Raw genomic sequence first — 134,491 nt, 5'->3', positions numbered from 1 at the left:
AGAACCTACATCATTGCCACCTCCCTGACCAGAAACAAGAACATGTTGGCTAACACAACCAGCTGGGCATGGCACACTCTGCTCCTGCCAGGCTGCTGTGGGGAGACCCTGACCCTTCTGGGAATCACGTTAGTGCCAGCCATGGTCGAGCAGCCGGGATGGCAGGAGTCTCTGGATGAGCTGGGATCATGGAGCCTTCTCCTCTGCCAACGTGGTGGCAGCTGGTGGCAGCAAAGGTGGCTTTTAGCTCTTGGCACCAGAAGAGGAATGAGGTGATGCCTCATGTGCTCCATGTCACCTCCATGTCCAGGGCTGCTTCTGCCCTGGACACCTCAGCTTCCACTGGGAAGGTGGGGCTGGGACTGCAGAGCCAGGGGACGGGTGTCCCATTGGGAGCAACAGTGTGTCCATTTCTGTGGGGTCTGGAGATTTCTCGCTGAGTTTCTTGGGACTTTTCTGAAGAAGGATCCTCCGTGCTGCTCTCTCTGAGGTGGGCAGAGCTCACCTGGGTTTGGCTGGTGCAGTGACACTGCGGCAAATCGCCACCTCTACCTGCAGCCCTCATCCTCCCACATTCCATGGGCTGTCCCACTCCAACAACAAACACTGGCAGCATGTGTGGCGGTGCAGATGGAAGGTGATGGTGGCAGAGTGGCTGCCTTGTCCTCCCTGCTGGAAGTTGGGGACAGGGAATGATGGGCAGGGAGGCCACAAGTGCTGCGGGGCACATGACAGGCCAGGCTGCTGCCTTCTGTCCTGCTGTGCAGCCCCTCTTCCCCCTGCTCCCCAGGGGACATGGTGCTCAGGAGGGACATGGGACAGAGTCCCACCTCCTGCGTGAGAAACTGGATCTGTTATGAGCTCAGAGGCTGACATTTTGAACCCAGCTGCTGGGGCCAAAACAAGGCTGCTCCTGCCTCGGGAAGGGAATTTCATGGATTGAGATTTTGGGTGGCTTCCTCTTGAACCATCCAAGGGAATTTGGGACTGGTCTCTTCCTCCTTATCCACTGCAGGCCTCCGCGCTGGCTGGAGAAGTGTGAATTGCCCATGCTGAGCAGCACAGACAGGAGTCAGCAGGCACACGCTGTCTCTGCTGCCCTCCTCCTCCACATCCAGGAGAAGCCCTGGGCTGGGAGAGCACCGCTGACGGGTGAGAATGTGGGATCACCAGGATAAGGCAGGGAGGAACCATGTTGTGCCTGGGAGCCAAGGGAATAGCTGGCAGCCAGGGCAAGGGCAAAGTGATGGAGGGGAGGAGAATACAGTGGGTGAGCAGAGGCTGGGGTGCCAGGGGAGCCCCATAAATCAGGTGAGGAGCCCTGCAGGGCTGGCAGGGGTGAGAGAGGTGACTGCACAGAGCCCTGGCTACACTCCAGCCCTTTTCAATGCAGCATGAGGCTCTGAAGAGTAGCTGGCTGTGGGCAGAACAGGGCTTGCCCCTGGCCCCTGGCTCCAGCTCCCAGGCTGCCATGCCAAATTTCAGCTCCTTTAGTGTCTGTCCCCCAGCCCTGAGCTTCCCAGGTCCGGCCACAGTAGCCACCGGGGGGCTCCTAATTATAACAGCAGACAAAGAGCTGGGCTCTGACCGCAGTGCTGCATCTGACAGCCTGTGCCTGGGGATGCTGGAAGTGCTGCTGGCAGTCCTGGCAGTGGCCAGGCTGTGTGGGGGCTTGAGGCCCTCCAAGAGCTGGAGGCTGGAATGGCTAGCAATGCCCGGCCTCAGGCATCATCCCCAGGAGCTGGCCGCTGCTGCTCTGCCAGCTGAGAAGCCCCATGGAGGCTCCAGATGGCCTTGGCTTGGGCAGGACAAGGGTGCCCAAGGAAGGTCCAGCTGGGAGCAGAGGTGGAGCAGGAGCGTGGAGGGGGCTAAGACAAGGAGGGACATGGGGGCTGAACCAGCCCCACATCTCCCATGGCACCGAGTGGGCAGGAGACCATCCCAGCGTGTCCCAGGGTGTGCCCCCAGGGGCGTTCCCGTGCTTCTCCCCCGTCTCTGCAGCGGGAGCTTGGGGTTTGCCAGAGCTCTGCCGCGTGCAGAATGGAAGGTGCCACCTCTGCGGCAGCTGTGCTCAAACGAAGCTGCTATTATAACACTGGCCAGGGCACACGTGCACACACACATCTGCCTGTCAGGAGGACATCTGCCTCTGCTCACCCTTCAGTCCTGCCCTTTGAGGCCCTTCATGTCCCCTCCGGGAAGTTCTTGGTGCACTGGCGGTGCTGGAACTCAACCAGGTGTCCCTCAGCCCTGGGATGCTGCTGGTTTGGGGCTGGGTACCTCATCCCCTGGTGCAGGAGTGCAGCACGGTGCCTGCTTCCCACCTGGTGCCACTGACATCCCACTCTGACGTGTCACTGTGGGAGCTGCAGGGTGGCAGCTGGGACAAAGTCATCAGGGGACACGGGGATTTCCCCCTTTCCTCTCCAGGCAGCTGAGTACAGGCAGGGACCCGCCACCTCTTGGAGACCCTGACAGAACGCGACAACACAGCCTGAGTGAGAGGGTTCCCGCTCTGGAGGGTGACAAGGCTGGTGACAGCTCCCCCAGGATGTTCAGAGCCGCAGGTATTGGTGTTCCAGCGCTGTCACCGAACTGGTGTGAGGAGCGGCGGTAACACCACAGGCACCCCCGAGCCACAGAGGGCCCAGCCACCCACGTCCCCAGGAAAGGCCCCGCAGCGGGGCGAGGGTCCCGACTACAGCATCTCGGCAGAATCTCCGGCTCAGGTTGTGCCGTGCTGGATACGGCATCTCCATGGAAACCCCCGGCTCGGGCGGTGCGGGCTTGGGAGATGCCATCTCCACGGAAACCGCTGCGGCGCCCGGATGCGGCCGGGATGCGCCGGGCACCGGGTACCGCGGCGGGAGGAGCGGGTGTGAGCGCGCCCCGGTGCGGGGCGATGGAGGCTGAGAGACTCGGGGAGCAGGGACCACCCCTGTCCCCGGCACGGGATATGTTGGGGAGAGCATTTCTGAGCCTGACGGTCCAACCTCAGACTTGCCTCCCCTGTCCTGTTTGTCCCGCACTGTGCCAGGCTGAGCCTCTCGCCTCCGTCCGGTCGGGAGGCGGTGCTCAGCCCCTCTCGCACCCCGGGGAGTGGAGCTCGGGCCCATTCTGGGGAGGACCGTTTCCAGCCCATGGGGGCTGGAGGTGTTCAGGGGCACGGAAATTCCCCGATCCCAATGGGCAAAGGTACAGGATCCCAGGGATCCACCCCAGAGACCCAGGGGTGCTCCGTGATGGCCGCAGTGCTCGTATTCACATCCTGCGCTTGGGAAGCCGGAGGGACAAGATTTCAGCTGCAGAAACAGCCCAGAAGAAATATTTTACAGGTTATTTATAGCCTGCATTTAAAAAAGATAAAAAAGAAACAAAAAATACCCCAACCCCCCAAAAAAACAGCGACCAAAAGCCTTTTGTTTGTTGATTTTAAATCCGCCTTTTACTCCATCCCACTCCCACTGGCCTCCCGGGACGCCGGGTGCAGGAGCCCGGCTGCAGCGGCAGCTCCCCGGCGCTGGAGCGGCCCTTGCTCCCGGGCGGGTCCCTGCCCCGGGGGGACCTCGCGGTGACCGTGCCCGTCCCCAGCCCCACGGCAGCGCCGCCGGCCCTGCCCCGCCGCCCGCCCGTGTGCCCGTGTGCCGGCCAGGCTGGGCGGCCCCGGGCCCGGATTAGCCCCCGCTCCCCGCTGGCACCGGGAGCAGCTCGGCCGCCCTTGCCGCGGCTCCCTGCTCCGTAAGCCCGGCTTTGACGTAGCCCGGAAAGTAGGCCAGTAAGAGCAGCCGCAGCCGCTCGCGGCTCTCGGGGGACGCGGCGCTCGGGCGGCCGAGGGAGGGCTGCGCGCTCGCTCCGCGGCACCGGGGCTCCCGTGGCCCACGCGGTGGCCGGCGACAACAGGGCTTTGTCCAGGTTCTCCTCGGCTCGCATCCTGTCTGGCAGCCGGCAGCCGGCCCTGCTGTCACGGGGAGAACGACGATCAGGCTGGGGAAGTCCCCGCAGGGAGCCACCCCAGCCCGCAGCCGTGCCGGGCTCCCCGGCCCGATTCTGTCCCCTTGCAAAGGGCTCTCACCCCCTTCCCCGCCAACCCGGGAGGCTGCAAGTGGGCATCCCTGGCATCCCCCTTTCCTGCGGCAGACCCGGAATGGGTTATTAACTGAAAAACCCCGAGCTCCTGTGCTCAGTAAATCCATTTCTGCAGAGAAGTCAGAGGGCCAAGCGCTGCCTTGATGTGAGGGCTCCAGAGGAGCCTGTGTTGTAGCAGGAGCCTGGAGGGGTGGGGATGTCAGCACCAGTGGTCACCCCTGCCAGCGTTCCTCCTACACAACCCACCAGCTCATGTTAACGTTGTCCCAGTGTATTTTTGAAGCATCTCTGGAAGCCCCAGTTCAAGCCAGTCCAGTGCGGCCGTTCCTCACAGGATGAGGCAGATCCAGATGTGTGGCTACAGCTGTTCTCTCCCACGCTGAGCATCACCCCCACTCAGGCTGCCAGACCCACCAGCTCTGTGTGAGGCAGGGATCCATACAGGGATCTGCACCTCAGCAGGTCCTGCCGCTGATCCAACTTGTGACAGCTGCAGACCTGCTTGCTCCCGGTCTGAGCTGGTGTTACACCTGCCAGCCTCGGTCCTCTGCAGGATCTGCACCTGAGCACTGCCCTGGTGCCACCATCTTCCTGGCCCTGGAGGGAGCATCGGAGCTGGGGAGGTTCCAGTTCAGGCTGGGGCTGGGCCAGACCTCGCGGGGCAGCGCTCCCCTCTTCAGGGACACGGGTGACACCACGCACGGCAGCAGCATCCTTTGCCGTGGGGCGGGCCAAATTGCCAAACTGGGGGGCTGAAGGCAAATGGGGGGTTCCCCCTCCCTGCTGAGAGGCAAACAGCAGGACAGCACCCCGCAAATCCTGCTGAGCCCGAACCAGCTCTGCTGTAACAGGCTCTCCAGACCATTCCCTGCCGGGTGCCCTGAGAGTCCCGGGGCTGGAGCTGAGGAGGTGGGCTGGGTGCTGGGACAGCCCATCGTGTCCAGCCAAACACTGCCTGGGCTGGGGAGGAGGAAGGCAGAGCCATTGGCCAGGGCAGGGGAGGGAGGGTCCCGGCAAGAGGGACAGGGACAGCAGTGTCCAGGGATCTCCTGGCCTCAGTAGCTGGGGGTGGGGGGCGGCTCTGGGGGACTGCAGGCAGGTGGAGGGGCTGGCAGGGGACGCTGCCTCCCCCTCCTCAGGGCGCTTCACCTTTTACTGAAACAAACACAATCCCTCTGGCTTCAGGACATCTCTGGGGTGAAGGTTTCCCACGGCAGAGGGCCACAGGCTCTGCTGGGGCCACCAGCCTCGTGAGGGGCTCTTGGCGTCACAGCACAGAAATGCTCACTGCTTTATTTTTCTCTTTTCTCTTCTCTTCTTTTCTTTTCTCTTTTTTCTTCTCTTTTCTTTTTTCCTTTTCTTTCCTTTTTTTTTTCCTCTTCTCTTTTTTCTTCTCTTTTCTTTTTTCCTTTTCTTTTCTTTCCTTTTCCCTTGCCTTTTTCCTTTTTCCCTTCCCCTTTTCCTTTTTTTTTTTCCAAGCAACACAACCATGGCCCCATCACGGGCCAGTGCCCTCTGACTCTGCGGCCCTGGGTGCTCCAGGGGCTACAGACACTCAGATGGGTCCCCAGCAAAGCTGTGACACCTGGCCCCTGTCAGCCCCCAGTCCCGTCCCAGTCTAGGGAGGGCCCTGGGCAGTGAGGGATAGTGGCAGTCAGTCAGCACGGAGGGTGTCTGTGCCCCGACCCCACAGAACAACCCCCATTCCCTGGTCTGACCCCGCTGCAAGGCAGAAGGGTGGCCCTGGGGACAGGCCGTGCCCGGGGCGGGCTGCAGTGCCAAGGTGGGAGGAGGCGTCCTTGACACGAGGGACACATTTCCTGGGATCAGCAGCAGCTCCAGCTCCTGTGCTGGGGCCGGGAAGTGCTCCTCCAACTGGTGCTGAGCACAGCCCACGTTGTAAGTGGGGGGAAAGGCCTGGAGGGATCCCTGCCCAGTCCGTAAGGCACTGGCACATCCTGCCACTTGTGCTGGATGCACCAACCAACCCCTGGGAGGCACCTCACTGTCACACTCCAAGGGGTGGCTGGGCACAGAGCATGGGCTTGGAGGTGGGCAGCAGGAGTGGGGGCTGCCAGTGGACAGAGGCAGCTCCCAGCACGTGCAGAGCTGCAGAAACCTGACAGAGCCATTTCCAGGTGATCAGGTTTATTAGGGCTGAGCAGGTACTCAGGGAGTGCAGGTAGACCCCAGAAACACCCCGAGGCCAGGCTCAGCATGACAAGGTGGGGAGAAAGCCCCTTTGGCCAAGATTTAAGAATCTATATAGGTACAAAAATGGGGATATAAAAGACAAAGGACAGGATGTTGACAACTATTCCAGTCCCTCACCATGCTCCTAAATGTGCCCCCACTATGAACTCCTGACCAAGCTTTCACCCTCAATTCAGCCAAAGCACCCAACCATGCATGGACCCCAAGGACAGGATGGAGGGCCCAACCTGGCCCTGGACACTGCCAAGGCAGCCATGCAGACAGCACAGGGAGGGCAGCCCTGGGTTTTATTCCAGAGAAAGAGGTAGAAGGAACTGGAGAGAACCAGGACCTGCTCCTGGCTCCTCTGCTCATTCCAGTTTGAGCCTCCAGGCTGCAGACACAGAGCTACTGTGCTCTGCGGTGCCGGGGCTGTGCCTTCTGCCCAGGCACAGCCCTCCCACTGGACACAGCCTTCCCCTTGGGCACAGCCTTCCCTCTGGGCACAGCCTTCCCTCTGGGCACAGCCTTCCCCTTGGGCACAGCCTTCCCCCTGGGCACAGCCTTCCTCTCGGGCATGGCCTCTCCCCCAAGCCTGGCCCTGCTGCCAGGGGCCGTGTCAGGGACATCCTCAGCTGAGATAGGCTGGATGATGTGGCCGGCACGGGTGATGACACGAGGGGCTGTCAGCTTCTGGAAGGCACGTTGAGTGTTCCACGTGGGGCCCAGGGGCGTCCGCATGCTCTGCTCGAACTGCTGGTGCCGCTCAAAGGGGAAGGGCAGCTTGCTGACCTGCGGGGACACCCCAGGGGTAATGGCCGAGCCACCCAGCCCAGCTTTTCCAGCCCATGCTGCCCCCAATGCTCACTGCTTCCCACTTGTCCAGGACCCACTCACACTCTGCTTCCCTTTCCACTGCCAGCAGAGCCCAGGAAGGCTGGGACAACCACCACCACCAAGGGAGCAGCCCTGCACATCCCTCCCTTCATTTCCGAGCTGTTTAAGCTGGAAGCTAAGCACTGGGCAGGGGTTACAGGCAGGGATTGTGGACGTTTTGGGAAGGGATCACAGGAATGCCCCGGGCTTGCCCGGGCACTGGAGCTCTCATGGAGACCAGGTGTGGCCCACCTGATGAGCAGCTGCGTGGATATTACGCTTCTCGCTCATGATGACGTGGGGCAGGTGCTGGTCCTTCCGCGGAGGCACCGGCGGCGCCTTGATCAGGAACCTGTGGGCAAGTGAGGGGTCAGGGCTGGAACGGGGCTGGGCAGAGCCCCGAGCTCTCCCCCACTCACCTCTTGACCTTCCTGGTGCTGGGTTTCAGGCCTGTGCCACCCCACTCGCCCCAGCCTGGCAGCACCAGGTTCACCGGCTGTGGCTTCATCGCCTCCTCTGCCTTGCGCTTCTCCCGGCGGAAGTCAGCGACCACATCGTCCCCAGCAAAGGCCTCCGTGATCATCCCGCGCTGCTCGATGCCACCCTCCTGCACCAGGACAAGCCACAGTGGGTTTAAGGGTTATTGGAGGAACTGGGAGAGACTGGAACAAATTGGGAGGCACTGGGAGAGGGTTTGTGGGTACTGGGAAGAGTGGGAAGGGAGTAAAAGTTACTGGGCATTACTGGTGGGGTTTGGGGTTACTGTAAGGGGGTTTAGGAGTACTGGGAGCTACTAGTTTGGGGCTTCTAATTACTGGGAGGAGGTTTGGAGTTACTGGTTTGGGGTTACTGGGAGATACTGAAAGGAGGTTTGGAGTTACTGGAAGGGAGTTTAGGATTACCAGGAGAGGGTTTGGGGTTACTGAGACTTAAGGGTTTGGGCATTACTGGATGGGTGTTTTGGGTACTGGGAAGGCCCATCCTGCTCACCTCCTCCTCCAGGACCACAGGCAGGCTGGAGCAGTCCATCTCCTGGGGCTTCCCATCCAGCACAGCCTCCAGGCTGATCATCTTCCTCTTGGTTGCTGCTTTCTTGGTATGTCTGTCCCCAGTTCTGGCTTTCTCCTGCTGCCGTGCTCGCTTCCCTGGTCTCAGGGCTACCAGCTTCTCCTGCTCTTCCACAAGCTCCTCCTTGGCCAGACTCTCCATATCCTCCATGGTCTGCACGCGGCGTAGCTGCTCTGAGAGCAGGAGCTCCTCCTGGGCCTGAGGGGGAGGCTCCAGCCCTGCACTCACCAGCTCCTCGGCACAGTCTGGGGGTACTGGGCTGTCCCCCAGCTCCTCGGCACAGTCTGGGGGGACTGGGCTGTCCCCCAGCTCCTCAGCACAGTCTGGGGGTACTGGGCTGTCCCCCAGCTCCTCAGCACAGTCTGGGGGGACTGGGCTGTCCCCCAGCTCCTCGGCACAGTCTGGGGGGACTGGGCTGTCCCTGGGCTGCTCAGCACCAGTCTCAGTCTCATCAGCACCTACATGTTGAGGGTAGAAATAGTCACTCCACAGGGCAGAGAGCAAGGACAGCTGTGTGAAACCAGCCAAAAATTGTCACCAGATCCCTCTTCCTTTTGTCCAGCCCCCATCAACCCCAGCCTACCCAGCTCTCAGCCTTGAGCTACTCACCATGGTCCTTGCTGTGCCCCTCGGGGTTCCCTGTCCTCTGCTGACGCTTCTGCTCAAAGTCTTGCAGCAGAGCTTCTTCCTCTGACAGCTCTTCCTCCTCCTCCATCTTGCCCTTGCTCTCCACAGCAACAGGCACTGTGTCATCTCTTGGACCCTCCTGTGCCTCAGGCTCCGGGGCCAGGCCACTGGGCTTGCCCAGCATCCAGGGATTAGCCCCACTAGGCATGGGCAAGGCCGTGGTGTCCTCCTCAGGCACCTCACACGGCTCCTCCTCGGGCGGCTCCACCCGCACCTTCTGCATCAGCTCCTTGTTCCTGGCCAGCTGCTCCTGCAAGGCCTTGCGGGCCTGGGAGGCACCGAGAGGCTCTAACACAGGGCAGAGACAACATTCCCAACCTTCCCTGCCCTTCCCATTCCCTCAGTCTCCTCTCCTTCCCCAAGCAATGCTGAGGATCCTGCCACGGCATTCCAATATATAAATGGGATTATAAGAGATAGAGAAACTTTATACTGTGGCTTGGAGGGACAGGACAAGGGGGAATGGCTGCACATTGACAGAAGGAAGGGCTAGATGGGATATTGGGAAGAAATTCTTTCCTGTGAGGGTGGGGAAGCCAAGGCAGAGATTGCCCAGAGAAGCTGTGGCTGCCCCATCCCCAGAAATGTTCAAGGACAGGTTGGTCAGGGCTTGGAGCAACTTGGTCTGGTGGAAAGTGTCCCTGCCCATGGCAGGGGGGTGGAACTGGGTGAGCTTAAAGGTCCCTTCTCACAAAACCCTTCTGTGGCTCCATCTCACCTCGAGGTCATACTTAGCCATAATGGCCCTGGATCGGGCCCATTTTCCCTTGTTCTGGTGCTTAAGGCTCATCCGCTCCTGGGGAAAGAGAAGCATCACACAGAGCTCCCCAAGGAGCAGGGCCCTCCCGAGGGGTGAGGCAGAGGTGCCGGGGCAGCACCTGCATCCTGAGCTGCTCCAGCTCCTCCAGCCGTTCCAAGGCGGCCGCAGGGTCCGACTTGTGCAGCTGCTCGAACTCCTTCAGGGCCTGGCGCCTCCGGCTCTTCTTGAGCACGCGGTGGTACCTGTGGCACAGGGGTGGCTCAGGGGCTGGGCAGCCACGGGTGAGGCAGGGCTGGCCTGCCCTGCCCTGTCAATGTGCCCAGCCCAGCACAGGCACAGCCTCACTTCTTGCTCTTGATCCGCTTCGCTCGCCGAGCCTTGGCCTCATAGTAGGACTGCAATGCCCGGGCCTTCTGCAGCTCCGCCCGCCGGCGCCGAGCCTGCCGGGGAGCGCGGGGTGAGGGAGGGGAACGGGGGGTGAGGGAGGGGAACGGGGGGTGAGGGAGGACAGCGCGGGGTGAGGCACGGGGAGCAGGGGGTGAGGCACGGGGAGCACAGGGTGAGGAACGGGGCCAAGGAAGAGGCCCCCAGAGCCAGGGCCCAGCAGGATAAAGCCTCACCTCCTCCAAGCTCATGGCCTGCACTGAGGCCATCTCCTCTGGTGTCAGCAGCGGGTCTGTGATGGGCTGCTGTGTCTTGTGGAGCAATCCAAAGATCTCCTGCTCCAGTGGAGTTCGGGCCTGTTGGGACAGTAGACATGGCAAGAGGATGAGGAGAAGTGCAAGCAGCAGTGCTCCCCTGGATGTCCCCATCCATTCTCACTGCCCCCACGTTGGTCTGTGGAAGGCCCAGAGAAGCATCCCCTGCCTTGGGGGACTGGGTGGCCATAGCCCCACTCATGGCTCCCACACCACAGCCCTTGGGCACTCTCCCAGCCACATGGCCCGGTGAGGGCAGGTAGAATTCCTCCCGCATTAGAAAAATGGCCTCCCAGTTGCCAGGCAGTGCTGACCAGGGGGAACCACACAGGAGTTCCAGGCCATGCAATGCCACGTCCCTCCAAAACAGAAAGGGACTTTTGGGCAGATCAGTGTGAGCAACAGGTTTGCTGGGAGTTCAGTAGGGGCCGTCCCTTCCTCACCTGGGCATCTGACAACTGCCAGGGACAGCAGTGCTCTCCTGCAAGCAGCACAACCCCACAACAACTTGCATTCAAAACCAAACACCTCCCTCTTTTGTAAGGAATGTTTCCAGGCACACAGGACTTGGCAAACCAATCCCCTCTGTCTCAGCACTTGTGGCCAAGGGACACTCCCATGTGCCTGGCCCTGAGAGGCTACAAGAAGGGACACAGCAGGCTCCAAACCCTCTGCTCACACCCTACCTGGCTTGTCCCAGATGGAATTTACACACCTGCTCTGTAAAACTGCCCTTCTAACCTTCCCAAGCTCAGCGGGCACCTGCCCAGTGTCACCCCCAGTCTGGGCCTGCCACCACTGCCCCTGGCACAGCCAGGAGACATCAACCTGCCCCAGCTGATCCTGGAGCCACCCAGCAGTGCCCCCAGAGCCACCCCAGCCGTGTGAGCCCCGGTGTCACCTTCCACGCTGAGGTGACCCTCTCCAGAGGGGTGACGGTGGCGATGTCCTGCCGCAGGGGGAACACCAGCTGCTCTGCACGCCGGTTCTGCAGCACCACCTGCTGCCACTTCCCCACCTCCTTCGAGCTGGTCACGTAGGCCGCTTCCCTCACCACCTGCAGGGGAATGGGACAGGCAGAGAAAGGTGATGGTGGCATCAGGGAGGCACACGGGGGTCCTGGGGGCTCAGCTCAGACTCCCCTGGCTCCCTGCACTCACCCTCTTGGCCTCCTCTTTGCTCAGTGGCAGCTCCACCGCCGCCTTCTGCTTCACTCTGGCCAGCTCCTTCCTCACACTGCCCAGCGTGGATTTGGGATGAATGGGCTGCAGCAGCTCCGACAGAAGCAGCTTTTCCCCAGCACCTACGCACAGGTGTGGCACTGCCGGGTGAGGGAGCTGGCCCAGCCCTCACGGGGGCTCTCGGCGGGCAGCGCCATCCCAGCTCCGCGAGCCCTGTCCTGCTCCCCGCTCACCTTTGCAGCTGACATTGAACTCGGACACCTGCCCGCTGGCCTCCGAGCGTTCCGCCAGCTTCCGCCTGCGAGAGAGACACAGAAAACACCCCCGAAGGTTCCTCGTATCCGCCGGCTGCTCTGGGGGGCCTGGGGCCGGTGCCGAGGGCAGGGGCCGAGGCCTGTCCCCTGCCCTCCTTGCTGGGCAGCCTCCCGCCACCCACGCGGCTGCCGCAGGAGCCCCGGGACGCCCGCAGCCGCCACTCACCGTTTGCGTCCGGACAAGGCGCTGATGGCCTCCAGGAGCTGCCGGTGCCGCCGCTCGCCATCCTCCTGCCACAGGGCACACGCGGTCACAGACCCAACCTGGCCCCAGCGCCCGCTCCCCCGTTCTCCCCGGTGCCCCCAACGGCACCGCCCGGCCGGCTCCCGGGCCCGACATCCCCGGCCAGGCCATGCCGTCCTCCGCTGCGCCCACCGCGGCCGGGAGAGCGCCCGGAGCGCCGCAAACAGCGGTGGAGGCTACCCGGAGAGCCCGTGGCGCTGTTCCCGGCCCCGCTCACCCCCTCCTCGCTGTCGCTGTCGCTCCCCGCCGCCGCCGCCGCCGGCTCCTGCTCCGCCATGGCCCCGCACGCCGGTACTGCCGCAAAGCGCCGCCGAGTGTCGCGCCGAGCCCCGGCGCCCTGCCGCAAAGCGCGCCGCCGTGACGTGCGGGTTGCCATGGCAGCGGGCCCGGCGGGCGGGGCGGGAGAGGCGGAGGGACCGAAGGGGTCCGGGAGGGGCGGGCAGCGCCCCGCCCGCCTCGGGAGCCGCCGGGACACCGCAGTTCTGCGGGTCTTCGCTCCGTCCCTGACTCTCGTGGCTGCCCCCGGCCGCAGGGATTCCAGGATTCGCTGTTTTCCCTCGGGTCGCGCCAGTGCCGCGGGCTCGGGACGGAGCTGCCGCACCTCCGGTTCCTCCCGGCGGCCGAACCCGGCTCCTGGGAGCGTTTTGGGGGTCAATAGGATCTGGAGGATGGTTGGAGCAAACACACGGAATTGTCAGCCACGAAGCGGTGTCAGTGTCCGCCACTGCGCCCGCAGCGCCCGTCCTGCCCGCGCCCCTTGTCGTTCTGCTCCGTCCCGAGCCGGGCGCACGGGGGCTCGGGGCAGGAGGGACGGGGATAACGAGCTGCTCCCCGTCCGCTCCCGTCTCCATAGCAACAGCCGCGGGAAAAGTTCTGTGTTTTCCCCTCGGTTTGGCGCTCCGGGCCCTGCCTTTGCTGGCAGCCACGTGCCCGGCGGGAGCGCTGTGTGCGGGATTCCAAAGGGGCTGGGATGACAGGGATCGATGGGATGCCCCTGGCAGGATGCCGGCAATGGAATCCTGGGGGGCTCTCCGGACCCAACCCCACGGTGTGGGCGTGCAAAACCGTATGAAAACTACTGTGCGAAATGTGGGAATGTGCGGATGGGGCGGGAGGGGCGGGGAACCCACGACGGGAGCATCCCGTGCGCTCCCCGCGGCGCTGGGACTCGGAAGCCCGGTCCTTGTAGACACCCGGGGAGAGAAAAGGTTAAAAGAGGAACGGGGGGCTGCACCGGGAGGTCTGGAGGGAGCAGTGGGGGATGAGCCCTCACGGCCCCGCCCCACCACGTGCCGCGCCCCGCCCTCACCCCGCCCTCCCTTGTCCGCACCGGGGCGGGTCAACCACGCGGAGTGGCAGCGCCCTCAGCCAATGAACCAGCGAGAAGAGGCGGGGTGGGAGGAGTCACCACGAAGTGACAGCGCCAGTGACCAATGGAGTGGCGAGAAGGGGTGCAGTGGGAGGAGCTGCCACGGATTGACAGCGCGCTCGCCCAATAGAAAGGCGGGAAGCGGCGGGGCGGGGCGAAGGGCGCGGCGGGACCAATGGCCGCGGCGGCTCCGCCCCGTTCGGGCGCGGGGCGTGGCGGCCCCTCCCGGCGCGGTGCGAGCGACCGGCGCGGCCCGAGCGGCACCGGCACCGGGTGAGCGGCGGCGCGGGGCCCTTCCCGGCCCCTTCCCTCCCTTCCCCTTCCCTCCCGTCTCCTCTCTAACCCTTCCCATCCGCGCTCTCCGCGGCTCCCGGCACGCCCGCACAGCCGGGGCTGCCGTGCCTTGTGTGGCCGGGCCCTGCCGCGTCCCCTCCCGGTGCGGAGCCGCCCACCCGAGGGTCTTCCTGGCCGCGCCCCGCGCCCCTCCCGGGTGGATTCCCACGGCAACGCCCCTCCCGGGCGCGGGGTTTCCATGGCGACGGCGGCCGCCGCCCCCCGTGCCGGTGCCGCCGCCGCCCTGGTGCTGACCGAGCGCTTTCCCCGTTCCCTCTCCCGCAGCCGCCGGCCCAGCCCAGCCCAGCTCGGCCCCGCGGGGCCCCGATGATGCTGGGCGCTCGGGCGGCGGAGCAGCAGCAGCAGCAGCGCCCGAACGTGCGGCGGCCGCCGCCGCCCCAGTGACGGCCCCGCCATGTCGGTGATGGTGGCGAGGAAGAAGGTGGTTCGGAAATGGGAGAAGCTGCCGGGCAGGAACACCTTCTGCTGCGACGGCCGTATCATGATGGCCCGGCAGAAGGGCATCTTCTACCTGACGCTCTTCCTCATCCTCGGCACCTGCGCCCTCTTCTTCGCCTTCGAGTGAGTTCCGCGGGGACCCACGGGACGGGGACGGGCCCGTGTGCCCGGGGCCTCCGGGAGAGGGAGGGAAGCGGAGTGCGGCTCTCCCTGTCCAGATCTGCTTCCTCACCCTCAGCAGACTGACCCTGGAGGTTCTGGGGGGAATGGGCCCTGCCGGAGCCCTGCCAAGGGGTGACACTGGCCCTGCTTCCCTGTGGGTCACCTTCTGTCTTGGGACTTGGCAGTCCCTTGTCCCGAGTGCTCCTGGCTCCAGGATAGCCGGGGTGCAAGGGGACAGTGCTGCAGCCCTGGGGCACAGCCTGTGTCCCTGCAGCCCCCACATCAGCCCCACTAGGGAGGTGACCCCAGCAGGAGGATTAATGAAAAATGAGCTGGAGGGTCCTGCCAGTCTGACCTAGCCCCAGCCCCAGGCTGCAGTGCAGGCAGAGCCACGCTGGTATTTAGGAAGGATCCGACCACCCCTTCCATCACCTCAGCAGCCTAAAGACCTTCGGCCAAAACCTTTGATCCTGCTGAAAAAGAGGGATCTGCCACCTCTGAAATAGAGGGATCTGCCCTCTCCCCTCAGCTCTCCCTGGGAGCTGGGCTGGGGAGTTTGGCTGGCCTTAGACTAATCCTGAAATCAAAAAACAAGCAAAAAGGGAAAAGCCTATGTTTGTCTGGGCTGATGCTGCAGCAGGGGGCAGGACACCCCTGTTGCCTGGCTAGAGGATGAACTTGGATCAGTTAAACAACTGAAAAACTTCCCTTCCTCGGTCTCCATGGGCATGTTTGTGTTGTGGGGCAGCAGAAGGGCTGAAATAGGGTTGGGTAATACAAAAGGTTGAAAAGCCAAGATGAGCGAGTAAAAGGACCTGCTCACTGGCTAAGCCCCTGGCTATTCCAAAAAGCCCTGGGCCCAGATGCTGTCCTCCTCAGCATAGTTCCTAAGCCAGGGAACTTGTTTCCACATTCCCTGGCCCAGCGTGTCTCTCCCTAGTTCCCTGCCCGAATTATCTCTGTCTCAGTCTGAATTCTGAGGTACTAAGTGACACCGCTCTTGGTTTGATGTTTGGGGTTTTTTCCATCTGAAAAATAGGGCTGAGCCTTCCTGCCTTACAGGAAGAACTATTAAGTGTTGCTGCTCCAGAAACGCTTATTGCTGCACCAGAAACACTGATTTGAGGGATAATTGCTCTGGCTCCCTGTGGATCCTGCCCGTAGCAGGAGCATGAACCACATCCCGCTCTGCCTTGGTTGCGCTAAGGCAGAGTGAGCCAAGGCTGTTTTCCAGACCTAGGCTGTGGTTAGTCAGGAACGTGACTGGAAATTCCTTGAGAAGCCCCTTTCCATGCTCTGGCAGGCAGAGGCCTGTGGAGGAGTCGCTTGCACCGAGACATTGAGGCTGTGTGTAGACCTGGAGGGTGGGCTCTGCGGGGGGAATGCTGCTGGGAACAGGATCACCTCTGAATTTTAGTTAAATCATTGAGGGAGATAAGGAAAAGTTTGGGAAAATCCAAATACCCAATGAACCGATTCTTTCAGTGCAGAACACCTCAGTATTTTTTTTTTGTTTGGAACAGAGGAGATTGTTTTGAACTTGTTTGGGGATTTTTGAATTTGGGATAGGGATGAAATGTTGCCTTCCCAGCTGGAAACACTTCCCAAGGTCTCTGTTTCACTGATCAGGCTGAGATAAGTAGCTTGGCTGCTCAGGAGCCCTGCCTGCCCTGCATGTGTAGGGAGCTCTGGGTGAGGATCTCAGCCTCGCTCTTTCACTGTGTTGTCTCAGTGTTTGGCAGATTCTTTAGTGTTTGCGTGGAAATTCCTGGTTTCCCCGTGAAAGTTGCTGTGTGGATTCGGAGCGCGGCAGCCGGCGGTGGGCGGAGGAGCCTTTCCCTGGCTGTCCCTCACTGCAGGCTGCCTGTGCCTCTCCATTCAGCTGAATCACTTGCGCAGTCACACCTTGTCTGAGCGCGGCTCCGACTGAGCCAGGATCTGTCTGGCTGCTCGCCCTGCGCCGGGCTGGGCTTGATCCTGGTGCTCCGGGCTGCCCTGGCTCCAGTTACAGCTGAGGCCGGTGGGGACCAGCACCCACGGCAGGAGGAAAGCCACAACCCTTCCTTCCCAGCCCTGGAGCGATGGGGCTGCTGCTGGTGCTGGTTTTCCTCCAGGTTTCTCCAGTGCTGCCAGCTGCTCCGCGGTGTCCACAGGCCAGCGGGCTGAGCCGCCTCAGCCCCGTGCGTGGGAATTTCTGTGTGTTGATCCCCCAAACCGCAGCGCTGTGTTTTGGGACTGGGGAAATCTCTCCCTCCAGGAGCAGACAGGAGCCAGAAGCTGGCAGAACTCAGTGCTGTACCTGAGATCCGACTCCTCCCTCTTAGATAAGGCAGAGGGACGGAGCTGTGCTGGTTCCCGGGAAGGGCTCTGCAGCGACCGACTGGAGTCCTCTGCCCAAGGGCACCTCTCTCACCACTACGGAGCAGCTCCCGCTGCTCCCTGCAGAGTCCGAGAGCTGTGTTTAACTGGGTCTGCTCCATAACACGTCCCGTAAAATACAGTTTCACATCCTCTTGGCGTTATTTCAGACTCCTAATGGTACGTCAGCCCTGTGGTTGGGCACTTAGCTGCTGTCTTCTTGAGGTGCTCCTGCATAAGGGGACCAGATAAAGCACTTGTAAAAAATCCCTTTATGAACTGGGATGATGGGATGCAGGGAACTCTCAGGCTGGGAGTTCCCTTTGCAGTTCCCATCTCTCCTGAAGTGAGTTCCATGCTCAGCTGAAGGGAATGGGATTTCTTTTGTCTCTGACTTTTCAGCACATCTGTAAATATTAGAGGCATGATAGCACTAGCAACACCACTCCTCATGGGAAGGGGCTGCTCTGGGATTTTCCAATGCCCAAGCATGTTTGTCACTTTGTTTTTCCTACTTTTTTAGCTTTGTGGAGATGAAAATGTCTTTGTTTTCTGATGAGTTGTAAACACGTAAACTGCTCTTTGTGTGACTTTATTTTTTTGTTTTGATTTCCAAAGCCCAGAGTCCCAAGACTCACAGAAGGGCCTCTGAGCTGGCATTACCTCTGGTTAGATCTGTGTCAAGCATGGTCAAAATTTACACATGAGTTAATTCATGCTTTTTAGTCATTGTAATTTGTCTCAATAGAAGTGAACTTTTTGATGTCCAGAGTTCAGCTTGTTTTGTGCCTGTTTCTGGGGGAAGTGGCCACTCCTGGGGTTTGGATTGAGCTTTTTTTCATATGTGGGCTCCTTCTCAGGAGATTACTCTGCCCTCCCTGCAGCCTCCACATCCTCTGTGGCACCCCCATTCCCAGGTGGATCTTGAGATGATTTGTCTGTGCAGAGATTTTTTTGAGATTTTGGCTGGGAAAAGAGCAATGACATCGGCATAACGCTCCTGTCTCCTGCCTCAGTTGTGTCAGAAACACATGGCATATGCTGACAGTTGATGTGGCACTGCTGGCAGGTGGGGAGAGGTTCCAGGGAGAGCTGCAGCCCTGCCTGGTGCTGCTGGGAAGGGTCTGGACACAGTGTTGTGGTGTGGCCGGGCTTTGGAGCAGCTGCTTCCATTCTTACTGCAAAGACAGCAGCTGGTAGACACCATTCCTTCCCTGGTGTGAGCACCCAGCACAGCCAGGCTGAAGTGCCCTGGTGGGGCCTGCCTGGGAGATGTGCTGTCCTGTGGCTGTGGCTGCAGTCCCTGTGGCTTTCCCCTTCCTTCAGAGCTTTGCTCAACGTGCTGATTACAACAGACCTTCCCAAGTGGGTGCAGAATAACCAGCCAAGCACCATAACTCATGGCACCTCCCAGCTGCTTCTCCCCCTGCTCCCCATTCCAATGATCCCTTTGTTCAGCCTTCCTGCCCCAGCCCACCCTGCTGTGATGATGAGTTGTGATAGTGCTGTTATTGTCTGCTTTTTGGTGACAGAATGCTCCAGAGCACAGATATGGTGCTGGGAATGGGGGGAGCAGCATCCTCACATGCCAACAGAGCATCTCTGTTGGCTCTGAGCTCTCCCAAACAAAAGATCTTTAAATGTCTTTTCCTGAGCAGTGAAATTGTCTTTGAGACAAGGCACAGACTGAAGATAGCCCAGTGCTAGTGAGTACCTGAGTACCAAGCAAGCCAGGACCTTGAGTGGCTGCTTTCCCTGCCCTGGACGTGCTCCCTGGAAGTCACCTGAAGAACGAGGCCCCATCAGCACAGGGAGGGTGGAAGACACATGGTGGGCTCCACGCTGGGCCTGGAGATGCAATTTCACCATGGTGGGAACTTTTCTGGCTCTAACCTCTGCCCTCACCTGGAAGGGGCCACAGATGCCAGCCTGGCTAAGGGGAGCTAAGCTAAGCCTGTGTGGAAGCAGGACGGTCATGGCTTGGCTTTAACACAGCTCATGGATCCATATTTAAATCCACAATATGTTCATGTTGTCACAGCAGTTCCAAAAGCTGTCATATCAGCTGGGCAAGGGTCAGGCTGCAGCCCTTTGGGGCAGGCAGACAGTGTCCAGCTTTTAAAGGAATAATCACAGAATAGTTTAGGGTGGAAAAGACCCCCCTGAGACCATCAAGTTCTGTGGCTGGTGACCATCTTGTCAGCCAGACCAGAGCACTGAGTGCCACATCCAGTTGTTCCTTGGACACCTCCAGGGATGGGGACTCTACCACCTCCCTGGGCAGCCCCTTACAATGCCTGACAGCCCTTTCCATGGAAAACCTTCTCCTGATGTCCAACCTGAACCTCCCCGGCACAGCTTGAGGCTGTATCCTCTTGTCCTGTCACTCTGATTGACTGGGAGAAGAGACTGACCTGCACCTAAATCCATGTTCCATCTTCCTAACCCCATATTTCTACCCCAAATGGGCTCCAAGATTTTTGTTTACTTGCTGACTGCTCACAGCTGTCCCTGGACTTTGCCCTTGCAAAGGGAATGCAAAGTTATCTTGGGCTGCCTGAAGATGATAAGCTTGGCCCTCCAGTTCTTTGTGGGCAGGGCTGGGCACAGGGACATTGTTTTGGGGAATGGCAGAGTGTGCAGTGTCTGAAATGAAGGATGTTGGTTTAAGGCCCAGGCTCTGTGTGTTGCTGTGGGCTTTGGTGTTGCAGCTGTGACTGAAGCGTGCTGTAGCTTCAGTGTGCAGCCCTTCTGTCCCTGTCACACGTGGGGGACAGCGCTGGGGTCAGGCAATGGCCCAGGAAATGTTCCTGCAGTGGGCCTGCGGAGCCTGGTGCTGCCAGCTGGAGCTGGAAACTGCATTGTGTTTGGGGAATCTGTGGTGGGAATTAAATAGTGCTGTGGAGGCCATGGAAATGACCTTGCTTGGGGTGGCAGCCCCCTCAGGAGGATAATCACAGCAGTAGCCTGATGCTCCCATGGAGAGTAACAGTGGAAAACAGCAGGAGTCTGGGTTGGATCCATCCCTCAACAGCAGGGATAAAGGTGGATTCTAGAAAGCCAGGTGCCTGAAAGCCTGGGTGCCCAGCTGCACCAGGAGGCTGGGAAAGGGATGTGTGTGAGGAATGGTGAGACATGGCACAAGTGGTGGGATATAAGTGGGGTTTCCCTTAAACCGTAGCAAAGCTCCACAGGAACTTCACGCCAACATCAGTAGGGTTTTCTGAAGGAATCAGGGTAAAATATGGTTTTTTTTCAGCCCAGTATGTCTCTAAAACGTGACTTCTGCCCAGGCCTCCCACACAGTTAGGGCTGCAGCACCTCTGGGGACATGATTGTGGGTGTCCAGGAGAGCATGGCCGTGGTGAGCTGCGTCCCATGCTCCCTTTGCATCTCCTCTATCACAGTGGGATCAGCACCATAAACTCCTTGTTGGGCCTTGCAGTATTTATAGAGCAAACAAACCTTGTTCCCATTTGAGCTGGGTGAGTCTTGAAGCAGGAACCTTTCTCCTTTATTTGGAGCGTTCTAGTCCGTTGTCCCAGGACAGCCAAAGGAAGCCAGATGTCTTGTTGCATGGGAACGTTGTACTTCCACAGGAATCCATTCCTAAGAAGCACAGGATGCACTTAATCCCAATAATTTCTGTGGTGCTGGAAGCTCTGCTCTTTAAGGGTTAGCCAGAGATTCCCACCATCCCCACAGGCTTCCATGCCTTCTGGCTCTCCAGCTGTAGGGTCCCTGACCAGGCCTTGGGTGCTTCTCCCAGTGGTCTGGCCCATCCCATGGCAGCAGGAATTTAATGGACAAGGACTCTCCAGCTGCCTGGTTGTGTTTCTGTCATTCCTTAAAATGGGAGCTGAAAACAGAACAAATGCTGGGAAGTATCTGTGCCTAGCTGGTGGAAAACGTGGAGATGCTGTGATGGTGCCTGGCTGTTGGAGCTGCCCCAGGAGTGTTCCCCTGTGGTGGTGGGATCAGAAGGATGTACTGGACTGCTTCTCTGCTCCAGATCTAAGCAGTGCTGTGGAGTGCCGGGCTCTGACGCTGTGCCAGGCCACGAGACTCTGGCTCACTGTCTCCTGCCCCGTGCCTGCAGGTGCCGGTACCTGGCTGTCCAGCTGTCCCCGGCCATCCCTGTGTTTGCAGCAGTTCTCTTCCTGTTCGCCATGGCCACGCTGCTGCGGACGAGCTTCAGCGACCCCGGCGTGATCCCGAGGGCCCTGCCCGATGAGGCAGCCTTCATTGAGATGGAGATCGGTGAGTGTGGAGTGGCCAAGCTGGTGAGGGTTGGAAAAGCCTTGTTGTTTATGGCGTATTTCTAGGTTACAGTCCCTGTAGAACTTATCTTCCTGGCTGGACCTGTGAAAGTGAGGATTGCCCCAATCTGCTGGCTCACTTTACTTGGCCAAGTTTCAGGAAGGCAGCACGATGTACCTGTATCCTTCTCTGGGAGCCGTTTCACCGGCTGCTTTCTCTCCCATAGCCGTGTACATACAAACTCAGTTTGCTTTTGAGACGGGGTGCAGAAAGCTTGGAGTGGTCCCTTTGATCCTTCAGGGAGAGAGGAGGTTTGGTGGATGCAGGTGATAATACCCAGCCCACTCTCAACATGCCAATGAAAGCTCTGGCATCCCTTTATCCCTTTTCCTGCCTCTAAGCTGCCAGGTTGGCTCTGGCCTGCGTGAGCAGAGCTGCAGCCTCCGGCTCCGGAGCCAGCGGGCTCCGATCCCGCTGGGTGCAAAGGCAGGGAAGTGAGTTGTTGTTTGAGGCCCGTCGTGTTGTAGCAGCAGGTCTGATCTGTGCCCGCTTCTCTCTGGCAGAGGCCACCAACGGCACCGTGCCGCAGGGTCAGCGCCCGCCCCCGCGCATCAAGAACTTCCAGATCAACAACCAGATTGTGAAGCTCAAGTACTGCTACACGTGTAAGATCTTCCGGCCGCCCCGCGCCTCGCACTGCAGCATCTGCGACAACTGCGTGGGTGAGTGGTGCTCGGGGCTGGCCTGGCCCTGCTCCTCACAGAGCCTCGGGACAGGGCAGAGCTGCACCCAGGCTCGTGCTGGGCAGCTCTGGACTGGTGGAGTGTCCAGGCTGCCTCGTTTTGTGCTGGAGGAGCTTGTGGTTTGCTTAGAACCTGGAGCCAGGTGCTTCCTCTTTGCCAGGACTTTGGCAATAATCGAGTCCAGCTGCTCTGTGTACATGAGCAGCCCATTTTGGAGTCCCACTGGACTCTGGCCTTGCAGGACTGGAGGGTTATAGTGGAGAGCTCCTTCATCAGCACAGAGATTGTGCCGTTCCCTGGGGTGCCCTGCTTGTTGTCTTTCTTCTGTGTATGTAACTAGCTCTTGCTCAGCGTCACTGCTCCAGGCAGAAATTCTGTCCTTTTCGACCCCTTTCCTCCTCTTCAGATTCCCAGCCTTTGTGTGTTTATGCAGTTTCTTGAACTTTCTCCTGATTATTCCAGGGTAAGAACTTGGGGACTCCCAGGCCTTCATCTAACCCATGTACTGTGGCTGTTGTACCCCAGGGAGAGAAGACACATGGAGGGTCAAGCTCAAATTCCCTCTTGCTGTGCAAAATCACTCATTATAAAATAATTTTGGACTTTCTGACTTCTTGAAAGGAGGTCAGGATTTGGGGTCCTGACTGAGCAGAGGGTGGAACTCGGCAGTTTGTGTCTGTCTGGGAGAAGTGGGAGCACAGGAGCAAGGATCTAGAGGTGGGCAGGGCCATGCCAGGGCAGTGCTGATTTTCATCTTGGCTTCCTCAGAGCGCTTTGACCATCATTGTCCCTGGGTGGGCAACTGCGTGGGAAAGAGGAACTACCGCTACTTCTACCTCTTCATCCTCTCGCTCTCCCTCCTCACCATCTACATCTTCACCTTCAACATCGTCTACGTAGCACTGAGTGAGTCTGCCTGGAGAGCTGGGAGGCAGGGAGGGAGTGGTGGTGGTGTGAAACCAGAGTTAGGGAGTCAGAAAGGGAGCTGGACTCAGTGGCATGTTCCTGGTGGAAAAAATCTCTTTTTGTATTGTAGAATCTCTGAAGATTGGGTTTCTGAACACGTTGAAGGAAACCCCAGGGACATATCCTTCCATGGTTCCAAGGGCTTGACTTCTCCAAAACTGGGGGTTAGTGGGAGCTGCACTAGGGAGTGGCTGCTTAGGCCACTCTGAGTCTTTTTGAGCATGGATGACAATGTGGGGAGCATTTTCTTGACTTTTGGGAGGAGAATAAAACAGAAAACAGTGGCTAGGAGAGCAAGAGAAGTTGATGTTTGTGGGGGCAGTAACAGGTGGGCTGGGCCTGCTTTCATGTTGTTCCCAGTCCTTAACTGTTCTCACTGTACTGGAGGTGCTCATCTGTTTCTTCACGCTGTGGTCAGTGGTGGGGTTAACTGGGTTCCACACCTTCCTGGTGGCACTGAATCAGACAACCAACGAAGACGTAAGTAGAGCCTTCCTCTTCCTCTGAGCTGTCGCCGTTTCTCAGTGTGTCAGGGCTGTGCACAACACAGGGATCTGGGTGCTGGGGCAGGGTGGCCGTAGAGTAAACCTGAGTTTGTGCCCAACTATTTCAGATTAAGGGGTCCTGGACTGGGAAGAACCGTGTCCAGAATCCCTACAGTCATGGCAACATAGTGAAGAACTGCTGCGAGGTGCTCTGCGGGCCCCTGCCCCCCAGGTGAGCTGCTGAGGGGCTGCCTTGACCTTTGTCTTCCACCAGCACTTCTGCTGGGAAGAGAGGTGGGATTTGGGGAGACAGGGGTCTCTGATGGCATGGCTGTGTTCCTGCAGTGTCCTGGACAGACGGGGCATCCTGCAGCAGGAGGAGAGCACAGCTCAGGAGGGGTCGTGCCCACGAGGACCCGGCACACAGGAGCCCCCGGCCACGCAGGGCCCTGGGCAGGCCCAGGAGGGTGGCATGAAGCAGCAGGACGGCAGCATTCCTCCCCCCAGTGCCGTAAGTGATCCCTTTGGGTGCTGGGGGGACCCTGGGACAGTGGGAGAAAGCTGAGAGTGTGACTTAGGAAGGACAAAATTACATGGAGGGTCATGTGAGAGGCTGCTGCTGTAAAGCTTGTTTGCTCTGACCCTGGAAACCAGTGTCTTGGTTACCTTGGATTTCTTCAAAGGACATCACAGCTGGCTGTAGTTTTGAAGATCAGTCCTGCCATGAGAGCACTCAGGAGCTGTTGCCCATGGAGCTTAGTGGGGCTGGGGAGGGCTGAGAGGTTGCAAACATCTTGTTCTGGTGCTGTGTGTGAGCTGCAGGACTGTCCCTGGGATCTCCATCCTTGGAGAAAACTGTTGTGTCTCTGAGCAACCTGCTCTGTGTTTGAAACTAGTCCTGCATTAAGGACATAGTTTGACAGGAGACCTCCAGAGTGCCCTTCCCACCTAGATTATTCCATTAGCGTGGTGGGAAATGGCTCAGCTTGTTCTTGCTTGGGCACGAGCTGCCCTTCTCTGATGGACACAGCCCCGCCAGCTTCTGCTGGAGCAGTCCAGTGCTCCAGCTCTGTCTGAAGCAGCTGTTCTGCCTGTTGGGTGGCCCCTGGTTTTGGTTTCTCCTTTTCCCAAGCCCAGCTGAGACTGCTGCTAGTGGAGCTGGAGGTGGTAGGGGAGCGGTGGGACCTGTGTGCTCAGGCTCTGCACTGGGGATGTCCCTGCAGGTCACTCTGTCCTCTCTCTCCAGGTCCCTGCGCCGTCTGTGAGCGACACTGAGATGCCAGAGGAGAAGCAGCGAACGCCTGGGGAGCTCCCGGTGCCCTCCCCGGACCCTGGGCGAGCAGAGCACTAGCATCTGCTTGGAAGGGAGAACTTTGTTGTTTTGTCTAATCAAAGCTGGAAGTGGTGGAGGAGAGGAGAAGGGCTGGATGGCAGGCGCCTGATTCCCCATGGCCATTTTGCTTTAGTCGTTACTCCCCGCGGTGCGGGCAGCGCTGGCCTTGCGCGGTGGCACGGGACAGCGAGCGCGGGTGGCACGCCCTGGTCACCGTGGGGCACTGCCAGCGCCAGGCCTGCCCGGGACCGGCCTCTGGCTCTGTCCTGGGTGCTCCATCCTGCCTCAGGGCTGGGGCTGTCCCTCCGCCCGGGCCCAGCTCTGACAGGGCGAGGCTGTCAGGGCCGGCCTGCTCCCTCCTGCTGAGGAATCCCCAAGGAAGGGGAAAGCAATCGTGGCAGCAATGTCCTCTCTCCCCTCCTCCCTCCTTCCTCTAATCTGTTCCGTTGTTTTGTGGTTGGCGTGGCAAAGCTTGTCAGGAGATGTTTTGGTGCCCCAAGGACCCAAACAAGTGGGAAGGAGTTCTGCTGGCAGCAGTTTTTAAGTGGCTGTCCTCCTGTGCTCCTTTCCATGTGATGTAACAAGGCAGCAGCTATGAGGGACCCTCCTTCCTGTCCTGCCCTGGTACTCAACACCACCCTGGGCTTCAAGGGAGAGAGAGGGCAGCCAGGGTGGACAGCTGCAGGGAAGCATCTGCCTGTGCCACTGGCTCCTGGCTGCTGCTGGGGCTGCATTTGTTGCTGGGTGTCTGCACTCAGCTGTGGCAGAGCAGCTCTCCAGGACCTCAGCCCCGATCTGTGTTGTGTCATTGCATCCCCTTGTCCCCCCCTTGCCTTGTTCTGCTGTTCTCAGCCATCCTAGACTGGCTTTGGGAGCCTTGGATCTTCCCAGGATTGTGCCAGCTGCTCAGGGCTGGACTTGTGTGTCCTCGACAGAGAAGGAGAGGCTGGGGGGATGGTGGGTGAGCTCTGTGCCATGGCAGGGCTCCCCCTACCCCACAGTCCCCATCCTGCACTGGCAGGACCCTCACACCTCTGGGGTTTTGCAGAGGTCTCTGGTGGAGGAGAGGCCCTGGCAGCTCCACGTCCCTTGTGCTGGGCACTCCCGTTCCTCCCCGCAGGCGTGTGATGGCTGCTGGGGGTGTCCTGCCAGGCCAGGCCCGTGTGTGTGCCCGTGATGCTGCTGGCTGGCAGCGAGGGGTGTGGTGTGAACGTGGCACCGGCACTGCCCCCTCTCCCGCCGTGTGGGGCCTCTTCTCCCGGGTGAGAGGGCAGAGCTGCCACAGCTGCTCCCAGTTGGAATGTGGCCGCCCTGCCATGGCCCTCAGCCAGCCCAGCCGCATCCCGTTCCATCCTCTGGGGACAGAGCTCCTGTGCCCCGCCCCGTGGGAGTTGCCCCAACACGCTACTGACCAAATCTCTAATTCGGTGCGAAAAAGTGTGTATTTTGGCTTTGCTGCTCCCTGTTCCACGAGGTGTGTGGAGTGCTGCCTGCTGGGACCTGCCTGCACGGGGTCAGGGTCTCCCGAAGGAAGGAAGGGGGTTGGGTGAGGGTTGGGTGTTCTTTATTTTTTTTTTTAATTATTTTTTTTAATTTTAAAACAATGAAGGAAACTTAATTGGTTTGAAAACGGCTGAGCTGTAGCCCCTGCGTGTCTGTGCTGCCCCAAGCCAGCTGCCTCTTCCCCCTTCCCTGTGCGTTTCCATCTCACACTTCCAGGGTGTCTTAGCTGTGTTCTCTGCATCTTGCTGTCCCCCATGGCAGGTGAGAGGGTTCTTTGTGTGTCCATGCTGAGAAGTGACAGTGTCCTGGGCAGGCTTCAGTTACCTGCACACACAGCTTCCATCCCCAGCTCTCCCTTCCTGAGCCTGCCGGTAAACCTGGGAAAAGCAGCCAATGCCCGTGGTGTCTTGGCGGGGAGCACGGTGCCCCAGCGTGCCCAGAGTTCCTGCCTTGGGGCAGTGATGCCAGGCAGTGCCATGCAAAATGTCCTGGGGCACCTCGTGTCCACCCAGCACGTGGCTCTGGTGCAGGGGCCGAGCCGGGCCCCGAGGTGCCACCACTGGGGCTCCCTGTCCCCCGCCAGCAGCCGTCCCCTCCAATCCAGCCCCCCTGTTAGGGCCAGAGCGGGAAGTGGCGGTGCCGGCGGGCTCAGGGGGATTCTGCCATGGAGAGAGCCCCCAGCTGCTCCTCAGGACCCAGCTCAGCCTCCTCCCGGCTGCCATCCAGGGTCTCCGATCCCTCGAAGCAGCCGGAGTCCCGGGGAATGTCCCCTTTGGGCTCTGAGGGCGATGGCGGGGCCTCGGTGGTGTCACCATCCTCTGGCTCGCTGGCTGCTGGAGAGGGCCGTGGTGTTAGTGGTGCTGCTGGGGTGCCCGGCCAGGGCTCCCCCGCCCCTCCCCAGGCTCTTACTGTCATAGTCCAGGAGGAGCTCGGCAGCCGTCAGCAACTTGGCGCGGTGCTGGGGGTCCGTGATGTGCAGTTCGTTCAGGTGGGTCTCCCGCAGCTCCTTGAAGTCCTCCAGGGTCTGGTACCCATTCAGCAGGAGGGTGGGGGTGTGTTCCTGGGTGGGGGGTGTGGGTAGGGGTGAGCAGGGCTTGGGTGGCTCCCCTGGCTCCCCCTGACCCCAGTGTTGGCCTGTAGCTCCCCCCTCAGTGGGTTCACAGTGGGCACTTACCCCACATTACCTAGAAATGCCCCACGTGTCCCCTCCGTGCCGCTGGGTGCTTGGTGGGGGGACCCAGGAGGTGGGGGATAGTGAAGGGGAGAGGGGTTGGTCGCACTGCAGGTGCCGTGCTGGGTGCTGCTGTCCCCCTCAGCCCCTGCCCCTCACCTGCAGGTTGATGCGCTCCAGCAGCTCATGGAGGGTCTTGGGCTTGAGGCGCTTGTTCCGGCTGGAGCCCCGGCTCCTGCGGGCAGGGACCGTCTCCTCGGGGATCACGTCCACGTAGATGAACTTGAAGGAGCCCACCTTGTTGTTGAGCAGCCCGGTCCAGGTGCCCACAGGTGGCTTCTCGATGATGCCGATGATGTCCCCTTTCTAGGCCAAGGGACGTGGGATGGTGGACAGGCTTGGGGACAGCCAGGGAACAGCCCCGGCTCAGGGGGTCCCTGGCCACCCTCCCCCCCTGCCCAGGGCCGCAGTGGCCGTGGCTCACCCGCAGCTTCAGGGAGTCCTTGTCATAGGGGCTGGGGGTGAAGTCGGTGTGGACGCGGGCCCGGCCGCAGAAGGGGCCAGTGTAGGCGGGGACGGTGTCCTCCAGCAGCTGGCTGTCCCTGGGATCGCCAGGGCTGGGAATGTCACTGCCTGCAGAGAGGAGGGGGTCAGGATGTGCCCGGCTGGGGACATGGGGGCAGTGTCCCGTCGGGGCTGGCCTCACCGCTGGACATCTGGCGTCCGAGGGCCGGGCGCCCGTCCTCCTCCTCCTCCAGCTCCAGGAACAAGGGCACCTTGTCATGGCTCTGCTCCTCCACGCTGCTGGCTGGGGACAGGGGGCATGAGGACCCCTCCGCCTCCATCTCTCCCTGCTGAGGGTACCGGGGTCAGGCCGAGGGAGGGGGAGCTGTCCCCCTCTCCCCTGTGCGTGTCCCCACGCCCCCTGCTCACCTTCCCCTCGGCCAGCGCCCTCACAGCCATCCTGCCCATCTTGCGGTTCATGGTGCGGGAGATGACCGCCCGCCACTTCCTGCCCAGCTTCGTCCCGCTGCTCCGCACGGCCTCCTCAGGCCTGGCAGCGCTGGGATCATCCTCGGGGATCTGCCAGAGCGATGGAGAGTGAAGGCAGAGCCCCCCACCCTGGGCAAGCCTCAGCAGGGTCACACAGGGCTGTGAGATCCCAAATCCCACCAGTGCTGGCACCCTGGGGCTGCTCCATGACACGTGGGCCACTTTTAAGACCAGGAGTTTTGGGAAACCAGCCCTGAAATGGGCTGTTCCCAGGGGAGCAGGAGGTGTCAAGGGGTGCTGCTGCTTCGGGGGTGCTGGGAACTCACGTTCTCCTCCAGGTTGAACTCCTCGCTTGACACGGGGGAGCTGACCTTGGACTTGTTGAAATCCTTGAAGCTGCTGGAACGCTGTAGGGAAAGCTGGGAGCAGGGGCAGAGGTGTGAGGGGGGAGATGGAAAGGTGGGAGATGGGCTTCTTCCTGCGTTCCCTGCCCCAGCTCCTCTCTGCTCTTTGGGCTGCTCTGCCCATCCCAGGGTGATGCCAGTGCTGGGAGGAGTTTTTTGCTCTTTTCCAGGAGCTGCCATGTGTCATCAACCCCCTGGAACTGGGATGTGGAGCTCTTGGTGCCTGTGCAGCTGCTTGGCACGGAATTCCCAGGGCAGGGATGCTCTGGTGTGAAGCCTGACACTGCCATGCTGGGAACATCCCAGGGCTGTGCCACAATGCCACCCTGACACATGGGCCAGGATGTGGGGGCACACAGGGCTCTGTATCTCCTCTCAGCACAGGTGGGCAGGCAGTGAAGGGCCACATCCCTGCTGCTACCACAGGGTCAGCTCCAGGACCAAAATCCTGGAGGCTTCATCCATGTTTTCCACCTGTGAGTGTCACCCCATAACCCAGAGAGCACACCCCCAGCATCACCAGCTGGCTTGGTGCCACCTCCATGCCTAAGCCATCAAAGCTGGTTTTGGATCTCAGTCCTGGCACACCTCTCCACCCCTTGCCCATTTTGGGTCTTTCCTGTGCCCCCTGCCTGCCTTCCTCTCCATGGCCTCAGGTGCCTGTCTCACATGGAAGGGTTTCTCTGTGCCAGGAATGTCCTTGGTGCCAGCAGAGCCACCTGGTCCCAGGTGTCCCTCGTCCCTGGATGCCAGCACCAGCGTGCTGGCACACTGGGACACGGTGAGCTTGGCTGCCACTTCCAGCACTCTTGAGGTGCACACACCACAGTGCTTGCTTTGCCACCACCATCACAGGGATTTCTGTTCTCAAGCAGCTCTGCCAGCTCCTGTTGTAGCGGAGGCCTTTCCCAGCCCTGCACAGCCTGGCCCTGTGCTGTTCCCTCTTTATTCTCCTTCTCATTGGCTCCACTGAGCACCCCTGAGCCCTTGGTTTTGCCATTCCTTGCAGAGGGCTGGCTCACGGTGCCACACCCAGCTGCACAGCCCCTGTGGCTTCATGCCAGCTCCAGCTGCATCCGTGCAGAGGGGATGCTGGCTTTTGCCCTGCTCCCACCCCAGTGCCCTGAATCCACCAGATCCAGACACACTGAAGCTTCCAGGGCTTCGGTGCTGAGATAAAGCAGCTCTGAGACAGAACTGCCCTGGGGCTGGAGGAGCCATGGAGAGCCTGGATGTGAGTCAGGGGGGCCGGGCTGTCCCTGAGCAGAGCAGGAGGGGGAAGTGAGAGTGGCTGTGGCTGGGCAAGGGCAGGGGATGCCCACTGGGACTGGCCAGGGTGGATGGGCCACCCCAGCGCAGGGAGGAGGACTTCACCCAGGTTTCCTGTGCAAGCTTGGCAGCATGGAGGAGCTGCCATGGCAGGGTTTGTGCCTGTCACGGGCAGGACCTCTCCACCAGGCACTGCCCCTGCTCTCCGCGATTTGCAGATGTTGATGCCAGCCCAGCAAAGCTTGGCAAGAGCTGAAGTGCCAGCTGGTAGGAGACCCGGCAGGGGATGAGGAGCCAGTTTTGGCCCTCACTGGTGACTTCATGCTCCAGCCTTCAGCCGCGGGGTGGCACACGGCCGTGCCACGCAGGGGGCTCTCGGGAGGCCGTGGCACTGGCAGCTGGCGCTCCTGCGGCTCCCACCTCGCAGCGGTGCTGCCGGAGGAAGCTGACACACGTGACGGAGCTGCAGGCTCGACCGCAGCACCTTGCTGCGCAAGAGAGCTGCACACCCGCACCGCAGCCATGTCCCCCGCCAGGAAATGACGGGCGGCCGCCCACGTCTGGGGAGGCCATGGGGAGTGGGGGGCCACATCCTCCCCCAGCAGAGCTCCGCGGGTCCCACCGGCACCTGATCCCGAGTGCCGTGCATCCCAGCCACACGCCCCACCAGGATGGAAGCCAGAGTGGGAGGTGGACAAGGCCAGGACCACGCACTGGCGAGGCCACAGTGGCTGGTGGCAGGACGGACAAACTGACGGCAGGGCAGCTGCCGTGCTGCCCCAGCCCCCGAGGCCCTGCCCAGCCCTCCTGCTCAGCATCCCACGGCAGCCCAGGCTCGAGCAGCTCTGGATGTACCGGGACATCGGCGGTGCGAGGGCACCGGGATGCCGCAGCACTCACCTTCCTGTGTCCCGGCTCCTTGTCGCCGGCGTTGGAAGGCTTGCGGCGCAGCATGGCGCTGGGGCCGGTGGCGAGGGCTCAGAGTGCGGCAGCGGCGAGCGCGGCCCGACCCGACCCGACCCGACCCGACCCGTCCCGCGGCACCGGCACCGAGCCGGGAGCGCACAGGAAGCGGCGGTCACATGAGAGGCGCTTGCAGCCGTGCTCGGGGTGGCTGCCGAAGCGCGGGCTGGGGCAGGAGGAAGGAAACCCTCCAGCGAGCTGCTGCCCTGCCCGGGGCCCCTGGGTGGGGACGGTGTCTGAGCCCTGACACTTCTGGGCCGTGCCGCCCCTCGGTGATGCTGCCCGTGCCCTGCCTCCCCTTGGCAGCGCCGCCGCCCCTCGGTGATGCTGCTCCATCCGCAAATGGGCATCGTGCGTCCCCCCCATGGAGAAGGTGACAGTCCCAAACTCCTCTGTTGTGCTCGCCCCCGTGCCTGCTCATCCTGCTGGGACACGATAGCCAAGCTCTCTGCGTGACACTTGGTCTGGGATGTCCCCCGTGTCCGCAGGTCCTCGCACGCAGGTGGGACGTGCTCATGGTCACCCCGCTGCTGGCACCCGCGGGGATATCCCTGCTCGGGCTGGCTGCCCTGCCTCTTCTCACTCCAAATCCTCCATCTTTTGCCCCACAGCTGAACTCTGCCCAAATCCATCTCCCCACTGTCGGCGTTGGCTTGGTGGCCTCAGGGCTGGACAAGGTGGCACAAGGAGGGTGCCAGGGGTGGGGTTGGGGCCGGACTCCAGCCCCAACTCAGCGGCGAGGCAGCGCGCAGCACATCGGGCACAGCGGGGCCCGCCTTGCTTTTGTTTAATCCCAGCCGACAAATAGAATACACCACAAAAAAAGGAAGTGAGGGTGGGGGAAGACCCAGCCGTGGTGGGAGGGGGTAGTGGGGCCACGGGTGGGGGGTCAGGCCCCCAGCCCGCTGAGCAGCACCGAGAGCAGCGAGGCCAGGGCCAGCGTGCCCGCGGCGGCGGGGCCGGCGCTGCTCACCGGGAAGGGCTCGGTGCTCTCCTGCAGCCAGGCGTACGCCTCCTCCAGCCGCTGCCGCCGCAGCTCCGGCCCCACGTGTGCCCGGATCCTCTCGTAGTAGGAGTTCAGGTACCGGATCTGCAGCCAGGCACCACGGGGAGCTGCCGGGGGGGGTGGCCTGGGTGCTGCCCCTGCCTTTGGCCCTCCCCGTCCAGCTGCCCCACACCCTGACCACTGGTCTCACCTGCAGAGCTCACTGCCCCTCTTCATCCATGCACCCATCCTTGCTCTGTCCTCATTTACCCACTCCAGCGTCATGCCATGGTCCTGTTTTTTTCCTGCATCCACCCCCCAAGCCCCTGTGCTGACTTCGCATCCCTGCTCTGCTCCCCACCCTGAGCACACCCCTGTACCTGCTCTGGGGACAGGAGGCTGAGGTTGATGAGGTTGCGGTCATAGGGCACCAGGGACACCACCTCGAAGGTCAGAAAAGGCTTCTCCCCGCTCTGGTGCTGCCACAGAGAGGTGTCATTGGGTGTCCCCTACCCCCTCAGAGTTGTCCCCACCCCTGACTCGATGCAGGCCACCATGGTGTGCCACCTCTGTCACTCTGTCTCCATTCCCCTACCTCAGTCTGTGCCTCCACCACGAGGGCGACGTCCTCAATGCGGATCCCGAACTCGCCATCCTGGTAATACCCGGGCTCTGAGGGCCGGGAACACGCCTGGTGAGCCCCCAACCCCAGCAGCTCTCCCAGCCCACCCCAGTGGGGCTGGATCTGGCCCCTGAGCACGCCTAAGAGCTGACACCCCGTCCCTGGTTGGGCTCTGTGCCCAGGGCTGTCCCAGAGAGCCGGGGTACCAGTTGGGGTGCCAGGACATACCAATGGAGGTGAACATGCCAGCCTCCAGTGGCACGTTGTTGGACTGGAAACCCACGGGCCCTGCAGGGACACAAGGCGGGTTAGAACTCTGTGGATGGCACCTGCTGCAGGGACACCCCAGCAAGGACCACAGAGCCACCAGGGCAAGGACTATGGGGCCACCATGGCAAGGACCACTACAAGGACAAGGATCATCCCAGTAAGGAGCTTGGGACCACCTCTCAGCAAGGATCATGGGGGTGTTGCAAGCAGGGATTTCCCGGCTCTTTACAGAAGCTCTGCTGGGAAGCCCACAGTGAGCTCCTGTCCTTGTCCCTGTCCCCGTAGCTCAGCCCATATGCCCAGCACCAGTTTTGGTGACACCTACACTCATGGACTGAGAGGAAGTTGCCAATGCCATGGCCGGTCCCATGGCCATAGTTGAGTCCAACATTCCAGAGTGCCCGGCGGGCGAAGGACTCCACTGTTCTCCCTGGGGAGTGAAGAGGTGGGATGGGGGCCAAGGAGCCTATGGGGCTCCCCTGTGCCCTCCTGCTCGCTGTGCCAGGGGTTCTGTGCAGGGCCAACGCTGGGTTTGGCACCCACCTGCTGTGTTGGATGGGAAGATGAGGCGGGAGAGGTCAATGTTGCCCATCAGCACACGGGTGTAGGCTTCCTGTAGGGAATAGCAGGGGGTGAGTGACACCCAGACACCCACCCCTGCACATCCAGCCCTGGCCAGGCCTGTATGCTGAGTGCCACAGGGAGTGCTGGGCAGTGCAGGGGGGTCTGGGTATCTCAGGGGTGCCCTGGGCAGTACAGGGGGATGTTGGCTGCCATGGGAGGGGCTGGTACCTTCTGGAGCGGGGTGGGCTCACCCCAGTGCACTGTGCGAGTGATGTCTGTTGTCCCATCCCTGCAAAGGGGGGATCATAAAGGGCTGATGCAGCCCCAGCACTGACTATGGGGGGCCCTGGATGTGGGGCTGTGGTGGGGGGGGGTCTCGTTCAAAGCTACACACAGATATTGCCCTCCGGTGTCAAAGAGGTACATCTCTCTCGCAGACAGCATCCGGCTGCTCCCGTTGGAGGGGCTGCGAGGGGAGAGGGGTCAGAGCCCTCTCCCAGCTGCCCATTGCCCACCACACCCTGCCCATTGCCCACCACCCCCTGCCCACTGCCCACCGCTGCCCCAGCCATACCTGTAGTGAGCCAGCGCTGCGTTGAGCCCGCTGGCCGAGATGGACTGGAAGCTGGGCCCACGGCTGTGCTCCTGGGCCCTGGAAGGCAGCAGGGAGGAAGGGAGGTGCTGGGGGCCCCTGGCTGCCCTTCACTGGGCAGGGCAGGCCCCGGGGGCAGCACTGACCAGCGGAATGCATCTATCTGCTGAGCCCCCGAAAACTCGTCCACGTGCCCCTGGGGGACTGCCTTCTCCAGCCACAGCAGGTACTGGATGACGGCCACCGCGTCCCGGACCTGGGGTGACAGCGGGGAGGGGACATCAGCACCCTGCTTCCTCCGGTCTGCCCCCTGTTCTGTGGGAAGGGGGACAGCCCTTACGTGCGCAGCTCGCAGCATCTCCTGCTCATGGGTGTTTTTCACAGCCTTGGCCATCATGACAGGCGAGTAGCTCTCCTCCAGCAGCTTCTCCTGTGAGGGCAGACAGAATGTGGCACAGCTACGTGTCCCCTCAGGCGACAGGTGACATGGGGCCATCCCTGAGCCTGCAGGACGCAGGCCAGGTTCGGTGCCCACCTGCGGGATGATGGCGTAGAGGCCGTAGGTGGTGTACTCGGTGCCCAGCCACACAGTGACGCTGCCCTGGGCGTAGCGGCGCAGGTGGGCGCTCACCTGCCCGTACTCCTGCAGCTCCACGCACAGCGGCCCCGGGCAGCCCGAGCGCAGGGACTCCCGCGCCGCCGCCGAGAGCCGGGACTCCTCCACGAACAGGCTGGGGAGGGAGCGGGATGGGGTGGGCACAGACGGGGTGCTCAGCTGCTGCCTTTGGTCCCCCCGAGTCCGGCCACGCCGGCAGAGAGGAGGGACCCGGGCGGCTGTGAGGGGATGCTGGGCTGGGAACGGGAGGAACTCAGGCTGTGAGGAAAGGGAGTGTGCCGTGCCCTGGGAGCGAGGGGATGGATTGGGAAGGATGTGTGGCTCGGAAGGACAGGCAGTGGGGCTGGGAATGGCAGGATGGGGTGGCTCTGGGGATAATGGGCAATGGGGCAGAAAGGAAGGTCCTGTGGGGGCTGGCTCAGGAAAGGAAGGGTGGAAGGGGGTGGGTAGTGAGCCCCCTCCAGGCCCCGTGCCCACAGGGATGTACTGCCCACCTTATGGTTGTGTTGGTCAGGAGGGTGTAGGAGTAGAAGACAGGGTTGTAGGGGATGTCATCTCCGCGGAGGTTGAAGAGCCCTGCCAGGAACGAGACCTCTGCACCCGCGATTGCCACTGCCCTCCCCCCCAGCAGGGTTCGAGCCCACGGCCCCTGCCGTGGCCCCACCGTGGGTACTCACAGGCCGTCTCCTCCAGCCCCGACAGCAGCACGGCTGTGGGGCGCCGCACATGCTGCTCCATCCGCTGCCGGATCCCAGCCACCTTCTCCTGCCAGCTCCTCCCTGCGAGTCGGGCGAGTGGTCGGCTCAGTGCAGGGACCACCGCGGCCCCAGGCTGGGGGTGCTGCGGGAGGCTGGGGTCAGACCTGTGAACTCTGCTGGGAGGCTGTAGATCTCGCTGGAGGAGGGAGGGGGTCTCTGGTCACCCCATGCCTGATCCACAAGGTTGGTCTCGAGGGGATGCAGGGTCCGGCCGGAGCCGTGCAGAGCCCGGCTGTAGCTCTTCCAGGTGTCTGGGGGGTTAGCAGCCCGCAGGTTTGGGCTCCTGGTAAATCCACACCCAGGCGCTGCCCTCCCGTGGGCAGGGTGACCCACAGTGTCAGCCAGCCCTACCGATGGAGAAGAGGAAGGGGTCCAAACTGACTTTCCCCTCCGCAGGAACCGCCTTCAGGATCCACATCCCGATGGACTCGATCGAGACTGCAGGAGAGAGCTGGGTGGCCCCGCGGATCTGCAGTGTGTCCCGGCCCACGCTGAGCCCAGAGGTGGCTGTGGCAGGGCCTGGGGGGTCCCTGGGGACTCAGCGGGCCCCCATCCTGCCCCCACTGACTTGTCCTCTGCAGCTCCCAGTTGCAGTCCAGCTCCCGCTCCGCCTGGGTCCAGTAGCGGCTGTCAGTCCACAGGGCAGCCTTGTCCTGCGTCACCACCGCGGTGCCTGGGACAGCGTTGGGGGCTCAGGGCTCACCTCTTTCCCTCTCCCTGCAGCTGCCAGGGACCCCCAGCGGCTCTCAGGGACCGGGACCATGCCGTGCACATGGATCCCAGGAATGAGGACCAGCAGGCGGGTGCCAGCCCCCCGAGCAGCGACCCGAGGGTTGGGGGGATGCCCTCACCTGCAGAGCCGGTGAAACCGGTGAGCCAGCCCAGCCGGGCGTCCCGCTCGGAGATGTACTCGCTCTGGAGCCGGGATGGAGCCGTGAGAGGTGGCTGTGGGCAGGGAGCGGGTCCCCGGGGGTGCGGGGGGCTCCCGCCTTACCATGTGGGCATCCGTGGAGGGCACGATGTAGGCGTGGACGCTGTGGGTCCGCATGATGCCCCGCAGCGTGGCCAGACGCGCCGTCGTGTTGGTGGCCGTCCGTGGCAGGTACTGGTGGCACAGGGAGACGTGCTGGGACTGGGGGGGGACCCCGTGCCGGGGGTCTCAGGAACAGGGAGGGGGAACAAGGGGAGGCTCACTGGTGGGTCCGCGGAGCAAGCCCGGATGTCATTCCTGGTGGAAGGAGCCTGTGGCGCCCGCCCTGCAGCACAGCCTGTGGGCACGGCGACACCCGGGAGCCTCAGGCTGCAGCCTGGGGGCCTGCTGGACCTTTGCTCCAGCCCGGAACTGCACCAGGCAGCTGTGACCCTCGTCCTCAGCCCCAAACACCAGCCAGCCAAGCTTGGGGCTTTTTGCAAAACCCGGTGTTTTTAGCCTCAGAAATAGTGGATGAAAAGCAACGTCATCCCCTGGTTCAAGAGGAGATAAATCTCCCGGTGCCCGTGGTACAGTGGGATCATCACGGGGAGAAGCTGTGCCCAGCACGGAGCACGGAGGGGCTGGCAGGAGCCTGCCTGGAGCATCCCAGCCCTGGGGCTGTGGGAGGAACTGGCTGAGGTGGGGCCATGTCCTGGACCTGACCTCTCCCCAGGGCTGCTTGGCATGGGGTCCCACCACCACTCCCTGGGCTCTCCATCACCAGCTGGCACCTGGCTTCTCACTTTGGGCCAGGGGCACACAGCTTGGGTCCGTGGGACAATGCGTGATGGGGTCATCCTCAGCATGAGGGGCCTTGGGTACCAGTGTCTGCAGCTGCATCTGCTTCTTGCCTGCCCCAGGCCCATCCCTGAGGCAGCCGGGCAGGGTGAGCCCCAAGACACAGTCTGGCTCCTACCCTGGGGTGGACCCACGTTCTCCACATCTGGTTCCTGGTGTCCCCAGATGTGCCGTCCCACCCCAGCGCCCCGCCTGCCATCTGCCGTACCGTGGAGCAGGAGCGCCCAGGCTGCGATCCAGAGCGGGGGGGACATGGCTGCCCCGGCCAGGCACCAAGGGGACACTGTGCGTGATAGGTCCCTCCTCCTGTGCCTTTGCCCCAGGGGCAGAGGGATGCGGAGTGGGAGGGACAAGGCCTCAGCAGATACAGGGAGTGGGGAGCAGGGTTTGTCCCTTTGAAAAGTGAATTCTGCTGCTAAATAAAAGCAAACAGCAGAATCAGCACAAAGTCCAAAGATCCTGCAGGAGCAGAAGTTGGAATGTGCCAACTAAGCCTGGCACCACCTGATAGCCAGTGAGAACTCAGGGAAAGGCTTTGCTCCCTGAGGAACCCGTGTTTTGGATCTGTGGAGAGCTGACATGAGATCTCTGGGGTGAGGGCCAGATGTCCCCCAAGCCAATCAGGCCCCAAAGTCATCCCTCCTTCTCTAGAGGACATGGAGCCATGCAGGGGGGTGCAGGGGGGCACCAGCCCCTGTTCAGTGCCTGGCACCACCAGCCTCTGCTGGGGCCGCACAGGGACCTGTGCTCCATGGGAGGATCCTGCTAGGATGTGCCCTTTGTCCCTCCAGGACCGATCAGCAGCCCACCTCTGTGCATCTGCCTTGATAAAACCTCATTATCTTCATCATAAGGAGCCTTGACCCCGAGGTCTGTCACTTTGATTGCATAGCTACTTCCTCCAGCGGCTTTAATGGCTCTGGTTGTGGAGAGAAAGGCTGGGAGAGGGGCAGACCTGCTGCCACAGGCACTGGAGGTGTCCACCCCTGACATGAACACAGATCTCCAGGGATGAGTGCACGTCCCCACCCAGGACAGGTCATGGAGTTGCAGACTGGTTGGGCCTGGAAAGGACATTAGAGATCCTCTCGTTTTGACCCCCTGCCATGGGCAGTGATACCTTCCATTATTCCAGGTGGATCCAAGCCCCTTCCAGCCTGGCCTTGGATACTTCCAGGGATGGGACAGCCACAGCTGCTCTGGGCAACCTGTGCCAGGGCCTCCCCACCCTCATAGGGAAGATTTTCCTCCCTCTATCTAATCCACACCGACTCTTTTTAATTTAAAACCACCCTGCCTTGATCTGTTGCAATAGGCCCTACCAAAACGTTTGTTCCCATAGATTCACATCCCCACCCTCCCAGGCTTCCCAGAGCACTCCCTACAGGATCACTGCTCATCACAGCCCATGAGGATCTTTGGGATGTGCCTCCCTCTTCCTGGGCCTGGGGTCCCTGCACCCCAGCTCTCACAGGCTCGGCTCAAGGCCAGACAAAGTTGGATCTGTGTGGGGACCAGGAACCCTCTGAGCTGCTGCCTCTTCCCAGCGGCACCTCATGGCCTGTTGGGCACACAGGTGTTTACCCACCTGCCCTTGCAGTGACTGGCTGGCTGTGTCACCGCTCTGACTGCCCAGCTGTGTCACTGAACTGGCTGGCTGTGTCACTGTTCCGACTGTCCAGCTGTGTCAACTGGCTGGCTGTGTCACTGTTCCGACTGTCCAGCTGTGTCCCCACGCTGTCTGGTGTGTCCGGCAGTGTCACCATCACACCTGCCGTGGCACCGCTCCGCCTGTCCAGCTGTGGCACCGGGGCCCTGCTCACCACGAGGTGGCACCAGGACCGCGCCGTGGAGCCGCACACCCTTGTCCCGTGTCCCGCCCTGCTGCCCCGTGTCCCACTGTCCTGTCCCTCACCAACCTGCAGCTGCGGCAGAGCCGGGGGGACCCCTGGCCACCCGCTCCCTCCGGCTGAGCCCTGGGACGCTCCTGTCACCAATGCCTCGGGCTGCCCGTGCCTGGCATCACCCGCTGGTCCCGCCCTGTGAGAGGAGCCCAGGAAGGGGCAGGGCGGGGTCCCCATCAGGGGCAAGGCAGGGACAGGTGGCAGAGGGACTCCAGAATTGCCGTGCTTGTTACGCAGTTTCCCAAGGCTGCGATGCGGTGCCGTGGGGACAGTCAGGCAGCGCTTTGCTGCCATCCCGCTCCTTAGCGACACGCGTTAATGGTGCTTCATCCTCCCTGCCGGCTTCCTGCCGGGGCCGGGGGCTGCACGCCTCACCCCACGGCTGCACTCCACTCCGGGAGGGTCCACAGGGCGAGGGGGACCCCCACCCCATTCATTCCTACCCTCTGAGCTCCACCCCGCCGTGCCCTCACAGGCGGTGCCATCCGCGGTGCCGCCACCCTCGGGGCCAGCCTCCTCCTGCCCAGCCCGGGGGTGGCACGGGCCGTCCCCGGGGACCGCGGGGCCGCGTGTCGCCCCGAGCCAGCGTCAACCGGACGAAGCTCCTCGGCCGCCGTGCGTCCGGTGGGGCCCGTCCCTCCCGCGGGAGGTTTCCTCGAAGACGAGCCGGAGGAAGGCTTTGGGGGGACATCCTCCCTTTGTGGGCTATTGTTGGCCTTCCGTCACCTGCAGAGGCCGCGGGGTGACTCAGGCCGGGGAGACGCGCCCGGCAAACAGGACGCGGGGAGGATGTGCGGGCGCAGGAATGCGGAAGCCGCTGGTTGGCACCGGGATGCTGCCAGGATTCCTGAAGGTGCCCTGGCAGCCAGGGTGTGCCCGCTGATGCCTGCGCAGGGATGGGCTGGGGCATCCTCCCTGCGCCACAGAGCTCGGCAGCCGGGCTGCGGGCATGAGGCTGCAGCTCCTGCTCCCCCTGAAGAAGCACCCCCAGTTTGGGGGTGCACAGCACTGGTGGGGAGTGCTGACCCCACATTGTGCCATAAGCGAGGGCTACAGGAGAGTCTGTCTGGGGTGAGAGGCTGCAGCCAACAGGGCTGGAACAGGTTCAGAGGATGTGCCCCTCTTGTACTACCACAGACATGTGTGGGGCTGTGCACATGGTACCCACACACCGGGTACAGCCCCTCCTCAGATCCCCCACTCCTCCTGTAGCCCTTCCTAGAGCACCCACACACACACCAGGTACAGCCCCTCCTCAGATCCCCCCACTCCTCCTGTAGCCCTTCCTAGAGCACCCACACACACACCAGGTGCAGCCCCTACTCAGATCCCCCCACTCCTCCTGTAGCCCTTCCTAGAGCACCCCCCCCCACCCAATACAGTCACCAGCCTCTCCTAGAGTGCCTCCCTATACCCATGCCCCCATACAACTCCTCCTGCAGCCCCCCCATATGCCCCTCTTTGCCCCCACACCCTGTCAGGGCCACCCCCTCACCCCACTGGCAGGGGCTCTCTCAGGGTGCAGTTGTAGCTGTCATCCACCTTTCTGAGGGTTGATGACACCCACCTTTGTGGAGGCTCACCCTGGCCAGGTGCCCCCAAAGCTACTGCAGCACTGCCTCCTCGACTGAGCAGGGAGGGAAAATACAAGGAAAAGATCGAGATAAGGATCAGTACATCACCAGGTGCAGGCATGTGTCAAACAGACTCAATTTGGGGAAATTAATGGAATTTCCTAAAATCATGGATGAATGGAATGGTTTGGGTTGGAAGGGACCTTAAAGCCCATCTTATTCCAAGCTCCTGCCTGGGCAGGGACACCTTCCACTATCCCAAAGTTGCTCAAAGTCTTGTCCAACCTAGCCTTGGGCACTTGCAGGGATCCAGGGGCAGCCACAGCTGCTCTGGACAACCTGTGCTGGGGCCTCATCCCCTCACAGCCATTAATTTCTTCCTAATATCTGATCTAAATCTCCCCTTTTATATATTTATCACCAATCAAATCAGAGCACAGAGTAATGAGAAAAACCCCCAAACCTTAACCCCTTTTCCCACCTCTCCCTTCCTCCTGGGCCCAAAGTAATTCCCAATTTCTCTCCCTTCTCACCTCTGCAGTGGGGACTGTGGGCAGCTCACCACACACTGACCCCTCTGCAGACACTGCCTGGCTGGGGGCTGGAGGGGACAGTGGGCGGGCAGGACAGGTCCCTGTCCCCTTGGGTGCCGGGGAAAGGGGGGCACTGGGAGGGGTTGTGTGAGCCAGGTGAAGTGGGGGCTCCCAGAATCTGAGATCAGGCTGGGACGGGGGTCCCAGGACTAGGGTGGAAGGGGACATGCTGGATCCAGGCTGTGCAGGGGTCCCATGCCAAGCTGGCTGCTGTGTTAGGGTCTGGGAGCCATTCTGGGTGTGGGGTCCCAGCACCATCCGGGGTAGGGAATCCTGGACCAGGTTGGGCACAGAGGCCGGGGTTAGGCTGGGACCTGGTCCCAGATCCGGGCTGGATGGGAGTCCCCGCACAAGCTGGGGTGGTCTCAGAGCACTGGGGACGCGATGAAGGGACTTTAGGCGGGGAATCCCCCGGAGGATGCGCTGGGAGAGGATCAGGCAGCAAAGCGGCAGCGAGGGAAACCCGCGGAGGTGTCCCGGCGGCGGGGCGGGGCAGGGCGGGGGGCGGACGCGTCCCCCCCATCCCGGGGGCCAGATGACGGGAGGCGGCGGGGCCGGGCCGGGCTCTCACCGCCTACAAATGCGGCTCCCCCGGCGGCCGCCCCCGCCGCCCCCCGCCGCCCCCCGCCATGGCCGCCCCGCGCCGGCTCCTGGTCCCGCTGCTGCTGCTGCTGCTGCTGCTCGGGCTCGTCCTGGCCGCCCCCGGTGAGAGCGGAACACCCGCGGGGACCCCACGCCGGCAGCGGGGGATGGAGGGAGGGAGCGAGGAGAGAGGGGACCGCGGGGACCGAGCCGGGGTGGCCGCGGGTTGGGGGGCGCCGGGAGCCGCTGCCGCTGGGCTGGGGAAAGACAAAGCGCTTTCTTTGGAGCCAAAACCCTCCCGGACCCCGTGCAGAGCGGGAGCGTCCGGAGCCGCGGTGACAGCCCCGGGCATGGCCGGGTCCCGCAACTGGAGCCACGCGGGGCACGGCCCCGGCCCCGGCTGCCGACCGACCCCGCGGGGGTTCGGGGACAGGAGCTGGGACCAAAGCATCCCCGCCAGACACCCGGGGAGCAGGAGCAGCACTCAGGGAGCAGAGCATCCCTCCAGGGGCTCCAGGGCCCCGGGGGAATGGGACCGCTGCTGGGAGCACCGGCGCCAGGCACGACGGGGATGCGGGAACCGGCCCGGGCTGAAGGGCTGAGGGTCCCGGCGGCACAGAGGAGGGGCTGGCCGTGGGGAGGGCTGGGCCGAAAGCAGAGGCTGAGCAGCCCCATGCCCCGCGGTGCGGCTGTGGCCGTGGCCACACGGATGGCCATGCTGGGCACAGGTGGCCGTGCCCGCCGGCGCAGGAAGCGCTCGGCAGCGACGGCTCTTGCTGGGAACAGTGCGGGAGAGCGGCCGGGCAGCCCCACGGTACCGCCGTCCTGTCCCGCGTGGGGGGACACGTGGCTAACGCTGTTGCTGATCTCCTCAGGGCCGCTGGGGAAGGCGCCGAACGGGAAGGATGCCCAGACCGGGCTCACCCGGAGGCTGGTGCGGCCGCGGGGAGCACGCCGTGGGACCGGCCCGCGGCCCGGGGGCTGGCGGAGGTCCCGGCGGCCCCGGCCCCGGCTCTCCCACAAGGGCCCCATGCCGTTCTGAGCCAGGTGAGATGCGGCGGGGAACGGGGATGCGGGGAGACGTGTGACGGTGCCACGAGGGAACTCGTACGTACTTGGGCTTGCTCTCGTTGCAGCGCTGCCACCAGCCTTCCACGGACACGGCTTCCATTGCTCGCGCCGCGTTCTCGCCCGATCTGCTCATCCTCCGGCCCTCCTGAGCCTGGGGTCCCCCCTCTGAGCCCTCGGCTGGCCCCACCTGCTCCCGGCGGCTGCCCCTGGAGGCCCCGGTGCCTTTCTGCCCCTCACCGCCTCGCAGGGCCGGCTGGATGGGGGCTGCCTGCAGAGGGGCCAGGGTAGCTACGATGCCCTGTCCCGGTGGGCACGGGACTGGCTCAGGCATCGGCCCGCTGGGACCACGGGCTTTGTGCACAGCACTTTGTCAGGCAGAGCAGCTTCTCCTCAGGGGTCTGTGTGCTCCCCCGGGGTCCTGCCCCAGCCCTGTCACCCCCACGCCATGGGGGAGCACGCAGCTTTTCCTGGGTCTATTTATTCCCATGATGCTCATCCCACACCCTGGGTGAGTTGCCCTCCCTTTTCCACTGGCAGACCCACCTTGTGGTGGAGTGGGGTGCCCACCCAGGACACACTGCTTCATGCCATGGGACAGTAGGAATGGGGGACACTGGGGTCTGTGTCAAGCTCTGCCATACACCAAAGGAGGGGCCCTGGCTCAGAGCTGGGCCCTGCTGATTGTCTCCTGTGTCTGTAAAGATTTATTCCATGTAAATACATCTTTATAATAAAGAGTTATGATTATTAACTCAGTAAATGCTGATTTCTGAAAGGGCAGGCAGGGGTTGCTCTCCTGCTGGTGGGGAGGGATCTCAGGTGCCTCCGCTGCCTCCTGGGGCTGTCTATAGGCACTGGGCTTCATGGCTGGGGCAAGGAGGGTGGGAAAACACAGGTCAGAGGGGCTTGGGAAATGGAGGAGGGGATGCTGGAAGGGCACAGGGATGCTGGTCCGCCTGGGCATCCCTGTCCCTCGTGTTCAGACACTGCTATCCCTGGCATCCCTGTTTCTGATGTCCCTGTCCCTGGTATCCCTGGCATTCCTCCCCTATGTGTCTCCACCCCATGGGGCTGGGTGTGAGCAGGACCCATATGGGGGGCAGGGGGGGTCAAGGCTCAGGGAACGGGGGGTCCCAGTGGGACCCTGCAGTGGGGAGGAGGAGTTGAGCCCTGCAAAGGGATGGGACCCCACGGGACAGGACACTTCCAGCCCTGGCTGCTAAGCTGGGAGAGGGGGTGCCCTGCGAGGCTTCACTGTTTGCAGGGAGCTGCCCACGTCCCGGGCGCGGGGCTGCGGGCAGGGGTCGGCAGTGCCGGCGGGGAGGGGGTTAAGGGGCTCTGGAGGAGCGGACGGGCTGCAGCTGCGGGCTGGGAGCGGGGCTGGGGAAGCGCCGGGACCCAGCTGGCCTCCATTAGCTCATCCGCCGGGACCGGGAGGGATGCGCTGCCCGGCCCCGCGCCAGCGCTCCGGCCGCGCCCGCCGCACGATCCGCCACCCGCGGGGCCCTGCGAGCCGCTGCTGCCCCACGTCCCCACCGCCACCGCCACCCGCCCTCACGGCCACCCCAGGAGTCACTGCCAGTGCCCCCACGACGGTCTGGGTGGGTGGGCGGGGGGTGCCTGCTCACCGCCCAGTCCTATCCTGGTCCCCGTACCCAGTTTTCCAAAGCCAGCAGCCACCCAGAGCTGGAGTGGGGCAGGACATGGTGCCCCAGCCACAGCCCCCTCCACCTCTGGGATGCTGGGTTATCGTTCCTCCATTGCCAGCTTACAGTACTGCTGCTACTGGTTTGAACTGGGAGGGCTCTCCCCCTGCACTTCAAACCACCTCTCAATGCCCGTGGTCTGCCTCCCCAGCTGCAGCACAGGCACCTTGCCCAAGAGATTCGGTGAGGTCCCTGCTCTGCAGGACTGGCAGTGGGGGGCCCAGCAGACCCCTGGAGCAACTGCTGTGGCCATGGCAGCAAGGCAGTGATGTCCCACATCCCCCAGGCATCGCCCCAAGTGCTTGGGCTGCAGCCAGGGGCTGCACAGCTGAGCCCTGACCCCAGCCCTCCTGCACCAGCCTGAAAGGAGGAGGCCAGGGAGGACCTCCTGGCTGGGCTGTGGCCAGCCTGGAAGGAGGAAAAGGCTTCTGGGCCTGGAGACCTAAGGAATCTCTGGCTCTTCCTGGCCTGGCTGGCTGCCCAAGGCAGGTGGGAGCCGCTGAGCTTGGCCGTGCTCATGCCTCCTGTGCCACGGCAGTGCCAGAGCTCCTGTACTGCAACAGGAGGTGGGGCAGAGTGGGCAGTGGGCACAGGGCAGTGCTGGGGACGTGGGCAGAAGGGCATGGGGCAGGTCCTGTGCAAGCAGGGTCTGTCCTGGCAGGGCAAGGATGGGGTCTGCCAGGTCCCAGCAGCTCACTGAGCAGGGAGAGAGGGGTGCTGGGGGCATGGGGAGATGGCTGAGCAGTCATAGGAGCCCTGAGGTCCCTGGGGATATCTGGCTGTCCACAGGGACCAGGGCACAGCTCACTGCCCACCTAGGGCTGGCAAGGGATGTTCAGTGTGGCTGTGGGACACCTCCAGCTCCTCCAGCACCACCACCTGGGTACCACCAGCATCCCTCAGTGCCCATGTTCATAGTGGGCTGATGCATGAGCGAGACCCTCAGAGCTGCACCCCAACAGCATCCAGGGTCCCTCATAAGGATCCCTGTGCCCTCCCGAGGAGGAGGATGGGCAGGCCCAGCTTTGTCCCATCTCCAGGGAGCATCAGAGCTTCCCTCTCGCTCCGGCATTTCCGCCGGCAGTGGCAGGAATGCGGTGGCCGCGGGAACAATGCCGGCACCTAGCGCTGCTCAGCTCCGTGACAGCTCGGGAGCAGCTGCCCAGGCACAGCCCTGCTCCCAAGGAGCCGGCAGGAAGCAGATGGAGATGACACCGGCCGCCATTTCCTGCGGCAGGACGTGAGGGCTTTCTCCACCATGGCTTCCCTTGCTGGCCCAGCAGGGCCTTGGGCACCACTGCTTGGGGCTGCCAAAGCCGTGTGCCACACACGGGCACCAGCACCCTGCTGCCCCCGGCCGGACCCAGTGCCATCTCCACCACTGTGGGACGGGCACTGGGCTGCAGTGCCAGCACATCAAGGGTGCACCCAGGAGCTCATCCAGCAGGAACCAGCGGCATGGGACCCTCTGCCACTGTCCCCAGCTGTGCCCAGCCCTCAGCTGCCCCCAGAGCGAACCTGGAGCTCCAGGCAGGGCTCTGTGACAGTGCAGAACTCTATGAGGGACGGCAGGCGTGCCCTGCACAGCCCCCAGGCCTTGCACAATGGAGGTTTATTTGGAATGAACGGTTTCCCAATAAATTATGTAATTTAAAAATTTTAAGGATAAGAAAAAGGCAGAAGGGAGGGGAGCCTGCAGCAGCTCAGCCAGTGCATGGGGACCGCAGGGCCACACGACACTCTGGGCTAAGCCCAGGCACTGGCGGGGGCTCTGTGACCACAGCCCCCTCCCCTTGGCTTTGGCCTCCCTCACCTGAGGCCATGTGGCCCCACAGGCCTCTTAGTGTTTCAGTGGGACAGGCCACTCTTGCATCCTCCGTCACCAGCCCCAGGGCTGTCCCCTCAGCCAGCTGAGTGTGACCCTTGCAATGCAGCCCCCCCCGGCTGCTCCTCTGGCCCCCAAGGAGCATTTGTGGCTCCTTTCACTCCCCCAAAACCTGCACCCTCTGCTAGCACCTCAGGAGGAGAGAATGGACTCCATCTAGTGGCACCGGGTGCCCCAGCCTGTCCTACCCACACACTGTCGGCTGGGCTATAGGGACAGCGGTGCCATCCTGCTCACAGTCCCATCCTGACGCACAGGACAGCCCAGGAGGAGCAGAGGGCACCTCATGGCTCTGCCTGACCCTGGTCACTGCGAGCCACCCACCTTCCTGTGTCCTCGGGGGAAGCTGGGGCAGGGAATGGAGAGGAAGGTGAGGGCAGAGTGGGGGGTGCAGGGACAGACTTGTGTGCCGTGGCCCTGAGTCCTGCGAAGGAGGGAGAGGGGAAAGGCCATGCCGAAGGGGAGAGGCCGAATGTCCAAACAACCTTCCTGGGTCAGCACGGTCCAAAGCACAGTGATGGCATCAGGGCTGGCACAGCTGTGTGGCAGAGGGTGGCACACGTCCCACAGCAGTCTGGGGTGGTGTACACATCAGCACACGTACCTGGCACTGGAGGGATGCAGTGTGCCATGGCCTACAAGAGCACCAGCTATCCCCACCCTTCTCTACAGCAGCTCTTGGGAGATGGGGGTGACACAGAGAGAAGCATGACCTGGGGAACTGGTGGTACTGCCATGGGATGATGGGTGCTGGCACAGTGCTCGGGTATCGACAGATCCACCTGGCTCCCACGGGGAAGCCGGAGGCTCCGGAGGTGGATGGCAGTGCAATGAGCGTGCAGGTCCTCTGCAGCTGGGGTATGGCGCGGCGAGGAGGGGGAACGTCCCTTCCGACTGTAAACACGGCACTTGGAGAGCTTCGAGCCTTTACCCCTCAGAGCTGGCAGAGGCCCGGCTGGGGCGCGGGCCCGGCTTTGGCACACGGCACGAGTCACTCTTCGTCCCCGGTGAGCAGGAAGCTGTAGAGGAAGTTGATGGCACGCTGGCGGTCCTGCTGGGTCTGCCTGGCCATCAAGTTGGGTGGAGGGCGCAGGAGGAGGCTGGAGAACAGGGCGGCTGTGGAGGCAGGTAAGATCACTCACTGGTGAGGAACAAAGACCTCGGGAGGTGCAGGAAGAGGCCGGGATGGAGCGAGGGCTGCAGAGGAACAACACTCACCGATCATGGTGGCACTGACGTTGTTGTCCTCCGAGTACCTGAGCAGCTCCCGCAGGAAGGACATTAGGTACCGAAACACGTTGCGGTGGCAGCTCGGCAGCTGAACGATCACCTGCAAGGAAATGGTGTCAGGAAGCTCTCCTAGCTCCCACTGCTGCAGCCTGGGCATGTGTGGCACTCCAGGCTCCACAGCAACTTACCTTACCCACAGCCGCAGCCCGCTACTGATGGCACCTATGGGCTGTGGCTCCTGGTGACACTGCTTCAAGGAAAGCTGTGTCACCAGGAAAAAGTCCCCAGTGCCCTGTGGCTGCTTCCTGCATAGTTTCCAGTCGGATCCCAGCTCTCACTGCCCCGAAACCTCCCCCTCTGCTCAGGGACATGCTTGACCTGGCCTGCTGCCCCGCCAGCTGTCAAGAGCCATGCACAGCCCTCCACGAAGGACAGGAATTGTAGCTCTGAGCAGTGCTCAAGACCTCAGGACCAGGGGTGGCTCACCCCTCCCTGCTCCCCATGTGCTCAGGGTGAGACAGGGCTCACTTGGGGTCTCTCTGGAAGAGCTGCCTGTTCCCCCAGAGCCACTGCCAGTCCCCAGGCAGGGAGCAGGCCCAGAGGCATGGCACAGCCCACGGCAGCAGGAGCTGCCCTGAGCCAGCAGCAGCCCCACAGGTCAGCACAGCCCCGCACCTGTCGGCACAGCCGGCTGCTGTGGGACCCCTCCAGGCACCGCTGGTACAGCTCATAGCAGATCACAGGCTCTGGCAGAGCTTCCAGGAAGATGAGGAGAGCTTCAGCCACAGAGTGATTACTGCCCGCTGGAGTGCTGGGAATCAAGGGTCATGCTGAGCAGAGAGATCCCCCCCCTCCCCAGATGCTCATCTCGCAGGAGGTCACACAAGTTCCCTGCGTAACTTCTCCTCCTCCTTTTCCTCCATTGACCCCATCCATGAAAAACACTACACTGCATTTCCCACTCTCTGGCTGCACAGGAGCTGCCTGCTCCACTAGCCCCTTCTCCAGACCCTGCTCTTCAGTATCCCAGCTCCTGCACTTGGCACAGCCCTGTAGAAGCTTCCAGAGCCCCTGGCTTCTTGGGCCAGCACAGGTTCAACTTTGAGAGAGCTTGTGAGGGGACCAGCACAGGTTCAACTTTGACAGAGGTTGTGGGGGACCAAGAGGAGCCCATCCCTGCCAGGAGCCCTGCCAGATAAAGGTGACAGACAAGCTCTCCCGAGAGTGAACTCTCCCAGCAGAGCTGAGATGCATCAGGGAAGGATACGGATTGTCTCGGGAATGCTGGTGTCCAGGCAATCAATGATCTGCTCCAGCTCTTCCTGCATGCCTGGAGTCTGGAACAGGTCCTCCTGTCAAAAACAGCACAGGGATGGTGTAAGACACCTTCCCCACAAAGGCTGAGGCACATGGTGACTGATGGCAAGTCCCAGTGAATGGTGAACCCCGGGACCCCAGCCAGTGCCTTGAGCACAGGGAAAAACCTTGCCCCGTAAACACCAAACTGGAGCTGATCTCCAGGTGTGTGTGAGGAACCAGGTCACCACGGGAGCTCCAGTGTGGCAGAGGCACGCTCCCTCACCCTCCCTCTCACCTGGTGGAGGGCATGCTTGAATAGGTGGTCCACCAAGAGCCAGATCTCCTTTGGCACCTGCAGTGGCACCTCACTTGCTTCCTGGCTGTCCAGGGAGCCCATCTGCAGGACGGATTTCTCCTGGGGAGAAAGCACACAAGGGCTCAGGGTAACCTCAGCCCTTTCTGCCTGAGGCCCTTAGTCCCTGGTAGGGAAAGCTGGGAGAGGGGAAGCAGCAGGACTCTGGGGTGCTCTTAGCCCTGACTCACTTTCACAGCACCAGCCATTGCCCCACAGGTCCTGGCTCCTCTCCCCTCTGCTGCCCCATGGAGCAACCTGCCTGCTCTCTCCAACAGCCCCCTCAGACCCCCAGGAAGTGGCTCTGGCTGCCCACGGTGCCCTGGCCCCATCCCAGCTCCCACCCTGCAGCCAACAGAGGCTGGGACCCCCAAATCCTTGTGCTGGGGGAGCTGCCACGCTGGGGAGCCCAGCCCCATCCCCACTGATCCCACACCTTCCCTGACTCCGGGGTGCTCTCAGGGCTCTGCAACTCCCCTGATTCCTGGAGTGTCTTCCTTGATTTTCCCAAGGAGAGCTCTCACTGAGTACAGGCCACCACTGTCACAGTTCCTGCTTACTCCTGTGGAGCAGCTGACGAGCTCCATGGCTTAGATGTCTCCATCACACCATGCTTTAACTGGATCCGTGTTCTTGGCTTGATTTTACTCTCACTTCACGATCATTCACGTTCCTGTGACCTCCAAGGAGGAAGCCCAGCACTCCCAAAGCACCCAGAAACCAGCACAAGCAGGAACACAACCCTGCCACCAGCAGAGGAGTCCAGAAGCCACACAGAAAGCACCTCACTCCAGCTGGGCCAACAACTGCCATGGCTGTCCCTGCAGCACACACAGCCACTGACAGCAGCCAGGGCGGCTTCCCTGCTGTGCCCACAGACATCCCCGGCTGACACAAGCCCTGGTGGCATGGGCAATAGCCCCACTTGCCACACAGCACTGCACAGCTCTGCCCTGCACAGCACCAGGTCTGACCCTGCCAATAGATAAGGAGTCATAGCTGCATGGCTGCCTCGCTCAGCCATATGCACTGCAAGGTCGGGAAGCAGCGTGTCAGGCAAGAGCATTACAAAATTCCTCTAAGAGGGAAAGGGGGAGAGCTGTAGACCCTCTCCCAGGGCTGTGGACACTCTTCCTGGGCTGAGGCTCTTCTACAGAAACCCCCTGTGCCAGGGCAGCCCTTGGCATGACTGGGAGAGCAGTGGAGATCCCATAGAGGAGATCCCAGGTATTCAGAGAAGAGGAGAAGGCTCGAGGCGCCTCGGGGCAGAGAAGGAAGAGGAGGAGGAGGAGGAGGAGGAGGAGCAGGGGAGGAGGCGGCTGCGCTTGGCCGGGCCCCGAGCGCCCTCTCCTGCCGCCTGTGAGGAAGGGAGGTACCGCCACGTCCTTCTCACGGGAAGATGCTCCCAAAAAATCCAAATTCCTCCCTTCTCCTCCGCCAGGAGGGAGTCTGTGAGCTTCACGTGGTTAAACACCCGAGCTCGATCCCCTCTTGGAGAGGGGACATTCCTTCCCTCTTCTGTTGTACTCTGCCACTGTGCTGACAGCCCAGAGAGGAACGGCTCCCTCAGACTGGGAAGCTGGTGCAGAGGCAGAGCAGGGAGAGGATGAACACCCCCAGCATCTCCCACCTGCTCTCCCAAGGAAGTTTTCCTTGCTTGGCTCCAGCACCGAGCACGGGTGCCAAGGGAAGCAGCAATCCCGCTCGGGCATCGTGGCCATCAGAGGCAGCAGCCCCAGCTCCACTGCTTGGGGAGGCACAGAAACATCCAGCTCCTGCACAAGGCCCTTCCCCGGCCTCCACAGGGACACAATCAGATGCAAGGAACAAAAGACCCGAGTTTCCCACTCCAGCCCTCTTCTCACAGGTCTGAGAGGTTCCTGTGGTGAACCCCTCCTTATGGTCAGAGGTATGTCAAAGGCTGCCAATCTTTTTTGGGAATATCCAGCATAGCTGTCAGGATCAGGAGAGTAATTTTTCCCCCCCTCAAAGCAAATTTAGTGAGCTTTAACATCGCAGTTGGGCTTGGCTCTGGGGTCACTGTGTGCTTCTCCATGCTCTCATCCAGCCCACAGCTGTGCTAAGAAGCTTTGCTGGCAGCCATGTCCCCTCTGTGCTCCCCTCCCCTTCCCTCTGCCACAGAAAATACGGGAAAAGCTCTCATTCTTTACAGACACACGACTGAGAAGCAGACTGCCACACAGCAATTGCTTGTGTTACCTTTTCTAAGAAGCTGTCTTCTTCCTGAGAGCAGCAGGAAAGAGAGGAGAGGAAAAAGTGTGGTTAAGAGGGAGAAAGCACTCTTGGATTATCTCTTGTGATTAAGCAGAAGCCTAATTTGCATTACAAGAACCCATTGAACACCAGGTCCTTCACACTTTTTGCTGACACGGCCCGAAGTTAAACCTGTGGCGAGAGATTTGCCTGCCAATTAACAACAATCCTGCTCATATGATGCACAGCCTCGTCAGGATTTCTGGAAAGCTCTCCAAGGGGCTTAGACAGCACTGTTCACTGGCCAAAAGCCAGGACATGGGCAGGTGAGATGTGTCTGCCAGAAAGGAGTTCCCTGGTCAGAATCACTGTCCCTGTGTTATTTCAGCCATCTTCCCTTGTGACCAGGCTAGAGATAAAATATTCCCTGGGCTAAATCTGTGTTTCTGAGTGTGTGGCAGCTGTGGAGCTCACAGGGCCCCTAAGCAGCTTTCGGTAGGGTCAGGGAAATGAGGGTTTGTTCTCAAAACCGGCTGCTGCTGCTGCTGCAGCCTAAGAGCATTAGCATAGCCCAGAGAGGAGTGTACCAAGCCCTCAGCATCCCCAGAGAGCCATCCCTGTACAGCCAGGGCTGGCTGGACACTGCTTGTGGGTCTGCAGGAGGAAATGGAAGCAGGCTGTCCATGCCAAATCTTGGCAGATCGACCCTTCAGGGTGGGAACAGCCCCAGTGCATTCCCAGGCTGAGCTTGGAGCAGCTGCAGCTCCCATGGCACAGGGACACCAGGAGGAAAGAGCATCTCAGGGTCCCCTGTGGCCTCTGCAGTGCCTGCTTCCTCTGGAGCCTCCCTGAGTTCTCACAGAGCCACAACAGACTGTCCTCTTCCTGAGAACAGCTTGCTCTGAACAGGAGCTGGCACAGGTTTCTCTCCTGAGGCACAGGGGGAGGGACACAGTCACAGGTTTGGGAGGGCAGACAGCCACCTGCACGTTTTGTAAAGGGTGAGTCATCTCCACCTCACCCCACAACCTGAGCCTGGCTGCTCACCTCTCCACAGAACCACAGAGTGGTTTGGGCTGGGAGGGACCTTAAAGATCATCTCATTCTGCTCCCCTGCCATGGGCAGGGACACCTTCCACTATCCCAGGATGCTCCAAGCACTTCCAACACAGCCTTGGACACTGCCAGGGATCAGACAGCTCTGAGCAAACTGTGCCAGGGCCTCCCAACCCTTACAGGGAACAATTTCTCCCTAATGTTGAGCCTTCAGCACGATCTGCTCCACAAGACTCACCTGTTCCTGACAGGGGTTCTTCAAGAGGCTTTTAAAACCCAAAGGATGCCAGGAAAAAAACCAGGACGAGACACTAATAATGAAATCCCAAAGGAGAGGTGCTCAAGGGACAGCAGCCATGTCGCTGTCTGCCTCCTGGGAGAACCAGGAGAGCCACTGCCAGACAAACTGCCACCTACACGGTGCTACCTGCACCCACCTACTGGAGATCCAGTCACCTCAGCCCCTCAGTGACTGCATCTCCAGACCTCTCTCCACTGAAAATGACAAAGTCTAGCCAGGCTGAGGAAAATGCTGGAGGCAGTGAAGGATGAGCCTATGCAAGTGCAGAAGGTTCTTAACACACAGACACTGCCAGCCTCACACAGCTGAGCAGCACCAAAACCCAAGGAACTGCACCCAAATGTTTCAGCTTGCAGGGCAGGCAGCACCAGCACCACTGATCCAGGCAGTAAGTGCTCAGCTTGGGCTGACTGCAAGGATTTCTCAGCTCAATGGTAAAATCAGAACAAAAAAACTTAAAATTTCCCCCATGTCCATAAGGAGAGCTGTGTCCCTGCTGCAGACACTGGAGCAGGTGCTCCTTGCTGATTGTTTGGCCTGCTTTATTTCTAGATGTTTCACTGAGTAACAGGAGAAGGAAATCTATACATGAAAGGAGAAGAAGTCTCAATGGACTCTTCTTACAAATCTAACAGTGTGTGTCTGTGAGAGCAGAGCCAAGAGTCTGGGCCCAAATTTCTCTCTATCAAGCAAGAAGTTGGTGCTGAGCTGGAAAAAGCACGTGGAAAAGCAACCAAGGCCAGTGAAATGTTCCAGACCCACTTCTAAAACAAGACTGACTATAACCAAATCTTCAGAAATGTGAGGAACCTGAAGCCTGGATCAGTTGCTTTGACCTGAAGAAGCAAACAATCTATCTTGCCACCTGCATCCTGCCTAGCCTGAATAGTGTGTTAAAAAGGCAAAATTCTCCTATAAAATGGACTTCTCTGTATACTGGACTTGTGAGAAAAGTAAATATCTACAATAAAAGATGGGAACTGGAAGAGGCAGGGAGAGGCACTGGACAACTGCTAAAAGGATAAGAAAATGTGGAAACAATGGGAGTGGAGGCTGGCAAATCTACAGAGGTGAAAAAGCAGCAGCTTACTGGACAAAAAACCCCATATGTAAGGGTGAGACTGTGAGATAGGAGAGGAGAGGAAAGGTATCACATGGCAGAGAGACTCAAACAATGGGGCTGAGCTTTCTAGTGGACAGAAAGAAAGGACTCTCCTGGCTGAACAAGAATAGGGACATGAACTGGCACTCGGGAGCTGCTGCACCTCACTGGAACATGGCCAGGTAAGGCAGTAAGGAGAGATGAATGAAACAAGCCTGAAAATCAGAATTACATCCCCAAAATGGGACAACCCGAGAAACAGCTGAGAGTAGCCAAAAAACAAGAGGTGACTAGGGCGCCACTGCACCCTCTCTCATGTACACAATGAGCTGTGGGAGGAGGAATACTGATGCTGGGGGCTGGCATAGGGTGGGGAGAGAACAGTTTGCTGCACCACAGACAGATCTCTCCCTGATGAGCTACCTCTCACCCGAGGCATTATCTCTCACTGTGTGGTTGGTGTGGGAGGAAATGGCCAGCGAGGCTGCACCATTGCTCATTTGCTGTGTCCTTCAGCACCCCACACCCACAACACAGACTTTCCTTCAGTCCTCCTGCTTCTGCTTGCTCCTTCCCCTGAGCAGTGGGAATGTATCCAGAAGGAAAAGGCCTCTGAGGCACTCACCGTAGCAGAAGAGGCCCACATACCTTGGATGAGAGGACCCTAATCACATCTCTTATGACACCGCAGTGCCACCCAGCTGAGCCTGCCAGCACCAGTAACACCAACATGAGGTGCTAGGATCACTTTTTTGTCCCATCAAACAATATTCAGAGCCCACACAGAAAAAAGAGATAAAATACAGGCTGTCAAAAGCCATTGGCTGTGGTAGACAGGAAGAATAAAAGAGCACCTAAAGCTCTGTGAAGTCACTCAGCTCAGAGGCAGCACAGACAACCCAACCTGCAGGTACTGCTCCTGATTTGGGATCAATCAGAAGGGAAATCAGGCTTCTCTGGGTTAGAAGAGCTGCTTCAGAACTCACCAGGTCTATGAGCTTGGTGACTGGAACTTCTCGGATGGGTCGCTTCATCCGGCACAAGGCCTCGAGCGAGGTGCCAAAGCAGCTGGGCAGGTAGGTGCCACTGATGGTCAGGAAATAATCCTTCCCTCGGTCCAGGTGCAGGACAAGAATATCCTCAATTTTATCCTCGCCGGAGTTCAGGAGGGTGACGGAGTCCTTGCTGACATACACGTCCAGGGAGATCTCCGTGCTCTCATCTGCAACACACTGGAGCTCTCAAGAACACACAGACACTCTTCAAAAGTGTCTGTGAAAGGCTTTTCTTAAATAGGCTTTCACAGATACTAAAGAAAGACTTTTCTTTAAATTGACTCCAAAAGGGATGATGAGGACAAACATACAGTAGCAGGGACAAAGGCCACACAGAAAAGACAAACAGACAGGACTGATGGCAAGGAAGGTAGGACACAGGAAATACAGGAAGGACTGAATGGAGATGGGATGGGGACGGTCTACAGCACTACACTCACCTGGCTCCAGGTAACCTTCACAAGGCTCGGCCCGAAGCCATGGCTTGCAGTAGTGTCTGTCATTGAGCTTTGGGATGAAGGAGAAGTGACAGGTGACCTGCCCATTATTGGTAATCTGGAACTTCTGTTTCTGCAGCTGACGGAATTTCACGTTCTCAAACTCAAACTGCAGAGCAAAAAGAAATCAAGTGATATTAGTGGCCAGGATATGACCCATGGCCAGCCCCCCACAGACTCTGCAGTGGCCCCTCAAGGCTGAGAGGAGCCCACCTAATGCAGAATTCCTCACAGAAGTCCTGCCATGAAGCCAATACAACATGTCCTCACTAACCCAATTCCTGATCATAAGATAAAGGATAGAGTTCTATTTTCTATAATCCAGTTCATTGAAACAAAGTCTTTGAAAGAAGTTCTGGCACTGCTGTGTTTGGGCAGTGACAGTGATCCCAGTTTCATCCTCACCTCTCTCCTGCTCAGCTCCAGTGAAGGAAGGAAGTCATTCTCCATCCTGTCCATGATACGAACAATGTCTTCAAACAGCTTCCGATACTTCTGCTCATCCACAACCTTCACCTGTGGGAGACAAAAAACACTCAACGAAACTTCTGACTGGCTTTCACAGGAACTCTCTTGATCATGAGCAAACTGCAGAAGTGAATTATTTCTCTAAGCACTTGCTTCTGTAGCTGCAAGGCTGAGTTCACACACACGTGTGCAGTCCCAAGCTGTGTCTGCAGCTCTACACAGATTTCACCCCTGCAGGAGTTACCAGGTGTTACTGGGCACTGGTCACACAACTGGATCACTGGAGGCAACCTCTGTGAGACAGCATTGGCATGCTGCAGCATTTCTCATGATTCTCCAGAGGGAAAGGAGAAAGGCTTTTTTTTAAATAGACTCAGCCTATTATACTCAGTGCAAGTGAGGCACACATGAGGTGCCATGTCTGGTTTGGGGCTCCCCAGTACAAGAGAGACATGGGGCCCCTGGAGTGGGGCCAGCAAAAACTACAGAGATGCTGAAGTGCCTGGAGCATCTCCCTTACAGGGAAAGACTGAGGGAGCTGGGGCTGTTCACCCTCAAGAGGAGACAGAGCTGAGAGGGGTTCTCAGCCCTGTCTGTTCCTGTCTGCAGGGAGAGCTCAGAGCAGGGCCCAGGCTCTGCTCTGTGGGGCCCAGCAATGGAACAGGAGGAATGGGCAGGAACTGATCCCAAGAAGTTTCACCTGAACACAAGGAAGAGCTTCTTCACTGTGTGGATGAGAGAGCACTGAAATGGTTTTCCCAGAGAGGCTGCGAAATCTCCCTCAGTGGAGAGTCCAGAACTGCCTGGACACAATCCTGTGCCATGTGCTCTGTGATGGCCCTGCTGGAGCAGGGAGATGGGACCCAACAACCCACTGTGGTCCCTTCCAACCTGACCCATTCTGTGACCTGAGCCACCCAGGGAGCAGGAGGCAGCAAAAAACACCCAGGTTTGAACCGGATGACACATCTGAGGCAGCACAGGTACAGCTGGGTCCAGGCTGCTGCTGTGTCTCCATGTGGAGCAGGGAACAGTGGGACTCACCCATTCCAGTGCTGCCAGATGCAGCACACCCACAGCAGGCATGCCTCATCTGGGTTCATCTGTCCTCTTGCAACAGCCTCAGCAGATGTGCCCTGACTCCATCACTGCCTCCCACAGTAATGCCTGGAATGCCTGGCAGTGCTGGGATCCTGCCCCAACAAACACACGAACCTACCCCGATGCAGAACAGGGCACTGACAGGCTTGTGGTCACTGGTCTTGAGCTCCATGTGCCCGCAGTACCGGAGCTGACTGACGTTCCCTCCTCTCCAAAGGATCCGATCACACCACGCTGGCACACGGCACTTCCCACTACAAAGAAAAACAGGTTACCAAGGGAATCCAACAATCCTGTCCAAGCTGTTCCTCTGTGCAACAAGGCAGTTCCCTCCACCCATATCATCACAGCAGTGACAGGATGAACTCCTATCACTTACCCCAACTTGAATTCTGTTATTTCTTCTGCTCTCTCCCCCTTTCCCAATACAGCGGATAAAATTCCCATCCTTTCCAGTACCAGCAAACAAAATAACCCTCAGTCGAGCCCATTTCCACAGCCTGAACCATGTGTGCTGTGACCCAATCTGCATGACTTGTGCTGCCAGACCTTTCTGCCCACAGTCCAACCCATCGCTTATTGTTTCCGCTATGGAAAGTCTACTCAGTGATTATTATTATGTTGTGAAGCCTGAATCCTGGGTTATCCTTCTTCAGCTTAACTACTGTGATGATTCATAAACATGCCAAGTCAAATTCAATCACTACATGGTCTGAAAGTCCTTCTTAGGAGTTTCTCCCTTCGGAGCAGCCCCTGCAGCAGATGCAGCCATGTCTGTGGGAGGCACCAAGCAGGAACCACAATTGTTATCACAGTGCAGCCACCCTGTGGGTGTGCAAGTCAGGGGACAGGGTGACTCAGAGAGCCTGTTTCCTTAGCTCTACGATTCCTTTTTTATACTGTTTGCCTGTCCCTGGTAATAGAAAAAGCCCCCAGTGCAGAGTGACCTGAGCTCACACTTCACCTGCCTTCATCCAGTGGGATCAGCAGCTACAGAGGTTTGAGGGATGTGCCTGGTCAACGTACACAGGGGCTGCTTATTGCAGAAAGCAGGAAAAAAGGGAAGGCCAAACTAACACTGACAGGTATGCACAGTTCTAAGCAGCAGGAAATCACGTTTTGTGAGAAAATGCAGTTTATGTCATAGGTAAATACACCCAGCTGCAGCCAATGTACCTGGAGTCCCAGCGATCTGTTTTAGAGTCATATTTATACGTGGGGATGAAGTTAATATCTCCCTCCATGAAATCTGCAAATGCTTTCTTCTGAGTGCGCTGAATATTCAGCTAAAGCAGAAAAGAAAGCTTTAAAAAAAAAAAAAAAACAAACCAAACCCAAAAACCCCTCCCTTACCACAGCAGTGTTAGAGAGCAGATCTACAGGCAGAGCAACCATGGCCTGTGGCCATTCTGTGCGATTCACAGACACCCCCAAACTGCCTCTCAGACCTCACACCTTTAACACACAAGGGAAATATTTTCCAAACAGACCGAGTACAAATTGGCATGGTACTGCTCACCTGACCATGCAGGCAGCATCAAGCAAGAGTTAAGGGAAATATTAATTACTAAACGCTTTCATCAGTTTTCAGGCTTAAGATTGCCATCATTAGTCATTCCCCAACAATAATTTTAGCAAGAGCCTCCAGGATTGCACTTGCCTGACAACATGACACCACCCTCCTTTGCTCCTTGCCTCTTCTGCAAAACCTCCTGGATGTTTTCCTCAGTAAGACCTAAGCTACAGCTGTTTCCTGAACAAAGCTTTGTAGTACAGCAAAAAAATGAGATACAGAGTACAATCAGCCAAATTTACTGTTAAACTGTGTCAGAGGTGATACTGCACCACTGCTGTTTATATTTCCTGAGTGCAACCCTTCACCTGAAGGGCACCTGCCACCAGCTTCCGTGTGCTGCAGGGAAGGGCCGAGCAGGGAAGGCGACAGCACAGAATTCAGGTCAAACTGGCTGAGCAGATTTGGACTCCAAATCAATACCTCTTTCACAACACTGATCACAGCAGCTTTTGCTGTTGTTACAAATCTCTGTGTTCAGCTTGTAGTTTGTATTTAAGAGAGAACTCCTGCACTGAGACTCAGACACACATAGTGACTGCCTGAGTTACCCAGTTACCCCAGGATGGACAATCTGGTTTTAGGGGGATGTTGCAACCAGCACACCCAGAGCTCTGTCAGAGTCCAGTGTTTGTGTCTGTGTCCAGACCCTTACTGCAGTTTGCCATGGAATTATGTAGGTTGGAAAAATCCTCCAAAACCATTGAGTCCAACAGTTCCTCCAGCACTGTCAAGGCCCCAACTAACCTATGTCCCCACGTGCCACCTCTACATGTCTGTTAAATCCCTCCAGGAATGGGGACATCACTGCCATGGGCAGTCTGTGCCATTGCTAGAGAGCATTTTCCATTAAAAAATATTTCCCTAATATCCAGCCCGAAGCTCTCCTGGCACAACTTGAGGCCATTTCCTCTTGTCCTGCCAGTTGTTACCTGGGAGAAGAGACCAACCCTGACCCAGCTGCACTGTTCTCTAGGGAGTTGCAGAGAGTGAGAAGGTCCCCCTGAGCCTTCTTTTCTCCAGGCTGAGCCCCCCCAGCTGCTCCTCATCAGATTTGTGCTCCAGCCCCTTCCCCAGCTCCATGGCTGCCAGCTCCTCCCTAGCAGAGGCACGTTCCAATCCAAGATGACCTCCCAGGGATGGGGAGAATGTGAGTAAATTCACTGACCTGGTCGTAAGTCAGCAGCTTCTGAAGTTCATTCTTGCTGATGAGATTCTTCACTTCACTGGCATCCAGCAGACACAGCCTGTAGTTCAGGTCTCCCAGCCAGATAACAACGCTGCAAACAAAGATACACAAACAATCATGGAATGGTCTGGTCTGGAAATGAGCTTAAACCTCATCTTGTTCCAGCCCCCTGCCATGGGCAGGGACACTTTTCACTATCCCAGGTTGCTCCAAGCCCTGTCCAACCTGGCCTGTAAGAATTCCAGGAATGGAGCAGACACAGCTTCTCTGGGCAGCCTGTGCCTGGGCCTCAGCACCCTCACAGGGAAGAACTCTGGGAGCAGATCAGCAGTCAACAGCTCCCCTTTTGAAACCACATTAAAGCTGAGAAATGTGGAAGACAAAAAGGATACATTAAAGACTGAGTCCAACAGCAGAAATTTCTAGTGACAACAGATGCTACAGGACTAAATCCATCTCCTTTGGAATTCCCCAAAGACTGAAAACTTGGTTTAGTAGGAGATAATGCATTTGTCTCAGTGTGAAAAAAGCCAGAGGAACAGCACTGACTCTAATGAAGCAAGACCAGTGTTCACACAAAATCCAGCTGGTGTTGAGGCTCTTCTCATGTTAAGAAGAGGGTCATGGTGGAGGCTCATTAAGTGGAGCCAGGCTCTCAGCCAGCAGGACAGGTGAGGCATCTGTATCTTCAGGGTTATCCCTCATGTGACACCCTGCTTTTACCTGTTGGTTTTTCACTGCCTTTCCTTCAACCAGAGCAGGCCACCTACTGAGCCAAGACCACCTGATGCACCATTTCAAGGAGCAGAATTAGGTTCCTGGAGTTTACACCCTTCTGGATATTGTTTCCCATCCCTGCTATCAGCCAACCTCACCAGCACCTGCTCCCACCCTGCTCCTCTCCAGGTCTACAGCCTTCTTGCTATCAGCAGCTGAAGAAACACTTATGGGACTCACTCTTTACTCCATAAAGGTTTAATTTAAAGATTAAAATTTAAACCTCTTGCTAGTACCAAAGCTCTTCCTGTTTATAGTCAAACCTCAACATTTCCATTAGTGGATTATCAAGGATAATCTAATATTTGAAGTTTTTTTTCTGTACTAATCCACTCTACATTTTTTGGTTTTTAAACGGTTTAAGCATTCATTACAGAAGTACCAACCATTTGTATTCTGTTTAGGTACCAACCATTTGTATTCTGTTTAGGCCTGCTGGAAAGGAAGTTATACACAAATCCAAGGACAGGGACACTGGGAACAGGGTGCACGAGGCACTGCAACAAGGAGGTGACCAGTTTGTCTGCAGGAACTGCAGCACACCACAGCCCTTGGGATGTCAAATTATTTTATTAAGCCAGAAAACTTAACTGCACCAACAGGAGGTTTGATGCAGATCTGACTTGGGATACTCAACACCACTGCCAAGGGGGGGGACAACTCACTCGTGCTTCATGATGTTGAGCTCAGACAGGCAGTCTGAGCTGGGGATCAGGAAGCTCATCCGGGCACAGATGTCCTTGTAGTCCTGGTTTCGGCGCTCAAAGTCCTCCACGTGGGCAGCCAGGTGGGAGTTGACGACACAGAAGGTGGTGTTGTGGAACATGAACCTGATGGCCACGCCACCCTTGTTGCCCTAGGGACAGGAGGGACCAGTGGGGTTGGAGCAGGTGGCAAGTGAGGGGACTGGGATGGCACAGGTGAACCAAACCAGCCTGTGCCACTTTTTGCATGGATACAGGGAAGCAACAAGCTGGCCTTGGTGACTCACCATCTTTCCCATGACTCCTGTGCCCACAGACTCTGTCACAACCTCTCTGATATTGCTCAGATGATCCTTCTTAGCAAATATGAGCAACATCATCCCAACCAGGCGGACCATTTGCACCTGCAAAAATAAACAGGATCCTGAATTCCCAGAGAGGCAGTGGGACACACAGTTCTGATCTGCTCTGCCTGATGCTCTGCTGCTCTGGCTCTCCCTCTTCCTCATGTTCTCTACTCAATCCCTAATTGCAACAACAGAACCCAAAGGGTCTCCTGTCCACAGCAGGTTCTCCTGTCCACAAGGTTCTTGGGGTCCACCTGTCACTCCCCAGGAGCTGTAAGCAGTGCTGAGCCCACTGCATTCCCTACTCTGGTTCCTCCCTACAACAGGGTGGGCAAAGATAAACTGAATGAATGCCCAGCAAGTTTGTGACTCAGGTCTCAGCCCTTGCTGTGCTCTAAGCAGCACAAGCAGAGAAGGCGGCAGGTGCAGTGGGAGTCAGAGCCCACCTGGGCATACTGTGGGCTCCAGTGCAGAGGGGAATGGACAGAGATGTTCCTATTTCCCTGAGGCAGACGTGCCTGAGGCATGGGGCAGCAAAAGGCATCTCTGAGCTACACAGACTGACTCATTCTCAGGAAATACTCATTCCCTGAAGCCAAGGGTCTCTCTGGATCTGAGCAGATATCTGCTTCCACAGAGCTCAGCCCACAGAGGCTAACACCATTCTCATGTGCCCTGTCCCAATGGGGACCTCAGGTCTTCTGCTGATCTTTTAGGTGTGCTAAGCCAACACTGCCCAGTCTGTGACCTTCCTGCACCTCCAAAAGTGGTATCACCCCTCTGAAACAGTGCCATCACCACTCTGAAACAGTGACAAGGCCTCACCTGCTTGAGCACAGTCTGCATGCTCACCTCCATGCACAGAAACATTCACATGTGTTGGGATTAAGCCTATGGAGTGAGGAAAGAAGCTGAGAGCAGAGAATTTGGCTGCAAGAGCCCAGCACCCAGTCTGCTCTGCAGGAGCAGAATTTGCAAGTGACCACAAGCCTTATCTACAGCTTCAGCCACTTCCTCCTCCTGCAGCCATATCCTGTGTTCTCCCTTTCACTAAGGTGGGAGAAATTCACCCGAAACTAAAGAGAAGCAAAGGGAGGAGAGGGAGCAGGAGCCTCTCTGCAGTTTGAGCCCTGACTCCTGGCTCTTCTTGATAGGTCTCAGTTCAGCAAGACACTCTATTCCCTGCTTCATTTCCTGTAACACCTGCTCAGAGCAAACAGTATGGGGTGTGACAGCAAACACACAAGCTAACGAAGAAAGGGAAACCCATTTGTGTATTCAGAACTTGTCCCTGCAGCAGAAAGGTTTGTCACAGCAGAGATAAAACCAATGTCTTGCTCGAAACCAGCCAGAACAAAGTCCTGCTGCCACAGCTGAAGCAATTCTGACTCAAGGCAGCAGCATCTGGAAGACTTCACTTCATAAATCATCTCATTCCTTTGGGGAAAAGCTATTCATTTAATTTACCAGCTCAGGACACACTTGGCTTCTATAGTACAAGATGTGAAAGTAATATAGGTAGAGAATTTGAACCTGCTGCTTCCCTTACACTCACCTCCTATTTGATAAAGGTATTGTAGTCCCCACCTTTATAAATGTCTACTTCAAAGCACAGTATTTCCTGCAACTGTGGTGCAGAAACAGACTCTCCAGATTGAACTTGACACATGCCCACGCATGCACATGCCCAGTACCCCCCTTGGTTTCTCCAAGCCTTGCTCCTTGAATAGGGAGGAAAAGGGCAGCCCTTTTCCTTTTTCCTTCCCATCATGCCAGCTCCATGACAAGCCCCCATACCACTGAGCAGAACTCACTTTCTTGTATTTGGCCTTAGGGTGCAGGGACCTCTCCACAGCAGACAGCCACTCCTGCTCCTTTGTAGAATCCAAGTAGAAAAAAGCCTCCGTGCTGAGGTCCAGCTCCTGGAACCTGGAAACCCAAGAGCTTAGCACCTCCAGCCTTCCTGCACATCCCCCTCTTCCTACAGAAATGTGAAACCTCCAGCAACAGCCCTTGGAGGAACAGCTCCTTATGGCCACTTGCTAAATAAAGCAGTAGAATTCCCCCATAGTGCCTTTGAGATCCTACCCCAAACCCCCCAGCAGCCCTTTCCCTGAGAAACACCACTTTAGACAGAGGACAACGAGTGAGCTCTGCAGATAAACTCTGTATTTCCAGCTCTTCAGGAAAATCTATTATGTCATGCTAGCTTTGTACAACCTGATCCTCTGCCTCATCCAATAGCTTTTTGCCCTCAGACGGCCCCTGTGTGCCACAGCTCAGCTCTGTGCAGCCTCTGAGAGCACAACAGGAACCTAAACCCAAGCCAGTCCTCCTGGAGCCCCTGCAGCTGCTCACCCGATGCAGTAGAAATCCGGGGGCTCCATGTCATACGCCAGCCATGGGGTCAAGTAGCTGTCAGGAGACTGCCCATTCACATTCCAGGTTCCCACAAAGAACCTACAACACAAAAGCAGCTGAGCTGTTAGAAACACCATGAAAATCACAGCAGCACAACAGTGTTCTGGCTGGAAGCACACACTGTGAACTGTCCCTACAGGGGGCAATGACTGCCATGGGGGAACTGAAAGTCACAGAATCACTGAGGTCGGAAAAGACCTCCAGGATCACTGAGTCCAACCTGTGCCCAATCCCCACCTTGTCACCCAGCCCAGAGCACGGAGTGCCACATGCAGGCATTCCTTAGGCACCTCCAGAGATGGGGACTCTTCCCTGTGCAACCCCTTCCAATGCCTGACCACCCCTTCCATGAAGAAATTCCTCCTGGTGTCCAACCTGAACCTTTCCTGCAGCAGTTTGAGGCCATTTTCTTTTGTACTCTCCCTTGCTCCCTGGGAGCAGAGCCCAACCCCCCGGCTGCCCCCTCCTGTCAGGGAGCTGGGGAGAGCCAGAAGGTCCCCCTGAGCCTCCTCTTCTCCAGGCTGAGGCTTCCCTGATCCCTCAGTCACTCCTTCAAAATTCTCCCAGGCTTGGCTCACTCCCAGTGACAGTCCCCTGAGTAAGGCATTCCACCAGCAAACATCTGGCTCTTTGAACATCATGTCACGAGGGGCAACACCATGACACTATGGTGGGACCTCAGTCTTCACTCTTTCTGCCCACCTGCCCCAGCCCTACCAAGGCTCACAATATCTGACACACACAGAGAGAAGACAAAGGGAGCAGCTGTCCCATGGACATGAGACTTTTGGGCTGTACCATCCTCACTGGCCACTTGAGCTGCAACCCCTCACCAGCTACCAGGGTCCAATCCTGGGTGAGATCCAAGCTCACAGGAGAGATCCTGCAGCTCTGTCCTTCCCTCCCAGGTCTCACCTGAAGTTGTGCAGGTTGATGTAGGCCTTCTCCCTCTTGGCCAGCACATGTTTGATGAGCCCCTCTCTCTGCCCCGACTGTGTGCTGGGCAAAAAGATCTTGCGCATCGTGTTGGTCACCTTGGGCTGGTCTCTGGATGTGCCTTCTCTCTCCCGGTGAAATCTAGGAAGGAAGCAAGAGCAGCACTAGAACTAGTTCTGCTGTCTAGGAAGAAAAGTAAAAAAGGGAACAGATCCCTTACTGCTTATTCTGAGGGACAGGAGGAGGTGGGGGTTCCCGTCGAGATCCCGTCTGGTGGTTTTGCATGTTTCTTTTCTCTTCTAGGCTCAGAGTGTTGAAGTCATCCTCAAACCCCAGAGCTCCTGTAATGAAAAATCCAAGAAAAACACCCTGAGAAACAATCTGAAACAGCTCAGATCAAGAAGGAAAAAATGTAACCAAAAAACCAAACGAGAGTAGGAATACATCAACTGTGTGACCCTGGAAATGGGAGAAAGGGGCACTAACCACAAGGCAAGGCAGGAAGCTCAACATACACAAACCAAGGGTGAAAATAGCACTCAGGAAGGAATTAACAGACAAGGAAGCATGGCCAGACCCAGATCCCACCCTTGGCACCCCAGAACTGCACAGGCCCCGGAGCAAAGTCAACTGTACCTGGAGATAGACCTGTAAGGCTCTTCTCCACCTGATGCCAAATGGCTGAGTCCTTAGGTTCAGGAAGAGATGCTTTCAGGTGGGCTGGAAAAAATCCATCCCTGTCAGTCACTGCTGGCAGAGGATTTCACATGCACAGGGGAGACTCTGCTCACCTTCCTGTATGCTCTGCACTTCTGACAGGAATCCCAAGCAGCGCTCCTCGTCAGGGATCTCAAAGAGCCGCTCCGGCGCCTCGTCACCCTGGATCCGGACCTTGCAGCCTGCTTCAAACACACTCACTGAGTCAGCCCAGGCTGCCTCAGAGCCCCCAGGCTTCCCACCCAGCTTCCAGGTGTTGTTTGTTTTGGAAACCTGCACCTCCCTGCACTTCTGAGGTCCCCCCACACTGCTTGGGATATCCCCAGCACATTATCCTGGCTTTAGGAATCCTCCCTACTGCAATTTTGAAAACAAGAGCTCTAAAAGCAGGAAAATAACTGCAAACATTTTGACCATTTGCATTTCAAACCTTGTCTGTCATGACAAGCCAGTGTCTCACAGAGCCAGATGACAATGTCAGAGGGAAAACAATCCCTGTTTGAGCAGAGGACAAACACAGAGCCTGGGGGAAGACTGGAAGGCAAAACAAGCACCAGTGGCTGTTCCATGACAGGACCTTTAGCTGCACCACTACCCTTATGAAACTTACTGTTTGTAGCTATATCAATCAGCAGAGTTTCTTCTGCCTCTAGAAAAGAGAAAAACATGATCAGTAGAGCTGACGCTGGATGCTGCAGTAATTGAAGACTCATATAATTACACTGCCTGCTGCCAGCCATGAGAGAGTCCTAACAGGAACAAAGAGCTCTAATTTACATCTGTACATTCCTAACGGTTCTGGCAGAGAGAACCTGGACAGTCACCTCCCAGCAGGGAGATTCCCACCACACAGTTCTCATACATCTGGCTGGTTTTTCCCCATCAGTGCAGCTACTTCAGGAAAGACCAACTTGACAAGGAACTTCAGAGCTTCTCTACAGAGCAAAATCAGGGGCAGAACATCCTGAACTGCACACAAGGGAATGAGTAAATTCAGGAAAAAGGACTTTTACTCCTTACAAAGATTTGCCCCAGGACCACTTGCTGCTATTTAAGTTCTTCCAAAACAAGGCCTAAAGCCCTTCCTCATTCAGCACGTGGGATGCTGAGAGCTTGGTAGACCTTAGGAAGTTTAGATGTAAACATGCAGGATAAAGCAACAGCTCCCAACTCTCGGCAGAGCAGAGAAGTCTGAGAGACCGACACCAGCAGACAGCAAATTCCAGACCCTGAAACCAGATGCTGCATGTGTTGGCTCTGTGTGATGCCAAGCACACCACGCACTGGAGCCAGCCAAGTTCCTCACAAGTTCATGCTGACATGGAATGACAACCTGCTTGAATGAGGAACAAGGGGATGCCATAAAATGTGACTTGCTGCTTCACAGAGAAAGGATTCAATCCGCTGTGGCTCGGGAGACAGGTCAGGAAACACCATTAAATTTAAGGTTTGTGGATCAACAGCAGGGGATTCTCGACCTTCCCCCCAGCAGTCAGTACCTTGCACACACTTAAAACGGCTGTTGATGGGAATATAATCCGGATCAGAGTTTTCTTTCTCCTGGGAGCGAATAACCACCCTGCAGACAGAAGGAAGGCTTGTAAAAACCCGGCAGGAACGCACACAAACAGGAGCTGTGTGTACAGAGACACAACGTTTGATTTTTATCGCTAAGCTTCTGGGGCAGGAGTTGAAAAAGGCAACGAAGGTGAGATCGTGCAGGACGCGGATACCCCGGGGGAGAAGGAAGAGCTGCTGAACTCTCGCTGCCACGGGGCAGGTCCAACACCGGGCTGGCAGCGGCTCTGGTTACCGGGGGAGCATCGGGGAGCCGGGAAGGCACCTCCGGAGCGCCGGTCCCGCGGGGTGAGGGGACCGGCCGGGGGAGCACGCAGGGATGCCGAGAGTCACGGCTGTGGCAGCTGGGCGCGGAACCGAGCCCCGCCGCGGCGGCACCGAGCGAGGCGAGCCGGGCCCCGCCGCGCTCGCACTCACTCACCCGTAGCGGCCGGCCCGCCGCTCCAGGCCGAGCACGCACGGCTCCCGCCGCCCGGCCCGCACCTCCGCACCAGCAACGCTCTTGGCCGCAGTTAAGAAAACCTCCGGTCACCGGCCTGCCCCGCCCCACCGCGGCCCCCCGCCCGCCCGGCCCGCCGCGCGCGGTGGATACGAGCAGGCCGCGGCCCGCGGCGCGCGCCTCCATGGCAGCGCTCGCCCTCCGCCGGCTCCGCGCTGCGCACGGCCGCGGAGCGCCGCGCCGCCCGCCGCCGCGCCCCCTGCTGGCGGGAGGTCCCGCCGCCCGCGCCCGTGACCGGGAGTGCGCCGGGGGCGGGCGGACTTGTGGATCTGCCGGGCTCCCCCTGGATGTCCCACACCTCGCTTCCCACCGCGCGGCGGGAAAGGGACCGGCCGGGACCGGAGCTCGTCCCGGTGTTTGCCCCGACCCGCGAGGAGGCGCGGGCAGCGCTCGGCCCCGCCCCTTTGCCCGCCCCCGGCGTTGATTGGCTGCGGGCGGTGGTGATTTACATGTGGCGCGGGGCAGGCCGGGAAGGGCCGGGTTTGAAGCGCAGGGCGGCAGCGCTGGCGCCATGGCCGCTCCCGGGCCGCGAGAGGCGGCGGCGGCAGAAGAGGAGCGGTACCGGGGGTGAGCGGCGACGGGGCTGAGCGGCCGCGGGCGGGCGGGCTGGGGCTGGGGCTGGGGCTGGGGTTGGGTTCGGGGTTGGCGTTGGCGGGCCGGGCCGGGCCGGCACTCCTGGGTGCAGCCCGGGCCTGGCCACCCGGTGCTCACGGTGACTCCCACAGGCTCGTGGCCAGCGCGAAGGCGGCGGCGGCCGACGGGGACCTTGAAGAGGCGCTGCGGCTGTTCCGGCTGGCGGCTGCCATCCGCCCCAGCGAGAAGCTGCAGAACCGCATGCGGCGGGTGCAGGAGGCACTGGCGGCGGCCGAGCAGCAGCAGCAGGAGGAGGAGGAGGATGATGAGGGTTTCGTGGACGTGTGCGGCAGCGGCCTGCTGATCTACGGGGAGATGCACAGGAAGCTGTTCCAGCACCAGCGGGAAGGTGTTGCCTTCCTGTACCGCCTGCACCGGGAGCGCAAGCCTGGCGGCATCCTGGCAGATGACATGGGCCTGGGCAAGACCATCCAGGTGATTGCCTTCCTGTCGGGTATGTTCGATGCCGAGCTCATCCAGCACGTCCTACTCATCATGCCCACCACCCTGGTCAGCAGCTGGCTGGCTGAGTTTGCTCGCTGGACCCCCGGCCTTCGCGTCAAGGAGTTCCATGGCACCAGCAAGACAGAGCGCACCAGGAACTTGGAAAGGGTCCAGAGGAAGAACGGCATCATCATCACGAGCTACCAGATGCTCATTAACAATTGGAAGCAGCTGGCCAGCCGCCATGAGCAGGAGTTTGTCTGGGACTACATTATCCTTGATGAAGCACATAAGATCAAGTGCCCGTCAAACAAGACAACCAAGTGTGTGTATGCAATCCCGGCCCACTACCGCATCCTGCTTACAGGCACCCCTGTGCAGAACAACCTCCGGGAACTGTGGTCCTTGTTTGACTTTGCCTGTCAAGGCTCCCTCCTGGGAACTGCCAAAACTTTTAAAATGGAGTATGAGAATCCCATTACCAGGGCGAGGGAGAAGGATGCGACTCCAGGTGAGAAAGCACTGGGGCTAAAGATATCAGAGAATCTCATGTCAATTATAAAGCCTTATTTCCTCAGAAGGACCAAGGAAGACATCAAAAACTATCATACCAATAAAGCTGATCCTACTCTTTCTGAGGATCCAAGTGAGAACAAGGCTCCTGTCATGCCATCTCTCACTAGGAAAAATGACTTTGTCGTGTGGGTGTACCTGGCACCAGTGCAGGAAGAAATCTACAGGAACTTTCTCTGCCTCGATCATGTGAAGGAAGTACTGATGATGAACCGATCACCTTTGGCTGAGCTGACAATCCTGAAGAAACTCTGTGACCACCCCAGGCTTCTGTCTCCAAGAGCCTGTACCCAGCTGGGCTTGGAAGAGGAAGAGGAGGACTCCGAGCAGGATTACAGGATGGAAGCAGTTATGTTTGCAGGCAAGAACAAAATAGATCATCTCTCTGATGAGACTGTGATCGAGGAGTCTGGGAAGATGCAGTTCCTTGTGGGACTGCTGGAGCGGCTGAGAGAAGAGGGACACCGAACCCTGGTGTTCTCACAGTCGAGGAAGATGCTGGATATCATAGAGTTCGTCCTGTCTCGCCGACAGTTCCAGATCCTGCGCATCGACGGCACGGTGACCCACCTGACGGAGCGGGAGAGGCGCATCAACGCCTTCCAGAGCAACACCACCTACTCTGTCTTCCTGCTCACCACACAGGTTGGGGGCGTTGGCATAACCTTGACAGCGGCCAGCCGAGTGGTGATCTTTGATCCCAGCTGGAATCCAGCAACTGATGCTCAGGCTGTGGACAGAGCTTACAGAATTGGGCAAAAAGAGAACGTAGTGATTTACAGACTGATCACCTGCGGCACCGTGGAAGAGAAGATATACAGGCGGCAGGTATTCAAGGACTCGTTAATCAGACAGACCACCGGTGACAAAAAGAACCCGTTCCGTTATTTCTCCAAACAGGAACTAAGAGAGCTCTTCATATTGGAAGATACTCGGACATCTGCAACTCAGATCCAGCTGCAGTCCCTGCACGCCATGCAAAGGAAGTCTGACCTGCAGCTGGATGAGCATCTTGCTTACCTGCATTCCTTGGCAATGTTTGGCATTTCTGACCACGACCTGATCTACACAAGGGAGATGGCTCATGAGGAGCAGGTGGAGAGCGAGGAAGCCCATCAGTACATCCAGCGGAGAGTACAGAAAGCCCATGAGCTGGTCCAGCTGGAGTCCCAGCTCAGAGATCAGAGGATGGAGGGGATCAGGAATACTTGTGAAGAGTTGTGGCAAAGACCATCGGGATCAGTTTCCAGGCCAAAGAAGTTGTCTCCAGGGTTGAATGACAAAAATAATTTTGTTTCACCACCAGTAGCTGATGCACAAGAAAAAGACAAATTTATTGATCTTACAGAGGACGAAGAAGCCCAGGTGCTCGATGTCAGCTCCAGAATGGCAACTCTGACTGTTGGTGACTTGGATGAAGAGCAACTGGCACAAGGTGTGTCCAGTATGGAGACAGAAGTGCTCAATACCAGCAAGACAGCAGAACAATCTGATCAAGAACAAGCAGAACAAGAATCTGAGCAAAATCCTGAATCTAACATTATACCATCATCCCCTGCACTCGAGAAAGAGAGTCAGAGCCTCCAAGAGAAACAACATTCGCAGGTACATTCAGACAGCTCGGCCAAGACAAGGAATGACCTGTCTTGGCATTGTCACAATTCCTCCCAGTCTGGCATGGCTGATCCTAGAAGTGAGGCAGAATTGTCAGTTCAGATACTTGACCCACACAGTGCCCTGGGGACAGAGCAGAACAATGATCCTGAGCCGGCTTCTGCAGTGCTGAGTTTAAAAAATGCTACACCAGAAGTCAATGCTGAGCTCTACAAGTCTCATGTGCTAGAAGACAGCTCAGAGGCTACATCTGCTCCTTCTTTCCAGGATCAAGTTGACTTCAATCTGGTTTTGGAAGAGTCTGAAGAGGAATGGCAGGATGCCTCAAATAGAGGAGGATCAGTGGAACACCCTGAGAAGGAGAGCTTACAACTCCAGGCAGAAAGCTTGTGTAAATCTCCAGACAAAGAATCTCCAAACAAAACTTGGCCAAGTGAGACCAGTAGCCATGGCAAACCCTGTCTCACAGCTGAGGAAGAGCCAAATGCCTCCCTGCAAGAGAGTAAATCATTGGAGGAAAGCAGTGGTCTCTTTATTTCTAGTAGGAAGAAACGCTTAAACAGAATTTCTTCAGACAGTGAGAGTGAAGAGCAGCCTGAACAAGTGCCCTCCTCTCCCTTGGATAGCATTCAGCACGGACGTCTGGAAGGAATTAATGCTTCCACCCCTAAATATGACACAACAAGAGCTAAAGCCATCTTTTCTCCCCAATTAAATAACAGTGGAAACAGGTCTAATGCTTCCAGGCGCTCATTCATCAGCAGGTTGGTAGATGAGGTGGAGGACATTGGGGAAATCATGGGAACCACTGATGAAGAAGATGATGATGATGATGATGATGATGATGAGGAGGAGGAGGAGGAGGAGCAAGATGGGCTTGTGGAAGATGAAGCTGAGGAGTGCACTGGGGAATCTGCTGAGCCTGAAGAAGAACCTGATGGAGAAACACTTGATACAAGTGAAGAGTCCTCTCACACAGACAGTGTGGAATCTGAGCAGTCCGAGGCAGAGTCATCACAGGAGGAATCCACAGGTGACGCTGAGCTCCAGTCAGATGAGCAGATTGACTACTTCACCCAGCAAAGCAGCTCTGAAAAGGACATTGGGCAGAATTCCTCTCCTGCTGCAGATTATGACACTTTGGTACAGAGTGGGAAGAAGCTTCAGAATGATGGAAAACTCCAGGAGGCTTTGGACTGCTTCCTGCAAGCTCTTGACATAAAAAGTGGAGATCCTGAAGTTATGCTGCTGACTCTGAACTTGTACCGACAGCTGGCCCAGAAGTGACATGTATGTGGCTCTGTGAAGAAAGTCTGGCTGTTCCTTGTGGGTCTGCACCATGGCCCTGGGATCCCTGAGCCAGCTCCGGGCTGATGCCTGCCCTATACTCATGGGAATGAGCAAATTCATCACTTCCTGCTTGAGGAAACAGCCCAGACATCCAGGTGTTGGATCCTGGGGAGGGTGTTCTGTGGAGTCAACTGACAAAGGTGAAAATGGTTCCTGTTCCTGTCTAATTATTCAATAAAAGAATGGCATTGTTGATGTCTAAGCCCCTGTCCATGCTGGCAGCCCTGGATTCACCTTTCTGCCTTCCAGGTTTTGCCACTTCTTTCCCCTGAGAAGATGGGGACAGTACAGTCCCATGGCCGCTGTACAGCCCAGGTCTGTGGTGCTGTGGTTATTCCCTCCTTTTGGGTTTAAAACAAGCTAATTTGGGTACCTGAAGGTCACCTGCCATTTGGGTGCCTTACAGACCTTCCAGATCCAACCCCTGCCACAAGCACGGACTCCTTCCACTAGACCAGGTTGCTCCAAGCCTGGCCTTGAAACACATCCATGGATGGGACGGCCACAGTTTCACTGGGCAACCTGTGCAAGTGTTTTATCATTCGCACAAGAAAGAATTTCTTCCCAATATCCCTTCTAACCCTGCCCTCTGTCAGCCTGAATCCATTCATTACTCTGTATCCTGTCATTCCAGTTCTGGACAGAGTTCCTCTCTTGCTCCCTTGTAGGCCCCTTCAGATACTGAAATGTGCTATGAGGTGTCCACACAACCTTCCCCAGGCTGAACAGGCTGAAAAGCCTCAGCTCTCAGCCTTTCTTCATTATGGGTGCTTCTTACCAACTTCATGGCCTCTTCTGGACTTGCTCCAACAGTTCCATGTCCTTCTCATGCTGGAGGCCCCAGAACTGTGTGCAAGGACTCTAAGCAGGATCTTGGGAGTGCAGAGCAGTGGGAGAGAATCCCCTCCCTCACCTGCTGCCCATGTTCCTTTGGATGCAGGCCAGAACATAGGGGGTTTCTGGGCTGGGAATGCTCACTGCTGGATCATGGTTTTTCACGAGTTTTTTATTAACCATCACCTCCAATCCCTTCTCTGCTCCTTCTTCATCTGTGCCTGAGAATGCCCTGACCCAGGTGTAGAACCATGGTACTTTTCACATGGTCCCACCTCTGCAGCCTGTCCAGGTCCCTCTGGATCCATCCTTTCCAGTGTGTGACCACACCACACAGCTCAGTGTTGTCAGCAAACTGGCTGAGAGTGCCTCAATCCCACAAACCAGCAGCTCAAAAGCTCCTGGTTCTGGCTTTGAGTGATTGCCCCTCACCAACACAGCCTCAGTCTGGGACTGACTCCTGCCAGTCTCACCTGGTAACAGCGCAGCAGCAGATATGGATGTTTCCTCGTGCCATGGCATTGCCTTCTGCAACGCCACACCTGGCTGAGCTGTGCAGTCTGGGAGAGGAGCTCTTTGTATTTGGAACCACAGCAAACATGGCAAATTCTGCTGGTGCAGTTGTGTCAAAAGTGTTTTTGCCAAAAGAAAGAACAGAGCTCTGGTAGCCTGGAAACAAGTGGTTTATTAACACAGCACCATTCCATGGGGCAGTGCCTGCTCTGGGCAGTCTGTCTGCCCAGACCAGGCCCTCCACTGCAGGCCATTCATTCAGCAAAACCAACACCCTGAAAAGGGAGGGAAGAGAAGCACCTTTTCTTCTTTGATATTTCTTCCACATCTCTGAGCTCTGTGTGTGGTGCTCACCTGTAAACACAGCTGGTGCTTGTTGCTGGAGCTTGGCTTGTTCAGGAACTCTGTGGGCAGCAAGGGGATCATGGCTCTGGGCTGGATTCCTGAGATGGCAGGAATCTTGCTGGGCTGCTTCCCTTGCACTTCCCAGAGCACAATGGAGTGCAGGAGGTGCCACACAAGCATTTAGTGGCTTTTTTTCTTATTCAGACCTGAGTTATCCAGTTTCTTCCCCCATCTTTGAGTGGGCAAGGTGGAGCTGTAGGAAGAGATGGGTCTGTGCTCAGGAGAGCTCTTCCTCCCCTCCTGCCCCCCGCTCCCTTCCCTGCCTGGCCTGACCCAGCTCCAGTGTTACCCACCCGCCACTGAAGGGACGGTCCTGCAGCCCTGGAGCACAGACTGCACCATGGGAGCTGTCTGCATCCTCCTGTGGAAGATGGAGACCAAGCCCTGGGGCCTCCTCTGTCCCTTGCTGCATTATTTCTGTTTGCAGATAAAAATCTGGGCACCTCATTCCGCTGACAGGCCATTATCTCCACAGATAATGTGAAGAAACAAGAGGCTGGCCTGCCAGGCAACAGAAACTTCAACATCTGCTCTTGTTTTACCCCTCCCAGGGACATTTTACCTCTCCAGGCAGGGCCCTGCTCTGCTAGCACAGTGGCAGGGACAGCCAGCTGCCTCCAGGCACGTTGCTGGTTGTGCCCAACTTGCTCCAAGGCCAAGGTGTCTGGGACTCAGGATTCAAGCAGTCAACAAGGTCATCGTGGTCATTCACATTTTATTTTCTGCCTTCCACCATGATAATGTGGTATCCAAACTTGGTCTTGACGGGAGGGTCCGTGTACACGGGCTTGTCCATGCTGCTCACAGGCAGGGCAAATGCTGCCTCCTGGAATGGTCCCACCATGGAGCCTCTGGTCATCCAGCCCAGGTCTCCCTGCAGCAAGGGACGGCCAGGGTTAAGCTCTGAGACTCAGAGCAGGGAGGGTGTGTGATGAGGCCGTGGGCCAGCATCCAGCAGGATCCAGGCTCCCGCAGCCGCTGCCCGGTCCCGGGTGCAGCACTCACTCACCCCTTGCCTGGCCTTGTCCTCGCTGTACTGTGCCGCCACCTCGCTAAAGCGCTGTCCGGACTTCAGCTTCTCCATGGCCTCCATGGCGCGGCCGTGCTTCTCGCACAGGATGTGCCGAACCTGGCGGGGCGGCAGCGGGGCTGTGGCGAGCGGGGCCGGCGGGCGGGACGAGCCGGCAGGTGCCGGGGCGGAGAGCGCGCTCCCCGCCGCTCCCCGCCGCCCCCCGCCGCTCCCCGCCGCCCCCCGCGCTCACCTTGACGGCGCTGCCGCCTCCCTTCGGGCCCTGTGCTTTGCCCTCGCTGCTGCTGCCGCCGTCGCCACCTGTGAACCGAGCACCCTGACACCGGCCCGCTCCCCGCCGGCCCTGCCCGGTTCTGAGACCGGCTCGGCCCCCACCGCCCCCGAGCCCCCTCCCGGCCGGTGGTGCCGCCCAGCCCCGCTCACCCTTGCCGGCTTTGCCGCCGCCTTTCCCTTTGGGCGCCATCTTGCCGCGGTGAGCCCCCGCGCTGCTCGCTCCGCGGCGGGCGGGGCCGCCCCTGCCCCGCCCCGGGCCGCCGGCTGCCCGCGCTGCGCCGGCACGGAGCCGCCGCGCGGGGCTGGGACACGGGACACGGGGCTGCGGGACACGGGGCTGATGGACACGGGACACGGGGCTGCGGGACATTGGGCTGATGGACACGGGGCTGCGGGACACGGGGCTGGTGGACACGGGGCTGATGGACACGGGGCTGCGGGACGCGGGGCTGCGGGACACGGGGCTGGTGGACACGGGGCTGCGGGACACGGGGCTGATGGACACGGGGCTGATGGACACGGGGCTGCGGGACACGGGGCTGATGGACACGGGCCGCGGGACACGGGGCTGATGGACACGGGGCTGATGGACACGGGGCTGCGGGACACGGGGCTGCGGGACACGGGGCTGATGGACACGGGCCGCGGGACACGGGGCTGGTGGACACGGGGCTGCGGGACACGGGGCTGCGGGACACGGGGCTGATGGACACGGGCCGCGGGACACGGGGCTGGTGGACACGGGGCTGGTGGACACGGGGCTGCGGGACACGGGGCTGCGGGACACGGGGCTGATGGACACGGGCCGCGGGACACGGGGCTGGTGGACACGGGGCTGGTGGACACGGGGCTGCGGGACACGGGGCTGATGGACACGGGGCTGATGGACACGGGGCTGCGGGACACGGGGCTGTGGGACACGGGGTTGGTGGACACGAGGCTGCGGGACACGGGGCTGATGGACACGGGGCTGTGGGACACGGGGCTGGTGGACGCGGGGCTGATGGACGCGGGGCTGATGGACGCGGGGCTGATGGACACGGGGCTGTGGGGCACGGGCTGCGGGACACGGGGCTGGTGGACACGGGGCTGGTGGACACGGGGCCGCGGGACATGGGGTTGTGCCCGCTCGGACGGGGCTGGAGCCACGCGACACACAGGGCTGCGTTCGGCATCCACGGCGGTACCCAGCACTCGCCCAGGGCTCTCCCTGGTACTCAGGGCTGTCTCCCGCACTCAGGTCATTCCCCGGCTCTCGAAGCTGTCCCCGGCACTTGGGGCTGTCCCCGGCACTCGGGGCTGTCCCCGGCACTCGGGGCTGTCCCCGGCACTCGGAGCTGTCCCCGGCACTCGGGGCTGCCGCCCTCATCCATCTCACCTGTGCCAGCACTCCAAGCCCAGCTCCAGCCCACGCTTCCCCACTTCCCCTGCACCCAGGGCCCGGGGCTCTCCCCAGCACGGGGCTGGCCCCAGCAGTCCCCCCCGGCTGCTCTGTCCCTCTCATCCATCCCGCCTGCCCCCGGGATGCCACGTCCATCCGCAGACCCTCACACCACCCCCGGCCCCCGCTCCGGTGTGTCCGCAGTGCCCAGCCTGGGCTGTCCCTGACACCTCGCGGTGTCCCTGCGCGCCCCGGAGCTGCTGGGGACACAGGAGTGTGTCACTGGGGACACAGGAGTGTGCCGCTGGGGACACAGGAATGTGCCACTGGGGACACAGGATTGTGCCGCTGGGGACACAGGAGTGTGTCACTGGGGACACAGGAGTGTGTCACTGGAGACAGGATTGTGCCGCTGGGGACACAGGATGCTGTGAAAGGCCCCAGCTAAGGGGGCCGGTTCCCCTCCAGTCACCCAGGGGTGTCAGGGGTGCCCACCTCCCCAGCCCCGGCAGCCCAAAGAAGCACAGGCACAGGCGGGCAGCAGGGAGCACTTTACCAAGCTGGCGAGATAAAAAGTACAACATTCCGTAGTTGGCACCTTGGCGGCCCCCACCTTGGAGCAGGGCTGTCCTGCCAGCCGCACTCTTCCCAGGAACCCACTGCCTTCCCAGCGGAATAGCCACAGCCAGAGGGAGCAGGGAGTGAGCGGCCAGAGACGAGCACTCAGCCAGGAAGAGCCCCAGGAAGAGCATGTTCCTCCAACCAGGGAAATTAGGACCTTCATCCCATGGCCAATCTCCATCACACAGCCGATCTCCATCCCACAGCAAATCTCTGTCTCACAGATGGCCTCTGGCCCACTTGGACATTTCACCCCAGCAGCACTGGCCACTCCAGCTGCCAGTGGTGCTGGGGGTGTTGCAGGGAGGTCCCTGCCCTGTACTTGCCCCCAGCCCACTTTGCCGACTCTGTCCCTGGTTTCCTGAGCAGTCATGTGCAAAATGTACCTGTCCCCAGAGCTTCCCAAGCTGTGCCCTGGCCCCATCCCGAGCCAGCACCCTGCCACTGGCTGGGGCCACGGGATGGGGGTGAAATGTGGACATTCATTAGAGCTTTTTTAGTGGGTTTTTTCCTGAGTTTCTCAGCCTGGCTCTTAATTACAGGCTTAAATTTGCAGCCCTGGGAGAGGAAAGAGAGAGATGGGTGAATACCAGGAGGGAGGAGAGGGGAACCAACTGGAGCCTCAGTGGAATCAGATCCAGGGCGGTGGCAAGGATGGGGAAGTGTTTGCCCAGGCTGTGTTCCCCAGGGATGCAGAGCTCCTGGTGGGGCAGAGACCCCCTAGAGCAGCCCATGCCCATCAGAGGGGCAGCTGAAGCATTGCTGTGGTGCTCTGCTGCTGCCTGGACCCACTGTACTGCTCCCCCCAGCACAGGAGGCTGGAGTGTGTGGAAATACATCAAGAAATCAGGCAGAAATTTCCCTAAACACCCTGTTTCCTTGTCAGACATGGCTGGCCCTTCCTGTTTCTCTGGGTGTGCGGCCGTCCTCCTGCTTGGAGCTCATGTTTCCTCCCTGCCCTGCCCCGAGCCCCACACCACAGCCTCTGTTACTGGCTGCTGGCTCCCCTGCTGGAGCCAGGCCAGGAAGAGGCAGCTGGGGGTGAGGGGGACAAATCCCATCCAGGGATGTGCAAACCCTCTTCCATGGCCCCGTGCACATACCCTGATGGATGTGTCCCACTCGGCCTTGCTCAGCTCCCTGGTGGCCAGTGGGCACAGGTGAGTGGTGGGCAACCCTGGGGGGACCCAGGAATCACCAGGGAGGTGGCTCAGGTGATGTCCATCTGCATTCCAGCCACCATCTTGGTAGCATCTCAGGACCTCCGGTGGCCAGGGCAGCAGAAGTTGTCGCAGGGTCTGTTGTGGAGACGCAGGAGGCAGAGCTGGGGATCAGATTCCTTCCCATGGCACAGCACCCTCATTGCCCCAGTTGGCAGCTGGGTGCAGGACCCCCGGCGTGGGGGCTGGCAGGGGGTGGGGTGGCTGCCAGTCCCCCTGTGCAGCGAGGCCAGGGGGACTGGCAGTGGAGGTGACCCCAGGGTTTGTTTTTGGACTGAGAGCTGAGGAGCTCCAAAATGCAGCATTTTGGGGGCTTTCAAGGGGTGGGGGTTTGGCTTGAGGTGGTGGCGCTGGCTGCGGACGCCGGGTGCCAGTTCCCTGTGTGACAGGGAGGATGCTCAGGGCAATGACAGGGAACCTCCTGTGACTCTTCAAAAGCAACCGCAGATCCAGCCGAACCCCTGGTGTCTTCCCAAAGTGCATCTGTGTGTCCAGCTGAATTTAACCAGGGGATCTCTGCATGGGAAACTCAAGGTACAGTGTCAAAGGGAAGAGAATCAAACATCACCACCACTGTGCATTAGAAAATCTGTTTAAAGTACCACATGCCAAAGGGACCAAAGAGTCTCAAACTGCTTTGCTGTGGGCACGGGGCAACACCAGGGGCTGTGATCCTGTTCTGCTTCCTGGGCAGGTGCCTTCAATCCCAGGAGCTGGCTCAGCCAGGGCCAGTTCCAGCCACTTCCCTCATGGGAAGGGCCCAGAGTCATGAGAGCTTGGGCTCCAGCCACTGCCTCTCTGCCAGCAGCTCTCCAAGTAAGGAACAAAAGCAGAAGAACCCCCCAGCAGGATACAGGGGCTCCCCAGCAGCCAGGACAGCCCTTTGCAGCAGCGCTCCCTCTGCAGCCATTGCCACCCCTCCGGCTGGAGGGGCTCCTGTGTGGTCAGGGCTGGCTTTTGGGGCTGTTTGCACCATCCAGCTCAGGGGCAAACTCTGTGATGACCCTCCGGGCCAGCGGGTTCGTGGTCTTGAGCAGTTCAGCGGCAGATGGCCGAGTACCGGGGCTTGTTTTGCTGCTCTTCTTCTGGAGCAGGGCTTTAAAATCCTCATTCCTGCTGGAAGACTTTCCACTGCTGCTTACTGCTGCCAGAGACTCTCCAGTTGGGGAGCCTGAAGTCTTTACAGGTGAATGGGAGGTGGGTCGGCTGCTGAAGGTGTCACCAGGCTCTTTTCGCCCCAAGACCTTCCTCTTCGACCTAGGCACCAAAGGGACACGGGTGGAAGCAGTCTGGGGCTGGGGTGAGGTCCCAGAGTGAGGGAGTGAGGGTCATGGTAGTGCCCAGCCTGCTCTGCTGGGGCAAGGTGACAACATGAGCATGGCGGGTGATTCTCCTGGCCAGTAGGACTAATCTGGACCCTCCCTGCTGGTTGCACTCTGCTCAAGGTAGCAGCAACCAGGCTGTCCCCAAGGAAAAACATTGGCCCCAGTATGGAAAATGGAGGGATCATGGTGGAGGGACACTACACCCAGAGTTGTGACAGTGGGCTGTCCTCTCCAGTGCATGCACCAGCCTTACCTGTGAATCACTGTGAAGAGATCCTCCGTAGTGCGGGACGTTGTGAACACCTCATCGTCCTCCTCCACGATGGACTCGGCCGTCTTGTCGCTGGCAAAGCTCTTCTCCTCCGTGCCGGCTTCTGCTGAGCTGCCTGTGGGCAGGGAGACGACAGCAGTGAATCCCCTGCACAGCACAGGGAACCCCTATCCCTGGGGTGATCCCACCACAGGGGTGGAGAGACCCTCACCTTGCTCTGAGGCAGGCTCGCTGGCAGGCTCGCTGGCAGGCGTGGTGCCCCCAGCCTCGGGGGATGGCAGATCCTCAGCGTCAGGGTCGCAGCAGGTGGGGTCAGTGTCCAGGGTGATGATGGGGCTGGGGGTGGGTGGCAGGTCCCCCACAGCAGCTCCCAGCTGTGCCGGGGCTGGGATGAGCGGCAGGTACAGCACGCTGGGCTTTTTGGGCACTGGCGGGGGCACCTTGGCCTTCCTGCGCTCCCCCTCGGCACCGCTCCGCTCCGGCCGCAGCTCGTCCAGGCTGCCCTGCGAGAGCCGCCGGGGCCCCGCTGGGGTCAGAGACAAGTGGGGCTCCCCCAGACCCCTCCTCAGCTCCCCTCTCCGCAGCACCACGAAGGCGTCCTGTGCCAGCCCCTTCTCCTTGGCAGTAGTGCCTGGTGGGGACTTGGGGGACAGGGGACCCTCCTCCCGCAGAACTGGGGGCTTGGGCAGGATGCAGGGGGGGCGCCTGGCCAGTGGTGGCTTCTCTGCCACAGGTGGCTTCACTTTCCTCTCCGGCCCTGGGCAGGGGACGTGGGCTGGCTCCTCTGTGTGCTCTGGGCCATCAGCGTTGTCCTCCGGCTCTGAGCGGCTGATGGAGCGGAGGCGGACAGAGCGCAGGTCGGACTGTGTCACCACGGGCATGATGGGTGTGATGGGACTCGTCTTCTGGGCCAGCTTGGTGCCAAAGGTGGAGTCAGAGTGGTGCCGGCTGACCTTCGTCTTCCCTTTCAGGGAGATCTTCAGCCCTGAGAGGTCGAGGTGGGCGGGTGGAGTCAGTGGGAGGTCGAAGGACAGCCTGCCCTTGGGGCTCCTCTCCATGGGGGATATTGGGGGCAGAGAGGATTTCCTCTCGGGAACCAGTGGCCTCACACGCACCTGGTGCGGGGAGTGCCCGAGGATGGTGGAGGTGGGTACGGTGGGGGTTGGGGTCTCTGACTGACTGGAGTACCCACTGGAGGGGGACATCAGCCCCGTGGGCCTGCCTGGCGAGGAGGTCTTGAGGTCTGCCTCGGCAGAGAGCTGGGAGGGCGTCGTGGCCCTGGAGACTGAAGGGGACACGAGGGACTCAGAGCTGCCCTGTGTCTTGGCACATTCAACAGCCGTGGTCCCTGTGGTTGTGCTTGAGCCAGAGAGGGACTGGTAGTGATCACTGCTGGCCCTCCAGTCCGTGAGATGCCACTGGTGGGGGGCAGCTGTGCTGTTGGGCTCCCTGCCTGCACTCCCCTGGGGGTCGGCGTGCACCAGCCGGTGACCCTGGAGCTCTGGTGGGATGCACAGGCTCTTGGGCCGATGGTCCTTGGGCAGTGCCGCACTGAGCCCCACGTCACCGTCCTGCCCCTCTTTGATCAGCGAGACGCTGCGTGTGGGTGGCGAGGGCTTCTTCTTGGCCTTCTTCAGGGAGATGCTCTTGGAGCGCCGCCGCCGCTGCCCCTCAGGCTCCAGCCCCAGGGAGATGTTGTCGGTGCTGGTGCTGCCCTCGGAGCTGGCGCTGGGGTAGCCCAGGGCATAGTTGGCGCTGCCCCGCCGGGTCTCGGCGTATGCGATGTCCACGGAGCAGAGGGACCCCGAGTCCGTGGGCACTGACAGTGACCGCTCCCGGAACCGGCACCCTGCCCGCTCCACCTCCAGCTGCGCTGGCCCTGCCGCTGGCTCCAGCTCCTCTCGGCTGCCCGGCAAGAAATTCCCCTTGGCTCCCTGGATGCACTCGGAGCTAGGGGGGGAAGCAGGCACTGGGCCGGAGAAAAAGCTGGGCCCGTTGCTGCCCATGCGCTCTTCTGTGGTGATGAAGAAGGAGGTGGAGGCGGCGGGTGAACCTGGGCTGGGCGATGGGATGAAGCCGCCCGGCGAGGTGCAGGTGGGCCCCTTGCCTGGGCCAGTGGTGAGGCTGGGGGGGCTCCCATAACCCAGGGGGCTCCAGGGCGGGGAAAAAGGGGTGCCCTGTGTCCCATTGCAGGCACTGGCACAGGGGTTGGCTGCCCCATCCATGGCAGCAGGTGGCTGGCAGCAGCGGGCCCCGAGGTCACTGAAGGTCTTCCTCAGTGGGGCTGAGAGGGGCGGACGAGGGCTGATCTCCTGCGGCGTCGTCCCCCTGCTCGTGGTTTCAGGCACAAAGCTGCAGGACAGTGACTCACTGATGGGCGCGTGTGTGCTGGATGTGGGGCCGTTGGCGCTGCCTGCAGGGAGAGACACAGCCTGGTGAGCACCTTCCTGCCTCCCTCACAGGGACATGGCCCTGCTCCGCATGCTGTCCCAGCCCGTGGCCAGTCTTGAGGCTGCACCTCTGCCCAGGCATAAAATGTGGATCTCTTGGCTGGAATGTGCCATGGACAAATAAGCAGCCGTGGCAGGAGGCTCTGCCCATGGGGACATCAGTCGCATGGCAACCAAAGTGTTGCCCTGGTACTGCTCCATGGTGGGGACACAGATGGGGTTCAGAAGGAGCCAGGTCAGGCATTGCCAGCTGGGACAGGGAGGGACATGGTGGCTTACAGTGCCACCCCATCACAAGAGCCAGCAGCCACACTCTGAACACCCCCCAGCAGACAGGGATGCTGAAGTGGTGAGCTGAGGTCTGACTGACTCCAAGAAGGAGCCATGACCATCCTGCTGATGGTCTGGCCACTGTCATGGGGAGAAACCTTCCTCGTACCCCATGAAAACTATCTTGGAGCAGCTGGTGCCATGGCTTCTTGCCCTGTCTCTACCTGCCTCCAGAGAGAGGCTGGCTCTGATTTCTCTACACCTACAGCAGGACAGAGCACCTGAGCCACAGGTGCTGCTCCCAAAAGGTCCAGTGCCAGCCTGGAAGCACTCCAGGCACTCTCACATGCACTCCAGGCACTCTCACATGGCATGGCCAGCTTGCCAGCCCCAGCAAACACCTGGCCAGGTGTGTGCCTCACTGCCATGGCACCCTGAGACAGGGTCTGCCCATGGGGAAGGTGGGCACAGGGAGCTGTTGGAGCCCAGGCTGGGTGACTGTTGCCTCAGAACCCTGACTCAGGACGAAGGGGACTGTCCCTGATGCCATGCCAGCCTCAGGCCAGCCCAGTGTCACCACTGAACCCAGCACCTCAGTGCTTTGGGAGGGTGCAGGGTCAGTATGATGCACCTCCCCACGGTCCGGGCATCCCCGGGAGCCCATCTGTGCCTGGGCTGGCTGCCAGCCCTGGGATGGCTGTGCCACCATCGGGCAGCTCTGGGGGTTGCCAGCCCTGCCCGGGTGCTTCCTGAGCGGTTCTTGCCGTCACCTTGGTCTCGCAGGGACAGGTTAGGGAATCCAATAATGGTCCGTCTACGCCGCAGGGTGGACTTGGGGTTCATCGCGGTCTCTGTGTTAAACAGGGAGTGACGAGCACTCGCGTGCCTAGCAAAGTGCTGCCCTGTAGCCAAAACAAACAGCGGTACACCGCGGTGCCGGGAGCCGCTGCTGGGCCGGGAGCTCGGCCCCCTCCGTCACCCCTGTTCTCTGTGTGTCCCCAGCCTGGGATGGTGACACAGGTGGGAGTGTGGGATGCAGGATGATGGTGTGAGCCACGTGGGTGAGCCCAGGGAGATGCAGGCATGGTGGGAATGCTGCAGAGGGAGGTGAGATGGATGGAAAGCCACAGAGATCAGCCCTGCGCCATGTGACAGGCACTGGTCTGTGCTGGTGAGGCCGGGCCGCAACAACACTGTGGTGAGCCAGACTGGGGATGGGTACGTGAGGCATGGAGAGGGACCAGTGTGGCTCTGGCACAGCTCTCCATGATGGAGGGAAAGTGCAGAGAGACACCTCTGCCCTTCAGAAGGGGCACCTCACCCAGCCACCAGCCCCTGACTCTGACCTGGGCCGGAGCATGGCACCTGTGTCTGCAAGGACTGGGCAGGGCTGTGCTGCTGGGAGCTGCGGCCCCAGGAGGATGAGCAGATGGACAGACAGGGGAGACAGGTGAGATAGGCAGGGTGCACGGTGTGTGGTGAGAGCCCAGGTGACAACAGACCTGGCTGGCAGGGCGTTACATCAGGGATGTGAGACCTGCCAGCAGCATGGCCAGCGGACCAGACGCACAAAGCTGCAGATGGCACGAGACATGGCTTGGAGTGATGGACACCAGTATGGCCCTGCTGTCCCCTCTCTGCCCCAGTGCCCACCTAACCCACAGGAACACAGCTCACAGCCACAGCCCCCTCCCACCACCCATCCCCTGCCCCAAATGGCTGCTGGGGCGCATCCCTGCCTGCACCCCGTGTCCCCCCGCCTCGGCATGGGGTGCTGACCTACCGGAGACATTGATGGGGACAATGTTGGTCTGGATGGAGCCGGGCTGGTGCCACTGCTTCTCCTCCACGGGGGGCAAGGGGAAGGCCCTGGGCCAGGGGGGCTGTTTGTCGGGGCTGGTGGGGAGGCTCAGGGAGGTATCAGGAGGCCGAACACTGAGCACGGTGCTGCTGCTGGTCTCTTCTTCAGCTGCTCGCTGGCTCGGGGGCTACAGGGAGAAAGGCAGGTCAGCCACAAAAGGGACAAGGGTGTAACACAAACAGAGACTTGCTGCCCACCCTGCCACCTCAGAACTCACCATAAGCACGAACTCAAGGCGCTTGGCAGGTGGGGGTCGAGGTGATGGTTCAGGGGAGGTGTCGGGGGGCAGGTGACCAGCAGCACGGAAGGTCTGCCCAGTGACCCTGCTCTCGGTGTACTGCTCCTCATACTCCTCTGCAAGAAAAACAGCACCTGGAACTCTGCTCCTGCTGCTAGATCCTGGAGCAGTGGGCATGTGAAGGGATGGTGACTGTCCCCTCTGGCTGTCCCCAGCCTAGCTGGCCATCCCTGCTCAGGACACACAGCTCAGAAGGTGAGGAAGGGAGACCCCAAGGAGGGGAACTGAAGAAGTGCAAAGATGCCAGCAGCTTGGCCCACTCCTCCTGGGGCGCAGTCAGGGGATGCGGTGGGTCTCACTGGGAAACAGCCCCACTGGGGACAGCCAGGAACTCAGTGTATCCCCATCCTGTAATTGTTGAGTTAATTAATGCTGGTGGCTGTGGACTGGCGGAAAGCAGGGCTGCTCAGGCTGATTTAATGAGATTACAAGCTGGGGGATGGCTGGGCTTCTGATCTCATCTGATGCCTGAGGAGCATCTGAGCCAGGGCCGCGTGACAGCCTGGGCCAGAGACTGGAAGGAAACAAAACCACTGGCCACGTTGATCCAGTTAGCAGATCAGTGGCAGATCCCTTAGGCCCTGGTGAGAACTGTGCTCTGGTGGGGCTCGTGGGTGCCTTGGTGGCCCCACTGCCATCAGTGGCCCCAGCAGGCAATCCTGGTCCCAGTTGCTTTGTCATCTGCAGGTGTGACTTGGGAGCAGAGATCGGTGAGGGACCCCCAGGACCCAGCTCCTGCAGCCTGGTGAGGTCCAAAGAATGGTTCAGACATGCGTGAGATGAGCTCAGTCTCACGGTGGTCACCCAGCCTGGGCAGCACCCACCCATCACCCTCACCCAGCCCACTGCAGCCCTCTCCTTGCTACCTTGCAGCAAGCTCTGGAGGTTGAGCTGGGCCTCCTGGTGCAGCTGCTCCATGCCCGGTGGGCGCCCAGCTGCCAGGAAGACGTTCACGGGCTGCTGCCATGGCAGCTTGGCGGGGGCGGCTTTCTTGCTCTCGACGTCCAGGTTAGAGGTGGCTGCAGGCAGGGGAGAGTGGGGTCAGAGGCAGGTGGGGGAAGCTTCCCTGCAGCTGCTGCTGTGGGGTAGTACGGTGCCAGCACAATGCTCATCCCACCCCAGCTCTCCAGGAATGCCGGGATGTGGCTGCATCCCACCCTGGCAGGCTGCTGCCTGCCGGGACCAGCCCTCATCCACCACTTTGGAGGTTGGACGCTGTTCCTGAGGGCTGCCAAGACGGGAGCTGGCTGAAATTGGGGAAGGAAGCCAACCCTGCCACCCGTGCCTAACCGCGCCTGGGCGCAGGAAACGCTGCATGCTCTGGTGGAGCAACATCCTGGCTGTGGAGGAGCAGAAGTTGCAATTGAAAGGCAGGAGCCAGGGACCCGCTGCTTCCACTGCACTGCAGCTCGGGGCTCACATACCCTGCCCTGGCGTGGACACCCCCAAAGCTCTCCAGGGAAGGAAACCTCCATGAGGATTGCTCAGACCTTCTGAAACACCTTGATGGGTGGAAAAGTCCCTGGGAGCAGGATCTGGGCTCAGCAGTGAGCTGGCCCTGTGGGGAGCTGAGCGCTGCTCCCACAAACACGCTTTGCCATGGGAATACTGCAGACCTGACTGCACTGCTCTGAGTGGATGTGGGTTTGTACCCAGCATGGATTCAAGGCAGTGCCACCTCTGGCACACTGCCTCCAAGGGGATCCACCCCCTGTCAGGCACAGAGTGGGTCTCTGTGAGCTTTAGACAGGGATATGGATGACCAGGGTCTCATGCCTGGAGATTTAGAGCTCATCCTCCGTTGTATGGTCTTGTCCCCTTCCCCATCAGCTGAGACGCTCTGATTACCAGTGTGTGACAAACACTTCCCCTCTGCCACCTGCAGTGCAACACCCGGCCCCAGGAACACACCAGTGCCTTGCTGCCAAAGCCTGCTCCGTGCCAGACCCCAGCTGAGGCAGTGGAAGCAATCCCACATACCTGGGAAGAGGAATGGCCCCAAAACAGGTGTGGGACCCCCAGCACAAGCCACATTTCCCTCTGCCCCCATTGGTCAGGCAGCTGTGGTCCAGCTCATCTGCACTGCATCATGAGCATCCCCCCTGCTGCCCATGGTACCATGCTGCCACAGCTGCCCTCCTGCCTACAACATTCCTGTGCCCCTGGGTGCCCTCATGCACACCCTTCCCCCAGCTGATGGATCCTGCACAACACCCAGCACCCCAAAGCAAGGTGCCATGTCCCCACCCTAGTTACTTTTATAATTTGTTTCCATAACAACGGTCCTTAACACTGGTTTTTTTTTTCCTTTTTTTTTTTTTTTTCCCATCCTCCTCCTCTAAATAATTTGACTTGTTTCCATACCAACCAAGAGGTGTCGGGGCGCATGTGTGTGCCATGCACAGGGCAAGGTTTGGCATCTCTCAAAAAACCTAACCCCCAGTGCCAGGGGCAGAAACCACACCTTCCCCTCTGCAGACTCCAGACCCCACAACCTGCTGTTTTTGGCGAGGTGGGGGATTCAGTGCTGCCCTGTCATTTCAGAGAACAGCTCAAAGGTGCACCCCAAACCCTGGCTTGCTGCACCCCCTGCCTGGCTCACGCAGCCCAGCACAGCTGATGCTCAGCACAGCTGATGCTCCTCACCTTCTGCCCATACACCCCCCTGCAGCCACCCCCCACCAAGGGCTCAGGGACATCCTGAGCAGCCCCTGCAGCTCCCCAGACCCCTCCTGCCATGCCCAGAATACGGGAGCTCACCTCTGCTCCTCGGCCCTGCTGCCGAGTCACCCCTGCCACCCAGCACGGGCGCCGACCACGTGGGCAAACCACAGCACCAAAGCCCTGGGCGCGGCGGAAACGTGGCAGCACCCACGCCCAGCACCCTGCCCGCTGCGGGGCAGCTTCGGCCAGAAGGGGAACACGCAGTGCCGGGGGTCCTCCCCTGTGGAGCTTCCCCCTCTTTGCTGACACATGCTCGTTTGGGGCTATGAGTGACACAGTGTGGCCCTGAGCCGGTGCGAGCTGTGGTGCGGGCACTGCTGGCATTGCCAAGGTGCTGGCATCACCAAGGCATCGTGGGTTCCATCTCCCCAGGAGGGGAGAAGGGCTGGGGGCAAGAACTGATGAGCTGAGCACTCTCCTGGCATCCAGATGGCCCAAACTTGCACTGCAAGGACAGCGCTGTGCCAGAGTGAGCAGCACCCTGAGGCTTTGGCTCCCTGGGAGGAGCCACTCCGAGGGTGTTTTGGGAGTAGCACACCAAGCTCAGGCACACGGCAGCTCGGCGATGAGGTGTAAGGAGCTGGCAGTCCCGATTCAGTGCCGCTGCACTGAATTTAGGAGCATTTTGGGAGCAGCCTGATGCAGGCTCAGTACAACGGCGGGTTGTAAATGCCCAAGGAAGCCCAGCTGCCACCCCCATCTGTGGGCATTCCAAGCAGGAATTTCTGGCAAGAGGACACAGCGGCTGGCCAGGATAGTGGAGCTGAGCTGAGCCAATGCCCTTGGCAGCGACCCTCCTACCATGCTTATCAGCAGCAGGCTCAGAGCACAAAATACCTCTGAGGGGCTCCCACCCCGTGGCGAATGCCTGCAGGAGATGAAGGCATCCTGGGACAGCAAAGCCAGAGGGATAGCTCCATCCCACCAACCTCAGCAGTCTAGACCTGAGCCTGGGCAGCCTTGCTGCTGAGGGAAACTGAGGCATGGCTGGTAGGGGGTTCACCATGCTCCCTGCTGGCACCAGGGCATGCAGAGAGAAGCAGGCAGCCTCCCCTACCCTGCCTGCCGAAGGACATCTGCCTGGAATGCTCCAGGAGTCAGCACCATCAGCTGCAGCAGATGCTGCAGCCTCGGAGTCCTGCTGAGCCAGTGTCCAGGCTCGGGGTGTTGTGGCCACGGCGGGTTCACAGGGACTGAGGCTGAATCCAAGGAAGTGCACTTGAAGGGGAGCTGAGCTCTACTCTCTCCTGCAGGAACGGCAAACCTGCAGGACCCCCAGCCCCTCAGCATCTCCTGAGTCACCCCTGCTCCATGCCAGCACCCCTACTCACCCACAGCCCAGGCATCCCGAATCCACAGGGAGATATTTGACAGAGCCATCGGAGCTGTTTCAATCCAGGCTGAAGCTCCTGTGAAACGGTGCCTCTCGCTTGAATTCACTGCCAAACTTCTCCCTCTCGGGCTCGCTCCCCACGTGCAGGGGATGCCGGGGGCGCGTCTGGAGCCGCTCGGACCCTCTCTGCCAGTGTGGAGCACTGTCAGGAATGATGCGACGGCAGCAGCAGGCGATGCGCCATCAGCAGAGCAGCCATGGCAACGGGTACAGGCACAGCGGCAGCCGCCGCCGGTCCGGAGCACCGAGCACGCCGGAGGGCGAGGGCAGTGAACCCGGGGGCCGAGGCCGATGCTGGCAGCACCCGAGCCGCCGGCCGGAGCCGTGTGCCGCCGGCTTCAAGCGAGTGCCGGGCCGGCCCTCGGTGTCGGACTGCGCGCTGCGGCGCGGGGACATCGCCGTGCCATGAGCCAGGCACATGCTGCTCCACGGCGAGCGGAGAGGAAGCGAAAAGAGCACACAGAGGGAGCTGGCAGAGGCCTCAGAAACACCTCCTGTCCCAAGCTCACCCCCCGCCGAACCGGACCTGCCGGACCAGCTCCCTGCAGGACGTGGAGCCACGTCCGTGCACGGCAGCCCCAGGGCCGGATGCCCACCCGGGTCTGAATGAAATCCTGAAGTGACATCCTGCCGACACCCCCAGGCCCAGTGCCACAAGGCAGAGGTGCTCACTGAGCAGACCTGCCCTGCATGCCACTTGCACACGCTGTGCCTGGATGAGCTCTCACTGGAAAAGCCAAGAGACTGTGCCCTCTCCAAATCTGACGCTCTCCAGGACACCTCCCACTGTCACACGTCTGGTGGCTCAGCTTCAATCCTCCAGCAAGGCAGGGCCACCTGCACAGGTGTCTGACTTGCTGGTTGGTTGATGCCAGAGGGGCAGGAAGCCTTTCAGGGGTGCAGAATTCAGACCCCAGACCCCAGCCTGGCCATGCCAGGACCCTGGTCCAGCACGTCCCTGTGCTCCCACGTAGGTGCCCAGCAGGACCACAGGCACTGAGAACCAACACTGTCCCCACACACCAGATCTGCCGGAGGTTTTCGGCTCTTCCAATCTCCCTGTCTAACAAGAAATCAGCTGCTTTTTGTACTGATGGGAGATAAGGGCACTGCAGAAGTTGCTGGTGGCAGCAGGCCGGATTTAGCAGCTCTGGGGGTGCCTCAGCTCATAGGAAGAAGGCTGGATTATGTGAGGTTTCTATGAAAACCACTAGCAGCAAACCAGTCAATAACATCCCCGTCCATCGGCCGGACTCAGAGCTGCAGTGTACAAGGACATTCATTCCCAGCAGTGCAATGGGTCCTGCTCAGGGAGTTTTGGCAGGAGGGGAGCTGTGTGTGCTGCAGGATTTGGCCGGTGAGCCTGGCCCAGGAGGAACCCACTGTGCCCCTCGCCCGTGAAGTGGGGATGGGAACTGCCCGCAGCTGAGCTGGCAGCAGGGCTTGGCCCGGGACCATGCAGCCAAGGTGGACTCAGGCTGCTCCCTGACAAAGGGCTGAGATCCACTGCTCCCAGGCCAGAGCTGCAGCACTGGGGCAAGCACTGGAGCCCCAGTCTGGCCGGACCCACATTCCTGCACCAAGCCCTCCACCATGGGCAGTAGGACCAGCACCCAGAGCCCTCTCCCAGCCCTCCGGTGGCTCCCTGGGAGCCTGGCAGCCTCCTCATATGGCAGCCCTCACTCTCCCATGCTTCCCAGCAAAACTCCAGCCACAAACTTTTCCTGAGAGCCTCAGGATGCCTGGCATGGCAACCTGTCAGACCCAGCTGGTCCCGGCAGCCCAACATCGCTGAATCATGGCCAAAGGAGCTGCTGGGCACAGGGTGGCCGTAGGCTCCCTGTGCCAGCCCTCCCAGCCCTCCCACAGTGATGTACCCAGCCTGGCTGGGACTTTTTGGTGGCACATGGAAGCCCAGGCAGTGCTCACCACTCTGCCCAGTGTGGGCTGCCTGTGCCAGAGGCTCCTTCCAGAGGCTGCTTCCAGGAAAGCATGGCTTCCCCTGTGCCCAGCTGGTTTTACACTCCGCGGGACTGGGACAATGTGAGGAAGTCGCCTGAGAGGGGAATGTGGCCAGAGGCCCTGGGACAAAGGGGCCTGAGACCTGAAATCAGCTACAGCAGGACTGAGAGCAGTACAACAGCAAGGGTGCTGGGTGTCTGTGATGTTTGTGTCCACCCACGGTCCCATGGTCCTCCCTCCTGCAGTCAGCAGCACGTGGAAGCTGCCAGGAGGGCACAGTACCACCAGGACAGGCAGGACCTGTCCCTGCAGGACTGACACTCATCGGTCAGTGGGACACGTGGGCTGGGAGTCTCTGAATTTCTCTTGCTTTGTCAGAGCAAGGGCACCCCGCTAGGCTGGGGTATGGCTGAAGGATTTAAAAGGGACAGGGACACTCCACAGCTCAGGTCAGTCTGGGGAAGGTGGCACAAGACATACTGCTGGACAGCACTGACCCTGGGGGCTACTGCATGGCCTTCAGAGGGTCTGCACCCAAGAGCTGCCCCCAGCCCGGGGTCCCGCCCTGCAGAGTGAGCAGTGCCTGCAGACCCCACCGCCCCCACTGCCCGCCTCAGCCCTGCCCTACTGCCTGCCTTACCTGCCCGGTGCCAGGGTGCCAGGAGCCACTCCACCTTGGCCATGGCCGTGAGTGTGGGCAGAGGCCGCTCGCTCCAGCCCCTCAGGAGCTCCTGCCTCAAGCCAGGCCGAGAGCACTGAGCTTCCCCCGTCCTCACTGCCTCCAGCTCCAGCGGGGAGAGGAAGCGACCAGGAACTGACTGTTTGAGTCAGCGCCACAGCCCATTGTCCTGGCCCCGGCCCCTCTTCCTTCCCCGGGGAAGGACGGTGGAGGGACCGTGACTCTGCACAGCCCATCCCACATCCACCCGCCCTCAGCCCCCGGAATGCATATCCCACTACATACATCGTACATCGCTGCTGCAGCACCTGGAGAGGGATGCTATAGCCAGGACAGGCTGGGCTCCCCGAGCTGGACAGGCTCATGGAACCAAAATATCCCCCAGCTGTGGCTGGAGCACCATCTGGGAGCGGTGGGTGACCTGGGGGGACACAGCACGTGGGGCCTTGTCCTCTCCCCAGAGCATGGCCATTCCTACATGGAGTAACCACAAGACTCCTTGTGGGGAAACCAGCACCTGGAGCCTGTGGCTGCCCCCAGCCCGGCTGAACTGCTGCCCACCAGCTCCCCCAGCCCTTACAGCCAACAAAACCAGGGGCCCTTCTGAACCCCCTGGCTCTGACCTCGAGCTGCCAGAGCACCCAGAGCCTCATCTCACTTCAGCTCCTTCCAAAGCCTGGAGCAAAGGCTCCTTGGGGAACACTTTCCTGGTGCCCCAGGGCTTTGTAAAGCTGAGCTGGCTTCTCCCAGAGGACAGAGGCTCCTGGGAGCCAGGGCTACAGGACAGCCAAGAATGCTTCCCCAAGCACAGGCTTCATTCAGGAACATCCCACACCACCAGCGACCCACACCCACCACAGGGCTGCTCCTTATGGAGCCTCAGCTCCCTCCCCTTGGCAGATAAGCTCCAGCCTGGACCTGCTGCCACCTCTCTGCACGGAAGCCTGTGTGCAACTGCTTAGGAATGCCCCAGGCACTGAGGTCCCAACAGCCCTGTGAGTGTCCAAGTATTTGTTCAAGCTTTACACCCAGGACGAGTTTTGAGCCATGCAGTGCCAAATCCCACTCTTCCCTGACCCCAGCAGCCACATGCAGGTCTCTCCAGGGAGACCAGGAGATCTCCAGGCTGGTGGGGAACTGTGACCTGAGGACAGAGATGAACCAGTGTCCAGGGCCTGGCCCCACAATCCCCCTTGGGCCCTTCCTGCAGCTCCAAGAATTCCTTTGACAATTCAGAAGTGTGATTAGTTCTCCCCCTGAGTGGCACCAGGTGGAAGAGGCAGGCAGGGAGCAGACCAGCAATGGTCTGGGCACTGCTCATCTTCCATGCCTGCAAATGGGAGCCAAGGGCACTGTGCTGGGTAGCAGCTGGCACAGCATCCCTCATCCCCCGTGACCTGCAGGCCAGCACCCTGTGGTCCTGGCACTGCCTCCCGGTAGGGAACAGGCCAGCATTCCATGATCCCTCTGAGCCCCACAGTCCAATCACTGCCCACTTCCCATGGCCCCATGAGGGGAGCCAAGGATGATGTGATGTGATGGATGCTGACCAGCCCCATATCTCTCACCCACTCTGACCCGCAGCTCAGCCTCTCTCCTCGTCACCTCCTGTGCAGCCCCGAGTTCTTGTGCCCCATTTCGGTGCTTTGCACCCACCGCTACAACAGCGGCTGCAAAATTAGACGGCGGTTGTGCTGCCACCCTCTCTGCCCACTGATTATTAAGCTGTGACAGTCATTTGGGCTGTGACAAGCAGTCCCCATTCTTCTACATTTTCTAAGCAATCTTCCCGAGGTCTCTCCCAGGGCTCAGTTCCCTGCTGCTGCCCACACTGCTGGGTCCTGCTCCCAAGCCAGCAGGCAGGGAAAGGGCAGCAGGAGCTGGGGCCAGCAGAGCCCAGCATGCTGCACTCCAGGACTCCACGGCTGATGGGCCTGGTGGCAGGAGATGTGGCAGACCCCAGATCCCAGCTCTTCTGGCATTCCCAGGAGCTGGGCTGGAAGAAGAGTTGGAGCACTGGCAAGGGTTGCTGAACTGCCTGGACCAGCTACATGGGGACAAAGGAGTGACCAGACAGGTCCTGCTTGTCTGACCCTGCTTCCTCAGAGGGCACCTGCCCTCACTGCTCACTCCCAGCTCCAAGTGGGTCCTCTGCTCCCTCTGCTCCCCCTCAAAAAGCTCCCTGCAGAGCTGCAGGGCTGTCCGCCTCCCCGAGATTGTTTGTGGTACAGGAGCCCCCAGACACCCACCACCACTGCGATGTGTGGGAGGAGGGAGCTGGGCTGCGGGGGCTGCACAGGCACTGGGCTCCCTGCCTGGGGAGGGCCAGCTCCGGGGACAGCAACTACAGGGCTCCCCACACCTTGGGGCCCCATCCCTGTCCCCAGGGCTGGCTCCCCACTGCCTGGGCTGCAGCCCCATGCCCAGGACTGCCTTCCCACACCTTGGGACTGGATTCCCATGCCCAGGCTGGCTCCCCACACCTTGGTGCCGGATCCCCGTGCCCAGGGCTGGTTCCCCACTGCATGGGGCTGGCTCCCTGGAACCCGGGGCTGGCTCCCAGCAGCTCGGACAGCCGCCACCTGTCCCACACGCTGGGGCACCGCGGTGTCCCCAGCGCCAGCCCCATCCCGCGCCGTCCCCGTCAGGAGGCCAAACCTCGGCCGGGGTGACCTCTGCCCGCGTCCTCCAAGCGACCCACCGGCACGGGGGAGCGAGGAGTGCCGGCAAGCCCGAGCCGCCCCCGCCCGCCGCCGCAGCCGGGGGTCGCGGGGGCGGCGGCGCTCCCGGGGGCGGCGGGGGCGCGGGTTCGGTACCTGTTGCCGAGCGCATCCTGCCCCGCCGCTGGCTGCGCGGCCCCTTCCGCTGCGCGTTGCCCATCCTCCGCCGCCGCCCGGCCCGGGCTCCGCGCGCCGCCGCCCCCGGGCCGCCCCCCGGCCGCCCCCCGCCGGGCCCGCCGCGCCGCGCGGGGAGGAGCCGCGGGGCCGGGCCGGGCCGGGCCGCATCGCTCCGCTCCGCGCCGCGCCGAGCCCAGGCGAGCCGAGCCGAGCCGCGCCGGGCGGCACCGGCACCGGCCCCCGCCCCGCCGCCCCCTCCGAGCCCAACGGGCGCCCAATGGCGGCGGCTGCGGGGGCCGGGCGGGGGCGGCGCGGGGCTCAGGAATACCGGCGTGATGGGGATGGGCTGGGGGGATCGGGGCTGGGGAGTGCTGCGTGATGGGGATGGCGGTTCCGGGGCTGGACACCGCCCGAGGAGATGGGATGTGGGGTATCGTGGGGCACCCTCAGACTAGTGTGGGACACCAGGGCTGCACAGCCCCCAGGGCGATAGGATTGGGCTGGGGACCCTCGGGCTGGGCAGCCCCTGGGGAGTTGTTTGGTTTAGGGGTGAGTGGACAGCCCCCGGGGGTGGTGGGGATGAGGTGGTGCCAGCTCTGGGCACCCCTGAGGCAATGGGGCTGGGCACACCAGGGGTGTTGGGGCTGGGTGGGGATCCCAACGCTGGCCCTGTGGGGTGGGTGGCTGAGCAGCGGATGGATGGAGGCAAGGGATCGACCTCTGACAGGAGGCAGAGGTCAGCTCCAAGAGCAGCTGGAGCCATGCACAGAGGGAAATAGGAGGTGTGGGAAGAGCTTTGGGCTTGGGTTCTCTCAGGAAACCTATGTGAGAGCTGTAGGACATTGCAAGAGCCAGGCCTGGGGGTGATGTTGTCTCAGCTAGGAGAAACAGGGTCATCTCTGCCAGTGACTCCAAGGTTCCCATTCCTGGTATTGAGTGTCCCAGGCAGTGCAACGACTGCACAAAGCTCAGCTGCATGCAGGGACCCCCAGGAGTCTTGGATCAGCTACTGCCCTTGGGGTTCTTCTCCTGGCCCAAACCTCACCATATCCCTCTCGTGGGGAAAAAAGCCCTTCCAAAGTGGGGAATCCTGTCTAGCATGCCAAGACCTCCCACGTGCGGAGCGCTTCACCCCTGGGAGCCAAGAAGCATTGGGATGGCTCAGCCCAGTCGCTGTGTCCCAGGACCCAGCATCCCTGACACATCGGATCTCGGCATCCATATAGCAACAGAAAGGACCAGAAAGCGCTGGGAGGTTGTTATGGAAACAGCCACAAATTGGATCAGTACTTGGTGCAAGGAGCAGTTTGTGTGACTGATGTGGGAGCAGGTGGGTGTGACAGCCGCAGTGGTGCGGGGGCCCCGCGGTGGCACCCCGCTGCCCATGCTGTGCTCCTGTTCTGGGGCTGTTCTGTGGCAGTGCCTCAGCTCACAGGGACCCGGGCATGGGGCTGTGGGTACCTCACCCAGCCTCTGAACTCCCCAGGGAGGTGAAGGATTGGAGTGATTTGGGGGTGGTTCGCAGAAATTCCAACAAGAAAATAACTTTCTGCCACTTCCCCAAGCCCCAGCCGAGCCCAGCACACGGTGCCAGGCAGAGGGGGCAGCGGCCCCTGCACAAACAGCCCCACTGTGGGTCACTGGGCTGTGATCCAACAGCGTGGCCACAGTTCTGCTCCCTGCCCTGGGGAGCCACGCCAGGTGCCCATCGCTCCGAGCCACTTGTGCGGGGCAGCCCCAGGCCCCACATCCTCCTCGAGCCCCATGGGCACACATGGCTGCCTGCACTGTCCTGGCTCCTGGGAGCCCAGGCAGGTCCGGGTGGCTCCTCCAGGACACCGGGCTCGCCGTGCCGGGGCCAAGGGCAGGAGGCTGCCGGTGGCTGAGCGGGGAAGCGCCGGTGCCACGGCTCCGTCCGGCCCGAGCGCGGGAGCAGCTCTGCTCCGCGTTCCCGGAGCAGACCCTCTCCTGGCAGAGAACCCAGCTGTGAAGAAGCCATAAACATTTGCTAAGTGGCCGAGCTGGTTATTTTTGGGCCAAGAGGCCATATTAAAGCTCAGAATCAGCGAGGCAGATGAGCTCATTGGAGAACAACGGCTTGGGGCCGGGCCAGAGCCGAGGAGCAGGGCCAGGGCTCCCAGCCCCGCGCCGGCACTATGGTGTGTCCCTCCTAACTGGACCCTGAGAGGTGCCACGTCCCAGCAGAGCCACCGGCAGGGTCCCCGCCAAGCTGGAGGGCAGAGCTGGGACGCCGAGACCCACAACACCTTATTCTGCTGAAGGTGACCCCCAAGCTGCCCCCCGAGGCCAGGCAGGGGATCTGCGTGCAGGGCTGGAGCTGCTGTGACACCTTCGTGCCACCTCGAGTCCCCTCCAGGCTCTGCATTCCTGGGATTCCTCCAGTGCACCAAACATATTTCGTTGCTCTGTGTCCTGGTAACTGCACTGGGGGCCTGACCGTCCTGCCCAGGACTGGCACTGCCAGCGCTGCCCTCCCTGCTCCCGGTGTGCCAGGGCTGCAGGAGGCTCTGCTACACCCCTGGCAGTGCGAGAGCTCGGCATAAGCGGTGTGTGGGGTCAGGCAGAGGGGGCAGAGTTGCCCCAGCCCTGATTACCCCACAACCTGCACCCACACCCCCACAGCTTCCTCTGAATGCCCCCCAAAACAGCTGTGCCAGAGAGCAGCGCAGAGCCAGGCTGCCACCACGTGCCATGGCACCATCACTAGCGCCTGTCATTGATGAGCCCCTTAGGGGAGACGAGGGGTGCGAGGGGTGGCATTGGCACCTCCCCAGCACTGCCACTGGATCCCCCAGCCCCTCTGCAGCGGCACGCCGTGCCCCTTCCTCCCGGTGGGGTCTCTGGGGAGGCTTCTGTCCCAGCCCGAGCGGGTGAGGAGGAAGAGGAGGGACACATCCAGTCCTTGGGCTGGGCACTGCCAGGGGGGCAGAGGGCACCGCACTCCTCCCGGGGCTCTGCCCGCTGCCACCATGGACGTGTCCTGCCTGCGAGCCCTCCCGTGATGGGCACGGGGTGCCCAGCTGGCCCCATCCCACCCTCCCCACGCCTTGGTGTGCGCAGGCAGGAGCGAGGAGCCGAGCAGGCGGCTGTGCCAGCCCTGGGGCTGCTGCTGCCCGCACCCACCTGCGGTGACAGCCACCGTGTCGTGCACCCGCACCTCCCTGCCCTTGTCCTGCGGTGCTGCCAAACCCTCCCGGGGCGGGGCAGGGAGTCCCACAGGCAGGAAAGAACAAAACTCTTACTTACCCAACTCTGCCTCCTCCTCTTCCTCTCCCCAGCGGGGCCCAGGCCAGGGTGCGGCAGCTGCCCCACACCTCAGCGGGTGCCCCGAGCCCCCATGGCCGGGATGGAGCGGCGGCTGCCCTGGCCGGGAGCGGGAGACGGCCACAGCGCCAGCTCTGGCAGTCGCTTGCTCGCACTAAATCGAACCAGGTTTCTGGAGAAAGGCTGGATGGAAACGCTTCTCCCACCCCAGCCCAGGCCCTTCTTAAAGACATAGCTACACAGCCCTGCTGCGGGTGCTGGAGCCGTGGAGACTGAGTGGGGAATGGAGCATCCTGCCAGCCGGCGTCTTTCCGGTGAGTCTGAGAGCCACAGCAAGGGATGAGATTGGTGGAGAGGAGATGGCATCCACCACCTCTGCTGTCAGCTGTGCCAGCCTGGTGGGTGCTGTGGGCAGTGCCCGCTGACCCTCGTGTAATTAACAGGGGTTAGGCAGCCAGGTGAAGGTTTCCTGCCGCTGGCAGCACCCATGGCTGTCAGGGAGGTGGCTGTCCATCCCCCCTGCCCTTGGCTGGGGTCCCAGTGCAGCAGGAAGGGAGCTGGTCCCGCACAGGCAGAGCCTTGCAGGTGGCCTCGGCAGCCCACGCTCTGCCTGACAGGCAGGACCACCCGGGAGGCTGTGCTGCAGCTGTGGGGAGGGAACACCCGGGGCATGGCCACCCCACGCTGGGAAGGCAATGGGGATCTGCTCTCCCTGCTCGCAGCTAAGGGAGAGGCCCTGGGGACACTGTGACTGGATGGTGACGGACCTCTCCCTGTCCAGTGGAGAGGTGTGGGCATCAGGCAGCCACGGCCACAGCAGCCAGCTGGGAGGGATGGGAAAGCACTGGAGCAAAACCCTGACACAGGGGAGGTGATCTCAGGGCTGACCCCACAGTCCCCCATTTCCACAGAGCACAGACCAAGCACAAGACAAGGCAGGAGTGTCCTTCCAGGAGCACTGACAGCACAGATCCTGGCACACTCAGACATGTACAGAATCGCACACGTGTGCACCATCACACACGTGTGCACACTCAGACACGTACAGAATCACAGACACATGTGTGCACACTCATACACATACAGAATCACACACGTGTGCACACTCAGACATGTACAGAATCACAGACACGTGTGCACACTCATACACATACAGAATCACACACGTGTGCACACTCAGACATGTACAGAATCACAGACACATGTGTGCACACTCAGACACATACAGAATCACACACGTGTGCACACTCAGACACGTACAGAATCACAGACACGTGTGCACACTCAGACACATACAGAATCACACACGTGTGTACACTCAGACATGTACAGAATCACAGACATATGTGTGCACACTCAGACACATACAGAATCACACACGTGTGCACACTCAGACATGTACAGAATCACAGACACATGTGTGCACACTCATACACATACAGAATCACACACGTGTGCACACTCAGACACATACAGAATCACACACGTGTGCACACTCAGACATGTACAGAATCACAGACACATGTGTGCAAGGGGGCTTTGCTCTGCACTGGGGATGTGCAGTGCCCTGCTGTCCCCTTCCTCCTGCCTGGCTATGGGGACACTGAGTCAGGATCCAAGCTCACAGTGGGGCCATGCTGCTCCATACAGGTGCAGCCGGGAACTCAGGGTGCCAGGAAGGGAGGAAATGGCCTCTCACAGCCATTTCTGGGTAACAGGTGGAATTACCTTTTTCCCTGTGTGCTTCGATCTGCTGCCATTAATTAACTCAAGGAGTAATGATCCTCCCCTGATGTCCGCACTGCCCACCCCATTCAGTCTCCCCGTGCCATGCAGCTCCATGTTGGCTCCTGGAGCTGTCCCCAGCTGTCAGACTGTGCTGTGCCAGGCTGGCATCTGTGTGGGGTCAGGCTCCAGCAGGCAGACAGGGGGACTGTCACCCTGCTCTGTACTCCCACAGAGCCACACGCCTGCCGCTGCCCAAGGTGCCAGCCTGACTCCCTGCCAGGCATCCCGGTGCCAAGGTGGGCAGGCAGCAGGAGAGCAGGAGGAGGATGGCAGAACCCGCTGGCACAGCTAAGGAGAAGATTCTCCTTGCCAGCATCCTTGGCCTGTTGGGCGCTGCGCCAGCTCCTGCTCAATCCAGACTTTGTGCTGGCAGCCTGGAGCTCCCGTGCACGCGCGGGGACTGGCGTGTGGCCAGCCCTGTGCCAACACCTGCAGGGCAATGGGCACCGTGCTGGGCACCCGGGGAGTGCACACCAGGCTGGGAGCTGGACACGCACCCCCAAAGGACTGCTGGGTTCCTAAGCAGCCAGGTGGGTTCCTGTGTTCCTCCCCAAAGCACAGCCCGCAGCCACTGGTGGCTCGCTGCATGGATAACTTGCACGGGTGCCATGGGGAGCCATCCTGCACTCCCACCTCTGCCTCATGGAGCACCACGGAGCTCCCTACAGCTGGAGAACGGGCTGCCAAGGCACGCTGCAGCGCTTGCTTCCACACGGAGGTGAACGCATCCCACATGCTGACTTAGGATGATGCAGACTCCAAGGAGACACGTAGTTGAAGCCAATCCATGTTCCTGGTCCGTAAGTGCTGCCATATTCCCAGCCAAAGTGAGGCTGTGAGTGCTTCCTAGGAAGAACCAGGAACACCAGTGCTCATGGACCTCCTTCTAAGCTTGCTCTGCAGAGATGGGTCCAGGCAGGAGCAGCCAGAAACACCAGGGGTGTCTGAGGCTGTGAGGGAACAGCAGTGGCTGTGCTCCCTCGTGCCTTCATGCAGTTCTTGCTGGGCAATGGGGGTCCTGAGGACCTGCTCTCCCCAGGGGACCCTGAAGGCCACAGCCCAGCTCCTGAGCAAGGGCCACCGGCTCAGCTCTCACACGAATCCTTCCAAAACACCACCCAAGGGTGAAAACACTTTTTTTGGAATGAGCATTTAGATCCATCCAAGCAAGAATCTCAGTCCTGAAAAAAACCCAGCAGGGTGGGAGAGAGGTTGCAGCAATGAGCTGGAGATGCTATCCTCAACATCAGCTCTGAGGATGTCCCACGTGTCCCCCCCAGCATGGGCCAGGCTCTGCAGGAGCCCCACACCCACGGGCAGGGGAGCCAGGGGAAACTGTGGAGGTTGTTCCTTGCAGGAACATCAGCCTGCAGCACACATTTTCAGGGAGTGGCCATCAGCCCACTGCTGAACATGGCTTTCATCCAGAGCAGGCTGATGGGAGCCGTGCCTTATCCATCCATCCATCCACCTCTCCGGAGCCGTCAGACGGTTCCTGTTAAGAGGAGGGTGTGGCTCCTCTCCTCCTCCTCCGGCAGCCAAGCCTTGGTCAGCATCCCATTTCCCACCCACACCAGCAGCCTGGGGAGACGTGCTCACCCCTCTGACACTGCAGTCACCACTGGCTCAGGGAAATGCAAGCAGAGAGAACGTCTTGGAGGTCTGGGAGGGTTTTGGGAGCTGCTCTGCCCTGCAGAGGAGGCTGAAGTGGGTTGTGGCTGGGATGAGCAGCGCTGGGCTCCTGAGCTGGGGGGCCCCACAAGCCCCTTTAGCACTACTGTGAGGCTTTGGCACTTCTGTGGGGTGAGCAACCCTCACCCCACACTGGCCACAGCCTGTCCTGGTGGCTAAGAAAGCTCCAAGAGCCATTTCACAGGGGTGGTTGTGGCCATGGCAGGCCAGGGCTGCTTGGGAAGAGAGCGTCAGGGTGAACTGAGACCATGTCTCACTCCAAACTGACACCTCTTGTCCCCTAAATTTGGGACATGTGCTTCCCATGGTCCTGCAGAGAGAGCCCTGCACCATTCCGGGTACTTTGTTCTAACTTGAAGGGCACTGACCCCATGTACAGGTGCTGACAAGGGCAGCTGTGGGGTCAAAGGAGTGGGGCTCAGGTAGGTTCACGTGGGTGAGCCTTGGGACTGCAGTTACAGCTGCAGTAACCCCTGCCCCTGTCCCCTGTCCCAGGGACTGAAGGACAGACAGCCACTTCAGCCTGGCCAGCAGGAATTCCATGCTGGAAACTCCAGCATGTCAGAAGGGATTTTTTTTTTTCTTTCTTTCTTTCCCTTTTTAAAAAATCCAGTCTCAGAATGTGGGGGAAAACATCTGTGCTAGCTCAGTAAGGGAAGAGCTGAGCAGAGGACGTGGGGAGCAGCAGCCCTGGCTGGCCGACAGCTCTGTCTTTCTCCATGGCTGGTTTCAGAGAAGGCTGGGAGGTCAGAGGATGGGAACGCTGCACATTTCAGCAGGAGCAGTAAACAGCTGCTCCTGCCAGCACAGCCTGGGGTTCCTTCCAGAGAACCGTCCTGCAGCTCTTCAGGGACTGCACCTCGAAGAGCTCTCGGTGCTGGCCCCATCCTCTGCTTCACTGAGATTCATTCTGGAGCCGCAGTGTCCCGAAGAGATTGAGCCGTACTGGCACGTGTCACCCTCCAGGACGTGGCTGTGCCAGTGGGAGTGGGACAGGAGCCTGGTCCCTGCTCTGCTCTGGCCGCAGTGGGACCCTGCACCCAGCCGTGGCATCCTTGGCTGCCTGCACCAAGGGCTGAGGGATGCTCCCAGCTCCCGGGGACAGCTCCCTGCTCCCTCCTCGGCTGGTGAATAAGAGCAGAGAAATCCAACAGCCCTTGGCTGCTGTCTCCTGCTGGAAACAGCCCCACCGCCTCGTTGGACAAGTGTTTCCCCAGCCCTTTGCTGTGTGATCTCTTCATCTGGAAGCAACACTGCTCCACTAGCATCTCCCCTTCCTGAGGAGGATGAGGCAGCTCCCTCAGCTCAGCTCAGCTCAGCTCAGCTCAGCTCAGCTCAGCTCAGCTCAGCTCACAGCCTCTGGAAACATCAATGGACGTGTCCTTCTGCACCGTGGTGACCTGAACTCCCCAGCCATGGCGTGAGGAGGCCCATGGCTTTTGAATCTCTCTAAACCTGTCTGGTAGGTACCAAAACCAGGCTTGTGACCCAGCTGAGGATGCCGAAATCTGGGAGCTGGCCAAAGGACCATTCTTGGGCAGGACAAACCATCATAGGTCCATGGGAGCAGAAGTCAGGTCATCTGTGAGGGCTGGACAGTCACCCCCATGCCCTGCCTGCACTGCAGCTGGGCTTTGGTCACGCCTGGAGCATTTCTACTTTCTGAAAACTGTCTGGTCCCCATCTTGTGGCCTCAGAGGAGCTAAAGGATGGAACTACTCCAGCCCAGGATGATGTTGAGTCTGCAGCAAGGACATACTGCGGCTGGTGCTGGGCTGGTGTCATCTCCAGCCTTGCCTAAGAGGCACCTGCTGGATCTCCAGCCTGATCCATCCCTGTCCTTACAAGCTGGCCAGATAGGCTGTAACGTGTCACCTGGACTCACACTGGCAAGGTAAAAGCTGTGCCAGGGCACGACTGGTCCTGGGTGAGCTCCCCTAGAGCATCTTCTATGGGCTTCCATCTAATTTTAAGATAAGAATTGTGATTTTTGCCATTGGATCCTCTTCAAGAAATGAAACCAGAGGAGAAAATAAGCCCCAAACCCAGTGCAGGGCACTGTTAAGTGTTTGCTCCTCACTCCTGGGTCCCTGCTGTGCTGCAGCTCAGTGGGAAGTGTCCTCTCAAGCCTTGGGCAACCATGGATCTCCCATCCCCCCAAGACATGATCTGATCCCCACCATGGGCTGATGCTGGAGCACTTAGCAGAGCAAACTGCAGCTGAAGTACCAGTCAGGATTTTGTTCTTTACCCAAGTAAGTTCAGTCACACTGGAAGCTTTGACATCCCACTGGCTGGTGGTGGATAGATGTGGAGGAGGTGGGTGGCTGAATGGGCTGTGTTCCCTTAGGATGCAGGGAGAAATGAACTGCTCTGTGCCACTGAGCAGCAATGAAGGTGAGCTTGGCTCTATTCACACTGTGCCAGCCCCTCCCACAAGATAAATCACAGCATTTTTATCACTACACACCTCTGACTCCAGCTCTGAGCCAGCCCAGCACATCTACTCACGTGCATATTCGTGGCTCTGATGAGGAGCTGTAGCACAGGAGGACAATTTGCTCCTGCCTTACACACACACCTGCAGCTACCTGCGGTGTTGCTCTCCAGGTGCATGGAATTAGCTGAACACACAAAGCGGGCTCCACCTGCCCACAGCATCCCTCTGCCGACCCCTGTCCCCTACACCATCCCCTCCATGGTGTCCTCCACGGTGCCCCCACAAGGACGCCCTGCCACCACGGTGGCACACACACGGTACTCCTGTGGCCTGGAGCAGTCCCAGCCTGCTGGCCAGACACAGACATTGAGGGACCATCTGGCTACGGGCACGATCAGCTCCTCCTCCGCCAGACCCTGCTCCAGCACGTACGGTGATGCTGCTGCCAGGTTTGGCACACGCTGGTGCAGTGCACGGGTCAGCTCGGGTGACTGTGAAACCTCGCTGTCCCCTCCTGGGCGATGCACACACAGTGGGAGCCGCTCCCCAGCCTAATGACGGGTCCGCAGCGCTCTCGGGAGCAGCGCAGCTCCCACAGCGGGGCCGGTGCTCCGCTCGCTCCCGGCATCCGGGGCTGCGAGGGTCTGGTAGTCATTTCCCATGGCTCCAGGCAGATGGAGCAGCAAGGGAGCTCTTGAGAGGGGATTAGCCGACAGCAGAGGCACACACGCTCTGCCAAGGGCCTGGGAAATGCGCGATGCTCGAGGGGAACGTGCTGGAGCAGCACTGCCCTCCCGGCCCCGCAAAGCCTTTAAAATAAACTTCTATAAACAACTCCAAAATGAGCTTATTTTAAGATCCTCCGAAACGGCGCTGCCTGTTCCTGACCCAGCACAGCAGCCTGTGCCAGATCGAAATGCTTGGAATGGGAAGTGGAAGCAGTCCAAGGCAACCCAAACCCTGTGGCTGCCAGGAGAGGGGATGAGCTGACACGATGCCTGGATGACGACCTAACATTTTCCCCAGATGCACAACACCCCAAGTGAAAGCTGCCACACGCTGGGCAGGACAGCCCTCTTGGTCCCCTGCCCCAGGATGAGGTGAAACACCTGAGGTAGGGACAGTGTGGGGGTGGCAAGGACTGGCCCTGACAGCTCGGTGTCCCCGCTTTCTTAAAACATCCCCCAGTAACTGCAGACACAGCGTGAGGTGTGCTTGGCTGGCAGCCTGGAAAATGCCCACTGTGAGCAGGCAAATAAAGTCTGGGCAGAGGGAGAGGGCGCAGGGTTGTCCCAGCCTCACCCCAGAACAGGGTTGCCCTGGCCGCCAGCATCCCACTGACACCTCACCCCAGTGCCTAGCACGGTTCCCTGGCCACCGGCACCACGGGCCTTGGCGAGGCATTGCCACCCTACCCCGCTCCCCCAGCTCTCCCTGCTGATGGAGCGGGGATGATGTGCCCCGAAAGCAGGAGCTGCCGTGGGTCACCCTCCCGGGGAGGGGACACGGGGTGACAACGTCGGAGAGGAGCAGCAGCGTGGCCCTGCGGCTCTGGGGCAGGGAGCGGAACCCGTCGGAGCGGGAAGCGGCCGCAGCAGCGGGGGATGTGGCCGCAGGACGCCCCGTCCGTGCCCCGGGGGGTGTCCCTTACCTGCGGCGGCGGCGCGGAGCGGGCGGCCCCGCAGCAGCGACTGCAGGCGGGCGGCGCGGCGGTGCAGGCGGGCGGCGCGACGGGCCAGGGCCCGCAGGTGGCCCTCGATGTCCCCCAGGAGAGAGACCGAGTGGCCGCAGAGCTCGGCCAGCTGCCGCAGCAGGGCGAGGGCCGCCAGGCTGCAGGTGTCCCGCAGATCGGTCAGCGGCCCCGCCGGCCGGACCCGCACTGCCACGCTCCGGCGGTAGAACGGCATGGGGCGGACCGGCTCGGCGCGGATCGGCTCTGTTTCCCCCGGTCCGGTTGCCCCCCGGCCCGGTTCGGTTCGGCCCAGGCAGGCACTGTTCCCCCCGTCGAGCCCCGCGGCTGCGAAGGCTGTGGTCCGGCCGCAGCGCCGGGCTCGGAGCCGGTCTGTGGGAGGAGGAGGAGGAGGAGGAGGAGGAGGAAGGGGAGGGAGGGAGGGGCGGCCCCGCTCGGGGATGCTCGGGCCGGCGGCGGGGCACGGCGGCAGGAGCTGCGGGGACGCTGCGGGCTGGCTGCCGGCCGGAGCCCGGGGCTGGGGCACGGGCTGGGGCACGGGCAGCCCTGCCAGTGCCGCCTGTTCCCTCCCGGAGCCTCGCCCAGGGCACGGGCACCCCTCGGAATCGGCAATTCCCCGCTGCGGGCTCCTCCAGCGCTGTCTGCAGCTGCAGCCGTCCCTCCCGTGCTGGGACCGAGGGCTTGCGGAGCCTCCCGAGTCCTGCCCCGGCCTCCTCGGGCTCCCCGAGGCAGGCAGCGCCCAGCAGGACAGAGCCGCATTTCCCTCGAATTTTAATCCCGCATTTTCCCCGAATTTCCCGTGGGTGTTCCTGCTCCAGCAGCTGCTCGCTCTCCGTCTTCCCGGCTCCAGCTCCCGCTAAACCAATATTTGGGTGGCCCCGGGGCGACACCAGGCATCCTGGGGATGTCCTGGCTGCCCAACCTCAGGGAGATCCAGGCTTCTGGCAGCAGTGAGGGCAGCAGCAAAAGCTGAGAGAAGAGCGTCTGTGATGGATGTAACCACCAATCCAGATGGCCCAGCACCCCATTCCCAACAGCTCCAGTTGCCTGGGACAGAGCAGGACTAGAATTCCTACTGGGAATTTCCTGTGATACCCTTTCTCCCTGCGTGGTGAACCTTGCTGGACTCCTGAACTATTCCTGCTTTGTTTGGGTTTGTGTAAATATTTGTGCATCCAAACCCAGCTCCATGGGGCTGCTACCACTGAGAACTATCCTTTCCCTTTCCCTTTCCCTTTCCCTTTCCCTTTCCCTTTCCCTTTCCCTTTCCCTTTCCCTTTCCCTTTCCCTTTCCCTTTCCCTTTTTCCCTTTCAGCTTTGGGAGGTGCCCTGAGCCCCTCTCTGTGCAGAGAGCTGAACAGCTCTCCTGCAGGAGTCCTGGAGCTCTCCGGTGCTGTCATTCCCTGGGCTGATGGATTGTAGTGGTTGCCACTTGCCTGGATGGGATGGAGGCAGAAGGAGCTGAGGAGTGCTGGTGCCTTGGCTCTGTTCCCAGCACAGATGGGGAAACTGAGGCACAGTGTCCCACCCTGCTAGGACGTGGGGAGGGTGAAGTCAGCCCGATTCTCTTGGCTTGGGCAGCCTCATCATGAATCATCATCCGGGTAAGGAGAGCATCTGGAGCCCATCAGGGCTCTGCTCACTCCCCATTCCCAGCCCAGCCTCCCTTCCCAGCACTGACCTCTCCTCCTGCAGCCCAGAAGGAACACAAGGACAGTGTGCCTGTTTCTGTGGTTTTTTCAGCACAGATCTGTGTGTCTTGAAATTCAAGCATAAGGCCTAAACTGTCCACCCCAGCAACCTCAACACCCACTTGGGCAATGTCCTGCTGCTCAGGGCAAGGGCATGCAACCCTGCTGAAATGGGAATTTATTGAATTTTTTGTCTGGTTTTCAGGTGGTTTCCTCTTGTTCTGCCTTGTGATGCAGGTTTGTTGTGACAGCAGTGCCCAGGTCTCGAGGCTGGCTTAGCAAGGAGGATTTAAAACCAGGTAAGTGCCAAGGGCTTTTCCTTTTGCTTTCTGTGTGCTTTTGCCTCATTTCCAAAGCTTTTTCTGTAGCTGGAGAGGTGTGAACACCTTGCCATTGAGTGTGAGCCAAGATCCAGAATCCAGGAGCCAAGGGATTCATAAAACCATCATGTAGTGCAACAGCTTCAATAAATGACAAATATCTGGTCACTTAGCAACTTTTTTTTTTTTTTTTTTTTTTTTTTTTTTTTTTTTTTTTTTTTTTTCCCTAAATGGATTGTGTTTCTTGGAGTCTTCTGTCAAATATTTAGCATGAGAAAATTACCAGGGCCCTTTCTATGTGAAGTAAGCTGCACCATGAAGTCACCACATTATTCTGATGATCCGGAGTGGAGCCGGCCGGGGTGGGAGGGCTGGAAATGAGGAACCACAGCCCCGTGATGGCTCTGGATCTGTGGACAGGCCCAGGGAGGGATCCCGGGGAGAAGCAGTGCCAGAACACTGTGCTGGCTCCCGGCGGGAGCGGCTCCTCGGCGCGGGCAGAGCCGCTCCGGGATGCGGTTGCCGTGCCGGATGTGCGGAACTGGCGCGGGGAGCCGCGGGCTCGGCATCCCGCGGGAAACAGCTCCGCTGGCCATGGCCGGCAGGAGCGAGGCCAGTTCTGCAAACACTGATTACAACCAGATGTCACAGGGATTGCCTTCCCTGCTCCGGCTCCGCTCCGCCCCGCCGAGAGCATCCCCTCCGAGGAAGGGGAGGCGTGACCGGAGGGGACACCTCGGGTGGGCTTTGTGGGGATTTGGGTGAGTCTCACTGGGTGGATGGTGGTGCCCAGACCCTGGACGGGCGGTCCTGACCTTCTCCCACTGCCTCTGCCTTGGGTCTACTCTCTGAACATCTGGTGATTGACTGAGGATCATCGGCTCCCCGCACAACTGCCTGTCCCATGCTGCATCCCTGGATGCTGCTAAATCCAGAGCAGTGTCACTGGTTGGGCCAACCCCAAGACGTTCAGTGTGCACCAGCCAAATTCTCTGCTTTTGTAGAACTGCTTCTTACTGCTCGAAGACCTCTGGCGCCGGGGCAGCGCTCAGCTGGAGCCCGGAGCCGTGCCGGGGAGCCAAGCGCGGCTCCTCTCGGGCCGCTTCTGCCGGGAGCCCCTCTGACCGCTGCCCAGGGGCTCGCTCCTGCTGCAGGGATGCTGGGACCCTCCTGGCCTCCCAGTGCCCACTGGAGGGTGCTCTCTGCCAACATTTGCACCGCGGGTGCTTCTAAGCAGCTCTTGATGAGAGCAAAAATAAGGGACGGCTTGGAGCGGTTTTGGTGGAATCTGCGAGAGACAGCACCGGACCCCGCTGGGCACCACGCAGGATCCCCACCGCAGCCACACGCCCCAGGACCAGGTCCTGTCTCTTTTGCTGTCCCACATTCGATTTGTCCTCCCAGGCTCTGCTGTGGGGCAGTTCTGTGCCCGAGCCGTGGGTAAACACCTCCAGTCCACGCTGTGCCCCTCTCTGCATCCTCAGAGCCACTGCCTTGGAGCCTGTGTGCCTGTGCCTCCCACCCTTTGAGGTGCCTCTGGGAAGTCCCTTTCCTGCTCCAGAGCCCCACAGACACTTCCTGCAGCCCCCCTGCTCTCCCTGGGTCTCCTCCAGCCACGCTGTGCAATGGTGCCAAGGAGATCCAGCATGGACACACAGGCTGCCAGAGCCATGGGGCTGCTCAGGATGTGACCCTGTGGCCCAGGACACTGAGACAGGACAGGAAACAGAACCTGGGATCAAGATTTTCTCCCACACAATTCACTTTATTTCCCAACCTATTTCCCATAGGTTTTTCAGAACTTCATCCAAGGAGAGTGAAATATCCCCAACTAGGCCCATGGATCCAGCTCCCACCACTTCCCAGTCCCTGTCCTCCTGCTAAAAATCAATTGGCACAGTCAATACCCCAGACTACAACCTGGGCTGGTCACTGATGCTATTTGCTACCAAAATGTGCTACAGCATCCCCTGTTTTTGGCTCACACACAGTCTTAATCATTATAGCAGCTCATTTTCCCTCCGAATTCACTCCCTCCCACCCTGGCAGTCCCCAGCATGCACTCCAGGGACTGGGCTTTGCGCTCCTGAAATGCAGGTGCTGCTGAATAATTTGCTCATTGAAGAAAATGTTCAGCTACCAACTGCTCCTCCAGCTGCCTGGCTTGGCTGTTTGGAAGTGCAATGGACTTTCTGGGTTCAATTAATTTCCCTTTGTGTCATCTGTGGACTGGGCTGCACTGCCCAGCTCTTCGTCCTTTCCAGATTGCTGTGAAAAATATTAGCGTGTGCCGTGGTGAGATCCATGGTGAAAAATTGAATATCAAGCCCCTCGGTTTTCTGTTCAAGTAATTTTTTCCATACAGGCACCGTTCCCCTGGCTCTTACCTGTCTGTAGTCCTGCAGGCCTCTGGCTACCCCAGCCATCCACACCTCCTGCTGCTGAGCAGGAGCAGGACCAGGGATGTTTTGGAGACACTGACACGTTTTCCATCACAGAATCCATGTCATCCCATCTGTGTGCCATTAGCCTATTTTTAATCACAATTTAAAGCCATTTTCCAGGAACAAACACAGACTCACTGGCCTGCAACTCCTTTAACCCTGGTGATGTTTTGGTTTCAGGTATGTGAATTGCTGCCAGGTAGAGCAGAGGCTGCACTAGCAGGATGAATCATGGAAAGGTTTGGGTTGGAAGGAACATTAAAGGCCATCTCATTCCACCCCCTGCCATAGGCAGGGACACCTTCCACTATCCCAGGCTGCTCCAAGCCCCATCCAAATTGGCCTTGGACACTTCCAGGGATCCAGGAGCAGCCACAGCTTCTCTGGGCACCCTGTGCTGGGGCCTAATCTCCCTCACAGGAAAGAATTTTGAGAGCAGATCAGCAATTAACATCTCCCTTGTTGTATAATCACATTATTACACCTGCTGATTCACTGTTGTGCACCAAATTGGTTTTTATTCCTTACAAACCTCAGCTCCTGCAACCCAACACGCTGAATCCCCCTGATGCCCCAGGTGTATGTGCAGACTCCTGGCCCCATGTCCTTCCTGGGGAGAGAGTGTCACTGCACTTCAGTGAGGGAGTGATGTGGATTTCACAGGTTTCACGTATTTTTTGAGTTTACTCCCTCCATATTTCCTTCCACACCCGGGCAGCCTGTGCTGTGCTTGCTTTGTGGTGAGCCCCCCGAGCCCCGTGCTGCAGAACAGCACAGACAGGGGTGTGAGGGGTCCACGCTTGGTCTCTTGGGGGCTTCCTCTGTGAGACAGGCCATTCCCTCACACTCCCCTGCACAGTGCCCCAGTACTGGAGACATGGCTGGTCCCCGTGGGATCCCCTCCAGCCACTGCAGGGGAGGGCTGGAGGGAGGCAGAGAGTGGCAGTGTGGTTTGGAGAGTCTCAGAGGAGGCACTGAACAGGGGGTGTTGTTCCTACACCACAAAATCCTCCAGGTGGGAAAACATCCCAGCAAGCACTGTGAAACTGAGAGCACGTGAGGCAGGAGAGGGTGTTGGAACTCAAAATGTCCCTCAGATTTTTTTGGTGGTTCCAGACCCTGGTCAGAAGCATTTGAGACCCTGGCAGGCAGCTGCAAACAGCTGTGATTTTGAGTTTGAGCCATGGAATGATTTACCAACCTTGCAGGAAGAACAAGAAGTCACAGTAGTTTAGATATTATAGTAAAAGTATTTACAAAGTAGAGGGAAGAATTTTTTAGTGTTGTACAGGGTGGGTTTTAACACCTCTACAGGGGAGTTTTTACTTTTTACATGGGGATCAGAGGTTTTAAGACAAAGGGATTTTTGACCGGTCCTGTCCTCCCTCTTTCTTCTTCCTCACCTCCATGTTCTTGGTGATGTTGGCACTCACAGATTGGTTTAGAGTAGAAAAACACCATTTAATATAGGTAATAGGCATTGGGAAAAACTGTAACCATGTCACACGTAATGTACCATACAAAAGACAGCAGCAGCCCTGGGTGGGGAGAGAAGAAGCAGTCGGGGTCAGAGAGGATGTCAGGGTGTGTGTGTGCCTCTGCCTGAGCTGTGAGCAAACCACAGCAGCCCCAGGATAAAATCTTTTAGACAACTTGCAATAAACTGCCTTGAGACCGAACAACAGAGACTGCTGAGCCTTTCTTTGGAAGCTCGGGTTGGAGGAGAGACTTTTCAAGCACACGGAGCCACCCTGAACCAGGCCTGGGTTCCATCAAGAGGGGACCTGTGGACCATCCCAGAGGGGCAGGACCTCTGTCCTTCAGCACTCACCCACTCTGTCCCAGCTGGACTCACACCAGCACAGGGAACAGCCACGGACACACCCATGGACTCGGGGGGGCTTAGAGCAAAGCTCCTCTCTGCCAAAATGTGGCTTTGCATTTTGGGCTTCACACTGTGGCCTTTCCTAATCCAAACTTTTAGTGTCTGATGTGGCTGTGAATGGCTGAACTGCAGCTGTGTGTGGTGCAGCAATATATCCAAATAATAGAGGCTGCTTTATATGCAACCTCTACCTCAAAGGCATACTACATCACCAACACATTTTTCCTTGGCTTCATATAAATATTTATAGGGCCCGGCGTGGGGGGGTTGGTGTCAGTACATGAAAATAAATAGTGTCACTTTTTGGTATGGCAATACGTATTTCTAGGACAGAAATTAGTTATTTCACATATGCACATCCAGCACCAAAGCAGGCCACGGAAGGGAGCATTTGACTCCGTGCTCACCCCTGGGTGGCTCTGAAGAGCTGCTCTGTGAGGATGTCCCTGTCAGCTCCATCAGGGTGTCCCTGTCATCTCCACTGGGGTGTCCCTGTCATCTCCACTGGGGTGTCCCTGTCAGCTCCACTGGGGTGTCCCTGTCAGCTCCATCGGGGTGTCCCTGTCAGCTCCACTGGGGTGTCCCTGTCAGCTACACCAGGGTATCCCTGTCAGCTCCACTGGGGTGTCCCTGTCAGCTCCACCGGGGTGTCCCTGTCAGCTCCATTGGGGTGTCCCTGTCATCTCCATTGGGGTGTCCCTGTCAGCTCCATCGGGGTGTCTCTGTCAGCTCCATTGGGGTGCCCCTGTCAGCTCCATCCCAGCACTGGCACCGTTGTTGGGTGTGATGGGTTCAGCCTGGGGGCCTCTCCTGTGGGTGTCACTCTGCAATCGCTCTAGAGCTGCCGAGCAGCGCTGTCTGGGAGGGGATTTGGCCCAGCAGAGGGAAGGAAAATATTCCTCATAGCCTGACATGCTGCCAGCGTTGCTGACAGCCAAGAGCTTTGGAGCTGGGTGCTGGTCCCCCTTGGCCTGTCCTTTTCCAGTTGCTCTCCCCGTCCTGCTAAAATCCTGGACCTCACTCTGGTTCTCTCCTCCTGCCTCTGGCTCAGGCTCCTGCTCCTCCTGGCAGCTGGTGGGGCTCTGATGGGCTGGGGTAACTCCTGAAAGTCCAGAGCCGGTGGGAAGCAGATACGGAGGAGAGGACCTGCCATGGGTGCAGGTTTATCTATGATCCCCTTTCATCTCTGCTCTGAAGCATTCAGCTGTTTTGAGCCTCCCACACCTTCAAAAGCCGCTTGTTCCAGCTTCTCTTCAGGTAAAACTTCACTTTTGGGTTCAAAAGCTCTTTTTGGAGGAAGAACTCGATCCACCTCAAACTTCTCCCTGCTCAGGACTCTTCTTCCCACCTCAAGGCACAACCACAGACGCCAGAATTCTGGGTGCAGGAGCAGCCTGTGCCCACTCCGTGCCCACTCGGTGCCCTGAGCCCGTCCCGGTGCGGGAGCAGGGCAGAAATGCCCCCGAGCCCAGGGCTGTGCAGCAGCCCCGGTGGGAACGGAGCAGCCAAGGCTGGAGAGGGAGCACAGGGATAGCAGGGAATGCACGGAGCTGTGATTCCTTTCGTCGGGAAATCAGTGAATCAGCGGGTCTGGCACTTCGCTGGCATCTCATCCCCCTCCGACATCCCGGCGGGAAGCAGTGCAGGGAGCCGGGGGCTCTGCCCTGCAACTGAAGTCGGAATCCAGTAAATACCTAAAAATAGCAGGCAGATGATCCTGACCCCATTAGTCATCTCCCTCCCCAGAAGTACAGACGAGAGCAGCCCGGACTCCAGCTGAAGCCCTGCTCCTGCCCTGAGGAGCTTTCCTGAGGGGTCCCGTGTGTCCGCAGCAGCCCAGCAGTGACATTCCACCGCTGCTGGGGAAGGTGGGGTGGGAGGACAGCTGGGATGTGGGGTGGAAACGCCTCTAATTTCCTTTTACACCCGAGACAAAAGTTGATGGTTTTGAATTCTCCTTTTATCTGGCAGCAGTTATGACATTTACGTCCCAGCACTTCTGGCCATTTCAAGCTCAGCATTCCTGGTGAAAACAACCAGAGGCACTTGATGGTTTAACTTGTGACAGATTAATTCCCTGTCCCCTGTTAGCATCAGCTGGTCTCCGTTTCAGCATTAGCAATGGTAATTGATACCTGAGCAGGGGATAACTGCTCCTGGGCTGCGCTCCAGTCAGCCCCAGTGACAGCTCTGTCAGTCACCAGGTGATTTATGCAGGCTCAGGGCCTCACAGGGATGGGTTTTGGTGCTCCTGATGCAAACTGCTTTTATTTTTTCCTGACTGCCTCTCATGCTCACTCACAAGTTGATGCTCATCGTTATCCCAGTCTATTTGTCTGAGCATGGGACAGGGTGAGCCCTGCATTTGTTACAAAGACACGAGGGTGGGCACACCCTGGACCTGTGAGTGAGTCCACATCCCAAGGCTCCTGTGCATGCCAGGAACAGCTCTGTGATGTGCCAGCTGCGGGGCTGGAGCACCCGGGCACCTCCGTGGGCAGTGGGCAGCACCTTGCAGAGCCCAGCCGCTATCCCCCTGCAGGGTGGGCAGAGGGGGCAGCCCCTGCCCAGTGCTCTTGATTCGGTGGAACATGCTTGGATGGGGGCCTGGTGAGCACCTCAGCATGGGGACTGGGCCCCATCACTCACAAGGACCAGAGCTATGGTCTGGAGCTTGTCTGGCATCACTGCAGGACCCTCAGAAGCCAGCCTGGGGTGTGTGGCAGTGCCTGCGGGGTGCCTGATGCTGCCAGCAGGACTCCTGCCCTGGCTCTTGTGGGCTGGAATGAGCTGCTGTCTGCTGGGGAGGGTGGGGAGCTCTAAAGCTTTGCCTGGACAGGTGTGGTGCTGCCCTGGGGGATGGGGTGCAGGAGCAGCTGCTCCTGTCCCCAGCCCAGCCTTGTGCTGGAGTCCCCTCCTGCCCCAGGCCAGGCACCTGTGCCCACAGAGTGTCCCAGCTCCATCTGGGACATGCGGAGGCAGACGCTGCCCCAGGAGCCCGGGATGGCTCTGCAAGCAGCAGGGAGGCACAGGGAGAGCACTCAGCAGTGTTAGCACACAGCCAAAAACTAAATAAAAGGCTCTTTGTCCTCCTTCTCATTAGTCTGTGTCTCCCCATGCAGGGGAAGTAATTATCCATTTCTTCACGCTGTTGTGTGTTCTTCATGCCGCCTCGGGTGCGTGCCCAAACACCTTGTCTGCAGAGAGAATTGATGCTTCTCACTCCCAGTTCCCTGAAAGAGCTCTGTGTTCCCTCTGTTCCATGTGGTTGGGCTTTGTCTGCCTTTGTTTTGCCTTTTTTTTTTTTTTTTTTTTTTCTCCCTGGTGCCCACTTAATTAACCAAATAGGGGCAATTTTGCCTTTAGGGCGGGATTATTTCCCACGTGGGAGAAGCAGCTCCAGCTCTCCAGCTATGCCTGTGCTCCCTGGACACTCACCAGTGCTGAACCAGGGCAGGAGCTCAGGGCTGTGGACCCTCAGCTCCAGGATATCTCTCTACCCATGGAATGTGGCCACCTCTTCAGGAAAAGTAGATTCAAGGTTATGAAAGTAAAATCTCTGTTCTCTCCCACCAGATGTTACCCAAGGGAGTCTGAATTGCTGTGGCCCAAAGAGCAGGAGGTCATTTTCTGGGACAGCATCTCACGGTAGCTGAGGGAGGAATAACTCTGGTTGTGCCAGGTTTTAGGTCAGGTGGCAAAATGTGTGCTCAGCTCCTGGGCTGTGTGTGTGGGGGTGCTCCTGGTGGGGTGGAATGTCCTGAGAGAAATGAGATTCCTGCATATTGCTTTGACAGCCCTGATGGTTTCCCGTTTTAGGCTTTAGCACTTAAAACCTACCTCCTGCCTCCTGGTAATGATTAACTGGGAAGATGTTGTTGAATTAAGACTATTGATATCTCCTCCTGAAGGTCAGGCTGGTAATAAAGTCATATGACAGTGTTTATGCTCATAGTAAATTAATTACCTGCCATTTTCATGCCTGTTAACGATTTGTTTGTGATGCTCTTCGTTGTTGTAATGAGGGACCAGTGACTGATGGACCTGCCTTCTTTATGAGTGTAATTTAAATGGCAGCAATGAGGGCATTTATGCAGCAATAACAGCCAGGATCAAACCTTGGGTAGGGTGTGTGATCCACACTGTTCCTGAAATGTCACAGTCACAGTTTGGGCTCCTGCCTGTGTTTACATCAGGTTGCTGCAGTGGGCTGTGATCTTTGATAAATCCTTGAGTGTTTTCCTCATAACATCTTGGTTTCTCCTGTCCAGTGGGACTGTTTTGAAGCTGGTATTTCACAGCTGAGATGTGGAGGTGAGGTTTGGTGTAGAACAGAGATCACAGGCTGGTGATGAGGCTGTCCCATTGGAGCTGGGAGCATGCAGGGCTGCATCCCTGCTTTGGTTGCTCAGGATCTCTGTACAGCCAGGTGTGGAGCCACTCCAGCCCAAGCTGGGGATGCGAGTCACTGAGCTGAGCCCAGCCACATTCCAGGTGGGGCAAGAAGCACTGATGGGTGCACAGATGTCATAGAATCATGCAAAATCCCTCCTCCATCCAAGTTCATCAAGTGTCCCCAGCACTGCCAAGGCCACCACTAACCAATGTCCCCAAGTGACACATCCACACATCTTAAATTCCACGTGTTTGGGGCCGTCCCTCTTGGCTCTGCCCAGTGCCCTCTGGGGCCAGCTCACAGCAGGGTGTGAGGGGTTGCTCTGAACTTCCCGTTCTCCTGGAGCATCTCCAGAGCTCCCCGTTGTCACACACTGCTCTGTCCACCTTGCAGGAAACAAAAGATCAGAACAGGCTTCAGAAGAATGGCTTCTCAGCAAACTGGCTCTGAAAATGGAAATGGGTCCTCACAGAACTGAAGTTTCTGACTGTTACAACCACTTCTCAATATTCTAAAAATATTTCAAGGCATTTTCTGAACGTACACCGGGGAGTTACTTTGGGTCTTTGTCATTGCCACCAGCACGGACCTGTGACTTCTTCTGGGGACAAGCTTGTCACCTGTCTGTAGTTCCAGCAGAATATGTAACCCATCTCCTCACAACCCTACAATGAAGAGTAAAACCAGGAAGCACCAGCACTTGTCACACAGCCTGCACAGCGCAGGACTGTCACTCCTGTCACTTCACCTGTTTTTCTGCCATTGGCAACCACAATTGTCCCTAATTTACTGGTGCAGGGACAGAGCAGTGAGGGAGCTGGGTGCCCATCACCCTCCCAGGGACAATGTGCCACTGGGGCAGAGGGACAGGGGGCTGGGGCCACGCCGTGGGGCTCACATGCTTCCCTACATTTTCAGCCAACCCTTATGGAGGGAGGGAACAACATTCCCTGTGTCTGATGAGTATTAAACATTCCCCAAGCCACGAGGCCCCGGTGTGCATCAGCATATGGCAGAGCTGCCTCAGCGCTGGCCACTGACACGGGCATTCATTACCAAGACATTTTTATGTATGAAAAGAAAAACATTCTGATCCCTGCGGCTGGCAGCAGGCTGGTGTTTTACAGTTCTGGGAGGAATAGAAGGATCTGCTTGTTGGCACACTGCCCTGAAATGTTTATCAGCAAACATTTGTCCTTGTTTTCTTAAATAAAAAAATTGCATATTGCATGTTGGAGTAACAGTCTGCTGGAAACGGGCCCTTTGGAAGGGAATGGGCAGTGGAATCTCTGGCTGCAGAGATGCACTTCTCCTCCTTTAATCAGAAATATACACGTGGTTTGGGGGAGAGTTCAGCTGGGAAGAGGAGCAGGGGATGGAGAAGGTTGGGAGCACAGCCATTAGGAGCACTGGGAAGCAGAAATGGAGATGCAGGGGTATGGAAGCACCAGGAGCAGCTGGGGATGGGGAATTAAGCACTGTTCCATCTGATGTCAGCCTTGGGCTGGACCCAGAGGCAATGGCACCCAGACCACATCACACACTTGATCAGGAGGAGCCCTCGCTCCAGTAATGGGAAGGTGGCACCAGGGACAGCATCACACAAGGATTTCTCTTCCAGTGGGCAAATGGTGCATGAAGATGCCCCAAACCAAAAGGGACAAAACACTGTGGGCAGTGATGGCATTTGGGCACTGAGTGAGCAAACGTGGTCCCCAGACAGAAAATCCCCCTAGTAAATGCTTGACATGTGAAATACATAAGAGGAGCTGCAGGGGCTGTGGGACCAGCAGCACACGCTCCCCCAGGATGGGGACCCTGAGGTCACCTGCACGGGACCCCCCTGCAGTTCCCAGGCACTCTCAGCTCCTTTGGTGACACCACTCCCCACGTCCTTGCCCTGCTGGCTGTGGGGAGAAAACCCTGTCAAACTGGAGGTAGGTTCAGCTCACCTTGGCCTCTTCATGGGCTTGGGGTGCAGCACAGAAAACTTTCTTTTGATCCCTTCCTGAACCACTCTATCTCCTTTAAGGCACATCGTGGGTTAGAAAGTGATCCATGTTGGCACAGGACTGGCACAGTACTGCACAGGGGGCTGGAGCAGGTCAGCTAGAGACACTCCCCACAGAAACCTCCCAGCAGAGGACCTAAGGGAGATGCACTTTAGCCAAGACCCAAACTGGAGCCCAGCTTTGGAGGAATCCTGGAGAAACCACCAGCTTTTGTCCCCAGCTCATGGCCACTGAGCATCCTCTGCCTGCATGATGCCACTGCTGACAGCCCTTCCCTCTGCACCCGGAATGTGTTGGCTCTCAAGGATTTCTCTTCCCTTGCTTCCCCCTTTTGAATCAGTGGAGGCAAATGAGGTCATGTGGAGCTGAATTGAGCATTAACTGTTCTCCCTTCAGAACTGCATCTGCAGCCTCTCTGGGGAAATCAAAATCATTTCAAAATGTGACTGGGATGGGATCCTTCCCTTTGCAGTGCTGGAGAACTCTGGGCTGTTCAGAGGGGGCTCTGGGAGAAAGCTCCTCATGAAGAGCAGGGCTTTGGGGAGGCATGAGGATGCAGACTGGCTGGGAAGGGGCTGGAGTGTCCCACCTGCCTTGGCAGCTCCTCAGCTCTGCTCCCACATCTCGTGGTGCTGCTGTGCCTCTCCCTGGTTTCTGCACACCTGTGATGCTCCCTGTGCAGAGGCAGCAGCTCGGGCTGCTGGGGTCAGTCCCTGCAGGATCTCTCACAACCCAACTCTCTCATTGCTGCTGCAGGACCTGGGAAAGCTGCTGAGAGTCGGAGAGAGCTCCAGAGACTGAGGAACTGTGGAACTTTGTGTGGATTTGAGCTGTGCTGGAGCCCCCAGCCCTGCCCACAGCTCAGCTTCCTCCTGCAGGAATCCCTGGCAGCAAGGACAGCATGGGTTCCCGAGTCCTGGGGAGCCAGACCCTCCCTGTGGGCACTCCTGTCCCTGGGAAGAGCTGTGGCTGGAGCTGCTCTCCATTACCCTGTGACCAAGAGCTGTTTTCCATCACTGCCTTCACGTATTTTTCCAGATTAGCAAGCTTCAAAGGCAGCCTGATGGTGAACATGGAATAGTGAGGGACATTCCTCCTCACTCTGAAGGCTCCTGGACTAGGGCTGGTGCAGCTCCTGCCTCTCCTGGAGGAGCCCAGCCCACCTGGCCAAGCCTGAGAATTCTGGGATCAGTATTTCCTAGGCAGTTTGGCCAGATATGGTGGAAAGGTGCAGGAAACTCCTTTTTGGCACCTCACGACTTCTGTGGCAAGGGTGAGAAGTCCTGTCTGGAATGGTGCCTGCAGGAATAATGGGGTAAAACCTGAGAAAAGCTGAGTGCAGGAAATGGCTCCAGTGGTGAGGCTGGACTGGGTAGGGGGGAGCCTCTGGCTACACATACCAGAGTCACTCCGGGGCTCTTTCCCCCTGCCCACTCTTTTCCCAAGCTGCCCTCTCCAAAAAGGCTTGTCCTCACAGGCTGGTTCCATGGATAAATTCCAGGTAAGTTAATGAGACCTGAGAGGTGCTCGTGGCTGCCTCAGCATCAGTGAAATGGTGCTCACAGAGCGTGAGGTGGTGAAAAACTCAGCAGGAGCATCACAGCCTGGGGTGGGCTGTCCACCCATCCTGCTCCCAGTGCCAGCACCAGGAACAGGGGATGGCAGCAGGATGGACCCAGGGACTTTGATGTGCAGGGTGAAAGCTGCACTTGGGTCCCACTGAGGGTGCCAGAGCAGAAGGCTGGATCCACAGAAGCTGCTGACAGAGGAAGGCAGAGAGGCTGGCTGGGCTTCCCTCAGAAGCATGCTCCTGCTGGAGGCTTTACTTGGTGCCTGAAGTGAGGAGCTGGCTCAGGCTGTGTGTCTCAGGAAAGTCCACGTGCTCAGGGGCTGCAGGAGCTTGACCAGCCCCTTGGGAACTCTGAGTGACTCCTGGAAAATCCTTATATATATATGGAAAACCCTCCTGCACTCACCAGCTGTTCACCAGCAAACCTCTGCCAGCCAAAACCAGAGAACTTGAGTGCTGCACAGAGGAGGAGAAAACACTGAGAGAGCAGCCTGGTGCCCCAAGAAACAGCTGATGCCCTCTGGAACCAGACTGTGTCTCTTCCTCATGCTCCTGACCCTCCCCTCCCTCCCTGCCCTGTGGTTGCTGGTCTCAGGCTCTGGGAGCAGCAGCTCCCAGCTCTTGCTCATTTGATGGGAATTGGGAAGGAGTTACCAGTGGCCTGATAAAGTTTGGAAGGAGCCTAAAAGACCATTTAGTTCCAGCCCCCCTGCCATGGGTGGGGGTGCCAAGATGCCTGAGGGATTTTCCTGGGATGCCCAGTAGCCTGCTGTAAATAACCCTGGGGATATGGCAGAACACACGTGGCCTTTGGAAAAACACCCACATTACCTAAAAGAGTTTCCCAGCCAAAGCTGAGATGTTATTTAATGAGCCTTGAGTTTGGATAAGGCTGGTTTAAGCAGATTTTTGAGTTTTCTCAGCTATACAGGGCTCTGAATGAGCAAAAACCCAAGTTTCTGCCAGGAACAAATGTGTGTTTGCACAGATGGGAGGGTTACCTGGTTCTCTCCATCTGAGATGGGTTATTTACCATAAACATGTTTGCACTGGAGTTGTGAAATGAAGGCATGCTGATTGAAAACCTTGGAGCAGCTGTTGTCTCGGCATCCCCCAGGAAACTGTCACTGCCAGCTTTTCTTCCCATGGAAGTGACACTGCAGATCAGTCTGGGGAATGAGTGCTGTGCTGAGGAGGGGTTTCTGTCATGCTGCCAGGGGAATAGCAAATTCCTGTTTGATGCATTAAGCAGCATGTAAAAATTTAATCAAACCCACATTTATTATACATGATAGTGGGGGAAAAATCCTGGTAAGGGCTTCTACTCTTCATTAACTGCCTTTAAATGACTCAAGAGGAGAGGGAAAGTGCTTCAGCTTATCAGAAAAGCTTGAAAATAAGCATGTTGTCAGTAGTATTGTTGAGGTGACCCAAAAAGCATTTGGAGCAAATAAAGTCCCCCTGGATAAAGTGCAGTGCCTGAGCCAGTGGTTTGGGACAGCTCAGGGGATTGGGGTGTACTGGGGTCCCTCCCTGCTGGGCAGGAGCATGTCTGCAGCTTCCTGTAGGGATTTAGGCATGGACAGGGGAGTGTGCAGCTCCCTTCTGGCAACTGCTGCTCTGTCTCTGTGAGGGGCTCTGAAATATGGGCAGGTTTTTATGGAAGGGGTAAAAGTCTCAAGTGCAGATTGGAATTGTTAATGGAACACCTCTATTGTTGGAATCTGTGATATTTAAATGATTCTGAGATTGTAGAAAGTCTCTGTCTGTCAGCCCCGCTGCCAAAGCAGAAGCCAGAATTGGTCTGTGCTGGTTCCAAGGTTGTTTATTCTGTTTATCTCTCACATGTTCTGCTGCCCTGCCCAGCTCTGTCCTGCAGGGCAGCGTGTGGGGCTCTGCCCTCAGTGGGATGTGACAAACATTAAATACCAGAAACTCCCTGGGCTGCATTTACAATAACGTGCCAATATCTGTCACCTACGTTGGACAGTGTGTCCCCAGCCTGAACCAACAGAAAAATGCCAACACCACAGTGAGACATGGAGGGCATGGAGAAGGAGAAAAAGGACAAGGCACACCCAATTTCCTCCATCTTGTCCCCTTTGGACCCCTCATCTAGAATCCTAAAATTTTACTTTTGCACCCGTGCCACACTTGATGATTACTCATATCAAACACTCAGGGCTGGTAATTCATCCTGTAAGATTGAAAACTCTTTTCCATGGCCAGAGATCACAGCCAGTGTCTCTGGGGGCTCTGTCCAGGGGGGTTCCTGACCCCTGCCAGGGTCCCAGGGCAGCCAGAGGGAAGTTCTGGATTCCCACACTCCATAAATCTCTCTCCTCATGTATGCAGCAGCAGTGCCAGGGCTGGGAGTTGAGCTGTGCTTGTCTGAGCATGGCTCAAATGGCTGGAAGGCCTGGAAGGCTCAGCCTGTAGGAGGGGTCGGGGCAGCTCTGGTGCTCCTTACTGCACCCCAGCAACCACCAGATCCCCTCCATGGGCTGGGAAGTGCCCCCTCCTCTCCAATAAACCCCTTTGCATCACCTCCTCTGCCTCCTCTCTGTGCCTGCAGCCTGGGGCAGCAGGGGAAAGGCTGGGGTTGGCACCGCTGAGAAATCAGATAAATCAGGAAAATAAAAGTTTCCCAGCAGTTAAAGAAAAAAAAAAAAAAAAAAAAAGAAAAAGAAAAAAAAGAGAAAATAAATGAAAGGAGAAAAGCTGGTGAGAGGAAAATTAATCTTGAAATCAGGTCTCTAGGAGTCAGGGAGAAATTGTTTTCAGAGAGAAAATTATTGCAAAATACTGCATGAATAGGATTTTACCCTGTCAGACAAAAAAACGCAGCTGAGGGAAGGCTGGGCTGGTGGCAGTGGTAATTGGTTCTGACTGTAATTTAAACAAGGCAGAAGCTGCTGGAGCAGGGCCTGGCAAAGGCAGAATTCTCCTGCCTGTGAGAGGAACTGGGTGGCCTATTGCTGGAAAACAACTTTGCTGAAGTGTTTAATTTTGTGATTTTTTTAAAAGTGAAACAAGCCAATTTCTCTTTCCAAATTGATGTACTTGAATGCGATGTAGGGGTTTTTTTCAGAATAAAATGAAACAAACCCCATCCCAATGAAACAGTTCAATAAGAAAATTGTAATACTTCTATTTTTGAGAAATCCAGAGTGGTTTTATTTGCTTTCTTGCTTTAATATTGGGTTGAAAAAGAAATACTTTGCCTGGATCTGGTGTGTGTTTGTGGGGGTGGAGGGGTTAGCTGTGCCAGCTGCAGAGTCTGGGAGCCCATTCTGTACTGAGGGGAGAAAATGTTGAAATGTAGAAAACACATGTCAAGAACAAGATGAGGGGTTAGGAGGTTATTTGGCTCTGGCTGTGTTGTTGGGTTTTCATTGGAAAATCAATAATAATGTTGTCCCCACGTGTCAGCAGCAGCCACTCAGTCTCTTGCAGTTCCATGGGGATGAGCTGGTCAGTCAAGTCATCTAGAGCTAATCCCTTGGAAGGTATGTGGAAAAGGGAAAACTCATTTAAAGCCAACATGATGTTAAAATGTGGTGGTGTTTTTTTTTTTCCTGTCAAGACTTTGTGCCAAGGGATCCCTGTCCCCACCACATCCCTGTCCCTCCATCCCTGACCCCCCTTGCCTGGAGCTCCCAGCCAGCCCCAGGCAGGCACAGGAGCTCAGCAGAGCTGTGCCCAAGCACCGGCCCCTGACCAGCACAAACCTTTGCTCCAGACCAGCAGCACCAGAGGGCTCCCATCCCAGTCCAGTTTCACACACAGGACACTCCCAGGGCTCCCATCCCAGTCCAGTTTCACACACAGGACACTCCCAGGGCTCCCATCCCAGTCCAGTTTCACACACAGGACACTCCCAGGGCTTTGGAAATCCGTAGATGTGCCCATGCCTCTGGTGGCAGTCAGGGCTCTCATCAATCAAGAAAGAAAATTTTTATTTAATAGCAACTGTTGCCATAAAAGATGGAAATATGGAGTGAAGGTCCCAGAACTCCATCACTATCCATGGATTTTACTGAGGGAAGTTACTGCCACGGCTCAATGCAAAAGCTGTCTCCTGATGATTCCTGGGCAGAAGCAGAGCTTTTTTGGTTTAATCTGATGTCCCAGCACAATGCCATCAGAAGGAGCCAGAGCTGTTAAATCCATCCAAGCCATGCTTCCCAAAACAGCTCCTGAATTTCCTTTCTCTCTCTGGGCTATTTATACTCCTTGTGCTCATTGGCGAGAACTCGGCTCCAACGCTGCCTTTTCTGCAAGTAAATAAACCCTCTATTCTACTTTTGTATTCCTTTTTTTTTTTTTTTTTTTTGTTCCCAGTAGGCCTGAAATAAACACTGGAGCAGCAGGAGCAGGGTGCAGGGGGCTGTGAGCTGGGGCTGCAGGTGAACTCCCTGTCCATCCAAAGGGATTGAGTGGGAGATGTGTCACAGCCAGGTGGCCTGGAGACCCCAGGGCTGGCTCACAGCGCTGGGAAGGATGCAGGAGAAGGGAAACCTTCACCCCTCTGGAGCTCATCACCCCAGCCCAGCCCCTCTCCCCACCCCAGCCACATCTCAGCCATCTCTTCACAGGCACAGCCCCTGAAAACCCTGGATTAAGCTTTGCCTCCTTTTTTTTTAAATTTAAAATCCAGCTGCCTGCAGATGCATGTGCAGCTTCAGTGACTCCTCAGTCCAAAAAGCTGCTGAGTGGATAAATGGTTTGAAATGGTTGATGCAGAGAAACTGGGTCTTGGCATTTCCAGGAGGAGGAGCTCCCACGTCTTTTCATTTTACAAAGTGCTTGGAAATGAGTTAAAAGATCAGCTGAAATGGAATGGAAATTGTTTGAAGTTCTCTAAATATGTGTATATGGGTACACACACAGGGGAAAAAAGGGAGAAAGGGGGAATTCTGGTTTCAACTATTTTCTTTTTGCCTTAGGTATATTAATTTTATTTCAGCTTTTCATCAGGTTTTGTAAAAAAACCTCTTATATTTTATTTTTAATTTTCTTGAAGATGTTTCTAGGATCAGGATACAGCATCAGCAGCCTGGGGAATAGGGAAGGGGGCCGGCACAAAACCTTGATATGTCCTAAGGTTGATGGTGATGGAAAGTAGCTGTGCTAGGAGTTAGGGAAGAAAGGAAAACCTTTGTGCAATGTGAGTGAATCTGCATTAAAGGGTTACATGGCAGAGGTGTGATTATTTGGATCATGCAATTTTCACCATCAGGGAGGTGTTTTCCAGCACAGGGCTGAGGAATTCCAGTGCTGATGCAATTTCCTTCCTCTCTAATTCCTCAAGCCATTAATCTGAACAGACTTTTATCATCCCCTGGCTGCCTTCCTGTGCATGCAGGATGATAAACGATCCCCGGGCCACTCGGGGTTGTTGTGCTGTGATTTACAGCACAGCCTTGGCTCTGGGGCTGGGCTGGCTCTCCCTCCCTGCTGCCCCTGCCACCCAGCCCAGCCTGGGCTGTCAGGAACCACCATCCAAGACTGTGTTTGGGAATGAAAGGGGGACTTAATTTTTTTTTTTGTCCAGATAGCAGTTTCTGCTTAATTTTCAAGACCTGGGTCAACAAAAACACCTTTGGAAGTAATGTAACATCATCTTGCTGTGATGGCAGATCCGGAGCCAGAGGCACTAAGCTTGGGATGTGCAGGGAAAAAGGCAGCTGCTCCTGCTCACCCTCTCCATGGCTCCTGTGTGTCACCAACACTGTTTTTTTGCCTGTGTTGTGCACCACATGCCTCCCTGTGCTGGGGGATGCTGTGGGAATGGCACAGGGATGCCTCCCCTCCCTGTCACCATTGCTCCCATGTCACACCATTGCTTAGGTCAAGCACCTTTGGAGATGGACAGGATTTAAGCGCCACATTTGATGCTGAGATAAAGGTGGGAATGTGCACTACTTTTCCCCCAGAAAACTCCACTGTGGTGGTTTGTCTCTGTTTAAATCACATTTCTTCCCTGGCAGCCCGCGCGGCATGCTGCAACCTCATAAAGGTTTTGGAAATGGGGAAGGATGACAACACAAAGAGGGCATTTCCCTGGCTCCTCCATTTGTGTAGTCCTGTTCTATTTACCAGCCCAATGCTGTGCTGGACTATTTACCATCATCTGATTTTTTCCACAACATTTCATTTGCATTCCCAGCCCCGATGCTGTGGATGTATCGGACACCCGTCCAGCTCTCGCTGCCTCAGAGCCCTCCTGTCCCTCACCCCATGGCACAGGGCTGGCCTGTGCCCACCTTCCCTGCTTCGAGGGAGACAATGCCTGATCACATATTCCAAATGCCTCCTTCCTCTTCTGGTCTCATTTTCTAGCCCAGGAACGTTCCCTCCCCAGCATGGATGCTGCATACCAAAGATGCTGCAGAGCCTCTGACGTGTTCAGTTCAAGGTCTTTTCTCTAATAGCCTCGGGTTTATCTTCTCAAAATCATTCCAAAGATGTAGCTGATGACTTGGGAGGAATGAAGCATGTGCCTGATGGTGTCATTGTGGGTGTGAATCTTAATGGCGACCTGCAAGGTGGGTCTGACTGAGGGAGAGGTAACACCCCGCTCTGTGCCACCGTGTACCATTGGTCCTGCGTGCACTTGGGGATTAAAGAGACCAGTCTAATTAAAACAATATAAATCTGGATTTTCTGAAGTTGGGCTGGTTAAAGTTGTGTCATGCTGCACAACCTGGAGCTGTGAATTAGCCTGGCCGTGCCTGGCCCCGGCGAGCTGCATGGCCAGGGCTGCCAGCACCGGGCTCTGAATCATCTGCTAGAGCTCTCCAGCAGACTGGAAAGGCTTAATTCCATGGGTTCAATAAATAATGTGTCTGTTTTAAACACAGACAGTAATTCATGGCCTCTGTGTAACAGTAGCTCAAAGATCTTAATTTAATAGGTCTTTATAAGTATGATGCTCTCATGTGCTGGGGATGGTTATGGAGTCTCTCATTTTCAAATTACTGGGTAGAACTGAGCCCTGTTTTAATCTGGCCATTAATTAGAGAGAGTAATTGTTGCCCAGTGTCTCTGCAGGCGCTCTAATGTGAACAGGAGCAGTATTTAGTGTGGTGCTGGTGGACGGCAGCCCGCGGCACTCGGCTCTAATTGGGTCCCAGCCCTGGAGAGGATGGAGAGCAGAGCCGGAGGCTCCAGACTGCCTCGCTCGTCCCTTTCCTTGTGATGAATTCTCCGTCTGACTCCAGCGACCCCCGGGCGGGGAGGACGCGATGGGCGCTGACGAGAGCCGGGCTCTGCCTGGGGAGCGGCCGGGCTGGGTGTCCTGGGTCTGGGAACCGGCTCTGCACAGCCCCTGCGGGAGCTGCGAGACTGGCACATGTGTGCCCGGGCAGTGACTGGCACATGTGTGCCCGGGCAGTGACTGGCACACGCGTCCAGGTCGTCCTGAGTTTGGGACAGGGCAGGGGCTGTGAGGGAAGGGGAATGGAGAGGGGCAGGGAGCCGAGGGGCAACTCCCGGGTGAAGGATGCTCGAGCCATGGGGAGCAGGGACCAGGGTGTGAGTGAGGGTTTGGGAGCTGCTGGGAGGGACTGAGAGGGACAGAGAGAGCAACCGAGATCAGGGAGAGGGACAGGGAGCAGGGACTGAGCAAGGGTACAAGAGGGGATGGAAAGGAGGGAGGAGAACTAGGGGCAGGAAGCAATGGAGGATATGAGAGGTGATGGAGAGGAGAGAGAGAGGAATTGGGAGAGGATACAAGAAGCAATGGAGAAGAGCCCATCCCTTGGAGCAATAGGATCGAGGATGCTCTGTACACCCAAATCACCATTTGCCTTTCTTTGCCCTGTGTCCTGGAGGTGATTTGTCAGAGCAAGGGTTCCCTGGCTCCAGAGCCTGGTGCCCAAGCCCAGTTAGGGTTCTCCCAAAGAAATCATCCAAGATGAGGCAGCCAAATCCACACTGTGCGTTCCCATCTCCCTCTTCACTGGTGTTTTTGTCTGATTCCCGTGCCTCACTCCATCCTGGAGAGCTGCAGTGAACTCAATTGAGATCCACAGATCAAGCTCCCAGGATTTACTTGGGGGGACAGTGGAGAGGATGAGCAGAAAAGGCGACTTCAGGAGGTGTTTTTCTCCAAGGTTTCAGAGCTGTGGCTCTCAGCATCCACATCATCCCAGCACAGAGAGGGGGAAGTGGGAGAGAAGCAAGGCCTTTGTTGTGGGAAATGGCTGTGGTGGGGCAGATATTTATTGAGCCCATTTTCACCAGTGGATAGAAAATTTATTTTCATCCTGATCAAACTGCAGTTTCCTTCCTCTCCTGTCACATGCTCCTGCTGCCACTCACCCTGTGAAGCACTGCAGCTTGGAGAGATGGTTCCTTGGAGAGCCCAAATTTCCATGGGTACCTTCAGTAGAGATGGATGAGGGTTGATGGGGGCAGTTTTTTGGAATTCAGACACATCCCTGTCAGCACTTGCACCCCAAAAGTGTCTGAAAGTGAAATGGGGTCATTTCCCAGCAGAGGGGAGAGGCACTGCCTGGGGATGTGTCCTGTGGATGTGGCACTTGGGGACACGGATAGTGGAGGGCTTGGCAGTGTCGGGAGCACGGCTGGGATTGATGGTCTCAGAGCACTTTTTCAATCTAAATGATTCCATGTTCCTGTGTGCTGCAGGCTTGCAGGGGGAGAAGCAGGCTTGGAATTAAGGATAATCTCGTCATGCTGAAAAAATAGCCCAAAATCAAAGATAGAAAATTCAATAATGACAAGTGCAAAGCACTGCACTTAAAAAAAGGAAAAAAAAAAGTATGCAAGAAGATGAAAGGAGGAATAATTGGCTCTGCAGTGGACTCCCTATGTTTTTTTTATTTACTTCTCATTTTTTATTAAAGCAACTTCCCAGGCCTGGGGCAGAAGGGCCAGAGAGTTTGCACACTTGTGGGGACCTCAGAGAGTGGGCAGAGGGGCTGGGACATTCTCTGGGTGTCCCTTCCTCCAAGCACCTTTACCCATACCAGGCTCTGCTCTCCCTCACATGAATTATTTCACAGCCTGACTGTGGCTACAGGCAGCCCCCACCCTTCAGAGAAAGCTCCAGTGTTTGGGATAAAATGATGTCCAGGTTGAGAGGGACCCTGGCATCCTCCCAGGTGGGCCCATGGCAGGACAGAGCCAGCCTGGAGCTGCAGCCCCACATCATCCCTCAGCTCTGGAGTGAGTGCAGGACTGGGAGCTGCAGGCTGCAGAGACAGAAGCACTGGAGTTAATGGATGGGGAGCAGGATTCGATGTGCTTTAGTGTCTGTTTGAAGAGTCATGGAACACTTGGGGCTATTTAATTGAAAGTAACTGTGCAAAACCCAGAATTAATTCTTATTAAACATCTGCAGTGACATTTTCTTAAGTGGAAATTAAACAGGGATTAAGGTGAAGCCTCCTAAGACTCTCCCTGTTGTGACCAGGAATATTTTAAAGCACCGGAGTATGTTAAATTTGAAGAAATGAGCTGATCTGGATGCACTTGTGTTTTTCCCTCTCTGTGTGGCTGCTCAGGCAAGCAGGGGGAGCTGGAAGTTGAACAGTAGCAAATGGAATCATGGAATGATTTGGGTTGGGAGGGACCTTAAAAAACATCCTATTCCAACCCTTGGCCATGGACAGGGACAACTTCCACTATCCCAGGTTGCTCCAAGCTCCATCCAACCTGGCCCTGAACACTTCCAGGGATGGGGCAGCCACAGCTGCTCTGTTCCAACAGGAAACCCCACGTGAGCTGTTGCTGTGTTTGAGGAAGGAAAAAGTACAAAGAGAGGGCTGGGAACAAGGCAGGGCTGGGAAGAGCAGCCAGGAGGGATGGAGTGTCAGGGAAAGAGGCACCTTGAAGGCCTCTCTGGGGCTGAGCCTGGTCACTGGAGCAGCAGCCACGTGGATCACACTGTTCCACTAATGAGAAACATGACTGGCTGAGAAGATAAAAATTTGGTTGGACATCAGGGCAGGAGAGCTCCTGCATTTTTATATTACTAGGTTCCCACAGAGGCTGGGTTACACCGTGCCCAGGGCTGGAAGGAGGAGGCTGCTGCCCACCAGCTCTGTTCAGCACAAGGCTCCCAGCTTCCAGTCTGGCCATCTCCTCATCCAATGTGCTATTCAATTAATTAAATATTCTCTCTTCCAGATTGCTGGCTGAGGGTGACACACGCTTAATGAACAGCTGCAGGTCCCTAATCACATTGGCAATTAGGAATGTAATTAGAGCACTTGCAAATGGTTTTCATGCTGATAAAACATGACAGAATGGAGGATTTTCACTCACTGTCAGCTGCCAGACAATCTGTTACCCATCTAATGGCAATTTAATTACAAATTCCTCCACTACCCTGGTTTCCGGTCACTCGGGTCCATGGATAATTGGGCATCTCTTGGGCTCTGCTGAGGCACACCCAGCAGCAGTGGGCTGGAGCTGGGCATGGAGCAGAGGGATTTCTGGAGAGGAGGTCCAGGAGGTGCTTCCCTCCCACCTGCCTCTGCTGAGCCTGCCTCCCCCTGAGGGAATGGTTTGGGCTGTGCCAGGGAAGGGATATCAGGAAAGGTTCTTCCCCCAGAGGTGCTGGCAGTGCCCAGGCTCCCCAGGGAATGGGCACAGCCCCGAGGCTGCCAGAGCTGCAGGAGCCTTTGGAGAGCACTGCCAGGGATGGTGGGTGGAATTGCTGGGGGTCTGGGCAGGACAGGAATTGGACTTGATCCTGATGGATTCCTTCCAACTCAGGAGATTCTCTGATTCTCTAGGAGGATTGAGGGGAAATCCAGGTTAAACACAGCGCAGGGGCGGGCCCTGACACACGGGAAGGGCTGTGCAGAGGGCTCAGGGGGAAGATCCCAGCTCCCATGGAACCACGCATGGTAGGATTGGTTACCTTGACAATCCAGGGGAAAATCCCACCTGGCTGAGGAGCCTTGAGCACACAGGTGTTCTGAATGTGAACCTGATGTACCCTGCCAGCAGGGATAAAGGGCTCCTGTGCCATTAACCAGCCCCAAGCTGCTCCAGTGCTGCCTGCCCTGGGTAGGGCAGGGTGGCAGTGACACAGAAAGAGCATCCCCACCTGCCCCTTGCCCACCTTCCCAGGCCATGTGGGGCCTTGGCCATCTCCACGCTGGCCACCCTGGGCCCCCGTGGTGGGGACTGGGTTGGGAAGTGCCTGAGGCTGTAGCTGGGGCTGTGCAGGGGACAGGGCTCAGCTCCATTGTGGCACCAGGATGAAGGTGCTCAATGGGCCCAGAGGATGCTGCTGTGTATTTGTGCAGTGAGTGAAATAAAATAACAGTGTAATTTTACCATCAGCAGCACTTCTCTCCATCCTCCAGGTGCTGTGTGAATGTTAAGAGAGTGTTTAATTCATTATCAGGTGGAGCAGGATTAAAAAGCCCATTTTACAAATGAAGATACCACTCAAGAGAAGTTATTCACATCAGGGTGACACACTGGGAACAGAACAGATGGATTTTAATGAAAAATGAAGGGCAAAGGTCTGCCAATGATGGACATATATTTTGGTACATGAAAGCTCAGAGCCCAGGTATCAATTAAATCATCAATCCAGCTGAAGGTGGTGATGGTTCCTTGTGACCATCAGTAACCACAGCAGCCGAATTCGTGGCTCTAATGGGCCTTGAGGAAACTCTGCAGGTAATTTTCTCATTGTTCTGGTGTTTAGCTTCCTCAAAACCAGGGAATAGTTTGGGTTGGAAGGGACCTTAAAAATGATCCAGTTCCATCTTCCAGTTCCATCCTCCAGTTCCATCCAGTTCTGCAGCCTGCTCAAACCACTTCCCCCATGGCTGCTGCCCCCTCAGCCCAGCCTGGGCCCATCACTCAGGTGATTTCTGGCGGGCTGTGGTGGCAGGGGCACTGTGCAGTGGCACTGAGCAGTGGCAGGGGCACGCTGCAGGCTCTGCCAGGCACTGCTGGGCACGGAGCAGAGGCAGCGGCTGAGGCACGGAGCCAGGCTCCATCCCAGCAGCTGCCTGATCAAAGGCAGCCAGCCCAGCACAGCTCCTGTCAGGGAGGAGCTGTAATGAGCATTTTCACACAGACTGCCTCTGCACAGAGAATCCCAGTGATGGATGTCAGCCTGCTTGCCTGTGTAAATAAACAGGGACAAATTAGAGCCAGGGAGGCAGGAGAGCAAGGGCCATGTGGAGAGAAGGCACTTGGCTCAAAGCGAGGGGAGCAGAGAGCAGGGAGGCCGTGGCTGAGGGAATTTTTGAGGCTCAGTAGCTCACTGTAGCTGTGGAGGGCTGGGTGTGCCTCGGGGACCAGGCAGCCCCTGCACCCACTGTCTCAGAAGCACCCACGGGAGCCTTCCTGTGCCCCCCTCCCTGGGCAGCACTGGGACCCTTCTGCTCTCTGTGACATGTGGTGATGGGGGTTCTGCTTCAGCTCTGGGGGTCCCAGGGTCCCCCTGCCCCCACCCCAGCTCCTCGTGCCTTATTTTCTGGCTGGTGTTTACTTTTAAAACTCCTGGAAGTGCTTGGCTCCTCGCATCCTGCACTGACCCAGTTCTTGCTCGTTGCCATGGAGAACTGGACCCAGTTCCATTATCAGTCCCTGTGCTGCTCCTGCCTGGCTCCAAAGCCTGGAGGATGCAGTGGTGAGCCTGGCTGGGATGTTCTCAGGAGAGGGGCCGGGTGGGATTTGCAAGGGCTGAGGAAGGGCTGGAGTCTCGAGCTGCCTGCCCCAGGTGGGTCAGGACAGTTCTTGCAACTCAGGACAGGCTCCTCGAGCTCAGGATAGTTCCTGCAACTCAAAATGGGTTCCTGCAGCTCAGGAAAACTCCTGAGGCTCCCCTTGCAGCCATTTTTGGTCTGAGACACAAGCACTGATGTCCTCACCACCTCCCTCCCGCCTCTCTCACTCCCTCTCACATGTCTTAAACCCCAGAATTATTCAATAAAGGCTTCTGGTCTCATTCCAGGTGTTGTCCACTCCATAGCCAGACCAAGAATATTAAGCAGTGCTCAGTCTAATGATCAAGAACATTCAGTTTTAGGGGGTGGTTATTCAGATGAGTATTTAAAATTAAGTTCCACTAAGGATTAATTTGGGCCAGCTCAGACTCTAACTCATTTGCCCTGTGCAGTCTATGAGCAGGTCAGGGTGTAATTTTCTTTTCTGTCCATTTATTTAACTAATGTATTTTTTTTTTTCCCAGCCTGGAGTGAAATCACCAGTTAAAGGGATTTTTATTCCTGGATGGGAGAGCTGTAGCATGTATTCCTGGTGAGGATTATCCCACCCCAGTGCAAGCCATTGCTGCTGCAGACAGGACAGATGAGACATCTTGATCACTCGCTATATAAGCCCAGTGATTTCTCTTCTCTCTTCACTTTGCAGCTTCCCAGAGCAGGGGGGAAGCCCCAGGGCTCCCAGTGTGTTTTTAAGCTTTCTCAAGGGAGGGATTTTTAGAATTTCCTATTTAATGAACTACAAAAGAAATTAAAAGTAAAAAGCCAACACCAACCTTCTCCTCAGTTTCCCAAAACCTGCCATTAGCTTTTCCAAGCCCACAACATATACTGTTTTTTCCCCTCCTGGTTGACTTGTGGAATGCACTTCTGGTTTGATTTTCAGTCTTTGTGGCGCTGAAACCTCTTGTGTTTAAAGCACATTCCTGGAAAGCAGCAGCAAAGCTCATTCCATCATCTCAGAGCAGCCTTTTCCTTTCCATGAAACAACCTGCCATGTGAGTGATGGTTTTAAATTGGCTTTCACAACGAGGGATGCCGTTTCCTAGAAACCCGAGGTTGACAGGGAAAGGCACCAGATAAGGCAGGAAGAGAAAGGGAAGAGCTCCTTCCTGGGCTCATGCTGCCACTGGCTGGGCGAGAGGTGAGCAGGGATGATTTAATCAGCTGCCCCTGGTTTGCAGGAGCTGTGACAGAGAGCCCTGGGCCACCCCCAGCACTCCTGAGGGCTGGAGCAGCGTTTGGCACTGGCAGGAGGGAACGTGGGGCCAGTCCCACGGTGGGGATGGCTCTCAGGGAATTTTGGCACAGCCAGAGGTGACACTGCCACATTTCTTCCCTGGCACCACCTCAGTACAGGCTGATCCTTTGCCATCTGCTCTTGCCCTGCCCAGCACCCCCCAGTCATGCCTGTTCCTCGGGCTGGCACCAAGCAGGCTCTGAGCCCAGCCAGCCTGAGCAGCCCCAGCAGGGACGAGCCTCCAGCTCTGCTGTCCCAATATTCCTCATCCCTTTGGGCCTTGCCTTGGGCTGGGGTTTGTCCTGGAGATGGGTTTCAGGTTAATGAAACCCATGGGTTTAAGGGATAATGAAGTGTGCCTATGGAACCCTCAAGGAAAATGCATCCTCCCCTCCCAGGACTCATTTCCCCACTCAGCACAGACCATGGACAATCTCCAGAGCTTCCTCTCGTTCCGGCGGGGTTGCAGGCAGGAGGGATGGGCGAGTGTGAGTCCCGGCAGCCCCGGGACCCTGCTCTGCCAAGGTGTGCCCTTCCCATTGTGCCCCAGCCCTGCAGG

General features: G+C 58.4%; 8 protein-coding genes across 14 annotated transcripts; 2 read left to right on the top strand and 6 right to left on the bottom strand.

Moving 5' to 3' along the window:
* Positions 1-6,217: 6,217 nt before the first annotated feature.
* On the bottom strand, positions 6,218-12,492 carry UTP14A (UTP14A small subunit processome component). The gene is made up of 14 exons (XM_021547742.2): positions 12,325-12,492; positions 12,030-12,094; positions 11,783-11,847; positions 11,529-11,671; positions 11,270-11,425; positions 10,291-10,410; positions 10,016-10,110; positions 9,789-9,912; positions 9,629-9,706; positions 8,833-9,178; positions 8,146-8,681; positions 7,575-7,762; positions 7,408-7,507; positions 6,218-7,071 (listed from the first exon to the last, which is right to left on the bottom strand). Exons 1-14 carry the CDS (start codon positions 12,481-12,483, stop codon positions 6,688-6,690), a joined length of 2,559 nt encoding a protein of 852 aa, XP_021403417.2. The 5' UTR covers positions 12,484-12,492; the 3' UTR covers positions 6,218-6,687.
* A 1,238-nt stretch (positions 12,493-13,730) lies between these two features.
* On the top strand, positions 13,731-26,209 carry ZDHHC9 (zDHHC palmitoyltransferase 9). Of its 2 annotated transcripts, XM_021547819.3 has the most exons (10): positions 13,731-13,749; positions 14,095-14,391; positions 20,888-21,048; positions 21,612-21,770; positions 22,560-22,697; positions 22,828-22,876; positions 23,135-23,237; positions 23,371-23,474; positions 23,588-23,753; positions 24,489-26,209. In XM_021547819.3, exons 2-10 carry the CDS (start codon positions 14,225-14,227, stop codon positions 24,591-24,593), a joined length of 1,152 nt encoding a protein of 383 aa, XP_021403494.2. In that variant the 5' UTR covers positions 13,731-13,749; positions 14,095-14,224; the 3' UTR covers positions 24,594-26,209. The 2 variants fall into 2 exon arrangements, with proteins under 2 accessions (XP_021403494.2, XP_021403492.2); XM_021547817.3 differs by lacking the exon at positions 13,731-13,749 and having other exon boundaries at positions 14,021-14,391.
* Positions 26,210-26,709: 500 nt separating this feature from the next.
* On the bottom strand, positions 26,710-30,937 carry SASH3 (SAM and SH3 domain containing 3). Its single transcript, XM_077786569.1, has 8 exons — positions 30,816-30,937; positions 28,569-28,661; positions 28,183-28,332; positions 27,956-28,100; positions 27,734-27,882; positions 27,409-27,615; positions 26,988-27,138; positions 26,710-26,911 (listed from the first exon to the last, which is right to left on the bottom strand). The coding sequence occupies exons 1-8, from the start codon at positions 30,867-30,869 to the stop codon at positions 26,727-26,729; spliced, it is 1,134 nt and encodes a 377-aa protein (XP_077642695.1). The 5' UTR covers positions 30,870-30,937; the 3' UTR covers positions 26,710-26,726.
* Positions 30,938-31,739: 802 nt separating this feature from the next.
* Positions 31,740-38,822, bottom strand: XPNPEP2 (X-prolyl aminopeptidase 2). Its single transcript, XM_031504759.2, has 21 exons — positions 38,677-38,822; positions 37,866-37,975; positions 36,280-36,443; positions 36,137-36,200; positions 35,854-35,958; positions 35,637-35,723; positions 35,390-35,536; positions 35,205-35,306; positions 35,022-35,103; positions 34,447-34,642; positions 34,252-34,341; positions 34,058-34,167; positions 33,894-33,971; positions 33,714-33,785; positions 33,548-33,608; positions 33,299-33,368; positions 33,081-33,185; positions 32,714-32,773; positions 32,459-32,535; positions 32,244-32,342; positions 31,740-31,968 (listed from the first exon to the last, which is right to left on the bottom strand). Exons 1-21 carry the CDS (start codon positions 38,820-38,822, stop codon positions 31,768-31,770), a joined length of 2,226 nt encoding a protein of 741 aa, XP_031360619.2. The 3' UTR covers positions 31,740-31,767.
* A 7,201-nt stretch (positions 38,823-46,023) lies between these two features.
* On the bottom strand, positions 46,024-67,936 carry OCRL (OCRL inositol polyphosphate-5-phosphatase). Of its 2 annotated transcripts, none has more exons than XM_021547803.3 (24): positions 67,881-67,936; positions 67,710-67,789; positions 67,210-67,289; positions 66,321-66,359; positions 65,785-65,895; positions 65,630-65,713; positions 65,214-65,334; positions 64,973-65,134; positions 63,995-64,096; positions 63,451-63,565; positions 61,577-61,693; positions 61,251-61,441; positions 59,788-59,899; positions 58,223-58,332; positions 57,165-57,300; positions 55,883-55,993; positions 55,421-55,586; positions 54,912-55,147; positions 51,473-51,496; positions 49,196-49,315; positions 48,869-48,953; positions 48,277-48,404; positions 47,590-47,701; positions 46,024-47,487 (listed from the first exon to the last, which is right to left on the bottom strand). In XM_021547803.3, exons 1-24 carry the CDS (start codon positions 67,911-67,913, stop codon positions 47,363-47,365), a joined length of 2,700 nt encoding a protein of 899 aa, XP_021403478.2. In that variant the 5' UTR covers positions 67,914-67,936; the 3' UTR covers positions 46,024-47,362. The 2 variants fall into 2 exon arrangements, with proteins under 2 accessions (XP_021403478.2, XP_021403480.2); XM_021547805.2 differs by having other exon boundaries at positions 65,785-65,892.
* Positions 67,937-68,154: 218 nt separating this feature from the next.
* On the top strand, positions 68,155-72,593 carry ERCC6L (ERCC excision repair 6 like, spindle assembly checkpoint helicase). The gene is made up of 2 exons (XM_021547790.3): positions 68,155-68,354; positions 68,513-72,593. Exons 1-2 carry the CDS (start codon positions 68,299-68,301, stop codon positions 72,336-72,338), a joined length of 3,882 nt encoding a protein of 1,293 aa, XP_021403465.2. The 5' UTR covers positions 68,155-68,298; the 3' UTR covers positions 72,339-72,593.
* Positions 72,594-74,851: 2,258 nt separating this feature from the next.
* Positions 74,852-75,705, bottom strand: PIN4 (peptidylprolyl cis/trans isomerase, NIMA-interacting 4). The gene is made up of 4 exons (XM_021547752.3): positions 75,607-75,705; positions 75,416-75,483; positions 75,163-75,282; positions 74,852-75,027 (listed from the first exon to the last, which is right to left on the bottom strand). The coding sequence occupies exons 1-4, from the start codon at positions 75,644-75,646 to the stop codon at positions 74,869-74,871; spliced, it is 387 nt and encodes a 128-aa protein (XP_021403427.2). The 5' UTR covers positions 75,647-75,705; the 3' UTR covers positions 74,852-74,868.
* Positions 75,706-77,373: 1,668 nt separating this feature from the next.
* On the bottom strand, positions 77,374-94,834 carry NHSL2 (NHS like 2). 5 transcript variants are annotated; one of them, XM_021547747.2, is made up of 8 exons: positions 94,728-94,834; positions 86,020-86,172; positions 85,073-85,209; positions 84,778-84,982; positions 83,765-83,896; positions 80,486-82,687; positions 80,257-80,389; positions 77,374-79,935 (listed from the first exon to the last, which is right to left on the bottom strand). In XM_021547747.2, the coding sequence occupies exons 1-8, from the start codon at positions 94,789-94,791 to the stop codon at positions 79,623-79,625; spliced, it is 3,339 nt and encodes a 1,112-aa protein (XP_021403422.2). In that variant the 5' UTR covers positions 94,792-94,834; the 3' UTR covers positions 77,374-79,622. The 5 variants fall into 5 exon arrangements, with proteins under 5 accessions (XP_021403422.2, XP_021403425.2, XP_021403424.2 ...); XM_021547750.2 differs by having other exon boundaries at positions 83,765-83,845; XM_021547749.2 differs by lacking the exon at positions 94,728-94,834 and adding an exon at positions 91,873-92,002.
* Between the last annotated feature and the right edge of the window lie 39,657 nt (positions 94,835-134,491).

Source organism: Lonchura striata, chromosome 14 (genome assembly GCF_046129695.1).
Source record: "Lonchura striata isolate bLonStr1 chromosome 14, bLonStr1.mat, whole genome shotgun sequence".
Taxonomy (NCBI): Eukaryota; Metazoa; Chordata; class Aves; order Passeriformes; family Estrildidae; genus Lonchura; species Lonchura striata.
This window is presented reverse-complemented; position numbering and strand designations above follow the sequence as displayed.

Coding starts and splice junctions, on each gene's coding strand:
- PIN4 (XM_021547752.3), bottom strand. CDS start 75,646: ATGGCGCCCAAAGGGAAAGGCGGCGGCAAAGCCGGCAAGG. Junction 75,484..75,606: donor CGGCGGCAAAGCCGGCAAGG/GTGAGCGGGGCT, acceptor CTCGGTTCACAG/GTGGCGACGGCGGCAGCAGC. Junction 75,283..75,415: donor GAGGCGGCAGCGCCGTCAAG/GTGAGCGCGGGG, acceptor CCGCCCCGCCAG/GTTCGGCACATCCTGTGCGA.
- UTP14A (XM_021547742.2), bottom strand. CDS start 12,483: ATGGCAACCCGCACGTCACGGCGGCGCGCTTTGCGGCAGGGCGCCGGG. Junction 11,672..11,782: donor GTTCAATGTCAGCTGCAAAG/GTGAGCGGGGAG, acceptor ACCTGTGCGTAG/GTGCTGGGGAAAAGCTGCTT. Junction 9,913..10,015: donor AAGCGGATCAAGAGCAAGAA/GTGAGGCTGTGC, acceptor CCTGTGCCACAG/GTACCACCGCGTGCTCAAGA.
- NHSL2 (XM_021547747.2), bottom strand. CDS start 94,791: ATGGGCAACGCGCAGCGGAAGGGGCCGCGCAGCCAGCGGCGGGGCAGG. Junction 83,897..84,777: donor TGTCCCCATCAATGTCTCCG/GTAGGTCAGCAC, acceptor TTTTGGCTACAG/GGCAGCACTTTGCTAGGCAC. Junction 82,688..83,764: donor CCTGTCCCTGCGAGACCAAG/GTGACGGCAAGA, acceptor CTCTCCCTGCAG/GCAGCGCCAACGGCCCCACA.
- ZDHHC9 (XM_021547819.3), top strand. CDS start 14,225: ATGTCGGTGATGGTGGCGAGGAAGAAGGTGGTTCGGAAATGGGAGAAG. Junction 22,877..23,134: donor TTGAAGGAAACCCCAGGGAC/ATATCCTTCCAT, acceptor AACTGTTCTCAC/TGTACTGGAGGTGCTCATCT. Junction 23,754..24,488: donor GCATTCCTCCCCCCAGTGCC/GTAAGTGATCCC, acceptor CTCTCTCTCCAG/GTCCCTGCGCCGTCTGTGAG.
- XPNPEP2 (XM_031504759.2), bottom strand. CDS start 38,822: ATGGTGACACTGCCGGACACACCAGACAGCGTGGGGACACAGCTGGAC. Junction 36,444..37,865: donor ATCAAGGCAGATGCACAGAG/GTGGGCTGCTGA, acceptor CCTGTTCCTGAG/ACCCCCGGCACGGGGTCCCC. Junction 34,168..34,251: donor AGATGCTGCGAGCTGCGCAC/GTAAGGGCTGTC, acceptor CTGTCACCCCAG/GTCCGGGACGCGGTGGCCGT.
- OCRL (XM_021547803.3), bottom strand. CDS start 67,913: ATGGAGGCGCGCGCCGCGGGCCGCGGCCTGCTC. Junction 55,587..55,882: donor TGGAGCTGAGCAGGAGAGAG/GTGAGGATGAAA, acceptor TTTGCTCTGCAG/TTTGAGTTTGAGAACGTGAA. Junction 47,702..48,276: donor GCAGCCGGCTGTGCCGACAG/GTGCGGGGCTGT, acceptor ATTTCCTTGCAG/GTGATCGTTCAGCTGCCGAG.
- ERCC6L (XM_021547790.3), top strand. CDS start 68,299: ATGGCCGCTCCCGGGCCGCGAGAGGCGGCGGCGGCAGAAGAGGAGCGG. Junction 68,355..68,512: donor GAAGAGGAGCGGTACCGGGG/GTGAGCGGCGAC, acceptor TGACTCCCACAG/GCTCGTGGCCAGCGCGAAGG.
- SASH3 (XM_077786569.1), bottom strand. CDS start 30,869: ATGCTGCGCCGCAAGCCTTCCAACGCCGGCGACAAGGAGCCGGGACAC. Junction 28,662..30,815: donor AGGAGCCGGGACACAGGAAG/GTGAGTGCTGCG, acceptor CCCTGCTCCCAG/CTTTCCCTACAGCGTTCCAG. Junction 27,139..27,408: donor TGGAGCGCATCAACCTGCAG/GTGAGGGGCAGG, acceptor CCCCCCACCCAG/GAACACACCCCCACCCTCCT.